The sequence below is a fragment of the Phyllobates terribilis genome, unplaced genomic scaffold (assembly GCF_046119375.1).
Source record: "Phyllobates terribilis strain yellow unplaced genomic scaffold, ASM4611937v1 Scaffold_5__5_contigs__length_657084704, whole genome shotgun sequence".
NCBI classification, from domain to species: domain Eukaryota; kingdom Metazoa; phylum Chordata; class Amphibia; order Anura; family Dendrobatidae; genus Phyllobates; species Phyllobates terribilis.
The window spans coordinates 166665128-166809306 of record NW_027362765.1 but is presented as its reverse complement, the minus strand read 5'-3'; the positions used below and the strand labels follow the sequence as shown (position 1 = coordinate 166809306).

General features: G+C 45.2%; 6 protein-coding genes across 10 annotated transcripts; 2 read left to right on the top strand and 4 right to left on the bottom strand.

Annotated features, from left to right (window-relative positions):
• Positions 1-17597: 17597 nt before the first annotated feature.
• LOC141270999 (uncharacterized) lies at positions 17598-18758 on the bottom strand. The gene has a single exon (XM_073681099.1). The coding sequence runs from the start codon at positions 18536-18538 to the stop codon at positions 17969-17971; it is 570 nt and encodes a 189-aa protein (XP_073537200.1). The 5' UTR covers positions 18539-18758; the 3' UTR covers positions 17598-17968.
• A 6485-nt stretch (positions 18759-25243) lies between these two features.
• LOC141272537 (uncharacterized) lies at positions 25244-73936 on the bottom strand. 3 transcript variants are annotated; one of them, XM_073683357.1, is made up of 3 exons: positions 73819-73936; positions 64776-64924; positions 25244-26684 (listed from the first exon to the last, which is right to left on the bottom strand). In XM_073683357.1, exon 3 carries the CDS (start codon positions 26674-26676, stop codon positions 25747-25749), a length of 930 nt encoding a protein of 309 aa, XP_073539458.1. In that variant the 5' UTR covers positions 26677-26684; positions 64776-64924; positions 73819-73936; the 3' UTR covers positions 25244-25746. The 3 variants fall into 3 exon arrangements, with proteins under 3 accessions (XP_073539458.1, XP_073539457.1, XP_073539455.1); XM_073683356.1 differs by lacking the exons at positions 64776-64924; positions 73819-73936 and adding an exon at positions 33619-33755; XM_073683354.1 differs by lacking the exons at positions 64776-64924; positions 73819-73936 and adding an exon at positions 32217-32468.
• On the bottom strand, positions 33484-34619 carry LOC141272538 (ADP-ribosylation factor 1-like 2). Its single transcript, XM_073683358.1, has one exon. It carries the CDS (start codon positions 34488-34490, stop codon positions 33921-33923), a length of 570 nt encoding a protein of 189 aa, XP_073539459.1. The 5' UTR covers positions 34491-34619; the 3' UTR covers positions 33484-33920.
• On the bottom strand, positions 58754-60006 carry LOC141272536 (uncharacterized). The gene is given in 2 exon segments (XM_073683353.1): positions 58754-59721; positions 59723-60006. Coding segments are annotated over 2 exon segments (615 nt in total). The 5' UTR covers positions 59777-60006; the 3' UTR covers positions 58754-59160.
• On the top strand, positions 61551-65502 carry LOC141272539 (uncharacterized). 2 transcript variants are annotated; one of them, XM_073683359.1, is made up of 2 exons: positions 61551-61618; positions 64267-65502. In XM_073683359.1, the coding sequence occupies exon 2, from the start codon at positions 64412-64414 to the stop codon at positions 64964-64966; it is 555 nt and encodes a 184-aa protein (XP_073539460.1). In that variant the 5' UTR covers positions 61551-61618; positions 64267-64411; the 3' UTR covers positions 64967-65502. The 2 variants fall into 2 exon arrangements, with proteins under 2 accessions (XP_073539460.1, XP_073539461.1); XM_073683360.1 differs by having other exon boundaries at positions 61564-61618; positions 64270-65502.
• Positions 73937-77669: 3733 nt separating the features above from the next.
• IGFBP4 (insulin like growth factor binding protein 4) lies at positions 77670-135685 on the top strand. Of its 2 annotated transcripts, XM_073683351.1 has the most exons (5): positions 77670-78209; positions 126089-126246; positions 127060-127188; positions 129640-129710; positions 134279-135685. In XM_073683351.1, the coding sequence occupies exons 1-5, from the start codon at positions 77864-77866 to the stop codon at positions 134421-134423; spliced, it is 849 nt and encodes a 282-aa protein (XP_073539452.1). In that variant the 5' UTR covers positions 77670-77863; the 3' UTR covers positions 134424-135685. The 2 variants fall into 2 exon arrangements, with proteins under 2 accessions (XP_073539452.1, XP_073539453.1); XM_073683352.1 differs by lacking the exon at positions 129640-129710 and having other exon boundaries at positions 77671-78209.
• Positions 135686-144179: the final 8494 nt, after the last annotated feature.

Genomic DNA, 144179 nt, shown 5'->3' with positions numbered 1-144179 from the left:
AATGCCCCAGGACCACCCCCCATGGGGGCGGAAAGAGAAGAAAACTGCGGGGCAGGGGGTGGTCTGGATCAGTCTGGCCAGGCCGCACCCGGAGATGGAGAAAGGAACCAGCTCCAGCACTTTAGCAAGGGGCCTGCTGCAAGCCACACCACCATGCAGCCTCACAGAGCTGCTAGCCCATCTCCCCACGGAGGACCCCGAGTATTCGCGGGCAGCGCTGGAGGAGCTGGACCGGAGGATGGTCCGGGCGCAGCAGGACGTGATCGCCGGGTGGAAAGAAGAAGTGGCTCGGCGGGCTGTGACCCTGCAGCAGGAGGCGCCGTCGACGTCCAGCAGCACACCAGCCACCGAGGGCAGTGAAGACAGAGCGGAGGCTGAAGACGACGCCGCGGAGAAGGCCGCGACAGCAGAGGCAGGTAACGGAGACGCCCCTACCCCGAACCCTGGGGCCGCCGACCTGCCCCTGCACCCTGTTGCGGAGCCCAACACACCTGGACTCGCCGTCGACACCGTGCCGCCACCGCCATCAACTGGCCCCCAGGCCGTCGACGCTGCCAGTGAGCCCCGCCCCACGCCGTGCCCTCTGACCCCAGGCGTGCTCAGTAAACCACCACCGCAGGCCCGGCCGCAAGGCCTAACGCCCCCGGGCGCTGCTGCCCCGACGGAACCCCCTGCACCTGCTGTACTACCCCTGGGAGCAACTAGGAAACGACCAGCGCGGGCCTGGTCGCAAGAGTTTTATAAGATGTTTTATACAAAAGAGTTCCGGAAGTATTGAAAATATAATGTCTAGTGAAAAGAAAAGTGTGTCCCATAAAGGGAATTAAACTGTGTCGTCCGTCTCTAAATGTAAAAAGTTATTGAAAGAGTTTTGCATGTCTTGTAATCAAATGTCTTTGCTCTTTTCCAGCCCGAGGACGTGCTGTGGTTTACCAGGGGGGAATGTAGCGCCCCGAGGGTTCGGCCGCTACAGGGGTATTGCACCTCTGCCAGAGGTGTGGTATTCCACTCCCAGGTAAGGATGGAGTATGGACCAGGGCTCAGTTAGCTGCATACAGCACACACACCCCATTTCCGAGGGACAGCTCAACGGTGCTCTCACTAGACAGAAGTGCAGGCACGACCGACTGTGTCCCTGTCTGGAGTGGGGAGGGGGGTGGAACACCCAGTGCTGTAGGGGCAGGTAGGGTTGGTTCCTGAGCGTAGGAAGGAGCCCATTGGTTGCTGGTCACCTGGGTTCATGTTCTGGAGGGAGGTATATAAGGGAGGAGCCATCTTAGATCTAGGTTCAGTCTGTGAGGAGAAGTTGAGAGGAGAGCTGACAGGGAGCAGCAGCTCAGACTGAGTGCTGCTCCAGAGGCAGGCCTAGAGAAGAGGCCGGGGCCTGAGAAGAGAAGGAACAGAGGAGAAGAGAAGGAACAGGAGGAGAAGAAGGAACAGGAAAGGAGGTGGAGAGATAGAGGAACAGAAGGGCTCAGGAACAAGAAGCTGGAAGGGACCCTAAGAACCCACGAGAATACAGGGTGAAGGGTCAGGCAGATTAAGGGTGCCGGATCCCAGGTTGGTGGAGGAGAAACTACCCTCAGCCAAAGACCGAACGTCGTGACCATTTATCGGTGCGGCACCTCATCAAACCTGCTAGGAAGGCACCATATAGGACAGCGGAGGACGGGGCCCACGTTTAACCGCACAAGTCCGCGGTAGCTGGACAAAAGTGGGTCACTGGTGAGGCAGGCCAGAGGAAGGATTAAAGGGGGTCCTGAGCCATACTCCTGAACTGCCTGGGAGTTGACCGAGCCCCTCACCTGGCGGACGCAGCACGGCTCGGGCAGTCATTCCATGCAGAAGTGACTTGGACATTAACCGTGAGTAAAGACCCTGGACTGCAGTACGTTGTCTGTGTGCTTTTTCGCTCCTCCGACACTACCGGTACTGGGACTCTCACCACCATCACCCCCACCATCCACTACACTGCCCTGAGGCCGCACTCTTCCCGTGGGGAGTCACACCATCCCAGCTGCATACATCATCGGCCTCAGCGGTCTGCTCTGCAGCGGCGGTTCCTAATAACCGCAATCCACGGGTGGCGTAGTCGGACATCTCTTAAAACATCTAAAAGACTGCCACTGGTCTGACCACCCTGAGCCACGGGACCGGGTCACCACTACTACCCCCATCGTCTCCCTATTGCCCGGTTCCGAGTGCCCCACGGCCCAGGGGGCGAGTCATTAACATAGCCATAAGATGACATGTTTTTTTTGAGGGATAAGTTGTTGCTTTGAATGACACCAATTACTTTACCATATAATGCACCGAGAATCAGAAAAAAAAACTTCAAGTAGGGTGAAATACTTAAAAAAAATAAAATTATGGCATTATTTTTGGAATTTCTTTTTACGATGTTCATTGTACAGCTTTCCACAGTCAGTACGATTACGATGATACCAATGTTATATAGTTTCTTTGACATTTTACTGCTTTTTAAAAATGTAGACATTTGTAAAAAAAAATATACACTGCTCAAAAAATAAAGGAAACACTCAAATAACACATCCTAGATCTGAATGAATGAAATATTCTCATTGAATACTTTGTTCTGTACAAAGTTGAATGTGGCTGACAACAAAATCACACAAAAATCATCAATGGAAATCAAATTTATTAACCAATGGAGGCCTGGATTTGGAGTCACCCCCAAAATTAAAGTGGAAAAACACACTACAGGCTGATCCAACTTTGATGTAATGTCCTTAAAACAAGTCAAAATGAGGCTTAGTATTGTGTGTGGCCTCCACGTGCCTGTATGACCTCCCTACAATGCCTGGGCATGCTCCTGATGAGGTTGCGGATGGTCTCCTGTGGGATCTCCTCCCAGACCTATACTAAAGCATCTGCCAACTCTTGGACAATCTGTGGTGCAACGTGACGTTGGTGGATGGAGCGAGACATGATGTCCCAGATGTGTTCAATCGGATTCAGATCTGGGGAACGGGTGGGCCAGTCCATAGCTTCAATGCCTTCATCTTGCAGGAACTGCTGACACACTCCAGCCACATGAGGTCTAGCATTGTCCTGCATTAGGAGGAACCCAGGGCCAACTGAACAACACCATAATCTCACAAGGGGTCTGAGGATCTCATCTCGGTACCTAATGGCAGTCAGGCTACCTCTGGCGAGCACATGGAGGGCTGTGCGGCCCTCCAAAGAAATGCCACCCCACACCATTACTGACCCACTGCCAAACTGGTCATGCTGAAGGATGTTGCAGGCAGCAGATCGCTCTCCACGGCATCTCCAGACTCTGTCACGTCTGTCACATGTGCTCAGTGTGAACCTGCTTACATTTGTGAAGAGCACAGGGCGCCAGTGGCGATTTTGCCAATCCTGGTGTTCTGTGGCAAATGCCAAGCATCCTGCACGGTGTTGGGCTGTGAGCACAACCCCCATCTGTGGACATCGGGCCCTCATACCACCCTCATGGAGTCGGTTTCAAACCGTTTGTGCAGACACATGCACATTTGTGGCCGGCTGGAGGTCACTTTGCAAGGCTCTGGCAGAGCTCCTCCTGTTCCTCCTTGCACAAAGGCGGAGGTAGCGGTCCTGCTGCTGGGTTGTTGCCCTCCTACGGCATCCTCCACATCTCCTGGTGTACTGGCCTGTCTCCTGGTAGTGCTTCCAGCCTCTGGACACTAGGCTGACAGACACAGTAAACCTTCTTGCCACAGCTCGCATTGATGTGCCATTCTAGATGACCTGCACTACCTGAGCAACTTCTGTGGGTTGTAGAGTCCGTCTCATGCTACCACGAATGTGAAAGCACAACCAACATTCAAAAGTGACTAAAACATCAGCCAGAAAGCATTGGTACTGAGATGTGGTCTGTGGTCCCCACCTGCAGAACCACTCCTTTATTGAGGGTGTCTTGATAATTCCCAATAATTTCCATCTATTGTCTATTCCATTTGCAAAACGCATGTGAAATTGATTGTCAATCAGTGTTGCTTCCTAAGTGGACTGTTTGATTTCACAGAAGTTTGATTTACTTGGAGTTATATTCTGTTGTTTAAGTGTTCCCTTTATTTTTTTGAGCAGTGTATATATGCTTGTGTTGTCATCTCATCCATTCTTTTTTTTACTGTCAATGGAGCTACATGGGTGCTTGTTTTTTGCGTGTTGAGCTGTAGTTTTTATTGGTACCGTTTTGGGGTACATATGACTGTTTGTTCAAAGTTTTTTTTAAGTGTTGGACTTAAAAATCAAAATTCTTGTCTTTTGATTTTTTTTTTTTCTCTATGACTTTTTGGTGTAGGTTAAAAAGTGACCGTCATTTTAATTTTTATTTCATAAATCAATAGTACCCATGAAAATAAGCAACTTTGTAATGTATCTTATCAGAGAAATCTGCTTCTTTCTCTGCCAAAACTGATTTATTTTATTTTAGCTCTGCCAGAATTGATCAGTCATTATCAAAATTCTCAATTCTGAAGTAAAATCTGTATTCGGTGAAGACATATTCTTACATTACTGAGGTAGGAGATGGCAGTTGTTACTGATAAGATACCATGTAGATAGGAGGGGGATGAGCTCTGTCTAGCTCAGCCCTCCTCAAGTCTACATAGAATTGAATCCACAGTAACTGTCATCTCCTATCTCAGGAATGGAAAAGTCTGTCATCACTGGTGTCAAAGACCGCAGCCAGGGGGGGTCATAACTGAACCGCCCACACTGTTATCTTAGGAGAGAATAACTCTCTGCTGACCCCTATTGTCCGAACAATTACGCGATTGACTGACAATTAACAGAGGAGGCCGCAGGCTGTTTCCACTAATAGACCAGTTATCGGGAAACTAACAGTGAGCGTATGGTATATACACCTCCTATTCAAACGCATGGAATATGTATATATACCACCAGTACGGTCACAGCTAGCCCCACAATAATCCAAGTGCTTATCACTGCCACCACCAGTCTTTTTTATATTCAGGATGCCTGGTAGGTAGCGTATGGCTTCAAGGAGCAGTTTACAGAACAAAAGGAACAGAACTATTACATTTTATATTTAATCCAAAATGATAGGCAGTGTTTATAAAAAAATATACAAAAGATTTTACAAAGGGGACAAAACAATACAGCATATAAAGTTACATAAAATAAAATGATAAAACAAAAGAACTTACTACGCTGATCACAGAGACGACTCAGCTAGCGGATGGAAGCTATCCGATTGAAAACGTCTGGTTAACGGGATCAAGCCTACAATGGCATGTATCTTCCTCAGCATTGAACACAGATTATAATTTGTCTTGACCTTTTATCAGCACCTGAGTTACACCCACACACACCCCCGTGATGATCTCACTTGGGCAGGGTTGTGGGATGTCCTCAGCCCTTCAGGATTTTATGAAATTCCCAAGTTATGAATTATCTCCCCTCCTGATGACTGTAGAAGTTTGAGATTGCCACCATATTTTCCATCGAGATTTCACCTTTCCAAGCACGACATGCCTGTTGTCAGTTATCCGGTTACTATGGATTTAGGGCTTATAGGCAAGTTCACAGTTATGCATATTTTCTTCCCTATTAGCCCTGAAGCTGAAAATGTATGTCCCATTACTATTGGATCCATACACTCCCTGATATTTCCAATTTGCTTTCGGAGATAGATTTTGTAAATGGAATTTTGTAAATGCATAACATTTTCTCTGAGGGAGCCCAGGTGTCATTTAAATTCAGGATGTATTTTCTGGAGAGACAATAGGCTCTTCCAGTTTGCTATCTGTAAACACATGTAACTTTGTTGTCCAACCCGCTTAAAAGACCTTTTCTGTCTCAATTACCTGTCCAATATAGAACTCTCTGTCTACGCACAATAGCCATCCTGGTTGGTACTGATGGGTTCTTTCATTTCCAAAAGGAGCGGCCTGCATTTTAATTAAGATTGCCTCATACCAACTATACCTAATTTCCTACTCCCTTTATGTCCATTGTACTAGTCTAGTTTCTAGGAGACTCAGACTGTCAGCTCTTGATTTCCTTACTGGAAATCTGTGTGAAAGGGGAGGACGGAGGGGGGGATGAATGCCCCTTAATTACAGTGGCTTTATAAATCTTAATATTTTCTATGACAACTGGATACAGATTTACCAGGTGTGACATGCAGAAGTAGTGCTATTGCTTCCAAAGCATCCAGCAACTGTTACAAATAACACAAGCACAGAAGACAGGAAGTGTTGTGCTTCACAAGCATCCAGCAACTAGAGGGGTTAACGCAGTCACAGGAAACAGGGAGTGTTTTAGCAGATCCCCAGGGGGATGGTGGGGAACTTGTTATTGTAGTCTGGCTGAAGCAAAAGAAAGTTGGTGTGTAGCGAGTATGTTCGGTTAACCCTCGGGCGAGTACCGAGTATCTTCAGCGTACTCAGTGATATGTTTGAATCACTCCCGTGTGCATGAATTGCGATAGTTTGACAGCTTTAATACATGTGAGGAATGCGAAAGAAACATTCGTGGGAGAAGAGCCTTGGTGACAGAGGTAACGAAGAACCCAAGATCACTGTGGCTGAGCTCCAGAGATGCAGTAGGGAGATGGGAGAAAGTTCCATAAAGTCAACTATCACTGCAGCCCTCCACCAGTTGGGCCTTTATGGCAGAGTGGCCCGACGGAAGCCTCTCCTCAATGTAAGACATATGAAAGCCTGCATAGAGGTTGCTCAAAAACACATGAAGGACTCCCAGACTACGAGAAATAAGATTCTCTGGTCTGATGAGATGAAGATAGAACTTTTTGGTGATAATTCTAAGCGGTATATGTTGAGAAAATCAGGCACTGCTCATCACCTGCCCAATACAATCCCAACATGGTGGTGGCAGCATCATGCTATGGGGGTGTTTTTCAGCTGCAGGGACAGGCTGACTTTTTGTAATTGAAGGAAACATAAATGCGGCCAAGTACAGAGATATCCTGGATGAAAACCTCTTCCAGAGTGCTCTGGACCTCAGACTTGGCCGAAAGGTTCACCTTCCAACAAGACAATGACCCTAAGCACACAGCTAAAATAACAAAAGAGTCGCTTCAGAACAACTCTGTGACCATTCTTGACTGGCCCAGCCAGAGCCCTGGCCTAAACCCAATAGAGCAAGTCTCCATCCTGCTATATATTTCCCCCATCCTGGTATATATGTAATATTGGGGAAGGACGTAGCCTTCCTTTGGCATTGAAGTAGTTAAAGAAAGTGTTCCCGTAGTTAGACCTCTCTGAACTGTTGGTAGGCCAAGCTGAGGGGTTAGCTTCAGTGGTCCAGTCAGTAGAGTAGATGGGGGAACTTAGTGCCCTGATCAAGCCTTGAGTGTTATAGAGCTTGTTCCTGGCATAATTCCTTGTGGGCTGCAGTACCTGTAACCAGCCACAAGATGCCACTGTCCTGGGTGCAGATGTCAGGTTGAGTCTGCTAGCAGTGTTACAGACAGTGATGGGGTTAATGCTGTGTGACGGCAGCCCACAGAGGGTGGGCACATTAGGAAAATCCCTGCTTAGTTTCCAGGAGCAGGAAGTGATGAGTAGTAAGAGATAGGACAGTGAACTGTACGGGCAGCCTGACTATATGGTGGCTGCTAGGGTAGATGGGAGCTCCATACCCTCAGTCAGTGGGATCACCAGTGTAAAAGTCTCCCTACGCAAGAGTCCTGTTAGCCGGCCGGAGAAACTCAACAGAGGTATTGAGGACCAGGGCACTTCTAGTCTGCAGGAAGCAGAGGAAGATAAATAGGACTCCAGGCTAAGACGCGGGGGAGATATTGGATCCGGAACACTGTTGGTATTGCAGAAGAGTCTCTTGGGCTAGAGATTAGAGTCACAGAGATGCTTCACTTAAAGAGGGAACCAGGGCTGAAGATGTTGCAAGCGCCTGTGAGGGAGATAATAACCTGTCGGGCCTTATCCATTATATCTGCCTGTAAATATTGTACATATTCCTCTTCCCCAAGTAAAGTCCAAGTTCTGGTTCAGAACCTCATGTCCTCTGAATTTATTGCTGCCCTGGTCCCAGAAGAGAAATGCCTGGAGACAGCCGCGATCAGATGGTTTGAAGTAAGTGGAGAACACCACATACACAGCCACACATCAGAGAGAGGACACATATTGTCTGTAGGGTGCCAGAGCGAGCAGGGGCTACAGCTCGCCCACGACTACCTCGCTGAGGCACCTTACATATATATACAGTACAGACCAAAAGTTTGGACACACCTTCTCATTTAAAGATTTTTCTGTATTTTCATGACTTTGAAAATTGTACATTCACACTGAAGGCACCGAAACTATGAATTAACACATGTGGAATTATATACTTACCAAAAAAGTGTGAAACAACTGAAAATATGTCTTATATTCTAGGTTCTTCAAAGTAGTCACATTTTGCTTTGATGACTGCTTTGCACACTCTTGGCATTCTCTTGATGAGCTTCAAGAGGTAGTCACCGGAAATGGTCTTCCAACAATCTTGAAGGAGTTCCCAGAGATGCTTAGCACTTGTTGGCCCTTTTGCCTTCCCTCTGCGGTCCAGCTCACCCCAAATCATCTCGATTGGGTTCAGGTCTGGTGACTGTGGAGGCCAGGTCATCTGGCGTAGCACCCCATCACTGTCCTTCATGGTCAAATAGCCCTTACACAGCCTGGAGGTGTGTTTGTGGTCATTGTCCTGTTGAAAAATAAATGATGGTCCAACTAAACGCAAACCGGATGGAATAGCATGCCGCTGCAAGATGCTGTGGTAGCCATGCTGGTTCAGTATGCCTCCAATTTTGAATAAATCCCCAACAGTGTCACCAGCAAAGCACCCCCACACCACCTGGTCTCTAATCTGAGCTGCTGTTAACCTGCGATTTCTGAGGCTGGTGACTCGGATAAACTTATCCTCAGAAGCAGAGGTGTCTCTTGGTCTTAATTTCCTGGGGAAGTCCTCATGTGAGCCAGTTTCTTTGTAGCGCTTGATGGTTTTTGCAACTGCACTTGGGGACACTTTCAAAGTTTGCCCAATTTTTCGCACTGACTGACCTTCATTTCTTAAAGTAATGATGGCCACTTGTTTTTCTTTACTTAGCTGCTTTTTTCTTGCCATAATACAAATTCTAACAGTCTATTCAGTAGGACTATCAGCTGTGTATCCACCTGACTTCTGCACAACACAAATGATGGTCCCAATCCCATTTATAAGGCAAGAAATCCCACTTATTAAACCTGACAGGGAACACCTGTGAAGTGAAAACCATTTCCGGTGACTACCTCTTGAAGCTCATCAAGAGAATGCCAAGAGTGTGCAAAGCCGTCATCAAAGCAAAAGGTGGCTACTTTGAAGAACCTTGAATATAAGACATATTTTCAGTTGTTTCACACTTTTTTGTTAAGTATATAATTCCACATGTGTTAATTCATAGTTTTGATGCCTTCAGTGTGAATGTACAATTTTCATAGTCATGAAAATACAGAAAAATCTTTAAATGAGGTGTGTCCAAACTTTTGGTCTGTACTGTATATATATATATATATATATATATATACACAGTGGTGGCCAAAAGTATTGGCACCCCTGCAATTCTGTGAGATAATACTCAGTTTCTTCCTGAAAATGATTGCAATCACAAATTCTTTGGTATTATTATCTTCATTTAATTTGCTTGCAAGGAAAAAACACAAAAGAGAATGAAGCAAAAATCAAATCATTGATCATTTCACACAAAACTCCAAAAATGGGCCAGACAAAAGTATTGGCACCCTCAGCCTAATACTTGGTTGCACAACCTTTAGCCAAAATAACTGCGAACAACCGCTTCCGGTAACCATCAATGAGTTTCTTACAATGCTCTGCTGGAATTGTAGACCATTCTTCTTTGGCAAACTGCTCCAGGTCCCTGATATTTGAAGGATGCCTTCTCCAAACTGCCATTTTGAGATCTCTCCACAGGTGTTCTATGGCAGGGTTCCCCAACTCCAGTCCTCAAGGCCCACCAACAGGTCATGTTTTCAGGATTTCCTTAGTATTACACAGGTGATAATTCCATCACCTGCACAGGCAACAATCCCATCACCTGTGCAATACTAAGGAAATCCTGAAAACATGACCTGTTGGTGGGCCTTGAGGACTGGAGTTGGGGAACCCTGTTCTATGGGATTCAGGTCTGGACTCATTGCTGGCCACCTTAGAAGTCTCCAGTGCTTTCTCTCAAACCATTTTATAGTGCTTTTGGAAGTGTGTTTTGGGTCATTGTCCTGCTTGAAGACCCATGACCTCTGAGGGAGAACCAGCTTTCTCACACTGGGCCCTACTTTATGCTGTAAAATTTGTTGGTAGTCTTCAGACTTCATAATGCCATGCACACGGTCAAGCAGTCCAGTGCCAGAGGCAGCAAAGCAACCCCAAAACATCAGGGAACCTCCGCCATGTTTGACTGTAGGGACCGTGTTCTTTTCTTTGAATGTCTCTTTTTTTTTCCTGTACACTCTATGTTGATGCTTTTTCCCAAAAAGCTCTACTTTTGTCTCATCTGACCAGAGAACATTCTTCCAAAACGTTTTAGTCTTTCTCAGGTAAGTTTTGGCAAACTCCAGCCTGGCTTTTTTATGTCTCGGGGTAAGAAGTGGCGTCTTCCTGGGTATCCTACCATACAGTCTCTTTTCATTCAGACGCCGATGGATAGTACGGGTTGACACTGTTGTACCCTCGGACTGCAGGGCAGCTTGAACTTGTTTGGATGTTAGTCGAGGTTCTTTATCCACCATCCGCACAATCTTGTGTTGAAATCTCTCGTCAATTTTTCTTTTCCATCCACATCTAGGGAGGTTAGCCACAGTGCCATGGCCTTTAAACTTCTTGATGACACTGCCCACGGAAGACACAGGAACATTCAGGTCTTTGGAGATGGACTTGTAGACTTGAGATTGCTCATGCTTCTTCACAATTTGGTTTCTCAAGTCCTCAGACAGTTCTTTGGTCTTCTTTCTTTTCTCCACGCTCAATGTGGTACACACAAGGACACAGGACAGAGGTTGAGTCAACTTTAATCCATGTTAACTGGCTGCAAGTGTGATTTAGTTATTGCCAACACCTGTTAGGTGCCAGAGGTAAGTTACAGGTGCTGTTAATTACACGAATTAGAGAAGCGTCACATGATTTTTCAAACAGTGCCAATACTTTTGTCCACCCCCTTTTTTAGGTTTGGTGTGGAATTATATCCAATTTGGCTTTAGGACAATTCTTTTTGTGTTTTTTCATTGAAGACAAATTAAATGAAGATAATAATACCAAAGAATTTGTGATTGCAATCATTTTCAGGAAGAAACTGAGTATTATCTGACAGAATTGCAGGGGTGCCAATACTTTTGGCCACCACTGTATATATATATGCTCCCAATCCTGGACCCCTTCCTAGTATATGTCCCCCATCTTGGTATATATGTCCTCCATCCTGGGCCCTTTTCTGGTATATATGTTCCCCATTCTGGGCTCATCCTGGTATATATGTCCCCCATCCTGGTATATATGTCCCCCTTCTTGGTATATCTGTCCCCAATCCTGGTATATACATCCCCGATCCTGGTATATATGTCCCGAATCCTGGGCCTCTTTTTGGTATATATGTCCCGCATCCTGGTATATATGTTCCTCATCCTGGTATTTATGTCCCCCATCATGGTATATATGTCTCCAATTCTGGTATGTATGTCCCCAATCCTGGGCCCTTTCCTGGTATATATGTCCCCATCCTGGTATATATGTTCCCCATCCTCGGCTCAACCTGGTATATATGTCCCCCCATCCTGGTATATATGTCCCCAATCCTGGGCCCCTTCTTGGTATATATGTCCCCATCCTGGTATATGTATCCCAAATCCTGAGCCCCTTCTTGGTATACAGTATATGTTCCCTATCCTGGTATATATGTCCCCCTTTCTGGTATATATGTGCCTAATCCTAGTTTATATGCTTCCCATCCTGGTATGTACTGTATGTCCCCCATTAACTCAATAACTACTATTCTGAAATATGCAGATTGTCTCTTCAGAGAGGAAGAGGACTTGAACTCTAGTGCCACATATTGGAAGTAGCAACCGTACAAGTCATTATCGACCCTTTAACGAGCTTGACTTGTAGGATTGCTACTTCCAAAAGGTGGTACTAGAGTTCTAGTCCTCTTCCTCTCTGAACAGACGATTTGCATATTTAATTCACCAGAGGAGCATGCAAGGCGTTTAAGTCTCCTCATACTGGCGTGCCAGACCAGGCATGTCACTTGACGCACCCCCTGGGCCAGTGTTGTTTGGGGGATACCCGGAGCCGGATCAGATGGGGGTTGTAGTCTCCGAGTGGCGGTGACCCGGTCCGTGCCCAGGGTGTCAAGCTCAGTGTGTGGCAGTCCTTATAGATGTTACTAGATGTTCTTTTATGTCGACTACGCCACCCGTTGAATTGCGGTCAATACGGCCGCCGCTGCAGCAGGGTCCGCTGAGGCTGGTGATGTGTGTGCAGCTCAGGTAGTATAACCCCCAACGGGAGGGGTATAGCCTCAGGGGGTCAGGTGTAGAGGATGGTGGTTGTGGAGGTGCAGTGAGGATGGTAATGAGACTCAGAGTCGGGCTGTGCAGTTCAGGGTCTTTACTTACTGCTGTTGTTCTGGTCACTCCAGCCTTGAGTGACCACCCGAGCCGTGCTGCGTCCACCAGGTCCTGGACTCGGCCAACCCCCAGGTGATTCTGGAGCGTGGTCCTGAGCTCCCTTTCTGACTTGTCCTTCTCTCTGGCCTTCCCCACCAGGGATCCACCTAAGTCCGGCTCCCTCGGGCCTCTTGTTGGTAAACCCTTGTCTCTGGGTTCCCTGACCCTATTCTTGGTTTGCCTTCCGGGTGGATTTAGTGGGTGGTCGTGGCAGATCCTGCCCACGACCTCCGGTCTCTGGCTAAGGATTAGGGCCCTCCACCAGCTTGGGATCCGGTACCCTTGTGCCAACTCTTCACCCTCTGATCTAATCTTGGGTTCTTGGAGTTCTCTCTTCTCCCCCTCTGGGTTCTTCTTTCTCCTCTCTCTCTCTCTTGGCCTTGGAGCTGGCTGAGCTGCTCTGCTTGTCTGCCCAAACCTCTACAAAAGACCCTGTTCTAAGATGGTTCCCACCTTATATACTCCCTCTATGTGTGAGCTCAGGTGACCAGCACCCAATGAGCTCCTAGCATTACCCAGACTGCTCCCCCTATCTGCCCCTACACTACTGGGATGTTCCACCCCCCTCCCACTCCAGCCAGGGACAGACACTGTCGTACCTGCACATTTCTCTAGTGGAAGTACCATTGATCTGTCCCCCGGAAATGGGATGTATGTAGTGCATGCAGCCTACTGAGCTCAGTTCCACACTCCATCCTTACCCGGGAGTGGAATACCACACCTCTGGCTTGAGGTGCAATACCCCTGTAGCAGCCGAATCCTCAGGGTGCTACATTCCCCCCTGGTAAATCACAGCACGTCCTCGGGCTGTAAGATATAAAAAACATCCAAAACATACAATTTTTTCATAAACATCAACATATAAACATATAAAACATCATATATATATCAGCAATAAAACGTTTTCATAAATAACATTCTTGTAAACATTCCTGTCTCTGGTTCCTCCGGTCACGGTGCAACTTGTCACCGGGTAAAGTGCGACAGTCTCTTGAAGAAAAATGGTTTTCCCATAAAACCAGTAGGGGGCGCTTTAGGAAGCGCAACTATATACAAAGGGGATATGGCCGCTCTCAGTCCTCGGCCAGGTATTAGGAACTAGGGACACACGGGCATCAGTTCACACTTTGTCCCAACGGGGAACATATTTTAAATAAGTAACAGTTCTTGGTACCCCGACGGGCAACTTTATACAGTCTCTCTCTACCGTACTTCAACGACGGCGTCCTCCTGCTCTTTCTTGTTGGTTGGTTTCAGTTTCAGACCCGTCCGGGTCCTCTTGCTCCTCCTCACACCGCAGCTCCTCCTCCGTCAGGCGATGCACATGGAGGGCGTAGGGCCCTTTGGCACACTTGTGCCGGGTGAAGGTGACCTCGTCCCCTACATACAGGTCACGACCTCTGTGTCCCTCCGGCAGATGGCTTTCTACGTCTCTGCGTGTGACAAAGACGTCGCCGGGGGTATGATGGTCTTTTATGAAGCCCCACCCATGCTGCATGTTGAATTTTATCACAGTCCCGGTGGAAGGGGGACCATGAGCTGCACGGGGATTCCTCCTGGTCCGGCTCTTCTGCTCCGCGCTCCTTATCTGTGCTTGCTGTTCCCGGACCCGCCTCTCTCTCCGCTCCTTCTCGAAGACCTCGAGCTGCTGGCGGCAGCACTCTGCACGCTCCGCTGCGGCCGCCCGAGTCTCCTGAGTGAACCCCATGAGGTCTCCTCCGGTGGGGTCCCACTCAAACTGTGCCTCCTCCAGCGGGGGTGAGGTCCTCTTTACAGGCTTCGGAGCCGGAATCAGGGGCTCGCACATGGGCCTTGCTCTCTGGAGTTCCAGCTGAATGTACTCCTGGGGCCATACAAAGGGCTGCCCATCCGGGCACGTATGCTGGGCGAACAGGTCCTCACCCAGGTGCGGTACTTTAGGTGTTATGGGCGCTGTGGTGGTAGCGGCGCCTGGGTTGACCAGGCCTTGCGACCAGGCTTGGGGCACGCTAAAGGAAAAGGGCACCGTAAGAACGGCGGCGCCCGTGGTTACTCGGCCCTGCGACCAGGCCGGTGGCTCCGCGGAGGTAGGGGGCGCTGTTGGAATTGCGGCGCCCGGGGGTACTAGACCTTGCGACCAGGCCGATGGTATTTCCTGCTTTGCCGCGCTCAGGGTCGAAGCGCGTGACGTCACAGGGGTCGCGGCCGCGGGTTCCGGTTGAGGCCTAGTCGGCGGCGGTGACGATGCAGCGACGGGCACGGCAGGGGGAACTTCGGGCTCTGCGACGGGGAGCTGGGGCAGGCACGCGGTTTCCCGGCTCGGGGTAGAGACGTCCCCTTTACCTGCCTCCGTCCGTTCAGCTCCCTTCTCGGCGCCGTCTCCGGCCTTCAGTCCTCCTGCACCATCCTCAGAGGCGGTCTGTCTCCTCGTCTCGGGTGGCGTGCTCCGCTGACGGGTTTCGGTCTGCTGGGCCATCTCTCGGCTCCACTCCGCCAACGTCTCTCGCTGCACCCGGGCCATCCTCCGTGCGAGGCTCTCCAGCGCAGTCTGCGCACACTCCCGGTCTCGGGGGAGCTGTGCCAGGATCTCCACTAAGCCTAGTGGGGTTGTCGCTTGCAACAGGCTCCTGACCACTGGGTCGGTGCTGCCTGCCTCTCCTTCCATCTCCGGGTGCGACTTCTCCGGAGTCCTCTCCAGACTTCTTGTCTCCGGGTGCGCTCTCTCCAGACCGCTCCAGGCGACACCCATCTTTGCTCTCTTGTTCTGTCTCCGCCCACATTGAGGGTGGTCCCGGGGCAACTTAGTGATTGTCAGTTCCAGGGGCAGTTCTCTCACGCTGATGGACACTTCCAGCATCACAGTCTCTGTTGGTGGGCGCGGTTTCCGCTTTTGGCGCCATTCTTCGACCTGGCCCACGATGGGAGGTGGCCTCTTGCCACCCTCTGGCACGCCCATAATGGCGTCCGCTCTTCCAAGGCGGGAAATCTTTGGAAATGGCGGGAATCGTCTCCCAGTGGCGGGAAACTCCATGGATGGCGGGAAAAAGCTGCAAATGGCGGACAACCGGCGGGAAACGACCTGTGATGGGGCCCGATGGCGGGGACCCTCCGGAACCGGCGGGAGACTTCTTTTTAAGGTAACGGTGAACTTTTCTTCAGGCACGCAGTACCCGGTTGTTGCGGGCACGTTATCCTGCCGACTACGCCAAAGTTGACGCACCCCCTGGGCCAGTGTTGTTTGGGGGATACCCGGAGCCGGATCAGATGGAGGTTGTAGTCTCCGAGTGGCGGTGACCCGGTCCGTGCCCAGGGTGTCAAGCTCAGTGTGTGGCAGTCCTTATAGATGTTACTAGATGTTCTTTTATGTCGACTACGCCACCCGTTGAATTGCGGTCAATACGGCCGCCGCTGCAGCAGGGTCCGCTGAGGCTGGTGATGTGTGTGCAGCTCAGGTAGTATAACCCCCAACGGGAGGGGTATAGCCTCAGGGGGTCAGGTGTAGAGGATGGTGGTTGTGGAGGTGCAGTGAGGATGGTAATGAGACTCAGAGTCGGGCTGTGCAGTTCAGGGTCTTTACTTACTGCTGTTGTTCTGGTCACTCCGGCCTTGAGTGACCACCCGAGCCGTGCTGCGTCCACCAGGTCCTGGACTCGGCCAACCCCCAGGTGATTCTGGAGCGTGGTCCTGAGCTCCCTTTCTGACTTGTCCTTCTCTCTGGCCTTCCCCACCAGGGATCCACCTAAGTCCGGCTTCCTCGGGCCTCTTGTTGGTAAACCCTTGTCTCTGGGTTCCCTGACCCTATTCTTGGTTTGCCTTCCGGGTGGATTTAGTGGGTGGTCGTGGCAGATCCTGCCCACGACCTCCGGTCTCTGGCTAAGGATTAGGGCCCTCCACCAGCTTGGGATCCGGTACCCTTGTGCCAACTCTTCACCCTCTGATCTAATCTTGGGTTCTTGGAGTTCTCTCTTCTCCCCCTCTGGGTCCTTCTTTCTCCTCTCTCTCTCTCTTGGCCTTGGAGCTGGCTGAGCTGCTCTGCTTGTCTGCCCAAACCTCTACAAAAGACCCTGTTCTAAGATGGTTCCCACCTTATATACTCCCTCTATGTGTGAGCTCAGGTGACCAGCACCCAATGAGCTCCTAGCATTACCCAGACTGCTCCCCCTATCTGCCCCTACACTACTGGGATGTTCCACCCCCCTCCCACTCCAGCCAGGGACAGACACTGTCGTACCTGCACATTTCTCTAGTGGGAGTACCATTGATCTGTCCCCCGGAAATGGGATGTATGTAGTGCATGCAGCCTACTGAGCTCAGTTCCACACTCCATCCTTACCCGGGAGTGGAATACCACACCTCTGGCTTGAGGTGCAATACCCCTGTAGCAGCTGAATCCTCAGGGTGCTACACACTCTCCACAAGGAGAAACCTTACTCCATAGATACTATTCTGAAAATTATTTTATCATAGTGCTTCCCTGCAACCACCACTAGGGGGACCTCATTGTATAGAGTTTTCAACAGTTCACATTGAGCTTACTAGTAGCTATAAAAATCCATAGCAGTGAGCTCCACTAGTGGTGGCTACAAGTAGCGAGGATTGTATCATTAATTGTGTGAAGGAAAGACAAAATATTGAACATGCAAAAGGGAAGATGTTACTTATTTGCAAGGACATTATCTACATGTTGAAATATTGATCTCTCATGATCATCTGAATCCCTTCACATACCAGACGCAATCATCACATTGAGCCAAATGATCCCACTATACGTGCATACGATAAGAATTAAATCTTAATGCAGCATCAACTGATTTATTCATCTCAGAATTAACATTTATTAACAAAAATAAATTTCAAGCATCATAAATGCACAATGTCCAAAACATAAATGTGTACAATAAAATGACATTCTTATACTTAGTTTGAACAATATATAGCACTCAATAAGACTTTCTGATAAGAGTGAGTTCATGCAATTAGAAAATTATTATCTGGAAATATAAGGATCTAGGAAACCTTCCCATATTCAGTTCTTAATGTCCACTGGAGCTTGCAAATCCAGCTTTGTTATGGGGGACACCCCGAGCTAGGGGCCAGACAGCAGCATGCTTTCATCATGATTTAGTAGAGAAATATGAACCGTTCTTGATACTGGCTTTAAAGTAAATTAAGGAACTAGTCATTCTTAATATGTGACTTAAAAATGGGCAAAGGAGCCAGTGATACCCACAGGACATTTGGCCAAATACACGTGGTGCCAGTTCTTGTCAGAGAGAGTTTCTCAATCAGAACTGTTTGTTCTTTTGAAACTGTTTTACCAAATTGGTGAGGACCTCCAGCCCCTCCACAAGTCCATCTCCATTGGCAGCACAACAGCCTTGAACGTGCCACTGATGTCCTTTTATCTTCATCAGTCCCAATTTCTCTGCTAGCTCCATGGGCTTCTGGGCACCAGGGAGATCTTGCTTATTGGCCATCACCATGAAGGGGACACCTCTCATGTCCTCACTTTCCAGGATGGCGATGAGCTCTGCCTTGGCCTCCTCAAATCTCTCGAGATCGGCACTGTCCACCACAAAAACCAGACCGTCTGTGTTCTTAAAGTAGTGTTTCCACAGGGCTCTGATTCTGTCCTGACTTCCCACGTCCCACACAGTGAAGGTGACGTTACGGGTGGGTTCCACAGTTTCGACATTGAATCCGATGGTAGGAATTGTACAGACCATCTCATTCAGCTTCAGTCTGTATAGTAGAGTTGTCTTTCCAGCAGCATCAAGACCCAGTAGCAGGATCCGGGCTTTGGTTCCAGAGAAGTTCAGAAGAGTTTGGTAGAGGCTGCTCAGGAGACCACCCATATCTGCTGCAAATGTTCCACTCTGTAAGGATCTCCTGGGTCTTGAGTAGGTAGCTGTGCATGCTTTCAGAAAGCTCTCCTGCTATATATACACTGCTGGCCAAAGCCATATTACCTAGCAAGTATGAATGCTCATGAGTCATGAGGAATTTCCTGCTTGTTCTGTCACTCTGTGCCATGTTGGAGCTTTTCACTACAACCACTAGTTACACTGTCAGCAGTGAGAGAAGTCCCGGAAGTGACATCACTGACCAGCTTGTAAGGTCCCAGCACATAATAATACTGCACTAATCCAATACTAATATGGCTGCACCTCATTTATTACATAACCTAGTGTTCTAATGGAAGTAAAAATCCCACTCTATAAATTTTTAAAATATAAATATCTTAACCCCCTGAGGGAATGCGCACAAAGAAAATCTGCAGCAAATTACTGATGCAGTGTTGTGACATGAAAAAGATTATTAGAGGTTTAACCCATTAAAGGGAATCTGTCACCCCCTGGGAGTTATCAGACCTCTACTATGGCATACAGGTTATAGAAAAGTAAATCTACACTTACCTGTATGGCCCATAGTGGAGGTTTGATTGCAGAGAAAAGTGTTTAGATAAACTCCGCTTTGCACAGGCTTGGCGTCCCCCGGACGTCAAGAAATCCCCGCCTAACTGTTTATTATTCCCCAAAATCCCCGCCTATGTGCTTAGTTACCATATTCCCCTCCTCCCCACCCTGTGACATGCACTGTTCTCCCTGACTTCCCGGGCATGCGCAAAGGGCCGTGGAGCGCGCTTTGCTTCATCAAAAACCAAGAGCAGCCACTGAAGGAATGAATGAATCAGTGGTCAAGTCGCACATGAGCTCCAGTCTAATGGGGATAAAAGCTCCACATTCTACCAATCGGTGCAGGTCCCAGCAGTCAGATCCCCACTAATCAATAATTTATCACTTATCCTGTGGAGAGGTGATTACTTGTTTTCCCCAGAGAACCCCTGTAAGTGCATCTTGCCCAAGTATTTAATCACTAAAGGAAATAAAAAATCTTCTCCTAATTAATATCCGAGAGAACAAATGACCGTCATACACAACACAATCCACTATACCAACACCAATAGTACCACATACAAGAGAGAAATACTGCCACACCATGACGAGACCACATATTACCACCACATAGTGACCGAATAATACTACATACAAGGGAGAAATACCACCACACTATGACCAGACCACATATTACCACCACATAATGACCAAATAATACTACATCGAAGGGAGAAATACCACCACACCATGACCAGACCACATATTAACAGCATATAGCATTCAAATAATTCCCCATAATTTCTCTCCCCCACCTCCATCATTGCTTTCTCCCATCCCCATCATTGCTCACTCCCATCCCCATCATTGCTCTCCCCCACCTTCTCCATCATTGCTCTCCCCCACCTTCTCCATCATTGTCATATCTCCCCCACCTCCTCCATCATTGTCATATCTCCTCCCACCACCTCCTCCATCATCATTGCCATATCTCCCCCCGCCACCTCTTCCGTCATCATTGCCATATCTCCCCCTACCTCCTCCGTCATCATTGCCATATCTCCCCCCACCTGCTCCATCTTCATTGCCATATCTCCCCCACCTGCTCCATCATCATTGCCACATCTCTCCCACCTGCTCCATCATCATTGCCACATCTCTCCCACCTGCTCCATCATCATTTCCATATCTCCCCAACCTCCTCATCACCAGTGCCATGTCATATCTCCCCCCACCTCCTCTATTACCATGCCATGCATATCTCCCCCTATCTCCTCCTACAGCATGCCATGTATATCTCCCCCCACCTCCTCCATCACCATGCCATATCTCCCCCCACCTCCTCCATCACCATGCCATATCTCCCCCCACCTCCTCATCACCATTGCTTTCCCTCATCTCCCCCCACCACCTCCTCCATCACCATTGCTCTCCCTCATCTACCCCACCTCCTCCATCACCATTGCTCTCCCTCACCCCCCACCTCCTCCATCACCATTGCTCTCCCTCATCTCCCTCCATCACCATCGCTCTCCCTCTTCTCCCCCCACCTCCTCCATCACCATTGCTCTCCCTCTTCTCCCCCACCTCCTCCATCACCATTGCTCTCTCTCTTCTCCCCCCACCTCCTCCAGCACCATTGCTCTCCCTCATTTCCTCCATCACCATTGCTCTCTCTCTTCTCCCCCACCTCCTCCATCACCATTGCTCTCCCTCATCTACCCCCAACTCCTCCATCACCATTGCTGTCCCTCATCTCCCCCCACCTCCTCCATCACTATTGCTCTCCCTCATCTCCCCCCACTTCCTCCATCTCCATTGTTCTCCCTCATCTCCCCCCACCTCCTCTATCACCATTGCTCTCCCTCTTCCCCCTGCCTCCTCCATCACCATTGCTTTCCCTCATCTGCCCCCACCATCATCATTGCTCTCCCTCATTTTCCCCCACCTCCTCCATCACCATTGCTCTCCCTCATCTCCCCCTACCTCCTCCATCACCATTGCTCTCCCTCATCTCCCCCCACCATCACCATTGCTCTCCCTCATCTCCCCCACCATCACCATTGCTCTCCCTCATCTCCCCCCACCATCACCATTGCTCTCCCTCATCCCCCCCACCATCACCATTGCTCTCCCTCATCTCCCCCCACCATCACCATTGCTCTCCCTTATCTATCCCCACCATCACCATTGCTGTCCCTCATCTCCCCCCACCTTCTCCATCACCATTGCTGTCCCCCTTTCCCCCCCCCATCTCCAGTCCAGTGTATTAGTTTAAAAAAAAACACCTCTCAGCACGCTCCCCCGCAGCATTGTCCTCTACTTCCTGCCCGGCATCTTTCTCCCTGACACTGGCTCGCGCTGCATGATGATGTCATCAAGCAGCGCGAGCCTGAGTGAGGGAGGAAGCGCCGGGCAGGAAGCAGAGGTGAGGACAGATCCCTGCAGCTCCGCTGCCATTTTCCTCCTGTCGACAGCGGAGCTGGAGGGATCGCTCCCTGCCCGCCACTCAGGATGAGGGCAATCTGGCCATGGCCCCCCGGAGCCTGGGGGTCCGAGAAGCAGGCCAGATTGCCCTCATCAGCCGCACTGCAAGAGCCCTCCTGACCATCCGGGCCCTTGCAGTGCGGAGCACCAACGGCCATGTTAACCAGGAGCCCCTGGAGAATTCTCCGGTGTCCCGGTGCCCCAGTCCGACCCTGTGTGTATAGATTTACTTTTCTATAACCTGTATGCCATAGTAGAGGTCTGATATCTCCCAGGGGGTGACAGATTCCTTTTAAGGACCGAGAAACTTTGTACATTAATGACTGAGCCTTATTTTCCAAATCTGACAAGTGTCACTTTATGTGGTAATAACTCAGGAACGCTCTAATATATTCCAGTGATTCTGAGATTGTTCTTTTGTGAAATGTACTTCATGTTAGTGGTAAATTTTGGTTTGGTTTGCATTTATTTATGAGAAAATCGTCAATTTGACAAAAAATTTGAAAATTTTGCAATTTTCAAACTTTATATTTTTATGCCCTTAAATCAGATAGTTATACCACACAAAATAGTTAATAAATAACATTTCCCATATGTCTGCTTTACATCTGCATAATTTTTGAAACATGATTTTTTTTTATTAGCAAGTTAGAAGGGTTAAACGTTGATCATCAATTTTCTCATTTTTCCAATAAAATTTACAAAATAATTTTTTTAGGGACCACGTTGTAACATCCCTGGAGGCGTGCTGGCATGGTTTACCACCTCCCACCATGCAAGACCGCCATCTTACCTATCAATCCAGGCTGCACACTTTGCTCCAGTACCTGCTGTGTCTCTTGTCTGATTGCTTAGGGCGGCGGCGCGGTTACTGCCTGATTCTTATAGTTACTGTGTGCACACTCCTAATGCCTCCCCAGCCTATTGCTGTGAGTCACTGGATAATTAAACCCCCTCCACCCAATAGGGGGTGCCTGAGCAGCACTTTTCTTCAGTGTGTTCCTTGCAACTGTGTTGCCAGGTCCTGTCCTGTATCTTGTCTGTTCTGCCCCTGGGGGCTGTATACCCAGGCCTGTTACCTGTATCTCTGACTTCTAGTCGGTTTCCGCCATCCTGGGGGCTGTATACCCAGGCCCGTTACCTGTATCTGTGACTTCTAGTCTGTCTCCGCCACCCTGGGGGCTGAGTTCCCAGGCTCGTTCCTGTATCTTGTTTCTGGTTCAGTTCCTGTCTGAACTGTGTCCTAGCCCGTTACCTTTTTTTTGCGGGTTTTGCTCTGCTCTGCTTGTTTACCACACCTGCGGATTTTGCTCTGCTCTGCTTGTCTACCACATCTTCGTGTTCTGCTCTGCTCGTCTACCGCACCTGCGGGCTTTGCTCTGCTCGTCTACCGCACCTGCGGGTTTTACTCTGCTCTGCTTGTCTACCGCACCTGGGGCTCCATTCCTGTATCCCAGTCTGTACTGGTCCCTATCCTGCCTGCATTCCTACCTGCCAGTACCCACCTGTTTGCATGCTAGCCGTGCCTGCCAGTGCCCACCTGTCTGCATGCCAGCCGTGCCTGCCAATACCCACCTGTCGACATACCAGCCGTGCCTGCCAGTACCCACATGTCTATATCCCAGTCTAACCTGCCTGTTCCTGCATTCCCCGGTGTGGGTCAACAGCTGTGACCGGGGTCTGACCTGGAGTAGCACCTGGTCCCTCCGCTCGGTTCCTCCCTGGTTCACGGAGTTGACTGAGCCGCCGTGCGACCTTGGTCGGACCGGGTTGATACTTAGTCACGCCCCTTCAGGCACTTCTCGGTTCATGGTCCAGTGGGATCACTAATCACGCTCACGCCAGTCAGTCCGGGTGTGTGCGTAACACACGTCACATTTGAAGTGACTTTGAGGGGCCTATTTGACAGAAAATAACCATAAGTGAACAATTCTAAAAACTTCACCCTCAAAGTGCTCAAAACCACATTCAAGAAGTTTATTAAGCCTTCAGGTTCTTTACAGGAATTAAAGGAATGTGGAAGGAAAAAATTAACATTTTACTTTTTTTCACAAAAATGTTACTTTAACCTCAATTTTTTTATTTTCACAAAGGTAAGAGGAGAAAATGGACCTCAAAGTTATTTGTGCAATTTCTCCTGAGTACGTCGATATCCCATATGTGGGGGAAAACTGCTGTTTGGACGCACAGCAGTGATTGGAAGGAAAGGAGCACAGTTTGACTTTTTGAACACAAAATTGTCTGGAATTGAGAAAGGACGCCATGTAGCGTTTGAAGAGCACTGTTAGGTGGGCACCATTGCACTGAGTAAAATGATACCTTTGATGATGAAATCGGTCCAGTGATTCTTTTATAATCTTTATTTTCAGTTCTGCCACAATGATATGCATGTGCTCTAGTGCTCTCATTATCTATTCATGTATTCCTATTTGTGCATTGTGACAGCTCAGTGTGCTTTCAGTGACCTGCCTACTGTTTTAAATATTGCCTGTGTAATTTCTGTTCAAAAGTGAAAATTTACATCCCCCAATATGGCTGTCGCAGCCCGCACATGCGCAGTAACATCTTTTGGTTGCCGAGAGATACTACTGCGCCTGCCTGGACGCCATTTTGCTTCAGGAAAAATAATTTGGGTGCAGCAATATGGCGCCGCGCATGCACAATAGCATCTCTGTGGTAGCCATATTGCTGCAGACAAATTTTTTTTTCCTCTAGTAAAATGGTGCCCGCGCAGCAGCATTTATCGCTTGCCACCCCTAACCCTAGTACAACCCTAACCCTAGCCGTAATCGTAACCCTAACCCTGAGCTAACCCTAACCCTGGGCTAACCCTAACCCTAAGCTAACCCTAACACTAGGTTAACCCTAACCCTGGGCTAATCCTAACCTTAGGGTAATCCCAGGGGTGGATTAAGAGTAGCAAGGGCCCCGGGCAGTTTAGAAGGCGCGGGCCCCCCCCCACACACACCTGATGTATCACGTCACATGTCACATGATCCCCTGTGATAGATCATGTGATAGTTCACGTGAAATTAATTTGGCACAATATTAATTATAATAGTTTTTTTTAGGCTGTGTGCCCACTATGTGTTTTTTAAGCATTTCCGCAGCAGCAACTCTGGTGCAGAAACGCTTAAAACCGCTTGGTAGAAGGTCTGCCATGTTCCCCAATGATAATCCGCATGTGCAGATTATCGTTGCGGAAAAATCCGCAGCACTACCAATTATTTTGCGGAAGCGCGGCTCTTTCGCCGCCATTGACTTGCATTGGAACACATGGAATCCGCATCCCTGCATCTGTTCATGCAGAATCCATGCGTTTCAATGTGCGGATGGTACCCGCGTTTGGAGAAGAGGAGACTCTCCTCCGGACCCGGGTACCATAGTACCTGTAAAAAAAGAATAAAATAAAAAAATAAATATTATACTTACCTTCTGATGGCCCCCAGTGTCTTTATCCGATGCGTCCTGGCTTGCCGGCAGCTCGCAATGGTCTGAAAAGGACCTGCCGTGACGTCATTTAGTCATGCGACGGGTCACGCGACCGCTGACGTCGGCAGGCCATCAAAAGGTAATTATATATTTAATTTTTACCATTCTTTTACGGTCACACTATATAAATCCATGCAGGTCCTAACCCGATACACCTTAATTATTTATAAATTAAGCACAAACAAATTTAAAATTTATAAATCTTTATTAGACATATATATTAAACAAAAAACACACATCATAAAAACAAAAAGTAAGGAAGAAAAAGAAGTGTATTAAAATATATATCTTATGGAGAGGGATGGATGTACCACAAAAATTAATTATTCATAATATCGGGCAGTGTACTAGGCTAAGTTGGTTTCTACTAATTACTAAGGTGGTTGTACGAATTATACCGGAGGATCCCTTCAGAGATGCAAATAGTAGAAAATCAATACCAAGATCTATCAATACTTTGACGGGAGATAAAATCTAATATTTAAATCAAGAAAGATTGCATCAATCTACCCACATGTACTACCAAGGTGTATAACCACTTTAAAGTGCAGATGTGCTGCAAAGACAAGGATTGCATCAATCTGCCCACATATACTGCCAAGATATATGGCCAATTTAAAGTGCAGATATGCCAGAAAGACTATTCTAAGGCAAGATTTTTTCAAAGAAATGATTTTTACACGGCCCAATCAAATAAATTGATCTCGTATCTTCACAGCATAGACAATTGCCTTCAGATGACCCGAAAGATAAAAGTCTAAGGGGGTCAGATTGGGAGACCTTGGTGGCCATTCAACTGGCCCACGACGACCAATCCACTTTCCAGGAAACTGTTCATGTAGGAATGCTCGGACCTGACACCCATAATGTGGTGGTGCACCATCTTGTTGGAAAAACTCAGGGAACGTGTCATCTTCAGTGCATAAAGAGGGCAACACATCATCATGTAGCAATTTCAGATATCCAGTGGCATTGAGGTTTCCATTGATGAAGAATGGCCCCACTATCTTTGTACCCCATATACCAGACCATACCATCAATTTTTGTGTTCCAACAGTCTTGGAGGGATCTATCCACTGTGGCTTAGTGTCAGACCAATAGCGGTGGTTTTGTTTGTTAACTTTACCATTCACAAAAAAGTTTGCCTCATCACTGAACATAATGTTCTGTGTAAACTGAGGGTGCTGTTCCAATTTTTGTTTTGCCCATTCTGCAAATTCAGTGCGCCAATCTGGGTCATCCTCGTTGAGATGCTGCAGCAGCTGGATTTTGTAAGGGTGCCATTTGTGAGTAGCTATTATCCGCCGAAGGGATGTTTGACTGATGCCACTCTCCAGTGACATGCGGCGAGTGCTACGCTGTGGGCTCTTGCTGAATGAAGCTAGGACAGCCACTGATGTTTCTTCATTAGTGACAGTTTTCTTGCGTCCACATTTTGGCAAATCCAAAGCTGAACCTGTTTCACGAAATTTGGCAAGCAGTTTGCTAACTATAGCATGGGAGATGGGTGGTCTCGTAGGGTGTCTTGCATTGAAATCTGCTGCAATGACCCGGGTACTGCGTTCACCAGACATCAACACAATTTCTATCCGCTCCTCACGTGTTAAACTCTGCGACATGTCAATGGCTGTAAAAAAAGAGAAACTTGTAAATAACTCATGAAAGAATAAAGTTACGTTAAAACCAAGCACACCATTGTTTTTCTTATGAAATTCTCAATAAGTTTGATGTGTCACATGACCCTCTTCCCATTGAAAAAAATAAATGGATCCAAAATGGTCGACTTCAAAATGGCCACCATGGTCACCACCCATCTGGAAAAGTTTCCCCCCTCCCATATACTAATGTGCCACAAACAGGAAGTTGATATCACCAACCATTCTCATTTTATTTAGGTGTATCTATAGAAATGGCCCACCCTGGAGATAGTTATGGACAGGAAAGCAGCTAATAATGCCCATATAAGGAAGCCCATGCACATTGCAATGACCGACCTGAGTGGCACACCTCATCCCTCTCCACCAACTCCAACGCGCGTTTCGCTTTTGCTTCGTCAGGGAGAAGTGGTGGAGAGGGAATGGGGATCCTAAATAGGGAGGATACAGCTGTTGCTACTTACAAGGGGACGTCCTGATTACCGGGCGCCGCCAGCGCACGCGCGCCCCCACCACCGTCGCCATCACACCCGGATAGCGTCATCCAATTGCGACGATGTCGCAGTCAGATGACCAACCTCTTGAGTGCGAGGGAGAGAGCGAGTGGCGCGCACACGCAGACGGCGTACGACGTCCCCGCAGCCATGATGGAATAGTGCGTGTATAGGTTATTTATCTGGTTTGACGTAGAACTGGCATAATGGATTATAAAAGTCGGGATGGTAATTGGTTGTCCCAACTATCGGATATTTTTAAAGACACAGGACTTACTAATGTGAATGATCAGTCGGATGATACAGGTAGAGATAAAGTGACAATTAAGGAATTGCTTCAAAAGCGAACAAAAAACTTGGTGGAATATGACATCATTACAACAATACATGAGTCGTCAAATGGTTCCTCGTGGTCTTCATGTACAAGTCTCACCCTTGATCCAGATGGTGGATGAGCTTTGAAAAAGTGGGAGGAAGCTTGTAATATTTGTTCCCATTCATTTCTGCAAATTCTGATTGAGATAGACAAACATAATCTAGAGACTATGGAAAGTGATATAAAAATACTACAGGAGAAACTACGGCAAAAATTGAATGCAGCCGATTGGGCCAAATTGGATTAGGAACTTAATACATCATTAAATAAATGGGAAGCAGAGATTTAAAAACAGAAACTGGGCAAATATCAACGTGACATGCAGGAATTTTTAACTGGAGATCGAAACCACTAAGGAAGAAATCAGAGTCTCTCAGCTCAATTTCAAGTGATGGTTCCAAAAATTCGAATGGATCCACCTCCAGTGAATTCCAGAATCAATCTAATCGCTAAAATACACGTTTTGCATCATTCAGAAATAAATTTGGTGCACAATGGGATTCAGGACCTTCAGGAGAAAACACGTTGAAGGTAATCAACCTCTCGAATATTGAATTTAGTAATTACCAACTTAAGGTCCTATCCTTGGGCTTTGGGAAACTGCGGGCACAATTTTTTTTGTGATCAGCGTCGCATTTTCACGGAAAATGCGTTACGGTTGTCATGAAGAGATTAAAGGTTATATTTTAGGGGTCTTTTTTTCTCTTTTTCAGTTTACATGTACAATTGGGGCCCCGCCCTCTATTTACATTTCTTCGGTATTTTGATACTCTGGACTCCGTCTGGCTTCTGTTCGGCGGTATCTGGCTTTTCAGAGGTGCGCATTAGATTATATCACATATCTTCAATGACAGCTATATCACCTTTTTATTAATGCAGTAATGCTGCAAACATACATCAGACAGTCTAGGTCTCTGTTTTGCAACAATAGAAGTGTTACCTGAAGTATTAACTTTGGTTGCCCTTTACCTATGGCTTTTATTTTGTCTGCACATGCACTTTATTAAAACATATATCCGTACTTAAAGGGGTTTTCTCACGAACTAATGTTCATTTTAATTAATAGATCTTGGAATAATAATAATAATTTCCACAATTGGATGTGTTTAAATAAAATGTTCCTGTGCTGAGATAATCTTATAAATGTTCCCCTGCTGTGTACTGTGTAATGTCTGTGTCTGACCGTACAGGAACCTGGTCTGATCATACCACAGCTCCAGGGCAGGGGAGGGAACGAAAGAGTATACAGTTACAGGTGCATCTCACTAAATTAGAATATCATCAAAAAGTTAATTTATTTCAGTTCTTCAATACAAAAAGTGAAACTCATATATTACATAGAGTCATTACAAACAGAGTGATCTATTTCAAGTGTTTATTTCTGTTAATGTTGATGATTATGGCTTACAGCCAATGAAAACACAAAAGTCATAATCTCAGTAAATTAGAATAATTAACAAAAAACACCTGCAAAGGCTTCCTAAGTTAAAGGGAATCTTTCCCCACTGGGCGATATCAGACCTCTACTATGGGCATACAGGTGATAGAAAAGTAAACCTATACTTACGTGCATGGCCTATAGTAGAGGTTTGATTGCAGAGAAATGTGTTTTTATAAACTCTGTTTTGCACAGGCTTGGTCTGCGGGGAACGCCAAGAAATCCCCTCCTATCTGTTTATTAATCCCTGAAATCCCCGCCTATGTGTGTATTTATCATAATTACCCCCTCCCCTGCACGTCACAGGGCCCTGTGATGTGCACGTTTCTCCCTCACTTGCCGGACATGCGCAAAGCGGCGCTCACATACAGCGCGCTTTGCTCCCTCTAGGCCCCGTCTCTCTATGCACTGCACCGCAGGGTTCTATTGCGCAGGCGCCAGGAAGTGACATTGACTCCCCAGCGCCTGCACAATAGGACCCTGCTGCACAGTGCTTGGAGAGACGGGGCCGAGAGGAAGCAAAGTGCGCGCAGTTTGTTTAGTCTTTACTGGCTAGATTACAGGGGGACCCCAGAAAAAAATTGACTTGTGGTCCCCCTATAAAATCTAACCAGAAAAGGCTAAACTACACAGAGCGGGGTGATATTAATAGCCAGGAAAGGGGCCATGGGTACTAGCCCCATCCGCGAATATTAATATCACCCCTCAGCAGTCCCAGAAATGGCACATCCATAAGATGCGCCAAATCTGGCACTTAGCCTCCTCTGTTCGAACTGCCCTGTAGCGGTGGCGAGTGGGGTAATGGGGTTGGGGCTCACATCAGCCTTGCATTGACGGCTGACGTGAAGCCCAGGTTAGTAATGGAGGGCATCTATAAGACGCCCTCATTACTAACTGTGTAGTAAAGTGGTCACCACTTTTTCAATAAAATTATGGCTAGATTTGTATTTTAATGAAATAAAAAACACACGGTTCTACAATTTTTTTTATTACACTCCGTCCGCGAAGCCCTCGATCTCCTGAAAAAAAAACCCAAAACAAACGACCATATCCCTCACCTGTCCGCCGTCAATGACGCAGTCCATGATCACCACCGAGTATCCCACGACGATTCGTGTCACTTCTACAGCAGTGACATCAACAATCACTGATGTCACTGCTGTAGAAGACAGCAGTGTATACTGACAGGGGTGTAAAATCACTCCTATCAGTATACACCCCTAGGAAGATCTGACAGTCACACTGTCTCCACTAACATCCCTAAATTGGTTCCACACCTATCGTCAAGCAGGAAACCTAATCTCTGACTGCCCCTAGCGATAGGCCCTAGGTAGGGATGGGACAGGATGAGCACTAGTCAGCCCCCACTACAACTAAAGAAAAACAGGCAAAGAGACAAGGGAAACATTTAGCTTGAGAAGACACCAGAGAGATCACGCCAATATCCTCCAAGGGAACTCCAAGAATACACTAGCTGGCTACTAGTACTTCTACAGTACAGTACACTACAGAGATGAAAAGGTCAAGAAGGTGCCTGTAAAGCCAAGCGCAATGACCTTCTACAGCTGGATCCAGAACGAGTGTCTGTAACACCTGATACACCTGTGACACAGGCCCTCCCCCTCCTACTGCTCCACCCACAGAGAGCACCCTTAGTCTCTGCCAGACCCTCCCCATCCTCCTGCTCCAGCCACAGACACCACCCACAGTCTGTGCCAGACCCCCCCCCTCCCCCAGCCATAGCTACCACCCCCAGTCTGTGCCAGACCCTCCCCCTCCTCCTGTTCCAGCCACCACCCCCAGTCTTTGCCAGACCCTCCTCCTGCTCCAGCCACAGACACCACCCCCAGTCTCTGCCAGACCCTCACACTTCTCCTGCTCCAGCAAGAGAACCACCCCTAGTCTCCAGCAGGCCCTCCTCAGTCCACTCCCTCCATCTATGTGAACTGCTGATTGGGTTACAGCTTCCCTAGCAGCTGTAAGGAGGAAGGGATTTCCAGCATATTCACAGCAGCACTATGAGTATACAGAGACCAGCTGATGGAACAATGTTGACTACTTTGGAATGTCTACACTCTGACTCTGCTGCCTAATTTTAGTCTGGACCAGTGACTGCAACACAAAGAATGATCCTGAGGAGGTAAGAAAACTATTGATTACCAGGAATTGAACTCATTAACTAACTCAATTATTACTATTCTGAAAATGATTTTATAAAAGGAAGGGGCCGCAATTTCCTTCGCTCACAATCATAGTGCTTCCCAGCAGCCACCACTAGAGAGACCTCATTGCATAGAGTTTTCAACAGTTCACATTGCGCTTACTAGTAGCTATATATATGTCCCCCATCCTGGTATATATTTCTCCCATCCTGCCCCCCCCCCCACCCCCCTTGTATATATGTTCCCTGTTCTGCCTCTGCAAAAAAAAAATAAAATAAATACATTTACTCACCTTCTTCCTCTATATGCGGTGTCCTCTTCGGCTGCCGGCGCAGAGATCGGCAACTGACATTGGCGTGCATGCCATGGGACAGAAATGCCTGGCACGCAGACGTCAGCTGCCAGCCTTTGACTGGCTGGCAGCGTGTACTGCAGCCTCAGTGAGCCAATGGTTTCCTGTTCCACCATTGGATTCACCGCTACCTGCATCATGAAGATGCAGATACTGTTGAAATCGCTGTTGCGTTTTGCGGGATGCCACTGTTTCTAGCCTGCGGGCCGTACAGGAACAGTCAAAGAGCTGGATGTGGCCAGTGGGTTGCACTTTGCCAAGGTCTGCGTTAGTATGAAATCTTTACAATGTTCTGCTGCTGATTTGTAAGATTAGTGTAATTATAATACTAACCTTCTTCAGCCTGGAGAGAGGTTTGTGTATACTGTATGCTTACTGGTGGCCGAAGACAGCTTACTTACTGACAGCTTACTGTAGCCTCCAAAGTAACTTAAAATGGTTAGATAATGGCAGGTTATGTTACATTATTTTATGCATTGCTTATCTTGCGGCTTCTCTGAGTCATCCTGATATTATCACAAGTAGAGTGTGAGTGAGTCTATATGAGTGTAAAAGCCGCATTTGTGTGTATATGTCACGTTGTGTGTGTCCATGTGAGTGTAAGTGGAAACAAAAGCAGTTGGAGCGCCAATGGTGAAGAGCCTGAGGTTTGGGGGGGGGGGGGGATGTTGTGACCACTCACCTGGTCCTGTTGTGCAAAGGAGCACCGCACAACAAGGGAAAACACTTCCAGGTGGGAGTCTGTAAGATGACCTCTGCTTAGCAGGAACTGCTGTAGGGAGTTTCTGTCTGCTTCAGCGGTCACATGACCAGGACCGTGTGACCGAAGTGGGCGTTCATGTGAGTGTTAGTGACTGGAATACCTGCTCCCGGCTGTCTATATGGCAGGATGCCACAGTCGCCAACTCTCCCAGATTTCCTTGGACTCCTGGACTAAAAGGGTCGAGGCCTACACCATGACGTTCCAGGTGGACCGAAGGGGCGGGGCTATTTTGGGGAAATGTTGGGTTGCCACTTAAAGGGACTGTCCAATGAAAATAAGTAATCACCTATCATGTGGACAGGTGGTAACTTGCTGATTGGTGGGTGTCCCACTGCTGGAACTGACACCGATCAGCAAAATGGGGAATTTTTATCCCCAAAGGGGAACTTTTATCCCTCTTACAGAATGGAGGAGAAAGTCAAATGCCTGCCCGCCCTCCATACATTCTTTATTGTGCTGCTGTAAAAAGCCAAGTGCAGCACTTGGTAGCCCCATAGGGAATGAACGTGGATACAACTTCCATGTTCTGCCTATTGGTGCAGGTTTGAACAGTCTGACTGACACCGATCAGCAAGCTATCACCTATCTAGTGAATAGGTAATAACTTTTTTACAGGATAATCTCTTTAAAATGTCACCACTCAGCAGCAATGTTGATGACTTTGGGATGCCTACACCCTCAGACCCTGCTAGCCTAATTTTAGTCCGGACCAGTGACTGCAACACAAAGAACGATCCTGAGGAGGTAAGAAAACTATTTATTACCAGAAATTGAACTCATTAACTAACTCTGAAAATGATTTTATAAAAGGAAGGGGCAGCAATTTCCCTCGCTCACAATCATAGTGCTTCCCAGCAGCCACCACTAGGGGGACCTCATTGCATAGAGTTTTCAACAGTTCACATTGAGCTTACTAGTAGCTATAAAATCCATATGCAGTGAGCGCCACTAGTGGTGGCTGCAGGCAGCGAGGATTGTATCATTAACTGTGAATCATTAACTGTAAAGACGTAATATTGAACAATGTAAAAGGGAAGATAATGCTTATTTGCAAGGACATTGTCTACGTGTTGAAATATTGATCTCTTGTGATCATCTGAATCCCTTCCCATACCACGCACAAGCATCCCAAATGATCCCACTATGTCTGCATATGACAAAAATTAAAGCTTATTGCAGCATCAAATTATTTATTCATCCCAGAATTAACATTTATTAACAAAATAAATTCCAAGCATCATAAATGCACAATGTCCAAAACATAAATGTGTACAATAAAATTACATTCTTATACTTAGTATAAACAATATATAGGACTCACTTTTTGATAAGGGTGAGATACTGCAATTAAGAAGTTATTATCTGGCAACCCAAAGATATAGGAAACCCTCCCATATTCAGATCTTAATGTCCATTGGAGCTTGCAAATCCAGCTTTCTTATGGGGGCACCCCGAGCTAGGGGCCAGACAGCAGCATGCTTTCATCATGATGTAGTAGTTATACAGTATATGAACTGTTCTTGATACGTGGCTTGAAAGTGGGCAAATAAACTTGTGTTGCCCACAGAACATCTGTCCAAATGCACATGGTGCCAGTTTTTGTCATTAGAGAGAGTTTCTCAATCAGAACTGTTTGTTCTTTTGAAACTGTTTTACCAAATTGCTGAGGACCTCCAGCCCCTCCACAAGTCCTTCTCCATTGGCAGCACAACAGCCTTGAACGTGCCACTGATGTCCTTTCATCTTCATCAGTCCGAATTTTTCTGCTAGCTCCATGGGCTTCTGGGCACTAGGTAGATCTTGTTTATTGGCCATCACCACAAATGGGACCCCTCTCATTTCATCACTTTCAAGGATGGCTATGAGCTCGGCCTTGGCCTCCCCAAACCTCTCTGGATCGGCACTGTCCACCACAAAAACCAGACCGTCGGTGTTTGTAAAGTAGTGTTTCCACAGGGCTCTGATTCTGTCCTGACCTCCCACGTCCCACACGGTGAAAGTGACGTTACGAATGGGTTCCACTGTTTCGACATTGAATCCAATGGTGGGGATTGTACAGACCGTCTCATTCAGCTTTAGTTTATATAGAAGAGTTGTCTTTCCTGCAGCATCAAGACCCAGTAGCAGGATCCGGGCTTTGGTTCCAGAGAAGTTCAGAAGAGTTTGGTAGAGGCTGCTCAGGAGACCACCCATATCTGCTGCAAATGTTCCTCTCTGTAAGGATCTCCTGGGTCTTGAGTAGGTAGCTGTGCATGCTTTCAGAAAGCTCTCCTGCTATATATACACTGCTGGCCAAACCCATGATACCTAGCAATTATTAACGCTCATGAGGAATTTCCTGCTTGCTCTGTCACACTGTGCCATGTTGGAGCTTTTCACTATAACCAATAGTTACACTGTCAGTAGTGAGAGAAGTCCTGGAAGTGACATCACTGAGTGACTCGTAAGGTCCCAGCAGATAATAATACTGCACTAATCCAATACTAATACAGCTGCACCTCATATAATACATAACCTGGTGTTCTAATATAAGTAGAAATCCCACGCTATGAATGTTTGGAATACAAATATCTTAGCCCCTTGAGGGTATGTGCATACGGAAGATTCTCTGCAAATTACTGATGCAGTGTTGTGACATGGAAAAGATCATTAGAGGTTTAAAGTGGTGTTCCAATAATGATAACTAGGCTAATAAGTGCCCGATTGCTGGTGGTCTGACCCCTTTGTGACAGAGACAAATTTTGTTTCTTTACTTTTTAATAGATCTGTTTTGCAGAATAAGTTATACCAGGTAAAAAATCCGACAACATGTCGCTGTGGGTAAGAGTCTACATGCAGGAAATTTTGGAGAAAAAGATGCTGTGAAAAGAAGAGAATGCAAGATTAAGGATAAGAAGAGAGGAAAAAGGGGGGGGGTTGTAGCAGGAGGAGGACATAGGAAGGACTGGGGGGAGGAAGAGAACGATATAAGAGTCTGAGACGCCGAATTTAATTTTCCACACTGAAGGTCTGATATTCGATGGAGGATCTAAACTCCATCCCATGGGACCAGGTCTTATAGAGTCTTTCATAACAGTTGTTGACTGAGGAGGTGAGTTTCTCCGTTAGCATAACTTCATTCATTTTTGAAAACCAGAGAGACAATGTCAGAGAAGAATCTTTTTTCCAAAACAGAGGGATGCACACTCTTGCTGTGAAGACTAAAAGTTTTGGGATAGAGTATCTACATAATTTTAAGGGGATGGAGAAGGCAGGTATAGAATTTAAATCAAATGTAGGATCAGTGATCAGTGACTTTATCCCAAAAAGGAGTAAGAAGTCTGCATGACAAAAAAATATGCAGCAAGTCACCCTCTTCATCTCCACATCTCCAACGTCTAGGAAGATAGAGTGTAAGCGAGTTGGGACCCTATACCACCGAGAGAGCAGCTTATAGCCAGCTTCTTGAAAGCGAGAGCAGATAGATGATTTGTGTCTCAGAGTAAAGATAAGCCTCCACTGCTCTCTCGAAAGATTGAGCCCCAAGTCGACCTCCCATTGAGTCTGAAAATAGGGAGCAGGTTAATTTGGGGGATCGATCAGTAAGGAGTATGAAAAGGATAAGGTGTGTCTTGATCCCCCAACTGCACTAGCAGCTTCAAAAGGCGTCTTGTCCCTATTATAAAGAGATCTGGTCGATAATGATTTAAAAAAGTGACTAAGTTGGCCAACTCTCCATTCTCCCAGAGGAGATAGATTGCAGATGTCAAGTACCGTAGATGTTCCTTTGAAGGCCAGTTAATTCCATCCCCAAAGTGTGATTTTCTAAAGTAACCACTGTTTAGCCAAGAACAAAACACTGAATCATCTAAATAGGGAGGGAATAACGGATTACCGGTACCTAAAATAGGATATATGGAGTAGGATTGCAGTATAATGTGGGAGCGGACCACTGGGTTAGTACAACAGGCAAGAGTAGCCCCTACCATAGGGTGGTCTTTAACTATTTTAACCAAACGTCAAGTCCAGCCAAGCGGTAGCTATAAGAGAGATTTTCATAAAGCTTTGCTCAATCCCAATCCAGGCTTTTTCCTTACCATTCCGACACCAATCTAAAATTCTAGATACTGTAGGTGGTAAGCGATATAATAAGATCTGAAATTGGGCAAAGCAATACCCCCAAAGACTTAGGGCAGTATAAAATTGTTCTCCTAACTCTGGTGTGAAAGGGGTTTCCCAGACCATATGAATTAGTTTGAACCGATGCGAGGCTCGTGAAGAAAGATGAGGGAATCCCAATCGGTAGAGCTTGCAAAACATACCAAATCCGTGGAAGAATGTTTATTTTAAAAATTCCGCATCTCCCAAACCAAGAAAAGGCACTCCTCGTCCATCTAGAGCAGCTCTCTGACTGATTTGAGTAAATTGGGATAGCTGAATGAATATGTCAGGTTCACAAGCTATCGGGGTAACCACCAGATCAATCAAATCATAAGCAAGGTAGTTAAAATATAATGTTTATTAGATATATATTAAAATTCTTCTTTAGATAAAAAAACCCAGTGAGCCATATAATGAACCATGGGTCTTTTGAATTACCATCAATTGCACTTTAGGATTGGGTGAGATTGTTTCATTTTGCTTGGAATAACAACAACCCGAAGGATTCTTTCAGTGAGGCTTTGTTGTTTTTCCCTGACATGGGCCACGGTACCTTTTTTGAATAAAGGGCATGTGGGATTTTACTTTATAGTCCATGGTACCTTTTTTTTTTGTTAAAGGGCATGTGGGATCTCATTGTATACTTAAGGCTCTTGATAATGTATTAGCACACTCCTGTGAGAGAAGTCGCAGGATTTATTTAGGTGCCAGGTTGGAGAACATTATCTTGACCTCTTATACATTTTTTTGAGCGCATACATGGTATCTCTATATGATTGTTATTAAAAATGTCAACCAACATTAGTAAGGGTAATATTTAACTATATGATCCTCTATGTTCTGGATGAACTGAGGCTGACTCTTTTAAACCCTATATACTTGGTATTTGGCATTTTGAGGTATGGTTTGCATGTATATACAGCTATAAACTGTTGATGGTAATTCAGAAGACTCAGGGTTCATTATATGGCTCACTGGTTTTTTTTTATCTAAAGAAGAATTTTAATATATATCTAATAAACGTTATATTTTAACTACCTTGCTTATGATCACATCTCTCAGTAGTAAAATCGCCAGGTATTTAAAACATATGTGTGACGCACCCAGTGGCGCCCGTGGTTTCGCAGACCCACTGTGCCACGGGGCCGTCCTTACCTAGGAGGGGCATAGCTAAGCAGCTACCAGGTGTTCACTACAACTCCTGCACAGTCCCCGGTACTACAGCTGCGGACCCCAGGGGTCAGGTACGCAGACACGGGAATGGACTTGGACTCCATTCAGATTAATAGGTTCTGGATCCTTTGCAGAACGGTTACTGACACAGACAGACCGGACTGATTCAGGTACCGTTCAGGATACAGATGCCGCCGATGCAGCTTCAGTGTTCGGAGACTGGTTGTAGCAGTCTGGATATACATGGTACTCGGATAGGCACATATTCAGACACACAGGTCTCAGATATTGATTCAGGGTCTGGCTGCACACGGACCGGGGGATGAGGTTCAAGCACTGCCCGCACTGGGACCAGTGACTTTGGGTTCAGGACTGGCCGCACTGGGACCAGGGAATCAGTTTCAGGACACTGGCCACACCAGGACCAGGGATAACTGGGTCGGTAATGAAAAAAAGTAAATCATTCACATAAGCCGAATACTTGTAGGGAGAGTCATGAATACAAGGGCTGTGATATTGGGGTTTGACCGGACCCTTCTGCAGGGCCGGCGTCAGCACCCGGCGCACCCAGGCAAATGCCGGGGCCCTGAGCAGGCAGAGGGGCCCACTGGCGGTCGCGCACCCCGCTGGGCTATGGGCGGAGGAGAGCGGTGTCAGCGCCCTCCCTTCTCCGCCGCTTGCTCAGGGCCCCGGCAGGCGGATACTTACCTCTCCCCGTGCCTCCGCAGATCCGCTGTCTTCCTGCTCTGCGCTCCCTGTGACGTCTCAGGTCAGAGGGCGCGGTGACGTATTTTCACCGCGCCCTCCCCTGAGCCGTCACAGGGAGCGCTGAGCGGGAAGACACCGACAACGCTGGAGTTCGGAGCCGAGCAGCGAGCGGCGGGCAGCAGGTAGCAGGTGAGGAGAAGGGAGGTGAGTATTTGATTTTTTTTTTTTAATGTATGGAGGCATGGGGCAGTATAAAGAGAAGGGGGGGGGCATCCTGCATGGGGCATTATAAAGAGGGGGGGGACATCCTGCATGGGGCATTATATAGAGGGGGGGGGGGGAACAGCCTGCATGGGGCATTATAAAGAGAAGGGGGGGGGCATCCTGCATGGGGCATTATAAAGAGAGGGGGGGGCATCCTGCATGGGGCATTATAAAGGGGGGGGGGACATCCTGCATGGGGCATTATATAGAGGGGGGGGGGAACAGCCTGCATGGGGCATTATAAAGAGAAGGGGGGGGGCATCCTGCATGGGGCATTATAAAGGGGGGGGGGACATCCTGCATGGGGCATTATAAAGGGGGGGGGGCAGCCTGCATAGTGCATTATGTGGGGGGGAACAGCCAGCATGGAGCATTATAAGGGGGGGCAGCCTGTATGGGGCATTATGTGGGGGGTAACAGCCTGCATTTAGCATTAAAAGGGGGGGGGCCTGTATGGGGCATTATGTGGGGGGTAACAGCCTGCATGGAGCATTATAAGGGGGGGACAGCCTGTATGGGGCATTATGTGGGGGGTAACAGCCTGCATGCAGCATTATATGGGGGCCAGTATCCTGTATGGAGCGTTATAAGGGGACCGGTATCCTGTATGGAGCGTTATAAGGGGACCGGTATCCTGTATGGAGCGTTATATGGGGGCCAGTATCCTGTATGGAGTTTTATAAGGTGACCAGTATCCTGTATGGAGCGTTATATGGGGGCCAGTATCCTGTATGGAGCTTTATATGGGGGCCAGTATTCTGTATGGAGCCTTATATGGGGGCCAGTATTCCATATGGAGCCTTATATGGAGGCCAGTATTCCGTATGGAGCCTTATATGGGGGCCAGTATCCTGTATGAAGCGTTATATGGGGGCCAGTATTCCGTATGGAGCCTTATATGGGGGCCAGTATTCTGTGTGGAGCGATTCACCGGTTTCTGAGCTATTGTGGAATTTACAATAGATATCACTCATGTAATGTAAGAAGTGAAATCTTTGCATTGTACTATATATATATATTTCTCTGTGGTATCTGTGCATCATGAATCGTGGTATGTGTTAAAGGGGCCCACTGAGACTCTTTCGCCCGGGGCCCAGAAAAACCTGGAGCCGGCCCTGCCCTCCTGACAAAGGGTTCCAAAGTAAATATAGAAATTAATGGGGAAAGAGTACACCTCTGATGTTTGCCGTTAAGTATGTCAAACTCCTGGTACAGAAATCCATTCACCTTCACACTGGCAGTCAGTTTTCAAACAGGGCCAATACCCATCATAACACATTTGCTTTTACTCCTATGCTATGTAATGTCTCATTCATGAAAGACCAGTTTAGCATATAAAAGGCCTTTTAAGCATCAGTATACAAAAGCAAAAGAGGCTGGAACTTAACTCTGGCTGTAAATATGAGGTTTTGTGCCTTAGTTGTATTGTCCCTGGCCTCTCTACCTCTCATGAATCCTGTTTTATCCGGGTGGATAACATATGCTAAAAGTGGGGATAGTCTGGATGCAATCATTTTTGCAAACAGTTTAATATCTACATTATGGAGTGAGATTGGTCTATAGCTTGCACATTGAGATGGATTTTTCCCTTCCTTATGAATAACTGATATATGAGCCTGTAAAAGTCTCCCTGGAAAGAGGAACCATTAGATAGTGCATTAAAACTATAGACGAGATGAGTAAGCGAATCAGTAAACTGTTGGTAATATGGTAGTGAATAACCACCTGGACCAGGGGCTTTCCCCGGTTTTGACTCTTTTATGGCTGCACGTAGTTACCCTTCAGAAAAGGGTAACTTGAGGGATTCAGCATTCGGCCTCCAATAAACCGGACATTACTGATTCTTTTATATAAGTCTGGCTATAAATATGAGGTTTAGTGACTTAGTTGAGTTGTTTCTAGCCTCTCTACTAGTGTTGAGCCACCCCCGTAGTGTTCGAGTTCGGTTCGGTTCGTCGAACACCCGTGTGTTCGCCGAACTGTTCGTCGAACACCTTCGAACACCGTTAAAACCAATGGCAGGCAAACAAAAACACATAGAAAACACCTTCAAAGGTGTCCAAAAGCTGACAAACTGCTCAGAAGACACAACTAACACATGGAAAAGTGACAAGTACATATAGTCATGCGAAAAGAAAAGAGGTGGAGGAGTAAAAGGAGGGGGAGACACAGATATAGGCATGTCATGCCCTTCTAAAATCCAAAAAGTGAGAAGCCGAGACGGCCAGTCCGCTCCTGCCCGTGCCACCTCCGTGTCGCCGGGTTTGTGCCAGAGCCGCGGTGAACCCTGACGGCCAGCCCCCCTCTCCCAATACTGGTGCCTGTCCGCTGGTGGGTCGAGAGAGCCCCCCTGTGGTGGAGGCAGCTCTAAGCTTTTTAATTTAAATTGTCCCTCTAATTTGAATGAATACACTTTAAATCCATTTACAAGGATCTATTGGAGGGCAAGTCTCATGCCAGCAGCCGCGTAATTCCAGCTCCAGTAGCGTCCACTAAAGCTGCTGCAGTTAAAAAGCTTTTATAAGGATCGAGCTCGGCTGTCCACCGCAAGGCATCCTAGTGCCAGTCCCAGCCCCTATGCCTTGGGGTGCCTCCTGATGCTCTTCACTAAGTATCCCGTGGTCCCGAAGCATTTCCTTTGAAAAAATTAAGTGTCCAAACTACAGGTGGTGTAGCTTGCTTAACAGCCGGGATAATCCGCTGACTAGCAGACACTGCTACTAGGCACAAAGTATTTCCTGGGCTAGATGCAGTTAAAAATTTGTAAGTAGATACTCTCGTTGGATGCTGAGAAAGCATTCCATAGAGTCTCCTGGCACGCCATATATGATTCTCTTAAAAAGCTTGGGGTAGGGGTCTAGGGGACCCTTTTATAGCCAAAATCACGGCCCTGTATCACAATACGTCACCTAGGCTGAAGATAAATGGAACTGTAGCACCGAGGGCTCGGTTGCTACAGACGTATTGCACCTCACCCAGAGGTGTGATATCTCACTCTCAGATAAGGATGGAGTGTGGATCAGGACCCGACACCTGCATGCATTACACCACATTGCCGTGGGGCAGGGCGACCAATATGCCCCTGAGATGGGCACGACAGTCCCTGTCCCTGGCTGGAGTGGGGGGAGGGAACACTGAGGAAGGGGAACCCTGCAGTGCAGGAGCAGGGAGGAAGCAGTTCCTGGGTGCATTGAGAAGGGAGTATAAAAGGTGGGCACCATCTTAGTTCAGTGCAGAGAAGTCTGAGCAGAAGTGGCAGGGAGCAGGGGCTCTGCATGAGCTCTGCTCCGGAGGCGGGCCTAGTAACAGAGGCCCAGGCCTGCAAGAGGGAGAAGGAAGGAAGTGGTGCGGAGAAGGCTCCAGGAACGAGGAATGAAGGGATCCCAGGGGTGCGGACGGGCGAGTCGCCACCGCACGCCCGAATCCACCTGCGTGGAGGGGTCAGGCCAAAGGGGGAGACCGGTCCCCGAACTAGTGGAGGCAGGAAACGACCCTCAGCTAGAAACCGGAGGCTCTGACATTTTATGTGACGCAGCCCCTTGCTCCACCCGCTAGGAAGGCACCACATAGGGTCAGGGAAACTGGCGCCAAGTTTACCAAGAGGAGGCCCGAGGCAGCCGGACAGAAGTGTTGGTAAGAAAGGCCAGACAAAGGACACACAAAGGGGGTCCTGTGAAGCGCTCCAAAGTTATCTGGGAGTTGTCTGAGCCCCTCACCTGGTGAGCACAGTACGACGTGGGCAGCCGTTACCTGCAGACGTGGTCTGGATAATAAGAACTGTGAGTAAAGGCCCTGAACTGCATCACTGACTCCGTGTCGTTACTGCTGCTGCCCTGCACCATCACCCCCATCCTCCACATACACTGCCCTGAGGCTATACTCCTCCCGTGGGGAGTTATGCTACGCTCTGCTGCACCCACAACACCAGCCTTAGCGGTCTGCCCTGTAGCGGCGGTTCACTCTGACCGCAATCCACGGGTGGCGTAGTCGGACATTTAAACATCAAAACCACATAAATAGTTCCACCACTGGTTTGACCGCCCTGAGCCACGGAACCGGATCGCCGCCACGAAGACTACAACCACCAGCATCCACCAAAAAGTGTCCGGCTCCGGGTGTCCCAAGGCCCAGGGGGTGCGTCAGAACATTTTCATCACCTTTCACAATCACCAATGGGACAAGGCAGGGATGTCCTCTGTCCCCTCTCTTATACATCCTAGTGACGGAGCACCTGCTCTCATCAATTCGCCATAACCCCAATATTAGGTGGATTGAGGTGGGAGGCACCGAGTACAAGTGCTCTCTATTTGCTGATGATGTCCTAGTATATATCACTCAATCACATATATCCATCCCTGCTGTTATGGCTGAAATAGATCACTTTGTTACATGGTAAAATTTTAAAATCAATGCAGCGAAGTCTGAGGCCCTCGATGTCTCCCTCCCTAAATCCATATAGGATTCCATCCAGTCCAACTTTCCCTTTGCCTGGCCCTCACAGGGTATCAAATACTTAGGAATTCCTATTCATAGAGACCTCTCCCATCTATGTTATCTTAATTTTGGGCCCTTTATTGAACAATTCCATACAGACCACGGTTGGCAAGTTAGAACTGTAAGATTCACTACGTGAACCACTGGTGTTTTGTGGAAAAGCACATGTACACCGCGTTCCAAATTATTATGCAAAAAGTGTTTAGGAGTGATAAGGGAAGAATTTGTTTGTTTGTCAGTTAAACTCATTGATGGTGATGTGTGTCAGGGCTCTTTATATCACTGTAAGCAATTGCAGACACCTGTGCTAATTAGTTTGGCAGGTGTGTCCAATGAAAGGCAAGACTACTTAAGAAGGCTCTCTCACATTATTAAGCAGCCTACATTTTCTGCCAAAATGGGAAAGAAAAAGGATGTGTCGGCTGCTGAGAAGCAACAAATTGTGGAGTGTTTAGGTCAAGGCATGACTACAATCAACATTGTGCGATGATCAGGATGAAGTGTCTTGGCAATCAAGAAGTATGTAGCTGATTCACAGTACACACGTGTGCGTGCTGATAAGGGCAAATTGAGGACTCTTTCCTACAGGCAATTACGTCAGGTTGAAACAGCAGCGGCAAAAAAGCCTTGTCATAGCAGCAGACAAGTTTTTGAAGCTGCTTGTGCCTCCAACGTCCCCCGAACAACAAGATGCAGGGTCCTTCAGAGGTTTGCAGCTGTGCATATGCCATCCTGTCGACCTCCTCTATCCACTTCACACAAGCAGAAACGGCTCCAGTGGGCCAAACATTACATGAAGACTGATTTCAAAACTGTTTTGTTCACGGATGAGTGCCGTGCAGCGCTCGATGGTCCAGATGAATGGAGTGGAGGATGGCTGGTTGATGGACACCCCACGCAAACACGGCTACAGCGCCAACAAGGAGGAGGTGGAGTAATGTTTTGGGCTGGAATCATGGGGAGAGAGATTGTCGGCCCCTTTAGGATCCCTGAAGGCGCTAAAGATGAACTCCATAATGTATGTGGATTTTCTCAAACAGCACTTCCTGCCATGGTTCAAGAAGAAGAACCGTGTATTTCACAGCAAGATCATTTTTCTGCATGATAATGCACCATCTCATGCTGCACATAAAACATCTGCATCTCTGGCTGATATGGGCATAAAAGGGGACAAACTTATGGTGTGACCCCCATGCTCCCCTGACCTCTACCCCATTCAGAACCTTTGGAGCATCATTAAAAGGAGTGTCTATGATGGCGGGAGGCAGTTCACATCTAAGCAACAGCTCTGGGAGGGTATTCTGTCCTCATGCAAAACAATTGAAGCAGAAACCATCCAAAACCTGACAAATTCAATGGACGAGAGAGTTCAGAAGCTCCATTCGAACAAGGGGTCCTATGTGAAAATGTAACATCACCTAGAATAAAGTTTTGAGTTGAAAACTGTTTGATTTCAGTTTCTAACAACCTGCTAATGCTTATAATTTCAAAAATGACCATTTTTTTGGTCTTTATTAAAATGAAAAGGTTGATCGAAAAGTTTGGGGGATCTAAGAGTGTGGCAACCCAGTAGTCATGATTACTTCGAATTCTGACAATATGAGGGTCATGCTGCAGGTAGTGCAGCAAGAAGGCACTTACGTGTCTTGCGCATCTCGGAGCCCCAAAATTATTTTCCGGGCTAGATGCAGCTAAAAATTATTTTTAATTTTAAATCTGGTGAAGCTTATTATAGATGGCCTAATAGGATCAGTGCTGCACACTGCTACAAAGCCCAAATTATTTTCCAGTCAAGATACAGATAAACATGATTAGTAATTTGAAAGCTTAAAACGGTTGGTAGGGTGATTTTAACCAATCATCAAGCTTTTACTCTCCCCAGGATGACACAGGGGTAGAAAAGTCGTTTCGGATCCATGATTTGTTCATCTTTATGAACGTGAGTCTGTCTACATTATCAGTGGAGAGCCGCGTGCGCTTATCTGTCAGCACACCACCAGCAGCGCTGAACACACGTTCAGACAGAACGCTGGCTGCGGGGCATGACAAGATCTCCAAGGCGTAAGTGGCTAGCTCCGGCCATTTATCCAGATTGGAAGCCCAAAAAGAGCAAGGGTCCAGTGACACAGTCGTGGCTTCAATGTTTACTTGGAGATACTCCTGTACCATCGTCTCTAGGCGTTGACTATGTGTCAGACTTCTTGTCTCCTGTGGCCTTGCAAAGGATGGGCTAAAAAAGTGGTGAAATGATTCCGCAAAATTGATGTTACCAGCAGATACTGTGGTTCTGTTACGGTTTGAGTGCTGAACACTTGACGGTCCCACGGTTGGCAAGTTGGAACTGTGAGATTCACTACGTGCACCACTGGTATTTTGTGGAAAAGCACATGTAAGATTCTGCAACAGTCTCTGCTGATACTCCTGCATGCGTGCATCCCTTTCTATGGCAGGAATAATTTCTGCAAATTTACTTTTGTACCGGGGATCTAACAGTGTGGCAACCCAGTAGTCAGGATTATTTCTAATTCTCACAATTCGAGGGTCATGTTGCAGGTAGTGCAGCAAGAAGGCACTCATGTGTGTTGCGCATCCAGGAGCACCAAGTCCCTGTTGTGTTGGTGGCGAGGTAACAATCATGCTTCCTTCCTCTGTCCTCTCCCCCCAACCTCGCACAACAGAAATGTGATCAAGGTCTCCCTCATCTGATGAGTCTTCCATCAGTTCGTCCTCCACTTCTTCCTGGGCTCCTGCACCTTCCTCACTAGTTTGGCTGCTACCATGCGCCCTGGTAAAACCATCTCCCCCACCCTCACATGCCTGCCGCCTTGGTGCTGCCGACCGTCTGGACCTTGCAGATGTTAGCCCTTCCGCATACAACTCCTCCTCCTCTACTTCCTCCACCTCCTCTTGTGCCACCACCTGACTCCGAATTCTGTTTAACATGTGCTCCAGCATGTAAATCACCGGAATAGTCATGCTGATAATGGCATCGTCAGCACTAAACATCTTCGTCGCCATTTCAAAACTGTGCAGAAGGGTGCATAGGTTCCTGATCTGAGACCACTCCTCCAGCGTGATTTGCCCCACCTCTGAATCTCGTTGGCCCAGGCTATACGTCAGAACGTATTGCACCAGGGCTTGTCGGTGCTGCCACAGTCGCTGCAACATGTGCAGAGTTGAATTCCACCGGGTAGGCACATCGCATTTTAGCCGGTGAAGTGGCAGGCCCAACGACTTCTGTAGAGATGTAAGTCGCTGAGCTGCGGGATGCGAACGGCGGAAGTGAGCACACAGCGACCGTGCCCTCTGCAGAAGGCCATCTAGTCTGGGATAGTGGGCTAAAAATTGCTGGACAACCAGGTTCAACACGTGAGCCATACAAGGCACGTGTGTGACATTGCCCCGGCGAAGGGCCGCACCCAGGTTTGCAGCATTGTCGCACACGGCCTTCCCTGGTTTCAGGTCCAGTGGAGACAACCATTCATGAAATTGGTTCTCCAGAGCTGACCACAACTCCTCAGCTGTGTGACTCACATTTCCCAGACATTTCAATGTAAAAACCGCCTGATGACGTTGAGCCCTACTGCCAGCATAGTAAGGAGGTGTGCAGGATCCCTTCTGCGCAGTTAGAAAGCTTGTGGCATGACCAGACAGGCTTTGGGTGCAGGTGGAAGACCGAGAGGAGGTTGAGGAGGCAGAAGCAGTGGAGGAACTTTGACATAAAGAGGATTGACGCACAACTCGTGGGGACGGCAAGACTTGGACAGCAGCCCCTTGTCCTGCTGTCACCATAGTTACCCAGTGCCCAGTCAGCGACATGTAACGCCCCTGTCCATGCCTACTCGTCCAAGTGTCTGTGGTGAAATGCACCCTGTCACACACAGAGTTTCTCAAAGAAGCGGTGATGTTGTGTGCGACATGCTGGTGGAGCGCAGGCACACCTTTCTTTGAGAAGTAGTGCCGACTGGGCATCTGGTACTGGGGCACTGCGACGGACATAAGGTCTCGAAAATCCTCTGTGTCCACCAGGCGGAAAGGCAGCATTTCTGTAGCCAAGAGCTTGCAGATGGTGAAATTCAACCTCTTAGCTTTCTCATGGCTAGGAGGAAATGGTCTTTTACTTGTCCACATCTGAGGGACCGAGGGCTGGCTATTGTGCTTAGACGGGGTTGATAAGGGTGTCCCCGGCAAACTGCCGGTCTGTGAGGAAGATGCAGGCGGACATGTTAGGTTGCCTTGATCCAAAGGTGGTGCTATCGATGTCGGACAGCGCTCAAGACCAGCTGGTGTTACCACCTCCAAAGAAAATGATGACCTGCCAATCACGCTGGCTGTTGCGGGTAAAGAGGTGGCAGGTCTGCGCCCCAAAACAGGTGTGACTGCTGTCCCCCCAGTCACAGAGGATGAAGAGGCCGCGGATGCACAAGATATGGCAGACGGTGATTGGCCCGGCCGGCTAGGCCGCATTGTAGCACACTGAGCTTCCCACTGCAACTTATGCTTCATGTCCATGTGCCGGTTCATGCATGAAGTACTCAAACTATGTATTTTTTGGCCTCTACTTAGCTTTTGCTGACAAATGTTACAGATAACACGAGTTGGGTCATCTTTATCGATCTGAAAAAATGCCCAGGCTATGCAAGGCTTAGCACCCATGCGACCTGAAGAGCCACCACGACTTGTGGTGAGAGGCAGAGTTGTGTTTGAGGATGCAGTTGTTGACGTGCTTCCAGTACTACGTCTCTGTCCAGGAAGGCGCAACCTGACCTCGTCGTCACTAGCATCTTCCTCCACCTCCTCTGCTGACCTCATCTCTTGGCTGACTGTGGGTTGACAGTAAGTGGGATCTCCGACCTCATCATCATCACCCTGTGCGTTATCACACCCGTCGTCCTCAGAGCCAACCTGTTCCTGCCCTGACAAAAAACTAAAGTTGTCGCTCCAATCAGGTATTTGAGTCTTATCATCGTCTTCCTCATTGTCTCCACCAACAGGAGTTACAGTTTGGGAATGAGGGTCTACATTATGGTCAGAACCTTCTGCGTCTGGTCCTGGATCCGACTCATAAAGATTCTGGGCATCAGTGCAGATCATTTCCTCGTCTGGATTCACAGAAGCGCTGGAGTCGACCTCTGATTCCCAGGCTATAGTATGAGTAAACAGCTCTGCAGACTCAACCATCTGTTCTACCTCATACTCAGACGGGCAGCTGGAGATTTGGGAGCTGTGAGGAAGCAAGTGCGATTTGGGTGACACCTTTGAGGACTGGAGTATTTGTGATGTTGAAGTTGATGTGGAGGAGAGCCCACTTAAAGGAGCACTTGATATCCGTTGAAGCACCTGCTGTTTTTGTGCCTCATCTGGAATTTGTAGCGATTGGCGTGGCCGTAAGAAAGGGATCTTATCACATTGTCCGCTAAAAGAAGTAGACATTTTAGTTTGGCTGGAAGATGGTCTTTCTTCTGCACCTACCCCACGGACACAACCTTTTTTCCCCTTCCCAACACGCCTATTCCCCTTTCCACCAGCAGCAGGCCTTTTTCCACTCATTTTGGTGGTTAACTAATTCACAACTCTGGAGTTGTTTGCACAAAAAAACAATGGATGGTAACCGAGCAGAGCTGAGTGGCCAAACTGTGGTATTAGGCCAAAACTATTGGCTGGGCTAGATGCAGAAAAAAATTATTTTTAATTTGCAACCTGATGGAGGTCAGTATAGATGGACTAATAGACCAAGTCCCACACACTGCTAGAAGCCCAAATATTTTTTCAGAGCTAGATGCAGAAAAAAATTATTTTTAATTTGCAACCTGATGGAGGTCAGTATAGATGGACTAATAGAACAAGTCCCACACGCTGCTAGAAGCCCAAATATTTTTTCAGAGATAAATGAAGAAAAAAATTATTTTTAATTTGCAACCTGATGGAGGTCAGTATAGATGGACTAATAGACCAAGTCCCACACACTGCTAGAAGCCCAAATATTTTTTCAGAGCTAGATGCAGAAAAAAATTATTTTTAATTTGCAACCTGATGGAGGTCAGTATAGATGGACTAATAGAATGATGCTATGCCCAAAAGATTTTACTTCACTAGGTGCAGTAAAAAAATTGGTATTCTATACACAGGTGGTATATCTTGCAACACAGATAGGCTACTCCACTGACTAACACACTCTGCAATAGGCCAAAAAGGATTAGCTTTGCTAGATTCAGCCAAATGCTGTGAAAAAAACTTGCACAGCACTGGCACAGACCTGCCTGGCAAAAACTGATAGGAACTGATGTAACCTAGTCCTGAAAAGGACTCCAATTACAATTAGTCTTTACTCCCACAATCTATCTATTTAAGAGCACAGACCTGCCTGATAAAAGTCGTAGGAAATGCTGTAACCTAGTCCTTAAAAGGACTGCAATCACAACTATTCCCTACTCCCAAGCTATCTGTATATTTGTGCGAAAATTGGCTTGAAATTAACAAGGTATAGCGCACACAGCAACAGCGGTGCCGTCTAACACGCAGCTGCAGCAGTGAGAAAATGGTGGCGACGGGGAAAATGGCTTGGTCTTATAGGGCAAGGACATGTGACATACACTGCCAATCACACATGCCCTTGCTTGTGTGAAAAAAAGCACTTCGCTCCGTGTGTGCGCTGCTGATAGGCTGACAGATTACACCTCCCCACTGCAAATGCGGGAAAGAGAAAAAAAAATGGAGATCTTCATTGTTCCTGCAGAGATCCATCCCCTGCCCCTCCCCCCGCCCAGCTGTACACTCAAACTGCGTATTAACATTAATTTTCATCATTACTGAGAAAAAATCCAGTTATGATTTTGGTGCACGAACAGTTATCGAACATAACCTCGAACAGCCGAATTTTTCTCAAATTGTTCGTGTTCGCCGACCGGCTCGAACACCGCCCAAAACAGCTCGAATTTGAGATTGGCGAACAGTTCGAGTAGAACAACGCTCATCTCTACTTACAGCCAAAGAAAACACAAAAGTCATTATCTCAGTAAATTAGAATACTTTATAACAACAATATGCTAGGTAGGCTGACATTAATAGCTCTGATCATTTGGGCATATGCTCCCTCACTGGCATTATTATCTTATAGTTAGTGTCATAACAACTGTTCTAAACCAGAATGTGGCAAGAACAACTCAACTAAGGAAAGAGAAACTACAGTCCATCGTTACTTTATAGGGGTTGTCCAGGCATTCAGTATAATCTGTGTGTGTACCTAGGCTGCAGAATGCTGACAGTTTGTAATTTACTCTCTGTCAGCATTCTGCTCCGTTGCCTAGATACAAACATGTCATGTGACCAGCCTCAGTCCTGATTCTGGAGGAGCTGGTGAAAACTGGACTACAGTTTTCCTGTCTGGCAGAGTCTAGTTGGTGATGTCACAACATACATCACCCCCAGTCTCTGCCAGACCCTCCCCCTCCTCTTGCTCCAGCCACAGCCCCCAGTCTCTACCAGACCCTCCACTCCTCCAGTCACAGACACCACAGCCAGTCTGTGCCAGAACCTCGCGCTCCTCCTGCTCCAGCCACAGCCCCCAGTCTCCAGCAGGCTGTCATGCAAGGTGAGGGAAAGACTAAGTGCACAACAATGGGAAGAGGGGGGAGGAAGCCCAAACACTAGGGAAAGGGGGAGTGGAGACCCCTAGGCAGATCTGACAGTCACCCTGACTCCCCTAACATCCCTAAATAGGTTCTGCACCTATCGCCGAGCAGGAAACCTAATCCCTGACTACCCCTAGCGATAGGCCCTAGGTAGGGAGGGGACAGGGTGAGCACTAGTCAGCCCCCACTGCAACTAAAGAAAAACAGGTAAACAGACAAGTGAAGCACTTAGCTTGAGAAGACACCAGAGAGATCACACCAACTATCCTCCAAGTGAATTCCAAGAAAACACTAGCCAACTACTAGTAATTGAAGCCTGGACAGAGGAACATAGAGCTATCACCAGCGACTCTCTGGAGGGACTGAAGATATTTAAACATCCAGCAAGGTTGTGTCAATTAGCAGCAGAAGGTGGAGGTCACTGCTAGGTCCTAGAGGGAGAAGGATATCACTACACTACAGAGATGAAAAGGTCAAGAAGGTGCCTGCAGAGCCAAGCGCAATGTCATTCTACAGCTGGATCCAGAGTGACTGTCTGTCACACCTGACACACCCGTGACACAGGCCCTCCCCCTCCTGCTCCAGCCACAGCCACCACCCCAGTCTCTGCAAGACCATCCCCCTCCTTCAGCCACAGACACCACCCTCAGTCTCTGCCAGACCCTCCCACTCCTCCTGCTCCATCAAGAGACACCACCCCCAGTCTCCAGCAGGCCCTCAGTCCACGCCCTCCATCTATGTGAACTGCTGATTGGGTTACAGCTTCCCAAGCAAGTGTAAAGAGGAAGGACTTTCCAGCATATTTACAGCAGCATTCTGAGTATACAAAGACCAGCTGATGGAACAGCTCAGTCCAAACAGCTGTGTCAGTGCTATAAAAGTGCTCTGATCCTTTCTGCCTCATTGCAGCAGCGCTGACAGCCCCTCCACAGGGATCAGACAGCCCCTCCACAGGGATCAGACAGCCCCTCCACAGGGATCAGACAGCCCCTTTACAGGGAGCCAGCGCCATAACAATGCTCTGATCCTCACTGCCTCACTGCAACAGAGCTGACAACCCAATCACAGGGAGCTGACAACCCGTTCACAGGGAGCCAGCCCTGCTGCAGTGAGGGAGATATGATGAGACCATTTTATAGCGCGGACACCCTATGGAGGGGTTGTCAGATCCCTGTGGAGGGGCTTGCAGATCCCTGTGGAGGGGTTGTTGTCAGCGCTGTTGCAGTGAGGGAGAGATGACCAGAGCATTTTTATAGCGCTGCCTCCATGTGGAGGGGCTGTCAGATTACTGTGGAGGGGTTGTCAGCTCTGCTGCACTGAGGCAGAGAGGATCAGAGCATTGTTATAGCGCTAGCTCCCTGTAGAGGGGCTGTCAGATCTCTGTAGAGGGGCTGTCAGATCTCTGTAGAGGGGCTGTCAGATCTCTGTAGAGGGGCTGTCAGATCCCTGTGAAGGGGCCGTCAGCTCTGCTGCACTGAGGCAGAGAGGATCAGAGCATTATTATAGCGCTAGCTCCCTGTAGAGGGGCTGTCAGATCTCTGTAGAGGGGCTGTCAGATCTCTGTAGAGGGGCTGTCAGATCTCTGTAGAGGGGCTGTCAGATCCCTGTGAAGGGGCCGTCAGCTCTGCTGCACTGAGGCAGAGAGGATCAGAGCATTATTATAGCGCTAGCTCCCTGTGGAGGGGCTGTCAGATCTCTGTAGAGGGGCTGTCAGATCTCTGTAGAGGGGCTGTCAGATCCCTGTAGAGGGGCTGTCAGATCCCCTGTAGAGGGGCTGTCAGATCCCTGTGGAGGGGTTGTCAGCCCTGCTGCACTGAGGCAGAGAGGATCAGAGCATTGTTATAGCGCTGGCTCCCTGTGGAGGGGCTGTCGGATCCCTGTGGAGGGGCTGTCGGATCCCTGTGGAGGGGCTGTCAGCTCTGCTGCACTGAGGCAGAGAGGATCAGAGCATTGTTATAGCGCTAGCTCCCTGTGGAAGGGTTGTCTGATCCCTGTGGAGGGGTTGTCAGCGCTGTTGCAGTGAGGGAGAGAGGATCAGAGCATTGTTATAGCGCTGGCTCCCTGTAGAGGGGCTGTCAGATCTCTGTAGAGGGGCTGTCAGATCCCTGTGGAGGGGTTGTCAGCCCTGCTGCACTGAGGCAGAGAGGATCAGAGCATTGTTATAGCGCTGGCTCCCTGTGGAGGGGCGGTCAGATCCCTGTGGAGGGGCTGTCGGATCCCTGTGGAGGGGCTGTCAGCTCTGCTGCACTGAGGCGGAGAGGATCAGAGCATTGTTATAGCGCTAGCTCCCTGTAGAGGGGTTGTCAGATCTGTATAGAGGGGCTGTTGGATCTCTGCAGAGGGGCTGTCGGATCCCTGTAACTCCATAACTGCCTTCTTATCTGTACCTTTCAGTATCATCCTATGATATTGCCTCCCCCCTTTTTTTCTTTAATCATGTGATGTCATAGACCAAATGGAAAACAGAAGAATTAACTGAGTAGAAGGGAAAAAAATAGCAATTGTAAGTACACAGTGCTATATAATAAGATGACTACAATATATTAAGATCATAAAAACTCTGATGGGAGGAGTGCTTCTTTAAGGTGTTAATGGAATAATGCCCTTAGTCAGTATGGCCGCCGCTCTCTAGAATAGCTCACTACACATGTGTGAACTCTTCCTGTGTGATGCACTGCTTAGTTGCCATGATACCAACCTATGCTTAGTCTTTATTGGCTTTTTTAGACATGTGACACTTTCTAAGAGATCTGAGACTCATTTCAGTAATGTCAGGTCACTGTTTCCCTGAGCGTCAGTGAACTACAAGCCCTCTTGACATTAAGTAAACCTGTGATGTTCAGCTTCTCATGGGTGCATCTGTCCTAACTAATTTACATGTGCAAGAAAGAATTCACGTTTAATGCACTTTATTGTACATACGGAGTATTTACCTCTATTGGATATTTCTTCATATGCTCCATGATCTTCGAGCGGTTGTCCGGTCACACCATATTGATGGAGCAAATAACTGACTATTGGGGTGTCAGACTCACAATTCTCATATTAATGACTTAGTCTGTGGATAGCTCTTCAATATTGTGTCACTGAAAAACCCCTTTAAATGGCAAATGGTTTGAAAAACATAACACTTTATTTTTGGTTTGCATTTGTAATGACTTCATTATTGTCCGAGCACTTCTACTGGTATATATACACGGATGGATGGATAGATAGAGAATATATACATTGATGGTAAATAGTATAAGATGGCCGCCGGACAGGTCCTTGAGGGGAGATATGTATCAGAGATTGATCGCTTCGGTGATGTAAATCTGGGAAAGCATGCTCCAGCACACGTAGTGCTGAGAAGGTTAATAGGGCGTATCAAGGCCGGTTTTTACGAGCAGTCATAAGAGATGGGGGGGGGGGGGGGATTGGCTGCTCATATATCCCCACCCCAGGGCGTGTGTATAAAATGGAGACAGAGTGTCTCATTCAGCGTCTGTGGCTGGAGGTCTCCAGCATGTTTGTTACTCTGTGCCGGACAAGACTGTGTTTCATTTACTTCTAAGAGTGCGGTTTATGAAGTTGCAATAAACCTGCCTTGGACATTTTAAAGAAACCGCTTCCTGTGCCTACTTCAAAAGTAGCTGAATGAGTAAAAACCCTAAGGATAGATGGATAGATAGATAGATAGAAGTGCTTCTCACTAAATTAGAATATCATCAAAAAGTTAATTTATTTCAGTTCTTCAATACAAAAAGTGAAACTCATATTATAGAGTCATTACAAACAGAGTGATCTATTTCAAGTGTTTATTTCTGTTAATGTTGATGATTATGGCTTACAGCCAATGAAAACACAAAAGTCATTATCTCAGTAAATTAGAATACTTTATAACAACAGCTTGAAAAAGGTTTTTAAAATCTGAAATTTTGGCCTACTGAAATGTATGTTCAGTAAATGTACTCAATACTTGGTCGGGGCTCCTTTTTCATCAATTACTGCATCAATGCGGCGTGGCATGGAGGCGATCAGCCTGTGGCACTGCTGAGGTGTTATGGAAGCTCAGGTTGCTTTGATAGCAGTTTTCAGCTCGTCTGCGTTATTGGGTCTGGTGTCTCTTATCTTCTTCTTGACAATACCCCATAGGGGTTAAGGTCAGGTGGATTGTGTGCCTCTCCACTCTTCCTCCAGACTCTGGGACCTTGATTTCCAAATGAAATGCAAAATTTACTTTCCTCTGAAAATAACACCTTGGACCACTGAGTAACAGTCCAGGTCTTTTTCTCCTTGGCCCAGATAAGACGCTTCTGGTGTTGTCTATTGGTCATGAGTCCCTTGACACAAGGAATGTGACACTTGTAGCCCATGTCCTGGATATGTCTGTGTGTGGTGGCTCTTGAAGCAATGACTCCAGCAGCAGTCCACTCCTTGTGAATCTCCCCCAAATTTTAGAATGGCCCTTTCTTAACAATCCTTTTAAGGCTGCGGTTATCCCGATTGCTTGTGCACCTTTTTCTACCACACTTTTTCCTTCCACTCAACTTTCCATTAATATGCTTGGATACAGCACTCTGTGAACAGCCAACTTCGTTAGCAATGACCTTTTGTGGCTTACCTTCCTTGTGGAGTGTGTCAATGACTGCCTTCTGGACATCTGTCAAGTCAGCAGTCTTCCCCATGATTGTGGAGCCTACTGAAACAAACTAAGGGACCTTTTTAAATGCTTAGTAAGCCTTTGCAGGTGTTTTTTGTTATAAAAAAAATTTACTGAGATAATGACTTTTGTGTTTTCATTGGCTGTAAGCCATAATCATTATCATTAACAGAAATAAACACTTGAAATATATCAATCACTCTGTTTGTAATGACTTTGTATAATATAGGAGTTTCACTTTTTGTATTGAAGAACTGAAATAAATTACACTACCGTTCAAAAGTTTGGGGTCACCCAGACAATTTTGTGTTTTCCATGAAAACTCATACTTTTATTTATCATATGAGTTGCAAAATGAATAGAAAATATAGTCCAGACATTGACAAGGTTAGAAATAATGATTTTTATTAGAAAGAATAATTTTCTCCTTCAAACTTTGCTTTCGTCAAAGAATGCTCCCTTTGCAGCAATTACAGCATTGCTGACCTTTGGCATTCTAGCTGTTAATTTGCTGAGGTAATCTTGATAAATTTAACCCCATGCTTCCTGAAGCCCCTCCCACAAATTGGGTTGGCTTGATGGGCACTTTTTGCGTACCATACGGTCAAGCTGCTCCCACAACAGCTCCATGGGGTTGAGATCTGGTGACTCAGCTGACCACTCCATTACAGATAGAATACCAGCTGCCTGCTTCTTCCCTAAATAGTTCATGCATAATTTGGAGGTGTGCTTTTGGTCATTGTCCTGTTGTAGGATGAAATTGGCTCCAATCAAGCGCTGTGCACAGGGTATGGCATGGCGTTGCAAAATGGAGTGATAGCCTTCCTTATTCAAAACCCAAATTTACCTAGTACAAATCTCCCACTTTACCAGCACCAAAGCAACCCCAGACCATCACATTACCTCCACCATGCTAGACACATGGCGTAAGGCACTCTTCCAGCATCTTTTCAGTTGTTCTGCGTCTCACAAATGTTCTTCTGTGTGATCCAAACATCTCAAACTTTGATTCGTCTGTCCATAAAACTTTTTTTCCAATCTTCCTTTGTCCAATGTCTGTGTTCTTTTGCCCATATTAATCTTTTCCTTTTATTAGCCAGTCTCAGATATGGCTTTTTCTTTGCCACTTTGCCCTGAAGGCCAGCATCCCGGAGTCGCCTCTTCACTGTAGACGTTGACACTGGCGTTTTGCGTGTACCATTTAATGAAGCTGCCAGTTGAGGAGCTGTGAGGCATCGATTTCTCAAACTAGAGACTCTAATGTACTTGTCTTGCTGCTCAGTTGTGCAGTGGGGCCTTCCACTTCTCTTTCTACTCTGGTTAGAGCCTGTTTGTGCTCTCCTCTGAAGGGAGTAGTACACACCATTGTAGGAAATCTTCAGTTTTTTTTGGCAATTTCTCACATGGAATAGCCTTCATTTCTAAGAACAAGAATAGACTGTCGAGTTTCACATGAGAGTTCTCTTTTTCTGGCCATTTTGAGAGTTTCATAAAACAAACAAATGTAATGCTCCAGATTCTCAACTAGCTCAAAGGAAGGTCCATTTTATAGCTTCTCAAATCAGCCAAACCATTTTCAGCTGGGCTAACATACTTGTGCAAGGGTTTTCTAAACATCCATTAGCCTTCTTACACAGTTAGCAAACACAATGTACCATTAAAACTCTTGAGTGGTGGTTGTTGGAAATGGGCCTCTATACACCTATGTAGATATTGCAATAAAAACAAGATGTTTGCAGCTAGAATAGTCATTTACCCCATTAACAATGTATAGAGTGTATTTCTGATTCATTTAATGTTAGCTTCATTGAAAAAAAAATGTGCTTTTCTTTCAAAAATAATGAAATATCTAAATGACCCCAAACTTTTGAACGGTAGTGTAGCTTTTTGATGATTTTCTAGTTTAGTGAGAAGCATCTGTAGATAGATAGATAGATGTGGGCATAGGCGGATTATAATGAGGGCAATCTGGGCTACCGCCCGGGGCCCCATGGCCAGATTGCCCTCATTATAATATGTGCGGCGCTGCGGCACATACTGGCAGTCAGAGGCGGGGGGCCCCCGGACCGCTCCCCAAGCCGTGGCGCACGACCGCTGCTTCTTCTTCGGCCGGGCCAGCGCTGCACCTGTTAACTTCCCTGTGAGCTGGCCCGGCCGCGTCACAGCTAGGAGACACGGCCCTGTGCGTGGCAGTGTCTGCTAGTGTGACGTCACGCAGTGTGCGCCCTGCACTGCTACTTACCACCGGAGAGGAGCTGGACGACGGGAGCCGGGGGATGGTGAGTGTGTGTGTGTGCAGGCAGATATTGTGTGATGTCTGTTTATATGTATTTTTGTGTTTCAAATGTGTTTATGCGTGTATGTATGTATGTGTGTGCGCGCGGCCTCCTGCTGTCTCTGTGGGGGCACTGTGTGGCCTCCCGCTGTCTCTGGGGGGGCGCCGTGCGGCCACCCGCTGTGTATAGATGGCGCCGTGCGGCCTCTCGCTGTGTACAGATGGCTACGTCACGTGCGGCCTCCCGCTGTGTACAGATGGCTACGTCACGTGCGGCCTCCCGCTGTGTATGGGAGGATTGTGGCAGCTCATATTGTGTGTAGGGTCTCATACTGTACAGTATATAGGGGATGTAAGCATACTTAATTGTGCTCAATATTAAGTCATACAATTAATGTAAAAAAATATATATTAATATTGTGCCAAATGAATTTCACGTGAACTATCACATGATCTATCACAGGGGATCATGTGACATGTCACGTGATACATCAGGTGTGTGTGTGTGGGGGGGGCCTTCTAAACTGCTCGGGGCCCTTGCTACTCTTAATCGTGGGATAGATGTGGGATAGATGTGGGATAGATGTGGGATGGATGTGGGATGGATAGATTATACATCACATTGCTAGAAAATAGATGTGGAGAAAACTTAAACATCGCTGTGTTATGCGTGAATAAATTTGCCACGTTCACTTGCAATTGCTGTAGTGCTGTGACATTTATTTACAAGCTATTTATCTATCTATCTATCTATCTATCTATCTATCTATCTATCCCATATCTATTTATCTAGAAATCTATCTAGCTGCAAAGAAACAAAAACTGACCAGCATGACCTAACAGAATGAAGCAAATGTAAACTAAAGAATGCAGCAGACACTCTGTGCACCAAGATTTATCCAAAGATATATCGCCTTGTCATGGCTGGTGGGCACACACGCTATTGGCCAATTCGTGCACGAAGTACCCCAGTTTTACAGTATATTTTAATGATAATTCCACTTAAAATTCATATAGAAAATGTTTGCATATATCTTGACACACAATGTATGAATCTAGCATCTATCTATTACATATATTAATAAATATAACAACTCATATATTTGGATAAATAAAAAAACATAATATATTCTATAGATGAAAATTATTATTGTATGATTTATTTATAAAATTACGTGCAAATAGTAGGACAAGAACTAGAAATGCCAGGAATGTTATATGGTATTACAGTTATATTACCGGTATATCACTCCTTCTGTTGCAGTGGTCTTTGCGGTAAAAGGTCATGATGAAATGTCCATACAGTATATACATCTGTGCCATGATGCTCGGATCACACCACACACGGGTGCTATAGTCCCTGTAATGTCTTCAATTCAGATTTTTACATTAAACTGTTACAATCATTTATATCAGAAGAAGATCTGAAATCAGGAATGAAAGTAACATTCATGCAGTTTAACATTAATGTGAAATTAGATTACATTTCACCCCCATGACAGATATTGATATACAAGGTTGATATGATCAAAATGGTTATTTCTTCTTAAATTGTTTCACCAAGTCAGTGAGTATCTCCAGCCCTTCGACAAGTCCATCCCCAGTGGTGGCACAACATCCTTGGACATGCCACTGGTGTCCTCGTATTTTCCTTAGCCCAAGCTCTTCGGACACCTCTCCTGGTGGCTTGGCACGTAGTAGATCTTGCTTGTTAGCCAACACCACGAAGGGGACTCCTCTCATTTCATCGGTCTCCAGGATGGCGATGAGCTCTGCCCTGGCCTCCTCAAACCTCTCAGGGTCAGCACTGTCCACCACAAATATCAGTCCATCTGTGTTTTGATAGTAATATTTCCACAGGGATCTGATCTTGTCCTGACCTCCCACATCCCACACCGTGAATTTGACGTTACGGATGGGTTCCACAGTCTCTACATTGAAACCAACAGTAGGGATTGTAGTGACTGTCTCGTTCAGCTTTAGCTTGTACAGGATGGTTGTCTTCCCAGCAGCATCCAGACCTAATAGTAAGATCCGTGCCTCATATCCTGTGAACTTCATTAGGGCTTGATGGAGGGTGCTCAGCAGAAGACCCATAGCTGAAGAATGTCTCGGCCAGAACGAAAGGCAGTTTGCTCTTGTGCTTGTGCATTCTTATGGCAGACTTTCCCCTTTATTTATATACAACCCTTTCACCTGTCAGTCCTATCTGTGCTCATAGCAACCGCACAAGCTCCGATCTAGTATTTCCTGCTTGTTCTGTCATTCTGTGCCGTGTTGGAAGATTTCAGTGCAACCTATTATGAGTATGACTGTTGTGCACGGCAAAGGAAGTGACCTCTCCAGTAATCTGCGTTTGTACACATGTAACTTTATTGCGATCAGTAAATACAGAGAAATCATCCTGTAGATGGCACTATCACCTTTTTAAGTTTAAGAAAAAAAAGCACCAAATGTAAACCACAAATTATTTTTTACTGTAAATGTATTGAATGGTTTTAATTGAAACGCATTCGACCCCTTTATGATCAGACTATTTTTCCACTTTAGTTTTTTTCTCTCCTTCCAAGTTCCATATTTTTCCTCCGACACAGCTGTATGAGGACTTATATATCAGAAATATATATCTAAAGAAAACTCCTTAAATATCGGATGCTCTAGACGTCTTGCTGACTCCAAGATACAAATAATAAATATTCCATAAGTCCAGCACTCTATAAAAACAAACTTCTTTATTGATTTCTTAAAATGTATATCAATTTTTTTCTCTAAGATTAAGAGTACAATGCTCTCACAGTACTTCCCACACAGTATGCTGCCCCCCCCCACACAGTATGATGCTCCCACAGTGCATTCCCCCTCATGCAAAATGATGCTCCTACAGTGCATTCCCCCCCCAAGCAGTATGATGTCCCAACAGCACCCTCTACACAGTATAATGCCCACAGTGTCTCCCCCGCACAATATGTTGCCTGAACAGCCCCCTCACACACAGTATGATGCTCTAACACATTTCCCCATACAGTATGATGCCCCCACTCCTTCTACACAGTATGATGCCCCTCAGAGTATAATGACTCTCACAGTCCTCCCCACACACAGTTTGAAGTCTTTTGCCCCCACACAAGCATCCCTCTTGACTGTGCCGTGTTCACATTCCTGATCTTCTGCTACCGAGATGGTCTCTGCTGCTCAGTTATGTGACCTAAAGGACCTTGCAGGCCTTTCAGTCTCTACCTAGACAAAATGGTGGAGCAGGGATCTCACAGTTCCCTGCACCACCATTATAGTCATCTGTATCTGTGTCCTGAGGACACAAATACAACTGAAGTTGGGACATGCCCCTGACCTTCCAGGACAGGTTGTCAATTTCAGGACTGTTGAGCTGAATCCAGGACGGTAATGAGTTATGATATTAATAAAGTCTTGTCATGTAACAAAGATGCCTTTGGGTCTCCATGTTTTGGCTTGAATTGGTCATTCACGTCGTGGTTAAAGTGGATCTGTAATCAGATTTCACAATACAAACTGCTTACATTATTAAATGGGTTTGTGTATAATTTACTTAAATGAAAGAGTGCCTTGTGTAATATAAAATCAGCATATACTCACCCCCTGAACTGGCTGTCGGGCACTTTGTCAGCGCTTGTGTGACATTATGTCACATGAGCGCTGCAGCCCACCAGCAGCCATTTACTGACTGTAGTGCTTATGTGACATAACAGTGCGAGCACTGGCATCACAGCGCCGACATCATTGGAATGGTGCTCGTCTGGGAGGTGTGTATATGATTTTATTTGGGGCACTGTTTCATTTAAAAAGGGGTTGTCCAGGGGTTTAAATAGATGTGTTAGACCTGATGAAGATAGTAGTGAAAAACTTCCGTATTGCACTGTCACTTTGTGTAGTGTTGGAATTTGTTATATAACCTGTTGTGACAGTGACATTTGGGAGTGCATCATGGGAAGTGAACTCAGGCACAGGGCGGTGACAGGTATGGACAGATAGCTGAAGCCACAAAATAACAAGGGCAGGTATCTCTACTGCAGAGAATGCTGCAGATCCTGACATCCCTCATGTGTCTCTCAGGCTACGAACCCACTATCAGTATTTGGTCAGTCTTCGGTCAGTATTTTTTCTCAGGAGTGGGAGCCAAAACCAGGTGAGGAACAATCAGAGAAAAGGTATAATAGAAACAAGTCACCAGTTCTGCATTTATCACCCACTCCTGGTTTTGGCTCCCACTCCTGAGAAAAAATACTGACTGAACACTGAGCAAATAGTGACAGTGGGGCAGTGTCCTCACTAGTAGATGGTATTTTTGCACGGCTTTCACATTACATTGGATCCTTGGTATATGATCCAAGAAAAGCGAGTATATGCTGATTCTAAGTCACATAACCTGCTTTAGGCCAACTATAAGGCCACATTCACATGTTCAGTATTTGGTCAGTATTTTACCTCAGTATTTGTAAGCCAAAACCAGGAGTGGGTGAAAAATGCAGAAGTTGTGCACATGTTTCTATTATACTTTTCCTCTCATTGTTCCTTACCTGATTTTGGCTTACACATACTGATGTAAAATACTGAACGTGTGAACATGGCCTAAAACTGCCTTATAATATGGTCTTTATGCTGCTGGTGCTCTAAAGTCGGGCTCACAGGGGCAGATCTCACATATTTCAGCCTCATAGACACGTATGAGGTTGTAAGGTCAGTTTGGGAAACTTGTGGTCAATCCAGGCATTGTGTGAATCCTGCCTAAAAGTGATCTAGGCATCCAGACATTAAAGGGAACCTGTCAGCACATTTTTCCATATAGCAGTAATGTTATGGCTGTATAGGTGCTTATCCCCCAATAATAATAACAATTTATTTTTGTAGAGATCCAATGTACCAAGTCATGAGAATTCTAATATAAAAGTTATATGCAAATCAGGGTGGAAGTGCACTGGGGGCGTGTCCATACCTTTAGGTTGCTCTTTCCAAGTGCACACGCCCCCACCAGTGCACTTCCAGCCTGATTTGCATCTGACTTCTTTGTTGATTTCTTATGACAGGATTTCTACCTTAAAAGGGTAACATGGATAGGTCTGCACAGCCATACCACTACTTCCATATGGAAAAAAACATGCTGACAGCTTCCCTTTAAAGGGGTTGTCTAGAGAGTAAATTTTGTTACAGAATATTCACATTTCCTGCTACCAGTGATGACGTCCAGTCACAGGGACATGTGACTGCTCTAGCCAATCTATGATTACAGTAGTGTTTCACTACAGCCAGTGTTTGGCTGCAGCGGTCATGTGCCAGGACATCATCGCTGTAGCAGGAGTGGCGGGGGATATTGGTAAGGTTGCGTTAACACTTTACTTTCCAGATTGCCAGTCTTATAGAGAATATTCCTAAAACAACCCTTTTAAGTTGTATGGGCCTGCACAGAACTGACTGACTAAAGGGCTCATAATTCTACTCATGGGCCACTTACTACTGCCGTGGTGCCCATGGAATCAGCCAGCCCCTTCTTTATACAGTGAACACAATCTGCATTTATAAGCCACAAGCAGTTTAGATAGATTACAATAACATTTCCTAAATCTGCTGTCAGGAGCCCGTGTCATGTAGGATGTTTCCGCTGCTACCTGCCCTGACACAGACACAGGTGAGGGCCCCAAATAAAATTACATCACCAGTATGACTGGGGAGACCCCAAGATCTGAATACACATCATGGATTTTCTCCAGGGTAACAAACAGCTGCAATCATCTGGATCCGACACTGACAATCAGGATTTTTTTTTAGTCATAGGCGCCACTTTTGATTGTAGAAAACAGCAGAAAGGCAATGTTACTCACCAGCCAAGGTGTCAAGAAAAATGCACACCAGAACGCAGCCGACCCCCTTTTGTAAGAAGGAGGTAACACAGGTGCAGAATGCTGATTTTTTTTATCTGCCAGGGTGCAGCCAGGCCCATTAATGGTGACCTTGTGAACTGAGGGCTTTGCACCTCTGCGATGCTCGGATAGGGTGTCGGGCATCCCGCCTAATCGAATAGTAGGGGCGTGTAATAGGATACTGACTAGGCACGGTGCCGCGAGTGTGTGAATTGCACCCTATTGCAAGTTTCATCTGTGTGCAGTTTTAGTGCTAGGCAGTCGCTCCTCCAGTGAGAGGGGATGATAGTGATTGTTCATCAGCATTCTGCACCTGTGTTACCTCCTTCTTACAAAAGGGGGTCGGCTGCGTCCTGGTGTGCATTTTTCTTGACATTCTTGGCTGGTGAGTACCATTGCAGTGGTCCCTGTACACTCTGGAAAGAGTTAAAACAACCTACTAATGAGGTCAATGAGGTATACCTGCCAGGCGGAGGGTGGTATTTTTTAACTATCATCTCCAGAGTGCACAGTTTAGAGGGGGTCACTGAATGTCACCCTATAAAATGCCATTGCAGGACACATTATTAAGATCTGTAAATTTAATGTGTTCTGGGGACAACTGCAGAGGATTAGCTGTTCTGGTTATTATCAAGCTCATGAAGCTAAAGGGTTAAATTCCGTCTTCTATCTAGATCCCTTTGTGTAGCCTTCAGGAACCTGTCTAAAGTTCAATGCTTTTTTGTCTAACAAAGTTTTTTTTCTTGTACAGCAGCACCAGCATGGAGAGTTTGGCATAGCACAGGGATGACTGGGAGGAGAAGTGATCATCACGTGTCATTAGTCTGAAGGATTTCCTACTGTGACTCAATAGTGAAGTGCGTCCTCTCTGGTCACATTTTGGGGCAGTAGAGAATATGGGCACCCTGGTGAGCCGAGTACAGGGGCTGTGTGGCAGGACACAGCTCAGGAAGGCTACCATTGTAATGATTGGACCTGATGGAAGTGGCAAAACTACAATACTGTACAGATTGAAGCACAAAGAAGCTGTGGAAACCATTCCAACTGTTAGTTACAATGTTGAGACCTTGGACATCTTTCAGGACCTATCACTTGTAGTATGGGACGTTAGTCTAGGAGCCAAAGGTGGGCCCTTGAAAAGACATTTTTTGGAAATGTGCCAAGGCTTTATGTTTGTAGTGGACAGTAAGGACACCGAGAGATTTTATGATGCCCATGAAGAACTCTTCCATGCGGTATGTATGGACTCACAGGACTTACCATTTATTGTACTGGCCAATAAGCAGGATCTGGCTGGCGCTTGTAGTCCTTCTGAACTTGTGCATCATCTTAAACTTCACAATTTTCCTTCTGGGAGATGGGACGTGTGTGGCTGCTCGGGAGTCACCGGAGAAGGTGTTCATGAGGCTCTGGAGAAAATGTGCAAGATGGCAAAGGAAAATGAGCGATGAGGCGATAATGTCCTCTATAATGAGAATCAATAATCCAGAGGCCCAATGTCATCATGATGGGGAGCAACATAAAGGCCACCCACCCAAACAATCACAGGCCAAATATGGAGCAAAGTATGCAGGTCTGAAGATGAAGAGTACACTTTGACTGAGACTTTTGACGTTCTAAGACATCATGAGATACAACATTCTACCCCCATGGATCCATCCCAAGGATTAGCAACTGACAATGAGACATCTCCTAGCTTATAGAGAGATCTGATTTGCAATAAAACTTCTGCATAATTGAATATATATATCAGCCTAAGGTTATATATGGAATGCCCTCCTGGCGGGTTATTACAATCTTGGGCGATGTGACTGTCCACCACATGTTTTTGCTCTATATTTAGCATTTATGTAGAGAAAGCTCCTGATGTACTTGCTAAACGCATCCATTGGGGTCTATTGCAAGATCAAAGCCAAAAAACCATTCAGAGTGGAAGACTTTTATGTGATATGTAATATGTCAGTATACTGCAAAAAATGCATGGAATAAAAGATAAGATCCTATAAAAGGTATTCGTTAAATGGCTTTTTTTTATTTACATTGAAGTATATGCATGACAGATGTCACTGTTAGGGCCTGTTCATGCTTTGTTTTGCTGACTGCTCATTTCTAAATTCGGAGGTACCATCTGAATCCCCATAAAATGGGATTAAGAAATGCTCCAGAGAGAACGATAGAATTAAATAAAGCCAATGGAGTCCAGAAACTTTGGGCAGTGTTTGCACTTCGTGATGGCATTGTTTTCAGATGTGCACAAGGACACGGCAGAATTTTCCTGTTTCACGGATTTCAAATAGAAGCCACAGAAGAAGACCTGAATGCACAGCAGAGAACAGCATGAGCAGGATCATAGGCCTCCTACATTTAACATACACATCAAAAGCTTTTCCCGATGTAAATGTCAAGCGGAGGCTATAAATCTGGTGTGGACATATACTAAATGTCATGACTTTCTTTAAATTTGACAAACATGGTCTTGCTTGCAGTGGATTAGTGGGACAATGTTTAGAAAAATCTAATTAATACCACAAAGTGAAGTAAAGGCGTGCCAACAACCTATATAGTTACATTAGATCAGGCATGTCAAACTCAAATACACAGAGGGCCAAAATTAAAAACTTGGACAAAGTCGCGGGCCAACCTTGATATTTATTTTAAAAAAAAATTGTAATATTCGGTGGGGTCACAAAGGGGCATATCTCACAACTTTGCAGCCCTTACATAGTAATTTTCCTCCTATTGAAGCCTCTAGATTGCCCTTTCATTGGCCCCATAAAGTATGATGCCAACAGTAGTGCTCCCCCCAAACACAGTATGATACCCCTACAGTGAATTCCTCCACACATATGGTATGATGACCCTACTGTACCCCTCCCCTCAACTTGCCTGGCAAAGTATGGTGACCCCAACACAGTATGAGGCCCCAACTGTGATCCCCAAACAACCCTCCACACAGTATAATTGGCCACACGTAGCCCTCCATACAGAATAATGGCCCCACATAGTCCTCCATATGGCATTAAGGGCCAAATTTGGCCCACAGGCCCAAGTTTGACATGTGTGCATTAGATGGACTGATTGCTGGAGACACATGGGAGATATGACGCTTCCATGCTAACGCGCAAATAGATTCTCTCTGCCCTGGTCCGGTGTCCAGTTCAGACTCCCACGGCAGCCTTACCAGGACAGTGTTCACTTTTGGCATGCCTACCACTTACTAGGACACCGCGACATTGGGGACATTCCATGGGCATGGCTTAAATGTCCTGAATTTATTTATATTATTGGCACCTTAACGTCTTCAGCTTAAAAGGGTTGTCCTATTTCAAAAAACTTTTCCTGATATGTACAGTTTGTTGTAAAAAAAAAAAACCAAATTATTCTTTCCTTACCCTCCCGTGGTCTGGCGCAGTATCTCTGCCGCTGCCCCAGTCTCTGTTATTTGGTTGCTGTCACTGAGCTCAGTGGCTTTGCCGAGCTGACAAGATGTGCCACTGAGCTCACTTATTGGACCCGGAGAGGGTGAGTAAACATTTTTATTTTTTTTTTTTGCAGCCAAGAAACAGGTGTTTTTTTTTTCCAAATCTGGAAAATTCCTTTAAGTAAAAAAAAAATGTGGACGACCCCTTTAATATTTTCTAGAGCTCTAAACAGATGCAATAGATATGAGAAATGTTTGAACTCCTCTTTTCAAGAAAAATCCACTAGGAGGCAGCAGTGATCAGTATATGAGTCGTGCAGCTCGCGATCTACTTCAACCAATATAACAAATGAGAAATACACCGACCTCGCAAACCCTGCAATATGCAAGACTGAAAATCTGAATATCCGGCCGATATTAATAAACGGGACGCCATTGCTGAAGTCCAGATGCTGCCTGTATCTGTTCGGTTATGCTCTAGCGCTGCTTGCCATGTGGCAACTATGTCCGGATATTGCATAAAACCACATTAATTCTTATCTGCTTATGAAAAATTCCTAATACATATTTGTGTAGTGCATTGCTATCCAACCTGTGGCTCTCCAGCTGTAAGACAGTACACTTCCCAGCATGCTCTGACCTACCTATATGTGTACTATAATAACAGCAGTGTTACAGTGACATATATATATATATATATATATATATATATATTATAATTAGTAAGACAGGACGGCATCATAATCATTACCTCTGGGGGGCTTGAGATATCATGGCTGTGACTACAAACTGCACTGTATATACCATTGTGTGTGTACATACTGCATATATAATATATGTTAGAGATGAGCGACTCTAATTTGATTACCCTCAAATTTTACAATAACTCCAGTTATAATTTTTGGTTATTCGCTTTGTTTGAATTCAGCAAAATAGTGGCCACCATCTCCGCTGAATTGTAGGAGGCCATAAAAAAACAAAAGCCTCTCCTCGCTGCTCAACCCTGCAGCTCCCCAATGACCTCTTGGGTTTTTAACATTTTCTATCAAGTAGGTCTCAGAAGTCACGATTTATGTCATGATGTCACGACATGCCTCTAGACAGCACCACGGGTCCTGCACGTCATGGCACCATGTCGTCTGAGGTGATTACAAGGCCTTGGGCAACTGAGGCCTATTCAGTGATAAGTGAAGACTGAAGAGCCAAACAAAAATGTGTGAAGACTAGATGTAGGGGGCTGTGGTTGCGGGACTGGTGACCAGTGGGGGATTTATTTTTTTGTTTCTCTTCTTCCCATCTTGTCTGACATAGTTTTCTCGTCGTGTGTTACGACTGCACGATTATCTGCTCATGCACAGGAGATCTAAAAGAAGCATCAAGAAATCAGAGTAAGGCCGCAGCCCCACTATCAGTTTTCGGGCAGTATTTTTTCTCAGGAGTGGGAGCCAAAACCAGGAGTGGGTGATAAATACAGAATTGGTGACTTGTTTCTATTATACCTTTTCTCTGATTGTTCTTCACCTGGTTTTGTCTCCCACTCCTGAGAAAAAATACTGACCGAATACTGATAGTGGGGCTGTGGCCTAAAATAGTTAGTCCTGAAAATAATGTTTAGGGGAATGTGCATTTAATATATGTGCTATGTTTTATTTTAGTCCAGTTTTGGCTTGACAAAGGCCATTTTGGCCAAAACATTGCAATGCATTTTTTATGGTTGGGTTAAATACAAGCTAAGGTTTTTTCATCCAATCCTCAGGTGCCTTGGACGTCTGGACGAATACATCTAAAAGGATCTTATATTTAAAGTGAACCTGACAGCTGATACATGCAGTCCAATCCATGCTGTCCAACTAGTCTCCCGTGTGCCTTGGTCCCAGGTATCTATTAAACTATATTTTTCCCATGAAACGCCGCAGCGTTTCAGAAGTAAACATATATGGCTGAGATTATGCAGCCAGTGCTGATACATGCTGCTCGGGGACCGTGCAGCATGTATCAGCTGTCAGGTTGCCTTTAAATCCATGCAGCTCAAACCACGGCAGTATGAATCAGAACATGGCCGTGCAATTGTAGCCAGATATGTTTTGCTCAGGGACGCCCTGGTGTTTCAGAGAAAACATAGTTTGAGGGAATAAAAACAGCGCCGTGTGCACTATAGGCGTTTCTCATGTGGATTTAGAAGCAGACTCTGTTCCATTATTCATGTAAATATCTGCTTTCTGCACTTACCCTCTAATTAGGATATGTTCATACTGAGATTTGTTTTCTTACATGGATTTTTCTGTCAAAGTACTTTTTAAAAGTTTTAAAGTTTTTTTTATGCAGTTTTTGTGTATGGGTTGTTTTTTCTGCTCCATTTTATCCCATAATCAAATTTGCATATGTTTTTCAAGTAGAAATGCCTCAGAAATCGACATACTGTTTCTTTTTCGATGTAGAAAAAAAATTCATGAAAAAATCAACACACCTCCAAAATCCGTGTAAAAACGGTGCGTGAACATATCCTAAACGAGAAGCAATATGTTAATTGTTGATGTGTTTCTGCTTGAGAGGAAAAAAAAAACGCTCCAAATTTGACTCCTAAATTAACTGGAGTAGAAAGGACGCCCTATGCACAAAAGCAGCAACAAAGGACGCTTCAAAAACTTGATTTCTTGATGCAGTTTTTGGATGTGGATTTTACAGCTGTAAAAATCTACTTAAAAGAAAAACCTGTGTGGCAAAAAATCCACAACCTAAATATCTATTGGTAATTTGAGAGAGAAAATCCTCCATTTCTACCAACACATCATCTTATAAGTCCGTAACCTCTGAGCAAAATGACAAGTTACAGCAACTGGTATTTGACTGGCAATAACTTCAAGTCCAGAACCCGGCTTCTGCCAAATCCACATCCTTTAAAATAAAAATCACACTATCAACGCAGTTCATCTGCCAATCTTGCCTAATCCAGAACCCGATATTTGCCAGTAAGCTGTATTTTTTTTTTAAAAAATAGCAGAAATGTTTTCCTTTCTGACAACATATATTATTCCAGAATGTGACAACTGGCAAGCCCTATAAATTCATAGTGAAAATCCTATGTGCACATGACGTCTTTTAGACGCTGGCGTAACCATGTGGTTTATCGGTAGCGTTATTGTTGCTGAATGAAGGTACTGATCGGCGCTCAGTTCCCAACAACCTAGTCAAAAGTTCTTTTACACTCAAGATTCTTCACGGTCCCCCAAAAACTATCTATGCCATTACCCCCCTAAACAGGATTGGTAGGCTCAGCCGAGCGCTCCTATATTCACTATGATAGAGCCACTGCCAGGCTCCTCCAGTGGTGGCTTATTTCAAGGGAAAACAAAAGGATTGGCTGCTAAAAGAACAAAGGGAAGCTATCATCAGAAAATGACCTAATTTAAAAAAAAAATTTCTTCAATATCACAATGTTTATAGAAAAAAAAAAAAATAGTAATCTTGAAATTTTCATACTGGCCCCTGAGACATTTTGCTTCCTGTGCTTTCAGGAAAAGTTTATAGTAGTTTCTTTATCTGCAGGATTACAATGACAGGACAACACATCTATACACAAACACAGCTGTTAACACAGGATCCACCAGTCACTATAGGCGGTGTTACAGCTGAACCTTAAACACTTCACAATGACCTTTGCACACACTCATTAGATGCTTCAATACAACATGTAGGGTCAAAGTAAGATCATTGTGCCTAATGTACATGTGTTGTTTCCTGAAACAATATGAAATGAGAGATAAAAAAGCCCCAGTGTGAAAATTACAAGATTTTTCTTTTTTTTTTTTATGAAGATTGTGATCCATTGCCAACAATTTGTAAAATAAATTCATATAACACAAAAATCGTATTTAAACAAAAAAATCATTTTAGTAGTTACAACTGTTTGCAGGGGTTCTTCCTTGTTAAAGGCAAAACCTCCTCAGCCCCAATTCAAATTCTGTAACAGGACCCACTACCCACCATGTGCTTTTTAATATACTGTTGTCTTCTTATGAGGCACAGTGACTTTTCAGGCACCTCAGACACAAGGGACCAGATGCGACAGAAACCTCTGTGCCATAGCTTTCCACTATGATGTTAAGAACAGTGATCATTGATTTTAAGTTCGGGTTTGCTCATCTCTAATAGTGAGCTACTTCTTGTAATGACAATTGGCCAGTTGTTAACTTCTCAAGGACCAGGGAATTTTTCATTTTTATTCACTATTGCTTTTTGTTTTTTTCATAGCTTTTTACATTTCTGTCCTCGTAGCCGCTTGATGGCTTCTTTTTTGCAGAATGAGTTATAGTTTAAATTACACCATTTTACTATATATTTACTCTACTGAAAAACGAGGGAAACATTTCTGTAGGTTTGCCAGCGACACATCCGCAGCTTAAGGCCTCATTCAGACGTCCGTGATTTTGATTGCATGTAAAAATAAGGACCGTTGTTCAACAGTGTTTTGGATCTGAGTTTCATCGCTGTTTGGTCAGTGAATCAGGTTTAACAATCAGTAAAATACTGTAAATAATGAAAAATAAATAAATTATAAAACTTCTCCTATCCATTGCAATGTTAATCACGGACAGCACAAGGAGTGTACACTGATGTCATCCATGTGCTGTCAGTGATTCTCACCGACCCATAGATTTGCATGGGTAATATTGAAATGTAATACCTGATTAGCTAAGTAGATGATTTTTAACAAATCTCATCTACATGTTAGGTATATTTGCCAAATGTATATAAACATGTAATTGGCATTTTTGAATCCATATCTTGTCAATTCTTTTTTCAGAATTAATTGCGGATTTCATCTTCAGCCCTTATTCATATAACCGTATAGAAGTCATCTATAACCATCCCTCTTACGTCTGCAATTCCTGGCTGAGGCCTGTAGCAGTTAGGTGACTTTACTCTGGATCATTGGATGGGCTTTGATGATGCACCATTTCAGTCACCTGACCGCTGCAGCCAATCACAGGCCTCAGTGGTCACGTGATTCAATAACTGGATGTCATCACTTCCAGGAAGTTCCTGACTGTTAGGTTTTTGTTGGAGCTGGACAATCCCTTTAAAGGCTGCTTCTAAGCAAACAGGAAAGCTAAATAGATCTCATTTTGTGCAGTAACTGGGTTCAGTGTTTTTCTTGAAAATTCATTTTTTTCTACTCTAGACTTTTCCTGCAATTAGTTTCTGAAACAGAAAGTAGCTGTCTGACACCTACCTGTCACATGTTAGGTATATTAGTTTAGCGGCTTTGTTTGTTCTGACAACTGGTCACTGCCTGGTCACTTACTATTAGCTCTGCCTGACATCTACCCCCATCCTATCCATATCCCATCATCCTCATTGTGCAGACTTAGGCTGAATTCAAACATCTGATTTTCATGATCCGAATATGGATCACAATGCCTGGACTGACCACGGGTTAGAAGATCCACAGTCAATCCAGGCTGTGTGGTCTGTATAAGGACAGTAAATAAGAAACGTTTGAGTTCAGCCTTAGGGCTCATTCAGACTTCAGCAATTTTTCTTGTATGCAAAATGTCATCAGTGTTTTGGCGATTTTTCAAGCTTCTCCTAGCAAACAGGCAGTGAAAATCTGAAGGCATATGGTTAATATCTGAGAGCTGTCCCTTTTTTTTCACCGACCCATAGACTTGTATTGGCGAGTTTGATTTGTGACTCAGAACAATAGCGGTCCACTTGGCAGAGGCAAATCTAGATTTTCCTGCACCCAGGGCAAACATTGAGCTTGGCAACCTCATGTGGTGACTAGCTTCTCCCCCTAATTTTCTCAATGTTTAGTGAAAAATTAAACCCCCTGCTTCATTGAGAGAAGCTAGTCGCACGTGACTGTATGAAAATCGCATATGAGTGGTCATGTGATGACCACTGAAACCAGCAAGCAGAGCCGAATCATGACAATGTGTTTTTACATGTTATTAGGATTGGGTAAACAACAGTGCTTAACTTTATAATTAATGCTCCAAACATAGATACACATGTAGTAACCCTTAACTAGTCAGAAGACAATACTTTATCAACATAGCCATGTTTCACGTTATCTGAAAAGTTGTGGATTGCTACATGTGTACAGGATCAGAATCAACAACAGTACAGGAATCCAGCAACAGAACTACCAACAGTGCAGAAATACAACACCTGAACCATCAACAGTACAGGAATACAGTATCACAACCACATCAGTACATCAAAACATTATCAGAAGTATCATAACTACAGGAATGCAGCACCAGAACTACCAACAGTACAGAAATACTATATCACAACCATTATTAGTACAATAATACAGACCCAGAACCACAATCAATACAGAAGCACATCACCAGAATCCACATCATTACAGAAATACATCACGAGAGCCACCATCAGTAAATGAAATACGTTACGAGAACCATCATCAGTACTGGAATATAACACCAGAAGCACCATTAGTACATGAATACATATCACCAGATTGCCAGAAGCACCATCAGTACATAAATACAGCACCAGAACCATCAACAGTACAGAAATATATCACCAGAACCACCATCAGTACTGGAATACATAATCAAATCCAGAAATACAACACCAGAACCACCAACAGTACAGAAATATATTACCAGAACCATCATAATACATGACTACATGAATACATCATCAAGCTTGGTAAAACAATCAAATGGAATGGCAGGTCAGACCCATATATAATTCACATGAACCTACCATTTCCAGTATATCCTTAACAATGGTAAGGAGATACTGGGAGTTGTTGCTATCTGCCATCATCATACTGTGGACTATACAGAAGCCACAGTACTGATGAGACGCAGGCAGTAGCACAAATAAACATTTACATCCAGGTACCTTAAATGTGTCATCTTTTCTGATTGGAGTCATTCTCATCACGTTCGTCTCCACCTAGTCCAGACACCATGATGACTTTTCACATCCACAGCTCGTCTCTGCAGACTTCCATCTTCTTCAGTCTTCTGCTGCACACCCTGAAATGGTGCCCTTAAAAATAACAATGTCATTAGAATGTCCCAGACATTATGCTCTCTGCACAAATTATGACCGCCACATTGTCCCCCTTATGGTGACTAGATCACACTGCTAACATTGCCTTGACCCCGAAAGTGCTGGAAGAGCTTCAACTGTACTCGCGCCTGAAAGACACAATTGAGTGCATGGAACCAGCATGTTACATGCTCTCAGCGCTGGCTGTCAGTTTAACAGCCAGCTCGGAGTATGATTGAATCCTACTTCAAGGGGAGCAGCAAAATGCCGTCCCCAGGGAGACACATCAAACCGCTGCAATAAGCGACTCAACAATGCCCCCTGTTGGCTACGCTCGGAGCAAATGCCCCTCCTGGTTCCCCCTAGATACTCCCCCGCCACTTGGTCCTCCAAAGACACAAGCATGTGAACAGCTCCATAGAGTATAATTGGTACGACTTCAAAAGTAAAAACACGGATAGAACTCGTACGTGAAAAACTGACGTGTGAATGAAACCTTGCTTGATTGAATCTTGGTGTCCCTTGGAACCTGACTTTGGGTTAGGAAATAAAAGCAAGAGCTGTCACTTTTACAGTATTAGTGAAATTCATTGTATAATGCATATATAAAATTATGCAATTTGTAAATTAACTTTGGGGCAGATTCACTAATTATGTCTAATATTTAGACAGTGCAGATTTTTGCTCTGATTCATGATTTGCATTTCACTTTTCCTTTTTGTTTTGTGGTTTTCTTCAAAATGGTGCACGTTTCTTGAAATTTGTGCCATATAAAAAAGCACTTCTCTTCTGTCTTTGACCTGTTTTGTGACTTTTAATATCAAAAAGTCACACATTTCATGAAATGTTGCAAATTGAGCCAAAATATATGACACACCTAAATCACCCCAGGAGAGGACTGGAGTATATCTGAGTCAAATTTTGCCACTTTTTAAAAAGTTACATTTGATGGATCAATCTAAAACATCTGGAAAAGCCACATTAAAATCAGAAAACTAACTAAACAAAAAAAGACAACTTTAAGATAAGCGTGCATTCTTTGATGAATCTGTCGCAAATCAAAAAGTTACTAATTCAGAGGTATTCACATAAAAAACTGGCAACAATGCAATGTTGATTTAGACCCTTTGACTAGACTGTCTTAAAATGCACCAATTTTAACACCATACCTCATGCTCCATGATAAATTTACACCATCTATTGGTTTTATGCCACCTCCCACAGTAGGATGCACCACAGTAGAATCCCCCATGCACAGTATGATGTCCCACAGCCTCTTGCACACAATGTGATGCTTACACAGTGCCCCCATATAGTATGATACTGGCACAGCACGTTCAACTGCAAGCAGTATAAGGCCCCCTCAGCACCCCATACATAGTATGATCTCCCCACAAACCCCCACATACAGCATGATGCCCTCACATGCCCCCACACAGTATGAGACTTCCACAGTGCCCCCACATGCAGTATAATACCCATACAAGCCCCTCCTGCACTGTATATGGCCCCCAGTGTTCATCACTCAGAATGACGCCACTACATTACCATTACAGACAGAATGATGCTGCACACACTGTATTATGCCCCCACTGCCCATCCAGACAGTATGATTTCCCCAACCCACACTATTATGCCACAACAGCCCATCAGAGTATGATGCCCCCCTGGCCTCCCTCACACAGTATGATGCCTAATAAACAATCCCCACACAATATGATGGTGGTCCCCACATACGTCTCACGCACACAGAGTATGAGGCCCCCACAGTATCATGATCCCCCTCCAACAGGCTCTTCCACCCAGTATGATGCGCCGATAGCCCCCCACATGGTATGATGCCCACACAGTACATTCCCCACACACAGCATGGTTCTCCCACAGTACATTTCCCCATACACAGAATGATGCCCCCACATGATATGATGACCCACTAGTCCCCTCACAAATAGTATGATGCCCTGACAGTCTCCCCCAGAACATTATGATTCTCCTACACAGCTGATGCCCCCATTTCCACCACACAGTATGATATCCCTACTTTGTTCCCCCACACAATATGTGTGTGTGTGGGATGTATGTGGGGACCATCAAAGTATGAGGCCCCCCCACAGTATTATGACTTCCCTCCAACAGACCCTTCCACCCAGTATGATGCGCCGATAGCCCCCCCACATAGTATGATGCCCACACAGTACATTCCCTACACACAGCATGGTTCTCCCACAGTATATTTCCCCATACACAGAATCCCTACTTTGTCCCCGACACACAATATGATACCCTCGCATGCAGTATTCAAAACTGGAAAACCTCTTTAATCCCGTTTGCCTTATCCTTACGAAAATTGAAGAGGTTCTCCAAGACTGTGATAAAATGGCTCCCATCACATAATTCTAATGGCTGCCCAGCCTAATCATGAATCAGGATGGATTGCTGTAGTTTGAAGAAACATAGCTCCCAAGACCTGTGTCTCAATTGAAAGAAGAACTGTACTATTACCGAGGCTGCACACATACAGAAGCTGCTAGAACAGGGCTGTGACATCAGTAGAAATATCTCTTCCTTGACTGACTAAGCAATCAAGAGCTGCCTCCAGCATCAGTCCTCTGTGTGCACTCAGCTGAGGAGAAGATCTATTTCTTCTCTTGTCATCGCCCTTCTGCAGTACTCAGCTCTGGGTTTACAATACAGCTGCTCTGTCAGTTGAGACACAGGTCTCGGGAGCTGTGTTTCTCCAGCCTTAGTCCTCCTCACACGTGACTAGGATGGCCTGAAGTTTGAATTACATGACGGGGACCATTTTATCACATTATTGGAGAACCCCTTCAACGACTGGTGCTTCCCGAATCCCATTGCTATCCACTGAACTATGCGGGACTGATATTTTTGGTTGTGATGGCTTATTGTGTATCCTGTTGCGGTGGAGATACCAACAGGGTACCAAAGTTACATTGTTCCTATACAAATATTATAATATTAATGCCAAAAAAATGTACTATTATAGGCTATGCCCTATGCTAAATTTTGTTGTAGCTGTTGCGTTTTGCCATGTGCTTTTGATAGGTATTATTACTCCCATTTCAGTTTGGTAATCACTGTTATATCTAACTAAAAATATGAAGGCTACAGCTTATCAGTGGCAGCTGACTGGCTGCAGCGGTTACGTGACATTGTCTGTGTCAGGAGGGGCAGGGGACAGAGGGCTGAGAGTGAGCAGCAGCATCGGTCCTGGAGATGAATATAGATTTTTTTACTTTTTGCTGCACCCGTAGTCATTGATAATGGGTTGTCTGGTAGTGAACAAACCCTTTAAATCTTGTTTCTTTTGAACAGTGTAATAATTTCGTCTAGAATGAAAAACTGCAGCATCCTCGTGCAAAGCTGATGGCGATCTATTTATAGACTCGAGGCTGCCAAAGGTGCCGCTGCCTAATTAAGGGCGTGAATAGTTATGCTTTTCATTATTTTGACTAGACACAATAAAACCTGGGAAAAAAAGCATTGTGGGTGTGAATCGGGTTTATGGGCCCTGTATATGAAGCGTTATGTTTGCTGTCAGCTTTTTCTTTACATATGAATATCTTCTACCTCTCTCCTTTCTCCTACATCTCATGCTGTCCCTCTCTCATTCCCAGTCCTCGCTCTCTCCCCCTTTCCTCGAGCAGTGGGACTCGAGATAGGAGTGGCTTACAGCCAGTATAAAGTCCACATCTATCTGCTCAGTGCAGTAAAACCTCAGTCCCCTTCATTCTTGCTATGGAGAGCAGCACAGCTAAGACTACATCATTTCATGTTCCAGTGTGCTAACTCTTAACCAGGCTGCCAGCTGAGCCCTAACGATACCCACTCATTCACCTTTAACCTTACCTGCTAGCCCACACACAATACAATGCTGGGGCAGTGCCACCTTGCCTTGATCGTGATCTCTTTGGCATCTCTTGGAGGGGCTGATGAAGCCATACAGTGCCCCCCTTGCTCACAGGAGAAGCTTATTCGTTGTCTGGACCCTGTTGGGTGCCTGGAGCTGGTGAGAGAACCAGGGTGCGGTTGCTGTGCCATCTGTGCCCTCCAAAAAGGGATGCCATGTGGGGTCTACACTGCCCGATGTGGCTCAGGGCTTCGCTGTTACCCTACGAAAGGTTCTGAAAGACCCCTACATACCCTTATGCATGGACAAGGGGTCTGCACTGAAATCGGGGAGATAGAAGCCATACAGGGAACATTCCCAACAGCAGGTGAGAATTAATCAACAATGAGCAGAGGGAAACAGTAACTTCATGCAACCTTGTTCTTAACTTGTGACTTAAGGAACTTGCAATTGCCTCCTCTCTCCCACTTCAAAGGCAGGAAATGCCTAAAGGATATACTATACCACCAAATGAAATTCTTAACTCTTTTAGCCCCAGATTTACTAGTATAGCAATAGCTTATAGTAATGTGCAGCTACCCGCATGTGGTGTGATGGATGGGAATGGACTGGGGTTGTTTCTCATACCTTACTCTACAGGGTTAATTATGGAAAATTGATGTCTGTTCTGTAAGATCCTAATCGCAGCTCCACATCTGCATATATAGTTATAGGATTAAATGACAAGTCGTGTATGTAGGTAGATGAAGCACTGGGGTAGGGATTGGACAATTACATATGAAATTGCGTCAACCTTTACAGGCAAATGGAAATTCTTGGTAGAATAAAGAGACAGGTTGATTTTTTTTTATTTTCCTTACAGAATTAGCACAGCAGTTCTGCATCATATATTATATGCGATCTGCAGAGAATGTAGGCAGAAACATCTACGATGTCTACAACATCTGGTCCTTACAACGAGATGGATGCTGCCCTTGTCCCAATTCCTACAGGGATATCCCTTATTAGACATATTATTTGGGTGCAATCACATTTTTTATATGTAGGCAGTAGTCACCAGTAGCACCAATGGATGATATATATATATATACACCCCCGATGCTATTGGCATATAGATTCATTTTTTTAAGTTATAGTCGCTCTGAGTGATTGAATTTGTCCAGACGTTTCAATACTGGACATTCACGATTATTCTCATTTTATTGATTATGTCACAATTTTACTATCAATCAATTGCTTTGGCAAGTACCTGGTTGGTTTATAACAAGCAATTTGTAGGTTTCATACATGTATTTATTGTTTTTCTTTTAATCTGCCATCTGTAATGCTAGCAGGATTTCCCCCAATACATTTTTAACAGTCCCGTGTCTGATGTAAAGGTGCATTTACATGTTAAATACCTGACCAATTTCTAATAGAGATGAGTGAGATGATCTGCATGACCCTGGTCCAGCAGCCATACTAGTGGCCTTGGCCACCGGATGGGAGTCTTCAAGTCCGCAACGATGACATATGGCCCACATAACAAAGGAGGCGCCAGGGATCCTGCCAGGTGGGAGGCAGCTCACAGGTCTGCCGTCCAGCAACCACGGACCACTGACGTGGCTGCGGGATCAGGGTTCGCAAATCGATTCACTCATTTCTTCTGTCTATTCCGAACCAAAATTAACCTGTGTAAATGTCCATTTCATATGATTAAAATCTGTCTCATCTGCCCGAAAATTAATCTGACGTGCTTAAAAATCTGTCTTACAAACCCAATGATTGTAGAGTAAACAGATATCTGAAGGACGGCTCCATTGTAAGGAATAGGAGGGTTTAATTTTTGGATGATTACAACAGATGAGGAAATGGCGAACTCAGACCAATTTTATAATCTGTAATATTGGTCTCATTGGCCTGATATCGCATGTGTAAATGCAACGTAACAGTCCAGGGGTACAGACATTACTCGTGTAATGGGTCACTCTGCATTGCAGCAATTTTGATCTAGGCAATGAAAGAAAGCTGCAGGATTAATATAAAACAAGAGCATTTTTCTAAAGCCCACCATACATATTAGATGACTGTCAGCTGAACATTGGTTCTGTTGGAACCAACCAACGACGGCTCTTGTTCGGCTGAACTCTCCTCGGTTTTCTTTAAGAGAGCTGCCGCCAAACATGTCTGATGGCGGCTTATCTCCAGGAGAATAAAAGGATTGGCAGTCCAAAATCAGACATGCTTTTTCCTTAACGCTCCCAACAATCAGTTACAGTTAGGTCCATATATATTTGGACAGAGACAACATTTTTCTAATTTTGGTTCTAGACATTACCACAATGAATTTTAAACAAAACAATTCAGATGCAGTTGAAGTTCAGACTTTCAGCTTTCATTTGAGGGTATCCACATTAAAATTGGATGAAGGGTTTAGGAGTTTCAGCTCCTTAACATGTTCCACCCTGTTTTTAAAGGGACCAAAAGTAATTGGACAGATTAAATAATTGTAAATAAAATGTTCATTTCTAGTACTTGGTTGAAAACCCTTTGTTGGCAATGACTGCCTGAAGTCTTGAACTCATGGACATCACCAAACGCTGTGTTTCCTCCTTTTTGATGCTCTGCCATGCCTTCACTCTTCACTGCGGTGGTTTTCAGTTGCTGTTTGTGGGCCTTTCTGTCTGAAGTTTAGTCTTTAACAAGTGAAATGCATGCTCAATTGGGTTGAGATCAGGTGACTGACTTGGCCATTCAAGAATATTCCACTTCTTTGCTTTAATAAACCCCTGGGTTGCTTTGGTTTTATGTTTTGGGTCATTGTCCATCTGTAGTATGAAACGACGACCAATCAGTTTGGCTGCATTTGGCTGGATCTGAGCACACAGTATGGCTCTGAATACATCAGAATTCATTCGGCTGCTTCTGCCCTAGTGACCCAGTGCCACTGGCAGCCATGCATGCCCAAGCCATCACACTGTGTCCGCCGTGTTTTACAGATGATGTGGTATGCTTTGGATCATGAGCTGTACCACGTCTTCGCCATACTTTTCTCTTTCCATCATTCTGGTAGAGGTTGATCTTGGTTTCATCTGTCCAAAGAATGTTCTTCCAGAACTGTGCTGGCTTTTTTAGATGTTTTTAGCAAAGTCCAGTCTAGCCTTTTTATTCCTGATGCTTATGAGTGGCTTGCACCATGCAGTGAACCCTCTGTATTTACTTTCATGCAGTCTTCTCTTTATGGTAGATTTGGATATTGATACGCCTACCTCCTGGAGAGTGTTGTTCACTTGGTTGGCTGTTGTGAAGGGGTTTCTCTTCACCATGGAGATTATTCTGCGATCATCCACCACTGTTGTCTTCCATGGGCGCCCAGGTCTTTTTGTATTGATGAGTTCACCAGTGCTTTCTTTCTTTCTTAGGATGTACCAAACTGTAGATTTTGCCACTCCTAATATTGTAGCAATTTCTCGGATGGGTTTTTTCTGTTTTTGCAGCTTAAGGATGGCTTGTTTCACCTGCATGGAGAGCTCCTTTGACCGCATGTTTACTTCACAGCAAAACCTTCCAAATGCAAGCACCACACCTCAAATCAACTCCAGGCCTTTTATCTGCTTAATTGAGAATGACATAACGAAGGGATTGCCCACACCTGTCCATGAAATAGCCTTGGAGTCAATTGTCCAATTACTTTTGGTCCCTTTAAAAACAGGGTGGCACATGTTAAGGAGCTGAAACTCCTAAACCTTTCATCCAATTTTAATGTGGATACCCTCAAATGAAAGCTGAAAGTCTGAACTTCAACTGCATCTGAATTGTTTTGTTTAAAATTCACTGTGGTAATGTCTAGAACCAAAATTAGAAAAATGTTGTCTCTGTCCAAATATATATGGACCTAACTGTATATGGAGCCCTTACATACACTGGAGTGTCAGCTGAACCTGTCGATATCTGTGGGTTCACCCAACATTAGTCTAATATGTATAGGGGGCTTAATACTGCCCTCTGCCATACATCTCCAGCCCAAGACCATGGCGAGGGGATAGCTTGCACGCATGTGCGCCAATGGCTGGTTGCACAGATGGGCTGTATAAGCCTCTCTGAGGCTAAGACTCTTTTCACACTGTTTTTTTCCCTCCTGTTAAACGCATGCACCAGGAAAGTTTCCATTGTGAATGGCTAATTGACTAATGAAAGGCTGTGATGGATGTGATACTGCGGTATCCATCATCCATGACCATCTATTGCAAACAAAATAATTCTATGCGGTATATGTATTTTCATTTTATTAGATGCCATGGTATGGAATAATTCACCCTGAGGCACTATTCTATACACAGTCAAAAAGATCCCCAATGCTTGGGCAATATTGGCATTTACACAGTAAATTAGAGCTTATAGACCTATTTACTGTATGCACCACAACCTTTCTCAATGTATATAATAAATGAAGAAAAAAAGATGCAGTGTGAAAACACTTATCAGAGAGGTTGTCTCACGTGATACCTTCACGGCATATCCACAGTATACGTTATAAATATTTCATGTGAGACAACCACTTTAAGGTTGAAAATTTAAATCATAAACCACTAGCTCAGGCCTCCTGGCTCTGAATATATATAAGTATCTCTTTGTTTAATCTATACAGAAAATGTCCCTATTTGGCAATTTGTAATGTTGGGAGGTTTGCTGGAGTCAACCCAGAGCTGGATTTTTTTAACGTCTTTCCTCCAGAAACTTGGCTGTTGTTATCATGCACGTAGCTTCTTACAGCCCAAGACAGCGCTGCAGACATCATCTACTTCATAAGGGAAGAATTAGCTTGGTGTGGGATTTGTCACTTGTCATTTAACTGCATTGACAAGGCCTCAGTCAGAACCTTATGGTCCTTAACACCAACTGGAAAAAATTAAGGGTAGAGATCCCTACGAAATTTTTCCTGAATAGCAGCTCTCCATGCCACTTGGTGTGCTGCGACACATAACATAACCCCATTCATTTGGATGGAGATAATTCCCTGCATAGTGAGTGGACTGTGTCTTTAGTCAGGAACAAACACACCTGTGTGGTCTAACTGGTGGAGGAAACACATGAAAATATGGTAAATCCATTGAAATGGGTCTTTATTTCTAAAAAAAACAAAAACCTCAAGGTCGTGGCCATTTCTGTTTGCAGAAAGGTTTGGATCATGGAGGTCAAATTCTCATGTGATCACAAACTATTGGGCAAAAAAATTTGAAAAATTTTATGTACTGTAATATTGGGCCTGGCAGGACCTAGGGGTAAAAAAGTATATACATCTTTCTGGAGTGTATAGGGGGCCAAAATAATCCGTGGCCACAATATTCCTTAGGTCTCTTAGCAAGACACCACTGTAGCTAGCTCTATGGACATAGATATAGTATGTACTCCCTTTTAAGCATTGTAGCAATACCTGTTTGATGTAATCCCTTAGCACAGATGATGTAAAATCCTAGGTTCATATATTTTTTTTTTTTAGTGAATCCAATAATCTATAATCCGTGTTTTTCTTACAAATGAGTTGTGGGAGTAGGCCATATATAGCCACTTAATATGGTAGCCTGAGATCAGAAAAAAAAGCCTACTTTATACCAGAAATAGCGCCCCTACTGTGCATATCTAGTCTTATATTTTGCTGATCCCCATTTACTTTAGGTATCACTCCAGCAATTTTTTTTCACTTATTATTCTAGCTGACCGTCAATGTTCTAGCTACGTAATTTGCTTCATGAGAACTCATTATATTCATACATTCATACATCTTCTCTCCTTATTATGGGCAACTGTGTCATGTGATTTCCAGTCTGACCACCAGCCACCGATACATGCTTTCCTGTGTGGACAGGAAGTCAGTCTCTGACTTCCTGAGAACCACAAGATGACATTTTTGCCCAAGATGAGATTTACCCCATCCTCACATTGAGCATACTGATACGTCCAAAGATGGGTACATGTATATGGAGCGGCTGAGGTGTTGAATCTCCACTATACCTGGCAGATGCTGGCTGTGGTACACAGCATTTGCCTTTAACAGCAGCACATATTTTTTCACTATGTAAAAAAAAACAAAAAAAACATACATGTTTGGTATCACCGTTATCGTACTAACCTGAAGAATCCAGTAACTATAGGTATAGCCTGTGCACGAGTGGTGCTGATGGCAGACTTTTTTTTTGCTTCTCAGATAAGACCTATAAGTCCTGCATTGCAGCACTTTTTTAAAGGATTATTCCCCAAAAAATCAAGTTTTCCCCTATTAACGGGTCCAAATAATGAGCCTCCCTAGTGATCCCAAGAAAAGTGCTCTGGAACCCTGAGAAGACCTCTCTGCCGCTCTTTCCTGATGCTTTGCCTCTGCTTCATTCATTGTCAGTACAGCCGAGTAGAGCACTCGGTTACTTGTCCCATAGACAATGAATGGACTGGAGGTCGAGTATGAGCAAATCCGCTCCATTCAGGACTGGGCTGCAGAGCCCCATTGTCAAGGTTTCAGAGCCCCGATCTTGGGATCGTTGGTGGTGCCAGCAGTTAGAGCTCCAGGAATTAGCAAATTATCCCTTATTCTACATATAACTAATTTTTTTAAGAATATCCCTTATAAACAAGACGGCTTGAGATTTTTGTCTTAATTAATGTCTTTATCCCTAATTTAAAGCAGCACTCTCAGGTGTACAGTGTAATCCCCAAGATTACTGTGTGCCTGACTAACACAGCTGAATAATGGATCTGGTGTCTGTGGGATTCTCGGTCTCTTTTTGTTGTTATTTGCACTTTGGAATTCAATATTTGTGAAAGAATTCAATGCGAAACAGTAAAAGTCAACAGATCATAAAAAGTAAACAGATCAACATGGGGTTTCTGGTACAGAGAGACTCAGCCAGCCCGGGAAGATGGGCTCGTATTACACTCACCTACTTAATAAGAAAAAGGTCTATTCTTTCCCAGTATTTGCATTGGTTCTCCCTTCGCCAAAAATATCCCAACATAGTCACTAAAGGCCCCCATACACATTTTATAGCTATTCGCTATACCCCTGCACCAGTACACAGGAGCGCACAGCTTGGTTCCAATGTTCTCTCTCTATGAGACGCCTCCATTGAAATTAAAATGCTCGCATGCTTCTTCTCCCCGACATCATTTGTTGGGAGATAGTAGGGAGACCCCTATATGTAATAGACTATCGGACCGATGCTGCTCATAGCTATTATTAATTGGTTGCTCTGTATTCTGTGCTCATCATCGCCCCCTGTTGCCTAATGTAGATTGTGTAGCCTGCTAAGAAGAATGGGGGAGGGAAGTGACAATAGATGTAAGGACATTTCTGCTTTCGAATAGTTGTCTCTTATAAAACCCATTCAATCCAAAAACTTAGTAGACTATATTTACTGCCACTATCCACTTTATTATTACAGTAGGGAGTTGGGACATGCTGGGAATTGTAGTTTTTCAACAGCAGGGGAGATAAACTTCTGCCCAATCAACAACAACAGGGACGTAGAGAATCAGGAAAATACGTTTTAAAGAAACAGTCCAGGCAAAACTGATACTGTGTTATGTCAAGGGCAAAGCCAATTGTGGTGGAGCATCATGTGGATTTTCTCTTTGGTTTTCTTTGAAACCTTGTTCCATTCAACACCCCTTTAAGCCCTGCTGCAGGCATAACCCAGTCTATGAGATTTTCTTATAATGTTTCACTGTATGGTTAAATAACCTCATACAACTTGTAGTGCCATACAGAGAGATGCTGCTCTATGGAGAGAACAAAATGGGGTTCAGATCCCTCCATTTTCCTGAAATCTATATATACTTATCCCCTGTAAGTCCATTACTGACCCTTCCTTTTAGAGGAGAACCCTGCATTGCCTAAAATCCTTACAATGTTTCATGGCTCTTACACAGCTATTTTTGCTCTTCTTCCGAGAGCCATGACTTTGTAATTTTTTTCATTATCCTTTATAGAACAAATTGTAGTTTTGGATGACCCTAAATAATGTAATAAAAAGCAGGAAATAGACATTGTTTTTGGGGGTTTAATTTTGACAGTGTTCCCTGTACCTTAAAAATGCCCTGGGAACTTGACTGTACAGAGAAAATATTAATCAATAATTAAAAAAGTCTCATCAATAGGACTCAGCTAGTTCTTCCAAAAATGCTCTATCCATGAGCTACACAGTATTTTTTTAACCCTCAACTGGTAAGGTGGGGTTTGCCACACCCCATGGAATTTTTGTTCGGCTGCCATTCATTGAAAAATGCTGGTATGAGGATACGTGTCTCACTAGCTTCCATCCATTTGTGGGTGTCAAAAATTTGTTATACTCATGTGTAATCAATCGCCAATAAGAAAACGATTAAAACAAACGTGATCTTTGCATTTTCTGTAAAAATAAGAAAATTCTAAACACTGGGGTATAGGAAACCCCACATCACCAGTTGCGTGACAAAAACCCCACCTCACCAGTTGAGGGTTTAAAATAAGTTTGAGCACAAAAAAAAGTAAATCTTATAAATTGCTTTTATATAGTATTTGTATCAATCAAATAGATGAAGGGGGCCTCAGGGCCAGTGCTGTGGGCCGGTTCTGACTTCTCGTCACCTTGACACCCCACTTGTAAACTGATATTTTTCCCATGTGTGCTGTGTTGTATTCGTTCTGCTCTTGCTTGTAGGCCGGAAGCCTCTGCTGCATCGCTGTCCTCGGGACCGAGATTAGTAACACACCAGGAGACCTTGGGTCCGATTCAACAGGTTCGGTTTTCTATACAGTTCAGATACATTCGGCTGCGGCATACAGTATAGGGCAGAGCCCCTCTGGTTGATGTTCCCACACAACAGTACGCTTCAAGGTCCTGCCTCCGGTCTGCCAGAACTGTCCCCACCTCAACAGCTTCTGCTGGCACTAGGGACTCCCTGCCTGGCAACCCAGCTTTCCTGAGACCCACCACCTTGCTCTTCCCCGACTAGCCTCTTCCTCTTAGAAGAGAATGAGACATGGACTTCACTGCCTATTCTGGGCAATTGGCCACGGACCGTCCAAGGATTTGCGCTAGGCTTCCTATGCACCCTCATGCTGTTTGGAAGCTTGATACTGTTAGGGCCCATTGCTGCTTCTCCTTGAACTGACCTTGAACCTTGCACTAACACTGTCTGAGATTCCCCTATTCAGGAAGTGCTTCCCCTTTTTGTTTGCTTTAACTCCTCCCAGTATGTGGGCTATTCCCAAACATTTAACTTTATCTTACCCAGTGTGTATTAACTATATCCCTACAGCCTTCCATTGACTCCCTTATTGGAAGGCCCTCCCCACTCCCTATATATAATATATGCAAACAAAAACACTTTCTTATCTGTGATGAAAGCCGGCCGGTGGGTGCAGCTCTCTGGCGCCCCCTTACCTCTCAGGTCAGTCAAGGTACTGCACCTAGAGAAAGTAGTGCCAGGAAGCTGCAACCAGCGCAGGGAACACGGTAGTGTGTTATCCCTTCAACGTCACTAAACCGTAACGTCACTACACAGCACAACTCGCTAGCGCCCTCTTAGCCTCAGGTCAGTCAAGGAACTGCACCTAGGATAAGCGGTCGCCAGGGAGACTGTCCTGTAACCTACTGGGTATCGGGGCCCTCTGTAGTGAGGGCGGTATATATATCTTCCTTGGCCGCGCCAGGAATATATATATCTGAACCTCCGACCGTCACTACCAGCCTTCCCCAATCCCCAGTTGGTATGCTGCCACCAGTCCCTATTTTAGATATACGCCCAGTCCGTGAATGGGCCTATATCGGGTCAGGAACCAACCCTGGGTAGCGTTTTGGCTTGAGCCGAGCTCACACGGACGTGCGTTCGTTATGCAGAATAAAAGGCAGGCCCACAATTACTTGAGGTAATTGATTATAATAATACACTAGATACACGATATACAACTAAATATACACAGGTATAAGGTCAGGCTAAACTATACAACAATGGAATACAACACACAGAATCACCACAGCATATCAGTTACCGGTTTCTTGATTTTCTTGTGACGCAGGGAGAGGATTCTGCGGTCGCAGGCACGGTTCTTTGTTACAGGCTGAGGCCTACCACCGCATGGTCAAACTGCTCCTCCCCTTGGTGGCCTCAGCTGGTGCTCAGATGTTCAGCACACCACTCTTGGGTCAAAAACTGACTTGTCTCTTGTCTGTCCTGCTATCTTACCTGCCCCGTCCCGCCCACTGCTGGTGAGGTCAGCTGGCTCAGTCTCCACCCTCAGGTCTAACTTCGATCAGAAGCCCAAATTCTATGGAACCCAATAACTTCTTCTGGGATGGTCTCATGATACCCCCAGGGGTTCCCATGGATTCGGGCCGCCGTAACCGACCTTTTGATATCAATTATGATACCATACGGTCCTCAGGAATGGCTCCGCGCTATATCTTGGCTTCCAGAGCACGTACAAACGTCTACCGCGGAGGCTTGTGTGCGCAATGGCTCCGGGACGCCGTGATATTTTTTTATTGGCCCATCCCACGCAACATGCGTGTACTATTCATGTTTCTATATCTTATGCCTCCATGCTTGTGACAGACAAAGAAACTAGTCCTATGGGACAAATGGTCAGGTACAGATAGACGAAGCACCCCCCCCTGCTGGCTGTGTTTCCTCTCGAAGTCTTTGAAGCTCCTAGCATTCAAGTGTTAAGTAGGCTTCTTATCTTACAGGAGCCTGGATGGGGGGAAACTATCTAGTTGACGTTTTAACAGAAGGTCCCAAGGGTGGGGGCTGCTGAAGTGTGGCCATCCCTGGATATGATTTATCATTACCAAGATGGCGGCTACAGGTTCATCACACCTCCCCCTATACGAGGGCGCGAGGGGGTAGCACATTCCTGTGTTCCCCCGTGCGTCCTTCTGCACCCTCCCCTTGCCGGGATAACCCGTCAGCGTTACCGTGGTCACGGCCTCTTCTGTGGCGAATGGAGAAGTGGTACTGCTGGAGAGCGAGGCTCCAGCGTAGCAACCTGCCATTCGACCCAGAGACCGTGTGTAACCAGCTGAGGGGGTTGTGGTCCGTCTCCACGGTGAAATGGCTCCCGTACAAGTAGGGCTGCAGACGCTGCAGGGCCCATACAATTGCCAGGCATTCTTTTTCCACCGTGGAGTAAGCCACCTCCCGGGGCAGTAGCTTCCTGCTCAGGTACAAGACAGGATGTTCCTGGCCTGTCGTGTTGACCTGACTTAGCACAGCACCGAGGCCAAAGTCACTGGCGTCGGTCTGTACCACAAACGGCCGGTCGAAGTCGGCAGCTTGCAGTACAGGGGAGCTACTTAGGGCGGCCTTGAGTGCCCCGAAAGCTGTCTCGCAGGCGACTGTCCAGTCGACTGCGACGGGCAGCTTCTTCTTGGTGAGGTCCGTCAGGGGCTTGGCCAGGGTGCTATAGTGTGGGACGAACCTCCTATAGTACCCGGCGGTCCCCAAGAAGGACATCACCTGCTTTTTGGTCCTAGGAGTGGGCCAGGATGCGATGGCATCCACTTTCCCCGGTTCTGGCTTCAGAACCCCCCCGCCTACCCGGTGACCCAGGTAGAGGACCTCACTCATGCCCAGCTGGCACTTTTCCGGCTTGATGGTCAAGCCTGCCCGGTGGATCCGACCGAGCACCTGCCGCAGGTGCTCTAGGTGATCCTCCCAAGTGGGACTGAAGACTGCAATATCGTCCAAGTACGCAGCCGCGTACCCTTCAAGTCCCTCAAGCAGCGTATTGACCATCCGCTGAAAAGTGGCAGGGGCATTCTTCATGCCGAATGGCATCACTGTGGACTCGTACAGTCCAAAAGGGGTGATAAAGGCAGAGCGTTCCCTTGCCGCGGGGGTCAGAGGAATCTGCCAGTACCCCCGGCTCAGATCCATGATGGTCAGGTACTTAGCCCCGGCCATCCGATCGAGCAGGTCATCGATGCGTGGTATGGGGAACGCATCGGTGGCCGTTACAGCGTTGAGCCCCCGGTAGTCCACGCAGAACCGTGTAGTACGGTCCTTCTTTGGTACGAGGACTACAGGCGAGGCCCACGCGCTGCTGGATGCCTGGATCACCCCCAGCTTCAGCATCTCGTCTATCTCTTGGCGCATGTTTCCCTGCACCTCGAAAGAGACCCGATATGCTGAACGCCGGATCGGCGGGTGATCGCCAGTGTCCACGTCGTGGACAGCCATCTCAGTCCTTCCGGGCAGGCTGCTGAACAGCCCCCGGAAGGGGTGCAGGGTGGTCCCCAGCTGGGACCGTTGGTCCTCCGTGAGCTGGTGGCCAACCCCCACATCCTCGATGGACCCACCCGCCTTGGCTTGGGTGAGCAGATCCAGGAGGGTTTCTACCTCTCCTTCCTCGGGAAGGTTGCACACTGGGTGGGCAGTCGCTTCCCGCTCATGATGAGCCTTCATCATGTTCACGTGGAAGGCCTTCCTCCTTCCACGGGCGTGATCCAGGGTGACCAGATAGGTGACGGCATTGAGTTTCTGGTGCACGAAGTAGGGACCTTCCCAGGCTGCCTGAAGCTTGTTCTGTGGTACGGGGACCAGTACCCACACCTTTTGACCCACCTGGTAGGTCCTCTCACAAGCATTCTGGTCGTACCACCGCTTCTGGTCGGCCTGGGCCTGGGCCATATTGTCCTGCACCAGCTTTGCCAAGGCCATCATCCTGTCCCGGTGGCGCACGACATACTCGATGACCGACACCTCGGGGGTGGCCAAATCCCCTTCCCATGCTTCCTTCACCAGAGCCAGGGGGCCCCGTACCCGTCGCCCGTACAGGAGCTCAAAGGGGGAGAACCCCGTTGAGGCCTGCGGAACCTCCCGGTAAGCAAATAGGAGGTGTGGGAGGTAGCGCTCCCAGTCTCTCCCGTGGGAGTCGACCAACATCTTAAGCATCTGCTTTAAGGTGCCATTGAACCGCTCACACAGGCCATTAGTCTGTGGGTGATACGGGCTGGCCACCAGATGTTGCACCTGCATTTGCTTACAGAGGGACTCCATCAGCCGCGACATGAACTGGGTCCCTCGGTCGGTGAGCATTTCTTGGGGGAAACCCACTCTGGAGAAGATCTCCAGTAAGGCGGTAGCCACCTTGTCGGCCCGAATGGACGACAAAGCTACCGCTTCCGGGTACCGGGTGGCATAGTCCACTACCGTGAGTATGAAGCATTTCCCGGAGTGGCTGGGAGTGGACAGAGGTCCAATAAGATCCACAGCGACCCTCGAGAAAGGCTCTTCGATGATTGGCAGAGTTACCAGTGGGGCTTTGGGGCGCGGCCCCGCCTTCCCCACCCTCTGACAGGTGTCACACGAACGGCAGTAGGCACCCACCGCGGCTCCCATCCCAGGCCAGTAGAAATGCTGAGCTATCCTGGCCTTGGTTTTAGCGATCCCTAGGTGTCCGGCCATCGGAATCTCGTGTGCGATCCGCAACAATTCCGCCCTGAACGGATAGGGTACCACTAACTGTCGGTCCCTGGGCCACGCCTCCGGTGAACCCTGCTGGACCGTTACCCGGTACAGCCGTCCCTGGTCCCAGACCACACGCTCGCAGTCTGACTCCATGGGAGGCTGTGCCGCCTGTTCCTTGAGAGCTTTCAGGCTGTCGTCTGCTTCCAACGCAGCCTGAAATTCCTGACTTGATGTGGCCAGAATCGACGAAACTGCCACATCCTCCGTCAGCCCCTCCGGGCATGTCACCTGGCCGCTGTCTGACCCGGCAGACACTTGGTCAGAAGTGGGGAAGCCGTCGGACCTCTGCAAGGCTCCTTGGGCTCCGGCGCTCCCACTCCTGGTGACAGCGGCTATGACCGCTGTGACCGTGGGTAGTGCCTGCTTCCCCTCTGTTTCTGACCAAGCCGCCCGATCAGGCAGGCTTCCTAGGCCTTTGGACATCTCGGATGTGGGGAACTCCTGCCCTGGGGTCTTACCTGGCGGCTCCTCTCTTGGGACACCCCCACCTCCCATGGCCTGTTCCTCCCCCTGCAGTGGGCCTATACTCAGCAGCCTGGATACACCTGGGAGCCCTACACTGCCGGTAGCTGCCCCCCTCTCCATCCCTGAGCTTCCCTCTACAGAATCCTGCCCGCCCCCTCCCTCACCGGAGGACAAGAGGTCACGGCACGCCGGCTGAGCACCTCTGCGGGCATCCCCACACTCCCCACCTGCTTTCACTAACCCTGTTTGTGTTGTGTCTGTGCAGGTGTTACCCTCAGGTTTCACTCCCTCCTCCTCAGCAGGACACACACTACATACAACATGGTTGGCATTAGCAGCAGACAAATCAATACACTCTTGGGGGGCCGAACTTGGGGGTTCAGAGGGTACATACTGCGATACTAGACGCCCCAAGTCGGTCCCTAATAAAACATTTGCGGGAATATTTGGCGTTACTCCCACCTCCCGCATCCCCCTTCCGGCACCCCAGTCCAAATACACCATGGCAACGGGAAGTGCCGGCTCCACGCCTCCAACCCCGGAGACGGAAAGAGTCTTTCCTGGTACCAAGTCCTGGGGGGACACCACCTCAGGCCGTACCAGTGTTCGTTCAGCGCCCGTGTCCCGCAGTCCCATGACCGCAGAACGGCCTATGGTGACGGGTTGGATGTTGTCCAGGGACCTACCACCACCCCCTCCCACACACAAAACATTGGGCGCTCTCTGGGACTGGGATGGGGTCTTTTGGCGCTGGGGACACTCAGCCCTAAAGTGTCCTGGTTTGTTGCATAGATGACAACGTCTTACGTCTGGTCCTTGCCTGGAGAGGGCAACAGGGGGATACACCCCTTGTGTTCTAGGGGCCGGGGAAACAGGGGCATGACTGGGCTTACCCCCTCTCCAGGTGCTGCTGGCAGACTTCTTCAGCTCAGGCGCCCTGTTATTGGCATACTCGTCTGCCAGGGCGGCTGTAGCAGAAGCCCCTGTTGGTTTTCGGTCACGGAGGAACTGTCGGAGGTCCTCTGGGCAGTTCCACAAGAACTGCTCCGTGACGAACAGTTCCTGGACCTCCTGGCGGGTAGTAAGCGCTAGACCCGAGGTCCAGTGCTCTGCGGCTCTCAACAGCGCCCGCATATGATCGGTCCAGGTGTCCTTGGGGCCACGCAGCAGGCTCCGGAACTTCTGGCGGTACGACTCAGGAGTGAGGTTGTACTGCCGGATCAGGGCCCGCTTGATGCAGTCGTAGTTCTGTACCTCCCCGGCAGGTAAGTCCCCCAAGGCATCCAGGGACTTACCCCTCAAACGGGGGGTCAGGTATCTGGCCCACTGATCCCGGGCCAGATGGTGCTGAAGACAGGTCCGTTCAAATGCCACCAGAAAGGAGTCCAGGTCCCCATCCTTCTCCAGTAGAGGGAAGTCCTCAGCTCGGACTTTGGACGACTTGGTCTCCTGATGGGTTGGTTGCTCTAGCGGAAGCCCCCGCTGGGCCAGGTCCAGTTGGTGCTGGCGCTCCGCAGCTCGCTCTGCACGCTCCGCAGCCTCCCGGCGCTCTGCAGCTTCACGCTCCGCAGCCTCCCGGCGCTCCGCAGCTTCGCGCTCCTCCTCCGCTGCCTTCTCTGATGCTGCCAGGAGGGTTTTGTAGACGGCATCGCCATGAGACTGGAGACTTGCCATAGCCGCTTGTAAAAGGGCTTGTGATCTGGACAGGCTGGGCTGGGTAGGTGGTGGGCAGCCCACTGCGGGACCGTATACTGGGGACTGGCTCCCTGAGGTGCCCGGGCTGGACTCCTCCTCGCCATGGGTAACAATGTCCTCCCCTCCTGCCACACGGACCGTAGCATTAGCCTCCTGCAGGGTCTTGCTCCTGGTGCCGTCTGCCATCTTGGTAACCGACACCGCTGCAACCCTGAGTTTGCACACACCTTGTTATACTTTTAGCCTGACCGTCTAACGTTGGGCTGACCTTAAGACTCCAGCAGTGGAAGTTACCACTGGCAGTCTTTAGTGCCTGGGAGTAGGGGTCCCACAACACTATTATTCTGCAATCCCACCGCTCTGCCACCAATGTGATGAAAGCCGGCCGGTGGGTGCAGCTCTCTGGCGCCCCCTTACCTCTCAGGTCAGTCAAGGTACTGCACCTAGAGAAAGTAGTGCCAGGAAGCTGCAACCAGCGCAGGGAACACGGTAGTGTGTTATCCCTTCAACGTCACTAAACCGTAACGTCACTACACAGCACAACTCGCTAGCGCCCTCTTAGCCTCAGGTCAGTCAAGGAACTGCACCTAGGATAAGCGGTCGCCAGGGAGACTGTCCTGTAACCTACTGGGTATCGGGGCCCTCTGTAGTGAGGGCGGTATATATATCTTCCTTGGCCGCGCCAGGAATATATATATCTGAACCTCCGACCGTCACTACCAGCCTTCCCCAATCCCCAGTTGGTATGCTGCCACCAGTCCCTATTTTAGATATACGCCCAGTCCGTGAATGGGCCTATATCGGGTCAGGAACCAACCCTGGGTAGCGTTTTGGCTTGAGCCGAGCTCACACGGACGTGCGTTCGTTATGCAGAATAAAAGGCAGGCCCACAATTACTTGAGGTAATTGATTATAATAATACACTAGATACACGATATACAACTAAATATACACAGGTATAAGGTCAGGCTAAACTATACAACAATGGAATACAACACACAGAATCACCACAGCATATCAGTTACCGGTTTCTTGATTTTCTTGTGACGCAGGGAGAGGATTCTGCGGTCGCAGGCACGGTTCTTTGTTACAGGCTGAGGCCTACCACCGCATGGTCAAACTGCTCCTCCCCTTGGTGGCCTCAGCTGGTGCTCAGATGTTCAGCACACCACTCTTGGGTCAAAAACTGACTTGTCTCTTGTCTGTCCTGCTATCTTACCTGCCCCGTCCCGCCCACTGCTGGTGAGGTCAGCTGGCTCAGTCTCCACCCTCAGGTCTAACTTCGATCAGAAGCCCAAATTCTATGGAACCCAATAACTTCTTCTGGGATGGTCTCATGATACCCCCAGGGGTTCCCATGGATTCGGGCCGCCGTAACCGACCTTTTGATATCAATTATGATACCATACGGTCCTCAGGAATGGCTCCGCGCTATATCTTGGCTTCCAGAGCACGTACAAACGTCTACCGCGGAGGCTTGTGTGCGCAATGGCTCCGGGACGCCGTGATATTTTTTTATTGGCCCATCCCACGCAACATGCGTGTACTATTCATGTTTCTATATCTTATGCCTCCATGCTTGTGACAGACAAAGAAACTAGTCCTATGGGACAAATGGTCAGGTACAGATAGACGAAGCACCCCCCCCTGCTGGCTGTGTTTCCTCTCGAAGTCTTTGAAGCTCCTAGCATTCAAGTGTTAAGTAGGCTTCTTATCTTACAGGAGCCTGGATGGGGGGAAACTATCTAGTTGACGTTTTAACAGAAGGTCCCAAGGGTGGGGGCTGCTGAAGTGTGGCCATCCCTGGATATGATTTATCATTACCAAGATGGCGGCTACAGGTTCATCACATTATCCAATTCAACCCACTTGTCAGGACATTTTCTTGAGCTATACTGCTCACCCTCTTACATAGACAAGGGATGATATAAAGGATGTTCATACATCACATTTTACAGCCAAAAAAATGGCACCAATATAGTCACCATTGTGAGTTTTTTCATGCTGGTTTCTACAGTCCATGGTGCAATAATGTTTAGTAATAATAATTATTTGCAATAGTGTGAAAGCAGACACCAGATTGAATTGAACGTCCTCACAGCTGAGGTAACGTTTTCTCAAGCATGTGATTATAGGTTTCCTGTTGTCTTTAAAACATGTTCACCACTCAAAAAATTATTTATTAATGCTTCAATAATTCCATAGCAGTATATTAATACATCATTTATATTTCGATTCATTCTCACCACTGATTACCAGCTCTGTCACTATACAATGTATGCAGAAAGCTGCCAATCAGTGGTGGGGATGTGGTTGGACTAGGAGGCATGAGAAAAGTTGCCCTGTAATGATGATCTCCTGCTGATAAAACACTGGGTTTATTGACCCCCTGATGAAGGACGCACCGAAACGCACGTCGGGGTGAGTGCCACACTAGGAGCAGGACCATTGAGCCCAGAGCTATTGCGACACGTGCATACACTATATACCAGGTATGAATGAATCAAATACTACATTATTGCTACTTGGGCATTAACCTACTGGGATATAATACATCCCTTGATATATGTATATACCAAAAGGTCATTATCTTGGGAATGCCTACATTGGCTTTTATTACTTAGGATTATATCCTTTTACTATGTGACCTAGGATATACTATTAGTATGCATTAGCACAATTGGAGCTACTATTATCTAGCCCTGGTGTCTCTGCAATTCAAATATTTACATTATATCTCCTCACTATTATATGGTATCACTATATATATGTGTGTGCGCTCTTTTCTTTGCCGCCATGTACCCAAATTGTTATAATAAAGGTCTTTTTTAACACATTGACCCTTTGTCGGATATATTATATATTGGTTGTTGGTGGGGATGTGGTTGGACTAGGAGGCATGAGAACAGTTGTCCTGTAATGATGATCTCCTACTGATAAAACACTGGGTTTATTGAAACAGCAAACAACAGCCTAATAAGTGACAAATCAGTTTAATCAGGGTATCTGCTCCTACATGATGTTGCTCTTAGATTACCTAACAAAAACCTGCTGACCGATTCCCTTTAATTCTCTACATCAGTTGATTCATTTCACTTTGGAAAAGAATCAACAGACATTTAACTTTCTTGATGTAAAAGTAATGAGAGATGGCAATAAACTTAGGACAGTTCTATGCATAAAAGAAACAGATAAAAATAACTTATTGCATAGGAGTTTTCACTCTCCACATACTTCCCAGAGGTCAATTTAGTAGACTCCGCAGATGCCGTTCAAAAGATATAGAAAAACTAGCCACAAAATAGGGGGAAAAAGACGCAAAGAAATTATGAATACAAATAAAAAACACAAGTTAGTAGATCTCCACCTATGATAATCACGCAAATTTAGTACATTAAACAATACTTAAACCTTGGAACTTGTTACCGTACGATGTTAAATATGGCAAACTGTTTAAAAAATCTCCATGTTTCATACATTGATTTTATTCGGGCACATGTTTTAAAACCAAAGATATCAAAGCAAATGTTTCTATCTAAACATAAATCTGGCACTTTTCCGTGTCTCGGCTGTCAAAATTGTAGTTATTATTAAAGGTAACTTTGTGTGGCAAAAATATCACTATTATTATTATTTTTTTTTTTTTACTTGCAATAGTAAATTAGTTATCTACTTACTAAAATGCCCATTTGGGATGGCAGACGTAGGACAGACGTCGAGGACAGTTAAAGTTGACCTAACAGAACATCGTTCTGCAATTAGGACTTTTGGACAAAAAAATTAAAGATAAAGAAAGTAAAAAAAAAAACATAGGGGGATAAATATATAGACAAAAAACATGCAGAAAAAAACAGTAGTACAACATTTTTTTTTTAAATAAGCATCACGTCTGTGAACTTAAATGGACGCTGTTAGAGGAAATAATGAGGAATGATCAGGAAACAATCGAGGTCCGGCTACTAAGAAGGGAGGCATATTGGATATATACACTTATTTATACGTCATATGTTGTGAAGGGGTTAAAGGGACTCTGTCAGCAGAAGATGACTGTTCAAACTAAAGGCCCCGTCACACTAAGCGAGATCGCTAGCGAGATCGCTAGCGAGATCGCTGCTGAGTCACAAGTTTTGTGACGCAACAGCGACCTCAGTAGCGATCTCGCTACGTTTGACACTTAGCAGCGATCAGGCCCCTGCTGTGAGATCGCTGGTCGTGTCGGAATGGTCTGGACATTTCTTTGATCGTTGAGGCCCCGCTGGGTAGCATGCATCGGTGTGTTTGACACCTTACCAACGACCTGTTGACGACTCAGACACAGAAACACATAGGCGTGCATCATTATACAGATCGTTACGGGTCGCCGCATCGTTGCTGCGTCTTTGGGAAGATCTGACTGTTTGACATCTCACCAGCGACCACATAGTGACGCAGCAACGATCCGTGACAGGTCGTATCGTTGTCGGGATCGCTGTAGCGTCACTAAGTGTGACGGGGCCTTTAGTCCCGCCGCTCTGTGCTACACAGCGGGGCCAATCATTTATATACACCTTCCCACCTGCTTGTTTTCCCTTCATCCTCACACCCCTTCTTTGACAGCTCTGGCTTCATAGAGCAGAGAAGGGTGGAGATAGATGGATAGGTAGAAAGGTGTATATATATGTTTAGCCACGCCATGATGCACTGAGTGCTTGTATGTGGTTTGATCAGCCATTCTGTGCTGACACAGTCACTTTAAATAAAACCTGTCTCTCGATTCAGATCTAAGCTACTGGCAGCGTGAAGCAGAACCTGGCTGTAGGCAGGTGTACTTTCTATGAAACACTCCTTCGTTTCAGAGAAAATAGTATATAGAAATAGTTTGAAGATCTGGATGGTGACCATAGGTAGAGACGAGATTAGTACAGTGTGACCCCCCCCCCCGTTGGCTTTTTACAGCTTTGCTGCAGGTGACTGACAGTTCTCTTGCTAAGTATACACATAGGAGAGACCTGTCAATCAACTAGGGGAGGGTGAAGAGAAGTCAGCCATATGCAGCTCTGGATTAGTCTGTTTATGGTGTTATCCAGCTCTTTCAACTATATTTTCTATGACAAATATACCAGACTGCAATCATGCTGCCAGGCTCTGATTCATGCTGCCTGTGGTTTGGGCAGCAAGAATCTAGTTTGTATGTTCTCCCCGTGTTTGCGTGGGTTTCCTCTGGGTTCTCCGGTTTCCTCCCACACTCCAAAGACATACTGATAGGGAATCTAGATTGTGAGCCCCAATGGGGACAGTGATGACAATATCTGTAAAGCGCTGCTTAATATGAAGGCGCTATATAAGTAAGCGTAATAAATTAATGTAACCGTAATGATCTGCTATGGAAAAAAAATACTCGCAGACTGGTTAGATGTGATATTCTTGCATTTTTTGCCATGGGGAATCAATGAGGTTGCGGACATAGTGCCCAGCCGTAACAGGCATATGATTTGCCTGGTTATTTCTATTCAGTGCTCTCAATCATTGTTTCATGTATGTGTCATGATGTAGTGGATTGAGTTTGTCATATGCAGCAGAGCAGAGTCTGACTTTAGGACATCTCGTCATGATCACAAAGTGTCATCGGTGGTGTAACAAAGCAGTGCAGGTAAATCATCTGAGGCCTTGAGGTTCAGCTCTGGTACATCTGTAGTATGTCAGTCGCGCAGGACGAAGCCTGAGTAACATTTTAGTACAGGATGATGACTGAAACTGTTACCAAATAAGATGATGAAATAAATAGGAGCTAAACATACACGGGCATTACAGACAACATTGTGTCAGGGAGCATTGTGCTGAGTAGAACCAGAGCTGGAAAAGTCAGAAAAGAAATATCCCCTAATGTGCTCAGTGTTATTCCGAGTGTGCTAATGTTTTATGTGACTGATAATGGATTGTCACTGGGTCCTGAGTCCTGGCCATGAGAGACGGTAAAGACGTTGGGGAACATTACCTAAAACTGTCTAATATTTAGACTGTGGAAATCTAAATAGTCTTAAAATGGTCACAATGGCGCACGCTGGATGATACATTTGGTGCAGCTTTAGACGTTTTGGTCTAAGTTTACTCCATCTATTAGTTGGTTTAGTTTGAACAAGAAGTTTGGACCCAAATTTTGGCACAATGTTGGTGCTTGGTGTCGCATCTCAAGTCATGCCCCTTTCCAGCAAAGCCATGCCCTAATTATGCTAAGCCATGCTACCTTGTCTGATAATAGCGCAAAAAAGTGTCTAATACAGTAAGTGTGGTGTATTCCATGTGAAACAGATTTTGGTGCAAAACTAGACTCCTCCACATATAACTTAGTAAATCTCTCCCATTGTATTCATTTTAGCAAAATCCTGAAACGCGTCTAATTCACAGACAGATAAAACGAACAATGGACACTTAAAGGGGTTGATGCCTATCAGAATTTTTTTTTCTATATTTTCCATTAGTATTAAAAAATAAATTTCGCTTTACTCACTTTCCCCAGATCCGGCACTGCATCTCTGTCCCTTTGTCTGTTATGTCTACAGCGCTGACGTCACATCCACAGAGCTAGAGACAATAACTAAGCTCAGGGGCATAGAGCTGCTAAGCTCACTAATTGGCTGTCGATCTGCCGTCAACACTACAGATAACAACAGACACTAGGAACAGCGGCAGAGATGCAACGCCGGACCTGGGGAGGGTGAGTAAAGTTAGGTCTGTTTTTTTTGTTTTTTTTTACTGTAAACAGAGCTTATAGGAAAAACTTTTCTGAAAGGGGACAATTCCATTAACTTGGATGAAACTCTGCGCCTCCATAGGTTTTTGTGGCCACTACCCCACTACCTTGCATGGTTGCCTGATCAATCACAGCTGGAAAAGTGCAGCACCCTATAAAACGTAACAGGAGCACAATCACAGGCTACCGAATAGTCAACACATTCTCATTCCATATCCCTTTTAATAAGGGGTGCGGTCTTTTAAAAGAGTGAATAACGTAAAGGAGTTGTCCCTTTTTAGAAAATCTTGACGCTTGCCCATATTTTGTAATAGAAAACAAACAAACTGCACTGTATTCACCTTACCCGGGTCCAGCGCGAAGTCTCTGCCACTGCTCCCGGTGGGTGACTGGTATTGGCTGCAGTGCTGACGTCAGCCAATCAGTGAGCTCGGCGGTTCTGCGTGGGTTGTTCCATCTACATGGGCAGAGCTACTAAGCTCACTGATTGGCTGCCACATTGTCGACGTGACGTCAGCGCTGCAGCCAATGTCAGACACTGGGAGCAGCGGCTAAGACTCACCGGTGTACCTGGGGACGGTGAGTTCAAAGCTGTGTTTTGTTTTTTAACAAATTGCCCCTGGGAAGCAAGATTTTTTGAAGGAGAACAACCCCTTTAAAGTGGTTGCCGCACCAAAATAACTTTATTACTTATCTGTAGGGTAGGTGATTAGTGCCTGATCGCTGTGGGTCCCACTGCTAGGACTCCCACCACACCCAAGAATAGGAGAATGGAGCCCCCAATTTGAACTGAGTGATGGCCATACAATCACTTTTTTCAAAGTCTATGGACTGACAAATATAACTGAGCACAGCGATTAGCTATCACTATCAGTCCTGCAAACAATAGACTGGTACTGCGCTTGTGCATCGCTTTAATCATACAGTGAACTCCAGAGCCCCATCTAGATTAGTTTGGGTCCCAGCCATAGATCAGTCACTGATCACCTATACAGTGTGATACCTTATTTAGGTGGGACAACCCAAGGAAGTCAGAGACTGCAAAGAACAAAGCACTGTAAGCCCTACTATAGGGGCAGCAGAGCAATTGTGCTATACTTGGAAGTAGCAGGTGTGTAGCAAGAGACTCCCTGCGCCAAGAGTCCAGGGTGGGTAAATAGTGAGGCGCCAAGAGTCCAGGGTGGGTGGAAAGTGAGGCGCCAAGAGTCCAGGGTGGGTGGAAAGTGAGGCGCCAAGAGTCCAGGGTGGGTGGAAAGTGAGGCGCCAAGAGTCCAGGGTGGGTGGAAAGTGAGGTGCCAAGAGTCCAGGGTGGGTGGAAAGTGAGGCACCAAGAGTCCAGAGTAGGTGGAAAGCGAGGCGCCAAGAGTCCAGAGTGGGTGGAAAGTGAGTTTTCCTGCTGCTGATTGGGAGTCCGGGAGGGAAATGGCGTGATGGTGCATTGAAGAGAGTGAGGTCTGAGAGAGATAAGGGGAAAAAAGCCTTAAAGAGAACCTGTCACTTGGTCAACAGTAGCCAGTTTTTGCTTTTATTTTGTTTGTTACCTTCCTGAGTTTTCCACTTTGTTTTTTTTTTTTTTCATATATCTGTCATACGGTTCCAGAGCTATCATCCATTTTATTTAGTGCTACTTTTTATACGACTTTCCAAGGGGGCATGACTAATAGAGGGTGGGTAATAGAGAATCCTCTGGCCACGCCCTCTTGGTACAGACTATAAAAATTAGCACTAAATAAAAGGCCCATATTTTGGATACCAAGTGGTGGAGTTAAAAATAAAAAATGCGGAAAACTCACGGGAACAGCGAGCAAATAATAACAGCAAAAACTGGCTACTTTTCATCTGGTAGCAAATTCTCTTTAAAGGGAAGTTCTCATAACCGAATACACTTTTGATTGCATGGTTTCAACTAATTTATTGTGTCTTCCTGTAAGTACTACTATGCTTTTGTATAAGTTTCTTTGTCACAGCATTGAGGGCGAGATAGATAGACAGACAGATAGATAGAGAGGTCAAAAATGTCAAAGTATCATTATTTTTTGGAAGCGATTATTTTCATGAACTGTTCACGTGGTTTCCACAGAGAGATAAAGGGCGATATAATTCAGGGAACTAGGAGAATTACAGGGATTATGTGAAATATTTGCTAGAGAGCAGATAATGGTGCCATTAACCTACTCAACTTTCAAAAGCAAGAGGTAAAGGTCTGCTGGGCGGAACCTTAGGTCTCACCATAAGAAGAAAATTCCAAGTGTCCAGCAGGAGCAATCATGGGTTAAAAAAAATCCTTTGTTTTATTGCTTAACAAAGCTAGTGGTTTATAGATGTGGTCACACAACCTACATGTGTCAGCATTATGCCTTACTCATGGCATGTTAGATAGATAATGCAGCTCATATTTATGATGAAATCATAATTTTAACATCTCATGTTAAAATTTAAAGTGAAAAACATATAAAATCATTAGGAGCATAGATACATAGGGCTCAAGAACACACAAACGTAATGTTGAAAATAACTCAATAGTGATAGTTTAAATCGGGTCTTCATTCTGGATCCTGGTTTCCATTTTAAAGATCCACATATTTTCCCTATGTGGTTTACGTCTATGGTCACCGCCCCGATGCGGTTTGTGGACTTTTTTCAATACCCTTAAACATAAAACCAGCAAGAGCATGGTTGTGTCTGAATGAGATACTTGGAAACCTTTGAGATATTAACAGCTTTGAGTTGTCCAGTCCAAATCGAAAAGTCTGCAGCAGTCAATTTGTGTGACTGCAGACTTATGATTCCCCCAGTGCAAATGGAGGCAATAGTAGGTGCTTTTCTAGGAACATATCTCACCTCTTGTTGAAGAATTTATTTTAGACCCTTATCTTGATTTAACATTGGTGAATATTTTTTAATCCATCCAGTTATCTCATTATAGTGTGCACTTAATCAGTTACCACAGATAATGCATAAGTTTTTGCATTTATTCCTAGTTTTGTTTTTTTTGCTTTCCTATTCATACAAGATGGAGTAGAGTAGCCTCTATTCTTGAGTCTTGTACACACTTTTGCACTTAATTAATTATTGCATTATTGCCTGTTTGTGTTTTTTTGCTCTTTTTTTTGTTTGCACCAAATTCATCTTTCCATTTGCACCTTTTTTTAAGTTTGTTTTATATGTCTTCACTTACATTTTTATTTTAGTTCATTACTGAGATTGTGGATTAGGGTTTCCAGATATTTTTGCTTAATCTACCACTTGTAACTTTTCAAAAAGTCACAACATTTGTGGCAAATGTACTCCAGTCTCCCTTGAAGTGATTTTATGCGCCATTATTTTTGAGCCATTTTTTTAGCGACATTTAGCAAAAACATGCAGCTGTTTTTCTCTATAAAAATAGTTAGACAGGAAAAAGGACTATTTTTACTTTTGTGCAAAATTCATGAGCCATGTGTATCATTTTCATGAATTTGGAGCTACGAATACCACAAGATAAAAAAAGAAAAGTGACTAAAAATATGTGATTTATTGGGACTTTAGTCTCCATTGCAAATTGGTTATTAGCTGAACAATTCCTTTTTATTTTAACCAACTTCCCTAACAAAAGTTTCCTAATAATATGTAAGGGGTGACAAGATTTTGCTTGTAGATAAAACATTTTTTTAAGGAGTATTTGGATTTTACCTGTTCCTACTCTCCTAATAATGTAATATCCAAAAAACTGATGCTCATAGTAGAACAAAAAGTAAATCTGAAATTAAACAAATTCAGGTTCATGTAGATGGCATTACACTGAAACCAACTGTATGACTGTATTGTATCCTTATGGCTATGTTCACATGCAGCGTTTTTTTTTTTACTGCTTTTTTTTTTTTTAATGCAGATTAAAAGCTGTGCTTTAAAGTACCAACAAGAGCTATGAGACTTCAGAAATCTCATGCACTTGCTTTTTTTTCTGACTGAATTCGAGAATTGCAGCGTTTTTTAAATTTACAGCATGTCAATTCTTTCAGCGGTTTTGAAGTGTTTTTTTCACCCATAGAAAGCGATCAGGAACCCCACAACAAACGTTTTTGCAGCATTTTTTAAGTGTTTTTGGTGAATAAAACTAACTTTAGTAAACATGTACTGTAGATAAGCAAACAACTACCTAAAAAACACTGCAAAAATGTGGCAGAAACACCATGAAAACACTGCAAAATGGGTGTTTTGAATGCCATATTTTTACTGCGAAGAGAGCAGGTTTTTGCTGCAGAAAAGCATAGCCTATATATGGATCCCCAATAACCAGCATTGTGCTGTTATCAATAGGAAGCGTGTCTCCACTTACAATCCTCATCTTAAAACTTTACATGTAGTCTGACTCATTTGTGTCACATCTAAGATCTCTGCTGTTTCAGCTTTTTTATTCTTTTACCTGCATCCGATCCTGTAAAGATACAAAGAATTTGATATTTGGCTCAGATGAGTAATGGAAAGTGAAGGTAATGGAAAACCTTTCTATTTTATTCTATTCATCTTGTCTGGTTCATGTGTGTGTGTGTGTGTATATATATATATATATATATAACAGTACAGACCAAAAGTTTGGACACACCTTCTCATTTTAAGATTTTTCTGTATTTTCATGACTATGAAAATTGTACATTCACACTGAAGGCATCAAAACTATGAATTAACACATGTAGAATTATATACTTAACAAAAAAGTGTGAAACAACTGAAATTATGTCTTATATTCTAGGTTCTTCAAAGTAGCCACCTTTAGCTTTGATGACTGCTTTGCACACTCTTGGCATTCTCTTGATGAGCTTCAAGAGGTAGTCACCGGAAATGGTTTTCACTTCACAGGTGTGCCCTGTCAGGTTTAATAAGTGGGATTTCTTGCCTTATAAATGGGGTTGGGACCATCAGTTGTGGTGTGCAGAAGTCTGGTGGATACACAGCTGATAGTCCTACTGAATAGACTGTTAGAATATGTATTATGGCAAGAAAGAAGCAGCTAAGTAAAGAAAAACGAGTGGCCATCATTACTTTAAGATATGAAGGTCAGTCATTCTGAAAAATTGGGAAAACTTTGAAAGTGTCCCCAAGTGCAGTTGTAAAAACCATCAAGCGCTACAAAGAAAATGGCTCACATGAGGACAGCCCCAGGAAAGGATGACCAAGAGTCACCTCTGCTTCTGAGGATAAGTTTATCCGAGTCACCAGCCTCAGAAATCGCAGGTTAACAGCAGCTCTGATTAGAGACCAGGTCAATGTCACACAGAGTTCTAGCAGCAGACATCTCTACAACAACTGTTAAGAGGAGACTTTGTGCAGCAGGCCTTCATGGTAAAATAGCTGCTAGGAAACCACTGCTAAGGACAGGCAACAAGCAGAAGAGACTTGTTTGGGCTAAAGAACACAAGGAATGGACATTAGACCAGTGGAAATCTGTGCTTTGGTCTGATGAGTCCAAATTTGAGATCTTTGGTTCCAACCACCGTGTCTTTGTGCGACGCAGAAAAGGTGAACGGATGGACTCTACATGCCTGGTTCCCACCGTGAAGAATGGAGGAGGAGGTGTGATGGTGTGGGGGTGCTTTGCTGGTGACACTGTTGGGGATTTATTCAAAATTTGAAGGCATACTGAACCAGCATGGCTACCACAGCATCTTGCAGCGGCATGCTATTCCATCCGGTTTGCGTTTAGCTGGACCATCATTTATTTTTCAACAGGACAATGACCCCAAACACACCTCCAGGCTGTGTAAGGGCTATTTGACCAAGAAGGAGAGTGATGGGGTGCTACGCCAGATGACCTGGCCTCCATAGTCACCAGACCTGAACCCAATCGAGATGGTTTGGGGTGAGCTGGACCGCAGAGTGAAGGTAAAGGGCCAACAAGTGCTAAGCATCTCTGGGAACTCCTTCAAGATTGTTGGAGACCATTTCCGGTGACTACCTCTTGAAGCTCATCAAGAGAATGCCAAGAGTGTGCAAAGCAGTCATCAAAGCAAAAGGTGGCTACTTTGAAGAACCTAGAATATAAGACATATTTTCAGTTGTTTCACACTTTTTTGTTAAGTATATAATTCCACATGTGTTAATTCATAGTTTTGATGCCTTCAGTGTGAATGTACAATTTTCATAGTCATGAAAATACAGAATAATCTTTAAATGAGGTGTGTCCAAACTTTTGGTCTGTACTGTGTATATATATATATATATATATATATATATATATATATATATATATATATATATATAAATATATATCTCATTGCATGGTTAAAAGGGTTGTCCGGCCTTAGGGTATGAGTCTGAAGTCATTTACGTGACTGCAGACATGTGAATCCTCACAAGTTCATGGGAGCGGACGGTCATGTGACCCCAACTATTTGATTTGAATACTTCCATCCACATTCCGACTAGACATGTCCAGCCTCGCAAATGCATTTGCATTGAGCAAGGCTAGGCAAGTCTAGTTGGCATGTGACTGCATGTATGCATATTGTATACTAGCGATCACGCACCCGCCGATGCAGACTTGTAGATTAGGCTGCACAACCCCTTTAGTAGCTACATGTGACCATATCTTCAGGGGTTAATAATTAAGTAGGATGTATAATGCATTGATTTTAGAGGCTGTTTTTAGTGGCTGTGATCGATGTGTGGCTGAACTTCTGGTTTGGAAAATCTTTTGTGAAAACTCATTATGGAGAACACTGACTAAATGGAGAGGTCACTTCTGTGTTAAAGTCCCTTTTTTACTAGCCAAAGTGGAAAGCGGCTATAAAGAACATCTCTTATTCTACAGAACCTGGTTCATTCATGCTTTGCACAGACAGCCTTTTAACTTCACCAGGAATCATGTAATAATTTATTTATCCAGTGGTGGCGCTGCATGGAAAATTAACTATTAATGCTAGGTTTTCTTTATAGATTACAACTGATCCCTGGAGGTCTCGGTAGTAGGACATCTTGCAGTCAATTTAGGAATCTTCAAACAGAAAATATTTTTTTTAAACACAAACGAACCCTTTAAGCCACTAAGTTTGAGTTTGTAATGATTTACCCTTGTGACAACTGTCAGTGCATATGATCCAGAAACTCCTAATATCCTTATAACAGGTATTGTAATATAAAATCATTAAGATGTTTACCTGGGTCCTAATTAGACTCCTGTGCGCCCCAGGACATCCTTTGAATCAGGTGTCCTCCATCCACTTCAAGCTTGTAGCTACAATGTGTGGGCCCCCGTGGCATTGATTGTGTCTTTTGTTCCCGCACCCGCATAAAAAATAACATCCATACTATGATATTTACCAATAATTACCAATAATACAACTATGACAAAATGATTTGACCACACTATAGCCCCCTTTTTTGGTTATTAACAAAAACAACTGTACTTACACTAATATTACCACAAGATACCAGTTTTACACAGCTTTTCTCTTTTTTTTCTCCATCTGGCCCAGGCTGCTATGAAAACTTCTTCCTGCCATAACTAATCTCTGCAGAGATCAATATACAGACATCTTTGATTTCTTTTCATTTTCCAACCCACACCTGTACCCTCCTCTGTTCTGCCCAGAGTGATAGTGCTCCCACACAGTAACAGTGTCCCTTTATGACTCCACACAGTAATGGTGCCCACTCTGTACCTTAACACAGTAAATGTCCCCTTCGTCACCCCACAAAGTAGCCATATCCTTTTTTCTGCCATAGTAATAATGCCCACATTTTGCTTTGATGCCTTAATACTTCCCTCTCATTGCTTCTACATACTATTATCCCCCTTTGCGCCAAGATTCAATAGTAATCCCCCCTTTCTAATCCCCTCCTTTGAGGCTGCTCCCAGGATCCGCAGCTGGGTTCTTTCCCTACTTCCTGCAGTCCACTACACGGTGAAGGCGACAAAATTAAGTGGTTTCAACTACTCCGCAGTTTTGCCTGTTGAAAGAACCCCAAATTGAGTAAACTGAATCTTAACAAGATGTGTTTGGCAGTCTTGTCACCCTTATTGCTCCATAGACATACAGCGCCATTTGGTTGAGCCAATAGCTGGCCATAGATATTAGACAGCTGTTGGCTGAACGATGCTTGGGCTGATCGTTTTTCTGATAGCCATCTAAGCCCACTCTCCTACCCAAAGGAGTGCTTGTTTGGCTGTGAGCTTCTTTGTTGTCTATGAAAATGCTGCTGGCGGACTTGTAGGCCAGCGGCTGTTCTCCAGGAGAACATTGTGATCATCGTCAGTCTTAAATCAATCATGCCCAATTGACATCTACCCTGATGATCAGTTGGCCAACTGAACCTGTCAATATCAATATTGGTGCATTCAACCGACTTTATTCTAATGTGTATGAGCGACTTTAGGAACATATTAAAGAGAAGCTGGGGGGAAATAGTCCTTGCCCAAACAATCTTTTGTTGTCAGGTTTGACCACCAGTTTACTAACAGTACAGTCCCTGTAAAGAATGAAGCCTTGAACATGTTCTTCCTACCTAGAAGCAAGGGAGATGGAAGCAATGAGTGCTGGGCACTCTTTCCCAAGGGTTTGCCTCTTACATAATCTTGGTTTAGTGGGTGGTAAAGGGTTATCCCCACCTTAGACATTTTCTGCCACATCTACTTTATAAATGCATTTATCTTGAGAATACCGGTCCCAGTAGCTGCTGTCAATGGAGAAGTAGCAGTGCATTTGGTTTCTCTGCATTAATTTCTATAGGAGACTCAAAAATAGCTGAGCAATCAAAAAGGGTGGGTGGTTACAAGAGAAGAAGTCCATGGAGACAAGAAACTTTGGAGATTTCTTGTAACTGCTTACCTTTACAAATTACAAGATAAGGTACATGCAGTTATTTTGTCTGATATCAATACTAGACTTACCCTTTAAACTAGATTTCCCCTTGAAGATTTAAGTTTTTTACTTAAAACAAATGAACACAAAAATGTAAGAGGGAAAGTTAGGACAAGTCCATTATATCAAACAGTGAGGATAAATGAGACTTCGCTCTTGCTGTGACCTTAAATGTGACCCTCTGTTAGGACAGTTAAATGTTAACCAGACACAAACACTGTGTTGTGTCATTGGCCACAAATACCAAGAAACTAAATATAGGGCCAGTCATGCAACATATGCTTTATTCTCAGTCCTTCTCTCTTGTAATGTTCACCTTCAGTGGGTCATCCATACTCACTCACCTTATGACTTTGAAATTTCTTATTGAGTGTCCTCAGTGGCGTAGAGTGGGTTGCCAGTGCCTGGGGCAAGGCAAGTGTTTTTTTCCCCCTATTTACTGGTTACCGCATACAAAAGGTAAAAAGTACATGCAACGTTTCGACTACATAAGGCCTTTTTCAAGCCAAATGTAGTAAGAGGTGTGCATCTGGCAATATTACGGGCGTTGCACCAAGACTGCACAGATCTAGGAGTAGACAATCTTCAACCCTAACCCATGAACCGTTAGTACTCCTGGAGTACCTTCCACCAGTCCGGTATTGAACCCTTTACCCTTCAAGCACAAGTATTGTAATTTGAGTAAAATACTGATGTAATGATAGTTTGTGCTTTGACCTCCTATTTTTTCTGCTATTTGCCTAAATCAGACATAAAATTTTGGAAAAAAAATGTATGTTGTCATATTTTTTTACTTTGTTTTTATGTAACAATTTTTTTACCCTAGCCATAGCCCCATCCCTAATCGTATTACTAGTCCTATCCCTAACTCTGGCTCTAACCCTAAAGCAATCCCTAGTTCTAGTTAGGGATATGAAATGTGAAAAACTTGAAGCTCTTCGTAATGAATGAAAACAGTATTGAATCATGTTGATTGCACATGATTCAATACAGTCTTAATTCATTAGCTGATCATCTTCTATTATCTGAATTGTTGCTTGTGCAGAGCGCAGCAGTCAAGATGAGTTTGTCATAGGCATAGACAACAACTGAGAAGACTGAGCTTTTTCATTTTGGTTGCTGCCTATGCAAAGTGCAGCATCCAATGACAAACATAACTTGCCTACTGCGCTAAGTGTAAGTAGCGCTAGGTCGGAATTCACACCAAAAAGAAGTGGTGCTTGCTGGCACCGATTATTTCACAAGGGAGGCAGTAGAGGGGGTAAGAGTAAAATTATGCTCTCTTATATACTTTGGTGCCCGGGGAAAACGCTCCTCCATGCAACTCCACTGAGTGTCCTAAATACTTATGGGAATCTAATTTACAGTTATCCAAAACCAAACGCCTTCTCAGGACTCATATCAACTTCCTTCAGTCTTCTTGTTGTATCTTTGACTTTGTGCCACCACTTAGATCAAGATCTCTTAGTGAGTGAAACTGTTCTCACCAGGTTAGAGTTCAGGGGCATCTATAAAATGGCACGATTTATTAGGAACCAATAATAGAGACCTTCGGAGGAGGAGGAGTCCTGCAAGACAGATTTTTATATAAGAAAGTATAATAGATAATGTTGCAATACATTTTTTCTCAACATTGCAGTGACAAAAATCCTCTAGAGGCCGGCTATGAAAATGTTAAAGGTTGACAAACCAGAGCAGATTTACTTTGGCATGCTACCATAGCCACGGGTTTTAATGAGCTGACAGAAATCCCTTCACCCACCTCTCTGCACCATATATCACCTCCTAAATTCCCACCTGTTTTCTTAAAAAGACCAGAAGAATTTCTTCACCATTAGAGGAATTTCAGGGCTCAAACATCTGTACATTGTACAAAACGAGGCATAGGACCTGCAGAAGAGTCTCACAGCTTCACTTACCATAGGAGAGAGAATTCGCTGACATCCAGAATTGTCTGGTTCACTATAGACAGAAGCTATGTTACTACTTCACACAGGGGCGGACACAGACTGTAGTGGGCCCCTGTGCAAGAAATTTTTGGGGGCCCCCCCCTGCCCTTCATAAGGCAACAAAGTTATGTAAACATAACCCCCCCATGTGCAGCCCTCATCCCCCCCATATGCAGCTCTCATCCCATGTGCAGCTCACCCCCCCGTGCATCTCTCACCCCCCCGTGCATCTCTCATCCCCCCCTGCATCTCTCATCCCCCCCGTGCATCTCTCATCGCCCCCCGTGCATCTCTCATCGCCCCCCGTGCATCTCTCATCGCCCCCCGTGCATCTCTCATTCCCCCCCGTGCATCTCTCATCCCCCCCCGTGCATCTCTCATCCCCCCCCCGTGCATCTCTCATCCCCCCCCGTGCATCTCTCATCCCCCCCCGTGCATCTCTCATCCCCCCCCGTGCATCTCTCATCCCCCCCCGTGCATCTCTCATCCCCCCCGTGCATCTCTTGCCCCCCCGTGCATCTCTTGCCCCCCCCCGTGCATTTCTTGCCCCCCCCGTGCATCTCTTGCCCCCCCCGTGCATCTCTTGCCCCCCCCGTGCATCTCTCATCCCTCCCGTGTGCATCTCTCATCCCCCCCGTGTGCATCTCTCATCCCCCCCCGTGTGCATCTCTCATCCCCCCGTGTGCATCTCTCATCCCCCCCCATGTGCATCTCTCATCCCCCCCCATGTGCATCTCTCATCCCCCCCCATGTGCATCTCTCATCCCCCCCCATGTGCATCTCTCATCCCCCCCCATGTGCATCTCTCACCCCCCCCATGTGCATCTCTGATTCCCCCCACTCCTGATTAATTAATTGTATTTAAAAAAAATAAAACTTGTTATACTTACCCCCATGCGATCCCTGCAGAATCCTGGCGCTCGTCCACGTCGCTGCCACCAGGTTCTCCTGACGTTCGGCCATGTGACGGCGCCACATACATAGCCATCAGCTTTTGTTTTGGCCAAAAGATTTTTAAAGCCGCCACCACGATAAGGTAGACTCTTCTGGCCGGGCCCTACTCTAAGCTATTAAAATTTTCTTAAAATATCCAATACTCTTTTTAGATATATGTTTATTTAGTTTTCTTTAAGGGAATGTGTCATATACATTTTTTTTTTAAATGACCAATAATACCACATACAGGGAATACCGCCACACCATGACCAGACCACATATTACCACAACATAGTGGCCGAATAATACCACACAGAAGGGAGAAAAACTGCCACACCATGACCAGACCACATATTACCACCACATTACTAATATTACCACCACATTACTAATATTACCATAAGTGTCATTATACACGGGAGCTCTATACATGGTATGTATAATGTAAGTGTCCAGGTAATCTAGTGATCACCAGTGACATTATACACAGGAGCTCTGTATATAGTGTCAGTGTACAGGTAATACAGTGATCACCAGTGACATTATACACAGGAGCTCTGTATATAGTGTATACTATACAGAATACAGTGATCACCAGTGACATTATACACAGGAGCTCTGTATATAGTGTCAGTGTACAGGTAATACAGTGATCACCAGTGACATTATACACAGGAGCTCTGTATATAGTGTATACTATACAGAATACAGTGATCACCAGTGACATTATACACAGGAGCTCTGTATATAGTGTCAGTGTACAGGTAATACAGTGATCACCAGTGACATTATACACAGGAGCTCTGTATATAGTGTACAGGTAATACAGTGATCACCAGTGACATTATACACAGGAGCCCGGTACATAGTATATAGTGTAAGTGTACATGTAATACACTGACTCACTGGTGACGTCTCTAGGTGAAGTCCTTCAGCTACGCTTTTCTTCTTCATTCAGCACAGACCGCCATCACGTCTTCCAGCCAGGACTTGTCTCTGCATAAAATAACACAGTTATCTAGAGCACATTCCCCAACTTCTACATTACGCAGCTGAATACAGACGTGCATCCACCATCAATATATGGTTAGTTATTATGCCACCTACCATTCCAAATATAAATTGTAATCCACCACGGTGCCCCCATTAACTGTAAATAGGCACTTAATATATAATTTAATTAGAACCTCTACTCTTTCCGCCAATTTGTTACCAGTTACACTCCTGCATCTGCAACGCCCCCTACTCTATGCTTCCTGCTCCCCGCATTCATTATTTACATGCACCCCCTGCCCCAATTCATTATATCATGTCCGTGCTCTCCCCACCCCATCATCATTTACTCTCCCCCACCCCACATTCATTATGTGCAGCTCATTATCCCCCTACTCCCAATTCCCCCATGTGCAGCTCTCATCCCCCCCCATGTGCAGCTTTCAAACCCCCCCCATGTGCAGCTTTCAAACCCCCCCATGTGCAGCTCTCTCACCACCCCCCCATGTGCACATCTCTCACCGGCCCATGTGCACATCTCTCACCACCCCCCCATGTGCACATCTCTCCCCCCCCCATGTGCACATCTCTCATCCCCCTCCCCCACATGTGCATCTCTCATCCCCCCCATGTGCATCTCTCATCCCCCCACATGTGCGGCTCTCACCACCCCCCCATGTGCACCTCTCACCCCCCCATGTGCACATCTCTCACCCCCACATGTGCACCTCTCTCATCCCCCTCCCCCACATGTGCATCTCTCATCTCCCCCCCCCCACATGTGCATCTCCCATTCCCCCCCCCCTCATGTGCATCTCCCATTCCCCCCCCCCCACATGTGCATCTCCCATTCCCCCCCCCCCACATGTGCATCTCCCATTCCCCCCCCCCACATGTGCATCTCCCATTCCCCCCCCACCCCCCCACATGTGCATCTCCCATTCCCCCCACTCCTAGTTAATTGTATTTTAAAAAAAATAAAACTTGTTATACTTACCCCCATGCAATCCCTGCAGAATCCTGGCACTCGTCCAAATCGCTGACACCAGGTTCTCCTGACTTCCGGCCATGTGATGGCGCCGTCACATGACCGGAAGTCAGGGGAATCATGAAGGCGCTACCACGGCAGCGCAGCGCAGCGCTGAGATGTCCCGGACCCGGCGCTTAGCATGGGGCCGGAGGCCCCATGAGGCGAGAGATGCACAAGAGGGGGGCCCCCAACGGGGCTCCGAGGGGGCCCCTACCGGCCGGGCACCATACTGGAGTCAGAGCAGTCATGCCCTGATGGCGGCCGTGCTGGAGGCTGGAGGGGCCCCCTCTCCCTCGGGGCCCCCGTTCAATGAACCGGCTGCACGGGCGGTAGTTCCGCCCCTGACTTCACATATGAGTCCCTGAAAACTAACGTACAGGAAAAATATATATCTTTGTACTGTGTTAGCCAGTAGATAGAAAAATATTAAGATTTGAGAAAATGTACAAGAAAATATACAAAAATACAAGACCAAAATGTACTTCTTGAAAACCAGTGTAATATTGGGCAATATACTGTAATATTTGTCAACCAGTTAGGAAAAAGATAAACCATAGAAAAATATTATGATAGAGGGACAGCAATATAGACAAGATAAGGCACCGACACGTTTCACAATTTTCACACCTTGAGGTTATAAAAGGAGTAATAGGATGAAATATAGGAAGATGTAATATGCAGTAATAGGAGCTGGTATGGAAAGAAGTTTTATGATGCTATTATGTTATGTATGTTCTCCCTGTGTTTGCGTGGGTTTCCTCCGGGTTCTCCGGTTTCCTCCCACACTCCAAAGACATACTGATAGGGAATCTAGATTCTTTACATTTTTTCCAATTGCACAGAGAAATTATATATTTCAACCATATAGAAAATCTAAAGCTATAACAAGACAGAAAGGCTGCAGGTTTAATTACTTTCCTATATGAAGGCGATGGCTCAAATAATCAAAAATGCTGTAAAAAAAAATCTGACATAATTGTCCCTTGTAAGACAGCCCGCCACTCAGAAGGAGGTGGAAGAAGGAGAAGGTCTAGAGCCCTCTCAGCAGCTGGAAGTTGATCAGCAGAGAGAGCTGGAGACTGGCCACACATTCCTAGAGTTTAAAGCAATAAAGCTTCGGCAGGGAGTAATCTGCAAGGATTTCCTGGATATCAGGAGGAAACGCATGTGGGCTAGGCACACATCACCTGCAAGCAAAGTGCCATGAGTGGGAAGATAAAGCACTCGGAAATCTGGGGAGGTGAAGAGAGACTTATGAAGGTTGATGTTGAAACACAGATAACTGAAGAAACATTTCATCAGTTTATTCTTTGGTAAAGTCAGGATAGCCCCCAAAATAGTGGAATTTAGGATAGAAGAGTGTCTGTAAAATCACTAGCAAAATGGGACCTGACATTTCCATCAACTGCATATAACAAGGGCGAACCTGGGGGAAGTCTACAAGGAAATGTGGTCCCATTGCTGTGGAACGCATGGGTTGGGGTCTTTTGCCTTTGCCAGGGTACATAGATATTGAAGTGAATGAAAGGTTTTACCCCTAACATAGTAACATAGTTTTTAAGGTTGAAGGAAGACTAAGTCCATCTAGTTCAACCCATAGCCTAATATGTTGATCCAGAGGAAGGCAAAAAAAAACGTGGCAAACACCAAGCTCCACATTGGGGAAAAAAATTCCTTCCTGACTCCATACGACAATCAGGCTAGTTCCCTGGATCAACGCCCTATCAAGGAATCTAGTATACAGTCATGGCCAAAAGTATTGAGAATGAGACAAATAGTAATTTTTCCAAAGTTTACTGCTTCATTTTTTGTAATGGCAATTTGCATATACTCCTGAATGTCAAAGAGTGATCAGCTTAACAGCAATTACTGTACTTGCAAAGTCAATATTTGCCCAGAAAATGAACTTTAACCCCCAAAACACATTTCAACATCATTGCAGTCCTGCCTTAAAAGGAGCAGCTAACATCGTTTTAGTGATTGATCCATTAACACAGGTGTGGGTGTTGATGAGGACAGGGCTGGCGATCAATCAGTCATGATTAAGTAAGAATGACATCCCTGGACACTTTAAAAGGAGGCTGGTTCTTGGTATCATTGTTTCTCTTCAGTTAACCATGGTTATCTCTAAAGAAACATGTGCAGCCATCATTGCACTGCACAAAAATGGCCTAACAGGGAAGGGTATCGCAGCTACAAAGATTGCACCTCAGTCAACAATCTATCGCATCATCAAGGACTTCAAGGAGAGAGCTTCCATTGTTGTCAAAAAGGCTCCAGGGCGCCCAAGAAAGACCAGCAAGCGCCAGGACCGTATCTTAAAACTGTTTCAGCTGCGGGATCGGACTACCAGCAGTGCCGAGCTTGCTCAGGAATGGCAGCAGGCTGGTGTGAGTGCTTCTGCACGCACTGTGAGGCGGAGACTCTTTGAGCAAGGGCTGGTTTCAAGGAGGGCAGCAAAGAAGCCACTTCTCTCCAGAAAAAACATCAGGGACCGACTGATATTCTGCAAAAGGTACAGGGAGTGGACTGCTGAGGACTGGGGCAAAGTCATTTTCTCTGATGAATCCCCTTTTCGATTGTTTGGGACATCTGGAAAACAACTTATTCGGAGAAGAAGAGGTGAGCGCTACCACCAGTCTTGTCTCATGCCAACTGTAAAGCATCCTGTAACCATTCATGTGTGGGGTTGCTTCTCAGCCAAGGGAATCGGCTCACTCACAGTCTTGCCTAAAAACACAGCCATGAATAAAGAATGGTACCAGAATGTCCTCCAAGAGCAACTTCTCCCAACCGTCCAAGAGCAGTTTGGCGCCCAACAATGCCTTTTCCAGCATGATGGAGCACCTTGCCATAAAGCAAAGGTGATAACTAAATGGCTCATGGAACTAAACATAGAGATTTTGGGTCCATGGCCTGGAAACTCCCCAGATCTTAATCCCATTGAGAACTTGTGGTCAATCATCAAGAGACGTGTGGACAAACAAAAACCAACAAATTCTGGCAAAATGCAAGCATTGATTATGCAAGAATGGACTGCTATCAGTCAGGATTTGGTCCAAAAGTTGATTGAGAGCATGCCAGGGAGAATTACAGAGGTCTTGAAGAAGGGGCAACACTGCAAATATTGACTTGCTGCATTAACTCATTCTAACTGTCAATATAACCTATTGGTACTCATAATATGATTGCAATTATATTTCTGTATGTGATTTAAACATCAGACAAACACTAATAAAAACCAGAGGCCAGCAGATCATGTGAAAATATAATTTTGGTGTCAGTCTCAAAACTTTTGGCCATGACTGTATATAACCTGTAATTTTATACTTTTCAAGAAAGGCATCCAGGCCCTTCTTAAATTTTAATAGTGAATCACTCATTACAACATCATGCGGCAGAGAGTTCCATAGTCTCACTGCTCTTACAGTAAAGAATCCCCGTCTGTGATTATGATTAAACCTTCTTTCCTGCAGACGTAGAAGATGCCCCCTTGTCCCCGCCTCAGGCCTCAGAGTAAAAAGATCAGTAGAAAGGTCTTTGTACTGTCGCCTCATATACTTGTACATAGTAATAAGATCACCCCTAAGCCTTCGTTTTTCCAAAGTAAATAACCCCAAGTGTAATAACCTGTCTTGGTATTGCAGACCCCCCAGTCCTCTAATAACCTTGGTCGCTCTTCTCTGCATCCGCTCTAGTTCAGCTATGTCTTTCTTATACACCGGAGACCAGAACTGTACACAGTATTCTAAGTGTGGTCGCACTAGTGACTTGTATAGAGGTAAAATTATGTTCTCCTCATGAGCATCTCTGCCTCTTTTAATGCATCCCATTACTTTATTTGCCTTTGCAGCAGCTGCCTGACACTGGCCACCAAACGTAAACGTAAACCCTGGTGAGGAAAACAGAAAAAAAAATGGTTGGGTTCTTTTCTGAATGTTTAGTCCAGTGTATCGACAATTAGGATGAGGAGAGAAACATTAGCTCTTTAGGTGTGGGTGCATCATGCATATCACCATATGTTCATAGGACCTATCCCTTTGTCCTTTCCAATCCCTCGGTTGAACATGATAGACATTTCTCTTTTTTCACCCGTATAAACTATGTAACTATGTAACATGAATAGAAGCTTAAATGATAGAGAACCTAGGGAACCTGACAGCTAATACATTCTGTCCAAACCACAGCCATCATGTATCAGCCAGGTATGTTTAATCCTGAAGCTCTGCAGCGTTTAAAAGTAAAACATACTTTAAAAAGCATCGGGTATCGAGCCGCATGGTAGTCTATTCTAGAAGACCGTTGCTCGGTGGATTCTCCTCACCCGCTTCCCTTAAGTGACAGATCTCTTCCTGCGTCTTAGTCATTAGCATAAGGCGGAGTGAAGCCACCAGGGATCCACCTGTCCGACTAGTCTCCCATGTGTCTCAGTCCCGACGACTTTTAAGGTATGGCTGAAATCATACAGCCAGTGCCTTGTGGTTTGGGCCGTAGGAATCAGCTATATAAACTCCCTTTAAAGGGATGGTACACATGATGGGTCATAACTTACTGATTGTTGGGGATCTGACCACTGATCCTGGAAATGGGGCTCTAAAATGCCTCGTTAGAATGGAACAGTGGCCGATCATGCAGATCACTACTATATAAATTGTCTATGGTACTGTCGGATAAAGTGCTTGGCTACCTCCATCAGTCCCATAGATAGACAACATTGATGCATTTACTATGTGCAGCCAAGAGTTCATTATCACAGAGCCCCTGTCACGGGTCTGTCAGGTGTGACAGACAGTCGTTCTGGATCCAGCTGTAGAAAGTCATTGCACATGGCACCTTCTTGACCTTTTCATCTCTGTAGTGTAGTGATATCCTTCTCTCTCTACGACCTAGCAGTTACCTCCACCTTCTGCTGCTAATTGACAAACCCTTGCTGGATGTTTAAATACCTTCAGTCTCTCCAGAGAGTCGCCGGTGATAGCTCTATTTTCCTCTGTCCAGGCTTTAAGTACCAGTAGTCGGCTAGTGTCTTCTTGGAGTTCCCTTGGAGGATAGTGGGCGTGATCTCTATGGTGTCTTCTCAAGCTAAGTGTTTCCCTTGTCTGTTTACCTGTTTGCCTTTAGTTGCAGTGGGGGCTGACTAGTGCTCACCCTGTCCCCTCTCTACCTAGGGCCTATCACTAGGGTCAGTCGAGGATTAGGTTTCCTGCTTGGCGATAGGTGCGGAACCTATTTCGAGACGTTAGGGGAGTCAGGGTAACTGTCACATCTTCCTAGGGGTCTCCACTCCCCCTCTCCCTAGTGTTTGGGCTTCCTCCTACTCTTCCCGTTGTTGTGCACTTAGTCTTTCCCTCACATTGCGTAACAACCCCCTGGAATTGAGAAAACTCCTTTAAGGGAAGTTAAGGTGATGAAGACCATGAATATGTGGAGGAAAGCAAATAGAAATGAGAATTAAAGTACCAGTATACAGAGATATGTGGAGAGGTTCTCTGCATTTAGAAGGGAGCTTAATCTTAGTGGATATATTGGTATATACTGCAGAAGTATGAAGGACAGTGGGTGAAGATTAAGAGGGAAGTGGGAAATGGAATTAGTAGAAAAGGTGCTGGCAAAGAAGTTGGACTTTTTTTGTCTCTGTATTCACAATATGCTTTGGATGACAGAGGAACAGCTTATCATTGGAGGACTCTTCTTACAGATGTATCCATCTTTACCTCGAATTTTCTCTATGACTATAACTTCTCATGATGCTATTTAAATACAATTTCAGGTAGACACGTAATGCATGGCAGTACGATTGACTAACCACCACTCCATTCATTCTCTATGGGGCTTCAAAGCGGTGCGCTCAGCTTTTTCTGACAGCCCCATAGAGAATGAATGGAACATATGGGCATATGCACTGCTGCTCCACTCCACATGGGGATATTGTAGAGAAAAGTGCCCCGTTCTGCTGATCGGTGCGGGTTCCAGCTGTCGGACCAACAACAATCTATAATCACCTGTCCTGTCGATAGGTGTTAATTTATCTTCCCAGGACAATCCCTTTAAGGAAGGGAAATTATAATACCAGAAATCTGTTACTTTTGATATTTTCTTACGTGATTATGTGTTCAAAAAATTACACATGAATAATTATAAGATAGAAATCATTTAGAAAAAACTCTCTATCCTCCTGCACAGTCGACTAGCAGCCAAGACGTTAAAATTCCTTACATCCTCCCCTGTTGCCCATAAAGAAGGAAAATCACTTGCCAATCTGGCCAGGCTCCAGCCTGCTTTCTGAGATTACCATCTTGGATGGATGTCACGCCAGCTATGCTCGAGAGAAATACACATGGACCAGCCAGCACCTTCTAGAGGGCCTGTCAGACTTTCCATGAGCTCATAAGAGAACTGGGGCTGCAGAACAGCAGAAAGCAGACAGTGTGGTGGGGGAGGTATAGGAGTCGAGGGTGACCCCATTAACACCTTGGACCCAACACTGGGGTTTGCAATGCAGCTTTGATGTTGTTTTACTAGTAAATTTGCCAAAAGCAGCAACTCCCCAAAGCGTTAACACTTTTCCTGGCTCCTTTCTGTCTGTGTCAGTGTGTATCAGGCTGCAGATCCCTTAACTCACTATGTTCTCCGCCATCTCGTATTAGAGGAACAAACAGCAATTTTTACATTTCAGAATAAAAATGCACAAAGGATCCAAATAAACATATATATACACACTGCTCAAAAAAATAAAGGGAACACTTAAACGACAGAATATAACTCCAAGTAAATCAAACTTCTGTGAAATCAAACTGTCCACTTAGGAAGCAACACTGATTGACAATCAATTTCACATGCTGTTGTGCAAATGGAATAGACAATAGATGGAAATTATTGGCAATTATCAAGACACCCTCAATAAAGGAGTGGTTCTGCAAGTGGGGACGACAGACCACATCTCAGTACCAATGCTTTCTGGCTGATGTTTTGGTCACTTTTGAATGTTGGTTGTGCTTTCACACTCGTGGTAGCATGAGACGGACTCTACAACCCACAGAAGTTGCGCAGGTAGTGCAGCTCATCGAGGATGGCACATCAATGCGAGCTGTGGCAAGAAGGTTTGCTGTGTCTGTCAGCGTAGTGTCCAGAGACTGGAGGCGCTACCAGGAGACAGGCCAGCTCACCAGGAGACATGGAGGGGACCGTAGGATGGCAACAATCCAGCAGCAGGACCTCTACCTCTGCCTTTTGTGCAAGGAGGAACAGGAGGAGCACTGCCGGAGCCCTGCAAAATGACCTCCAGCAGGCCACAAATGTGCATGTGTCTGCACAAACGGTTAGAAACCAACTCCATGAGGGTGGTATGAGGGCCCGACGTCCACAGATGGGGGTTGTGCTCACAGCCCAACACCATGCAGGACGCTTGGCATTTGCCACAGACCACCAGGATTGGCAAAGTCGCCACTGGCGCCCTGTGTTCTTCACAGATGAAAGCAGGTTCACACTGAGCACATGTGACAGATGTGACAGAGTCTGGAGATGCCGTGAAGAGCGATCTGCTGCCTGCAACATCCTTCAGCATGACCGGTTTGACAGTGGGTCAGTAATGGTGTGGGGTGGCATTTCTTTGGAGGGCCGCACAGCCCTCCATGTGCTCGCCAAAGGTAGCCTTACTGCCATTAGGTACCGAGATGAGATCCTCAGACCCCTTGTGAGACCATATGCTGGTGCGGTTGGCCCTGGGTTCCTCCTAATGCAGGACAATGCCAGACCTCATGTGGCTGGAGTGTGTCAGCAGTTCCTGCAAGATGAAGGCATTGAAGCTATGTGCTGGCCGTCTGTTCCTCAGACCTGAATCCGATTGAGCACATCTGGGACATCATGTCTCGTTCCATCCACTATAGACTGTCCAGGAGTTGGCGAATGCTTTAGTCCAGGTCTGGGAGGAGATCCCACAGGAGACCATCCGCATCCTCATCAGGAGCATGCCCAGGCGTTGTAGGGAGGTCACACAGGCACGTGGAGGCCACACACAATACTGAGCCTCATTTTGACTTGTTTTAAGGACATTACATCGAAGTTGGATCAGCCTGTAGTGTATTTTTCCACTAATTTTGGGGGTGACTCCAAATCCAGGCCTCCATTGGTTAATAAATTTGATTTGCATTGATGATTTTTGTGTGATTTTGTTGTCAGCACATTCAACTTTGTACAGAACAAAGTATGCAATGAGAATATTTCATTCATTCATTCAGATCTAGAATGTGTTACTTGAGTGTTCCCTTTATTTTTTTGAGCAGTGTATAATTATAGTATATATACTGTACATACACATGTTTAATCAGCCAGAACAATAAAACCACCTGCCTAACATTGTACCGCAAGCTGCGATGCTCTGTGTGTGCTGACACCTTTCTATCTTGGCCTGTAGTAACGTTTTCAGCAGTTTGTGCTAGTTCTTTGGGATCAGAACATCCAGGCTAGTCTTGGCCTCCTCAAAGAACAACAACCTTAGGAATGTCAAAAAGGGGGTCAATTAGTAGTACACCACACAGAAAAAAACCTTAAAAAATTAGAATTTATTAATTATCAGGATAAAAACCCAGTGTAGTATGTCTGCCACATACAGTATAGGGCCAGAAATAGTGAAAGGCTAAATTTCCACGAAAAGATTAGATTGATTAAAAAATCTTTAGGGGAAAGGATGGAGGGGGTTTCTTACCCTCACTAACCCTACCTAACCGCGGAGGTTGACACCCTAATAATTGCTCAAATCCTTACGTTTGCTCATCTCTTCAACTTCCTCCACATCCACTTCAAGAACCATTCACCTGTGGCTTAATATGTCGTACCCCTTGACAAGTGACATTGTGGCTAGATAATCAATGTCGGAAAGGGGGCTGGCTTAGCTAATGAACAGAGTTAGACCGACAGCCTTCTTAAAGGGAATTTGTCATCAGGTTTTGCTATATAATCTGAGAACAGCATGATGTAAGGGCTTAGACCCTGACTTCAGCAATGAGTCACATACTGATCTGCATGCTGTCATTTTGATAAAATCCCTGTTTTCTCTGTTGCAGATCTAGCAGTTCTGTAATGCTGAGCACTGTATAACCTCACCCACACCTGTGATTGGCAGCTTTTTCTGTACACTGTGTATTGCTAATCATTGATGAGACGGGGTTAAACTGAGCAGGAGGACTACATGGCACAAGACAACAAGTTCTCTAGTAATAATATCCTGTTGATAAAACCCTGATTTTATTGAAACAACAATACACAGCTAAGCAAGTGATACATTACTGGAATCAGGGTCTCTGACTCTACATTATGCTGATCTCAGATTACATAGCAAAAACATGCTGACAGATTCTCTTTAAAGCAGGTCACCAACATAACGAGGAGGAGGAAGGCCTCAGACTGAGACTAAATAATTGTTGGATGGAGCTTCTAGAAAAATTAAATGAAAGAGGGGTGTCAGATTGGGACATTGGTTCAGATTTATATACAGAAATTTTCTAATCACAGATATATTTTTAAAGATGCCGATTTGCATACTTTCGGCCACATTTGGACTAGACATGCTGATCTTTGCTAAATTCAATTGTATTGAGCAAGGCCGAATACGTCTAGTTGGCATGTGACCGCATATATGTAAATTGCATACTTGCGGTCACTTGGCTGCCCGCTCTTGCCGACAACCACAAATAATCCTGCCAGTGTATAGTGCACTAGCTGTAAGGATTCAGACATATAGAGTGACTGCAGATTTTTATCTGAGGTCTGGACAACCCCTTTAAGTTGAACAAAGCAGAATTCCTTGATGGATCATGTTCTTGAGTTCTTAGTTCTTAAATGGTAACGCATAAAGAATTAGGATTTCTGATCTATTGCAGGAATCAACAATCTTTGACACTACAGATGCTGTGTAACTACAACTCCCCACATGTCTTGACAGCACCTGAGTGACAGGGAATGCTGGCAGCTTTAATTTGACTACAGCTGGAGAGCTGAATGTTACTGACCTACGATCTAGGGTACATCTCCATCAACCACATTGAGTGCTATTCCGAAAGAGGTGTTAATTGCCAAAAAATGCGGTTCTTTAGCCAGCAACAGGCCAGTTGGAACAACTTTGGAAAAGTCAACCTGAATATTATAGGGATGAAATGTGTTGGAATCACCATTGTTTTAACCGCGTGTTTACCACACAGAAATAAAACATAATGTTTGCAACCCTAACCTTAGCCCTAACCCTAGCCAATAAAACTAAGGAATAGTTAAAAGAATTAGAAAAACATGGCGGCTTTTTCTAAAAACAGCACCAATCTTTTTCACTGGTTGTATCTGCTATTGTACTTTATAAATAAAGTTTTGTCAAAGCCAAATAACAGAAAATGTAAAAAAAAAAAGTTTAACTTAAAACATGACATAGCAAAAAGACTCAAACCACAGCGTCAAAATCATGATAAAACCGCATGTAAAAAACGCAAGTGAAGTAACCTATTTTAGCTAATACGTGCAGAATGGTGCAGAAAATCTGTAAAATGAAAAGCTCACTCCTAGTAAGAACGTAGCTTTAATTTCACATGAATAAGAATTTCATTACAAAGATATCAGCTGTGACTGCTTTTTGTGTAAAAGAGACACCTTAAAGAAGTTGTCCAATACTTGGGCAACTTCTCCTCATACTCCATGCTTGGCCCGATAAAATAAAAAAGCTTATATTCACCTCCTGTGCCAGCGCCGTTCCAGCAGTGTCGGCACTCGCGTTCCCGGGGCTCTCGTGAGGTTGTTATGACACGTGAGCCCTGCGCATCAGCGCTGGCGTCACTGTCCTCGCCTTCGGACAAATCGAACATCAAGAGGAAGCCAGGGCTACAGCTGATCTCTGACTTCCTCTTGATGTTCGATTTGTCCGAAGACGAGGACAGTGACTCCGGCACTGATTGGGAGCCAGACTCACGTGTCATAACAACCGCATGAGAGCCCCAGGAACGCAAGTGCCGACACTTCTGGAACGGCGCCAGCATGAGAAGTGAGTAAAGAAGTGAGTTTATATCAAGAAGGGGTTGTCCTAGTAGTGGACAACCCCTTTAAGGCTTCATGCACATGGCAGAGATGCATGGGAGCCTGTACAGTACTTCACAGATGCTGTATGGCTCCCTAATAGGATCTATATGGCCTCCGAGTGCTGCCATAAAGGCCTAAATAGGTGCATTATGGACAGAAGTATTCTCCATTTTCCAGATTAAATGCACAAAAATTTAAGAAACAATTTCTTGATTGTGAGATGAAGCGATCTCCAACATATATGGTTACTCAACAAAAGAGATGAGTGAAGCTTTATTAAATTTGAATTCACAAGCTTTGCCTAATTTCGCCCCAAAAATTGTATCAAAAGTACTCCAAAGCCTCCAATTGCGCTGAAAAGACAAGTATGACACTCTGAGGTCTTCTAGATTGTATCCAATCCATTTCAAGCTCTTTAATGTAAACACAGCTTTAGAAGTGTCAAAGTAAAATCAACACGCATGGCTATGTGTAAGCAAATGGTTACCGTATTTCACAATCTTGCTGTCATGCACTACTATATATGTACAATTAGTTCAGTGTTTTATCGCTTTCTCTTTCTATCTGTATTGCTAGGTTGTGAGCTGTGACGTCTGCTCACTATCCAGACCACAAAATGGCTGCTGCATTCCCTACCTGTGCTTTTATATAGGTTATGGTAGTACCTCTTTTTTGCTGTGCTATACCGTGTGATAATTGCAAGGCATTATGAAGAAGCCCATCCAACCACAACTGAAGTCAATTGAGACTTCTCTGACTGATGCAATCTTCTTCAAATTCTAACATTATAGCAGACATTTTAGCCAATATTCACAAAGCAAAAAGCAAATTACCCGAATTCGTCAGGTTTAGCGAATTCTGAAAAATTTATCAAAAGTGTAGTTAGCATCAAATCGATTCACTTATTTCTACTCAACAAGGATTCTCCCATATTGGGCATTACCAGCAAACTATGTAATATTTTTGGTTACATTTAGGCCAGTTTACTGTGATGCAAACATTGTAGGACCTTGATAGAATATTGTATGGATAAATAATTTTAAAAATAAATCCTGTTGATGTTTTTTTCAGCTGAAGATGACAACGTAAATATCAACTTAAATCCTTGTCCTACAAACGACAAGATCTGCATCCAAAAAGAGCAGGCAAAAGCGAAACAGAACGTAAATCATAAAATGAAAAAGCACTCTGCGAGCCAAAAAAACTTCAACAATCTTCCTGTCCAAATGGTATGATGCCACCAGTTTCAGCATGATCATGATGAGCATTACTAAGCTGTCCACTGGTTGTGTGACTTATTGCAGCTCAGACTCATTTACTTAAAGAAGTTGTCCACAGCTTTTTATTATCCCCCCAATGTACTTAGCCAGTGCTCATAAGGGTTTTTGTAATTACCTTTAGTTGTCCTTTTTGCCTGAGAGCGGCGCTACCGGGGGCCGCTCGCAGGCATCGCGTGACCCCCCCCCGCCGATGTTACGTCAAGTGAGGCATGACATCAGTAACGCGGTCCCCACGGTGGATGCTGGACTGTGTGTGGGGTTACCCCACGCATCACACCCAGCACCCACCGCGCGCTTTCCCAGTGAATGAGTAGAGGGAAAGCACGCGGTGGATGCTGGACTGTGACGTGCGGGGGGGGGGGTAACCCCGCCCACAGCCTGAAATCCACCGTGGAACACAGAAGTATGTCACCCCCGGCTGCAGCCGGAACTTGACATGACATCAGCAGATGTCAGAGCCGACTGCAGCCGGGGGTCACCTGATGCCTGTGAACGGCTAGTGATAGCGCAGAAGGTAATTACAAAAACCCTTATAGGCACCGACTGAATACATTGGGGGGATAATAAAAAGTAGTGGACAACTCCTTTAAATGGTGCTGAGCTGCAGTACCAGACACAACGTACACACATGCATATCGCTGTTTTTGGAAGAACGTAGGCTTGTTTCCATAATCTTGGACAACCAAATCAATCAAAACATGTCCATGCAGCGATCTCCTCGTTATCTTGGTGGTGTTTACTTTGAATTGTTTTTCTCCCTAGGGCACTTGCCACATGGCATTAAACATAGCATTAGAAAGATTGGCATCTCTAAGGACCAAGACACAGGAAGATTTTCTAAATTACCCAATTCCAAATTGTGACCGGGATGGAAGCTTCAACCCTAAGCAGGTACATTGACCTCTTTTACTTCCTGTTCTATAAAGATCTCTTTTTAACAGTCATTATTATCACAGACAGGATCGATAACTGCAGATAACACAGGATCCACCATTCACAATAGGTGATCTCACAACTCACTTCCTTCTCTTATTTAAAGTTGTTTTCCAGGACTTTTATTATTTTTGTGTATGGGCTAAGAGTTAACAGGCCGGTCGTCTACCTGTCTGTTCTGCATGAGGACGACATCTGCCGGCTCAGCCAGCGATTTCCATGCTTCATTCCACCTCTCGTCAACTAAGCAGCTGTTAGAAACTGACCTGGGTTGGAGTAGTGCTATTGCAACCACTAGGAGCAGCACCGGCAGGTATCGTAGTCAGGAAAAGCCAAAAATCGGTACATAGGAAAAGCAGTATAGTCTTGTATGAGGCAGCCGGTGAAGGGAGAGCTTGACTAAAGGCTGAGAGCTCATTAATCTTGCAAGTAAGGGGGTACCAGGCCAGGTTTAAATAGGGTGTTCAATCAGGAACTCACAGGATGATGACAATCAAGAACAATACAGGTACTAGAATCTAGGTTAGCCAGGAACTGTCCAGCGAGCTGAATAGCTCAGAGGGAGGAGCTACCGCCTGGTGCATAAGAGCTGCTGGGTTCGGCTCCTGACAGCAGCTGTTCCTCTTCCGGTCTGTTCTGTCATCAGGGCATCACTGCAGACATCATGCTAATTGACAGCTGGCTCCCCACAGTTAGGTGGCTCCCCACAGCATGATATCAGCAGACACAGGGTCAACATCAGTCGACATCAGAGTCAACAGAGCAGAGCATTAGCCACTGCTCTGTCAAGGTGACGTCAGCAGAAGCCATAGGAGAGATCTGTGACCGCTGTGAGCTGGCAGAGATTGGCACTAGGCAGAACAGGCAGGTAATTATCAACTACCTGTTTATTAGTTCTTAGTCAGATATTCAAAAATAATAGAAGCCCCGGATAACCCCTATAATGATGAACTTGGCCTAAATCATAGCATGCCTACAAAATGTCCCTATACAAGATAATGTCACAGAACCTAGTCTATGTCCATGAGGCTGCTAAAAAGAATAGGAAACATGAGCCTAATATTAGGCCCCCTAGTCCAGTGTGAATTGCAAGAAAGTGATATAGAAAATTAAAAAACATTGTAATTTTTAGTTTTTTTTTAATACATTTAAAACAAAAAAGTACCTTTTTCCCTTAAATGCTGTAGTGAAAGTAATAAGTACTGATGAACATTTCAGGTTTTATGAAGGTCAATAACAGCCAACATACACTATTCAAAAATTTAAATGGAACCTGTCACCTCCAGATATGCTATTTATCTTCAGATATAGGTATAATCTGCAGGTAAGTATCATTTAAACCCTGTGTACTAGCTTACTAAAGCAGCGGCTACAGGGAGAAAAATAAATTTTATTTTTCCTGCAGCCATATGCTTTGAGTCATTTGGGCGGTGCAGGAAGCAATCACCACTCAGTACACAGTGAGTGCACTGTAATCAGTCCATAGCACATTGACTGACAGCATGTCTAAGCATATACAGGGTGGGCCATTTATATGGATACACCTAAATTAAATGGGAATGGTTGGTGATATCAACTTCCTGTTTGTGGCACATTAGTTTATGAGAGGGAGAAAACTTTTCCAGATGGGTGGTGACCATGGCGGCCATTTTGAAGTCGGCCATTTTGGATCCAACTTTATTTTTTTCAATGGGAGGAGGGTCATGTCACCACCCATCTGGAAAAGTTTTCCTCCTCCCATATACTAATGTGCCACAAACAGGAAGTTGATATCAACAACCATTCCCATTTAATTTAGGTGTATCCATATAAATGGCCCACCCTGTACATTACACACACTGTAGAGCAGGCTGTGTATCAAAGTGTAGTGGTGTGATTATAGCAAGCTCACGGTACAGTAACGAATGTAACAGCTCTCTGCATCGCCCTGTTGACTGGAAGTGAGCAACTTCAGGGAGAATAAAACTTAGTTCTCTCCCTGTAGCCGTTGCTCCAGTAAGGCAGCCAGGCAGAATTGAAATGCTATTTAACTGCAGATTACAATTATATTTGCAGTTCAATAGTGTTTCTAGAGGTGACAGGTTTCATATTAATTGCCAGTTTGATTAACCAAATTTCATTGTAAAGCACCACTCCAGCATTTTTCTTTTATATCAGTGCTGGAGTGGTGTCACTCTTGCAAGTTCTCTGCCCCTAGTAATATACTTACTAGCCGCCATCTTCATCTATTATTGGCGCCACTTCTGTTGTCTTCTGAAGGTTTTGAGCTGCCGGATCGTTCCAGTGTCTGCTAGGCAAGCCGGTAATTACTGCTCAATGTAAGTCTACGAGATCCAGCACGAGGGTAGAACAGGGCTCTTTTAGGCTTACATTAAGAGCTTGTGACTGTTATCTCTGAATTCCATTCAGTCAGAAGTTGTGGTTACAAGATGGCGTTGCGATATTGGAACGGCGCCAGGAACAGCTGAAGACAACGGCCAGTAAGTATAATACTAGGAGCAGGGAACTTGCATTAGTGGCACCACTCCAGCATTGCAATAAAATTGAAAAAAAAACACTGGAGTGCTGCTTGAACCATATCTTGGTTTGCATAAATTCATATATTGACTCCAGCTTATATAGAATCATTAACATAGCCAAAAAATAAGTAATTAAATAGATCATACTGGGAGGCATATATTTACAAAGAGTGTGTGTGTGTGTATGTGTGTGTGTGTATATATATATATATATATATATACATACACTGCTCAAAAAAATAAAGGAAACACTTGAACAACAGAATATAACTCCACGTACATAATAATAATAATAATTTTTATTTATATAGCGCCAACATATTCCGCAGCACTTTACAATTAAGCAGGGACATGTACAAACAATAAATTCAATACAAGGTGAGACAGTTTAACAGTTACATCAGGAGTGAGGTCCCTGCTCGCAAGCTTACATTCTACACGGAAATGGGGGGACACAATAGGTGGAAAGTGCTTGTTATTTCAGGTCAGGCAATTATAATAAGTTGGGATTATCATATAAAGCTGTATGATCCGGTCATCAGCCTGTATGTTAAAGTGCAATACTCAATTACCGAGTGCAGTTATTGTGTGCATGGAGGGTGTAGAAACAGATGAACAGTAGGGGGCAGATTCTGAGTAGTATTCAGGAGGGAACAGGGGAAAGTTAGTTTACTGGGTATTTGGGATGGTAGGCTTGTTTAAAGAGATGGGTTTTTAAAGCGCGCTTGAAGACATCAGGGCTAGGCATCAATCGGATCGTCTGGGGTAGAGCATTCCAGAGAACTGGTGCAGCACGAGAGTAGTCTTGGAGACGGAGGTGCGAGGTTCGGATTATGGGGGATGTTAGCCTTAGGTCATTTGTGGAACGGAGGGCACATGTAGGACGATAGACTGAGATGAGAGAGGAGATATAAGGTGGTGCAGAACTGTGGAGAGCTTTGTGGGTGAGAGCAATGAGTTTATATTGGACCCTGTAGCGAATGGGTAACCAGTGTAATGACTGGCACAAGGTGGAGGCATCGGTGAAGCGGCTGGACAGAAATACGACCCTGGCTGCCGCATTCAGGACAGATTGGAGAGGGGAAATTTTGGTAAGAGGGAGACCGATCAGAAGAGAGTTGCAGTAGTCCAGACGAGAGTGAATAAGAGCGACAGTAAGAGTTTTAGCAGTTTCCAAAGTGAGAAAAGATCGGATTCTGGAGATGTTTTTAAGATGCAGGTGACAAGAGCGAGTGAGTGATCGGATATAGGGAGTAAAGGAAAGGTTAGTGTCGAATATGACCCTAAGGCAGCGGGCGTGCTGCTTGGGAGTTATGGTTGACCCCTCCAAGGTAATTTCGATGTTAGGTAGAGTTCGGTTAGTAGATGGGGGAAACACAAGAAGTTCAGTTTTGGAGAGATTCAGTTTGAGATAGAGGGAGGACATGATGCTAGACACAGCAGACAAACAATCCTTGGTATTTTGTATTAGGGTAGGGGTGATGTCAGGGGAAGAAGTGTATAGTTGGGTGTCGTCAGCATAGAGATGATACTGGAACCCAAATCTGCTGATTGTTTGTCCAATAGGGGCAGTGTATAGAGAGAAGAGGAGGGGGCCTAGGACTGAGCCCTGCGGAACCCCGATAGTAAGGGGATGAGGAGGGGAAGAGGAGCCTGCAAAAGATACAGTGAAGGAGCGGTCAGAGAGGTAGGAGGAGAACCAGGAGAGAACGGTTTCCTTGAGGCCTATAGAGCGGAGCATAGTGAGGAGGAGCTGGTGATCCACAGTGTCAAATGCTGCAGAGAGATCCAGGAGAATCAGCAGGGAGCAGTGACCTTTGGATTTGGCTGTTAGTAGATCGGTAGAGACTTTAGTGAGGGCAGTTTCAGTGGAGTGTAAGGAGCGGAAACCAGATTGTAGAGGGTCGAGGAGAGAGTTATCTGAGAGATAGCGGATTAGACGGGAGTGGACCAAGCGTTCCAGGAGTTTAGAGATGAAAGGAAGATTAGAGACAGGTCTGTAGTTAGCAGTGCAGTTCTGGTCCAGGAATGGCTTTTTAAGTAAAGGGGTTATGATGGCATGTTTAAATGAGGAGGGAAAGATACCTGACGAAAGAGAGAGGTTAAATATTTTAGTCAGGTGAGTGGTGACCACCGGTGAGAGGGACTGCAGGAGATGTGAAGGAATGGGGTCACTGTTGCAGGTTGTAGGCCGAGAAGAAGCGAGGAGCTGGGTAACTTCTTCTTCTGTGACCGGCTCAAAGATGGCTAGTGAGCTTGAAGTGCGGTAGGTACATCAAACTTTTGTGAAATCAAACTGTCCACTTAGGAAGCAACACTGATTGACAATCAATTTCACATGCTGTTGTGCAAATGGAATAGACAATAGCTGGAAATTATTGGCAATTATCAAGACACCCTTAATAAAGGAGTGGTTCTGCAGGTGGGGACCACAGACCACATCTCAGTACCAGTGCTTTCTGGCTGATGTTTTGGTCACTTTTGAATGTTGGTTGTGCTTTCACGCTTGTGGTAGCATGAGACGGACTCTACAACCCACAGACGTTGCTCAGGTAATGCAGCTCATCCAGGATGGCACATCAATGCGAGCTGTGGCAAGAAGGTTTGCTGTGTCTGTCAGCGTAGTGTCCAGAGGCTGGAGGCGCTACCAGGAGACAGACGAGTACACCAGGAGACGTGGAGGGGGCCGTAGGAGGGCAACAACCCAGCAGCAGGACTGCTACCTCTGCCTTTGTGCAAGGGGGAACAGGAGGAGCACTGCCAGAGCCCGGCAAAATGACCTCCAGCAGGCCACAAATGTGCATGTGTCTGCACAAACGGTTAGAAACCAACTTCATGAGGGTGGTATGAGGGCCCAACATCCACAGATGGGGGTTGTGCTCACAGCCCAACACCGTGCAGGACGCTGGCATTTGCCACAGAACACCAGGATTGGCAAAGTCGCCACTTGCACCCTGTGCTCTTCACAGATGAAAGCAGGTTCACACTGAGCACATGTGACAGACGTGACAGAGTCTGGAGACGCCGTGGAGAGCGATCTGCTGCCTGCAACATCCTTCAGCATGGCCGGTTTGGCAGTGGGTCAGGTTGGCCCTGGGTTCCTCCTAATGCAGGACAATGCCAGACCTCATGTGGCTGGAGTGTGTCAGCAGCTCCTGCAAGATGAAGGCATTGAAGCTATGGACTGGCCCGCCAGGTCCCCAGACCTGAATCTGATTGAGCACATCTGGGACATGATGTCTTGCTCCATTCACCAATGTCATGTTGCACCACAGACTGTCTAGGAGTTGGCAGATGCTTTAGTCCAGGTCTGGGAGGAGATCCCACAGGAGACCATCCACAACCTCATCAGGAGCATGCCCAGGCGTTGTAGCGAGGTCATACAGGCACATGGAGACCACACACAATACTGAGCCTCATTTTGACTTGTTTTAAGGACATTACATCAAAGTTGGATCAGCCTGTAGTGTGTTTTTCCACTTTAATTTTGGGGGTGACTCCAAATCCAGGCCTCCATTGGTTAATAAATTTGATTTCCATTGATGATTTTTGTGTGATTTTTGATGTCAGCACATTCAGCTTTATACAGAACAAAGTATTCGAGAATATTTCATTCATTCAGATCTAGGATGTGGTATTCGAGTGCTCCTTTTATTTTTTGAGCAGTATATATATACTGTATATATATCTGTTTGGAGCTGTCAGAGGCCATCAACTCAAAGAGTCTATTCTGGTCAGACTTGGTGCCAGCCACTCTGCCTAGCAGGCCCAGAGACACTCTGGTCTCCACCCGTTGAACTCTATGCAGGGTCTGGACTTACAATAGGGTCCCCTGGGATGTGTCCATAGAGTAGATGTTGGCTTGAGGAGTGAATTTGAGGCATGAGTGGTCAACTAACCATTTCAATAACTAGAGGGACAAAACTTGGTACAAATTTAGGAAAACAAACCATAATCAGAGAAATAATTGGTGGAAAATTCCCTGGCGATCATCAAAGGAGAGTAAGTAAGACAAGGTCATGATCAGGGACAATAAAAGTCAGAAGAGGTCAGGGTCACAAGCCAGGTCAGGATCAAGATGAAATGGCAGAGTTATAGCACCAGAGATTTAGGAGTAAACCAAAGCATACTGCTTGGCGAAGTCCTAATGGTCACAACAAGAAAATTAACCTACAGATCAACCCAAATAAGCTGGCCAGCATAAATACGAACAGACTGGCTATTACCACAATTCCCAGCAACATCAATACCCTTTGGTGGACTGCCAGTGCACTGTCCAGCACAGAAAGGTGTTTAAATATTTTGCAGAGATGATACCTACACCACCCAAAACTGCCAACATCGCTGCCTGCTCTATCTCCAGCACCTATAACAGAATAAGTGCAGCGGCACTTGACGGCAGAGGTTGCTGGAGTGGGGTCAAGTAAGAATGTCAGAATATAGCTGGAACTAAAGTAGCATAAAAAAGGGAAATGTACATATTTAACTTCTTTCGACAGACATGATTGACTCTTTCCTCTTTCTTTTAGTGCAACCCAGCACTCGATGGACAACGTGGAAAATGTTGGTGTGTTGATCGAAGAACTGGGGTTGCCCTTCCTTTGCCTTATGATCCTAACCATGATCCAGACTGTCAACATACCTCAGAGCACATCAGAAAATAAAGTGCAGTGAATCTTCTCTACTGAAATCCAACTCCCCACTCTAAGAAAAGAGATCTAGCACTAAATTGGGGCACATGGAGTCTTCTTAATGTCATATCTAGACTACATCACTCATTCTTGCCCGAAGAATTTACAGCCTTTTGAGGAACATAATCCAGATGATCTGAAGTTAACTCTGGCAGGAAAGCTGGCATACTATGTGGGTGGGCTTTAGGGGGATTTGCGGGTGGCAAGAAAAGACATTATACAGTTTTTTTTCTATTTAATAATCATAGGTAAGGAGGAACTTTTGGGGTTAAGTATGTGGGGTAGAGTTTAGTGCATTCAAAAAGCCTGTGCTACATAGATGGGTTTTATTTTAAGAAGCTTTCGATGAGCATTTATAAGTTGTCTAGTAGACTTGTGAAAATACAGAATGTATAGCTTGATGAGGTTGTGTTTGGTCTGTTTGTTCCTACATGATTTGTGGAATTCTGAAAGTGAAATTTATGCAATTGGTTATTTATTAGATACAAGATTTAAAGCCCAAAAAATAGGACATTTTTAAACTCGCCTTTGACCTAATGTTGTTCCCAGCCTAAAAACACTTACTTGTCCAAAGCTACATAGGTCACACCTTTATGTGGTTCAGTTCATAGGACAGTCTTTCAAAAAATGGGCCTGTTGGCTTGTGTGCAGTGTTATAGCGAGTGGCACTTTGCATCTCAGGAGTCGGACTGAACTTTGAGAAAATGAGCAGGACTGTAAAGGTTGATTAGTTAGTGATAAAGGGGATCTGTCAAGAGAGTCAAGTTTCCCAAAACATGGACAGTCACCACTAGGGGGAGCTTACTGCATACTTTATAAACATTGAATTCAAGAATGACCCAGTATGCAGAAAACTTTTAGGCTCCATCTAGCGTTGAGACCTTGAACTGGTAACACTCATCATCAATTTATTCATACATTTCTAGAAGGAACAGCATAGTACCAGCACAATGCAGAGTTCTAAGAAAAGATGTTACAGAATGGGGTGTACAAATATTTAGTAAAATAGTCATGTCAAGAGGTACGTCTATGCCAAGAAATAGTGGCTCATGTATTGCTGACTGCTATAAAAATATGTATAGCAATAACATGTTATTTTATTGCTCTATATATTCATTTAGGCTCTAAAAGCCAAACCCGTGTTTAAAGGTGGACATTAACTTGAAGTATTTTCTGTGTTTTTTTCAATGTTATAGTAGATTTTGGTAGTTTAATTTTTTTTTTTGTTGTTTTTATGACAAGCAATTTTGTAAAAGTCTCCTTATCCCGTGATCAGTTATGCACCTGCTTGATTATCACATAACAAAACTGTCTTCTCAACCAATGAAAGTTGAAGACATTTGCCAGAAGAGGGGAAAAGTTTCGACAAGGGTTAATGTCGACCTTTAATACGATGTAGCATTTTTTACATATCTATTTTGTGTGAAATCTGATGTGAAAAAAATAAAAAACAATGATGTTTCCATACCGGTCTCTGTGATGGTGATTTCTGTACATTAGAATAGTACAGTAGACAAAATATTGAGTTTTAAAGTCCCCTATTGGATTCGTCCTTGACCCCTTAAAGAAAAAGTGAATATATGCTTGAGTTTTCAACTCTATAACATAGGGGTAAGGCCAGGGAAACCATCTTGCCTTTCATTGACAGTTCACTGATGTTAGGTGCCTCTAGTGCCTACAAGTAAAGCATAGTAATTTTTTTTTGGATCCAGAAAAGTAAGTAATGGGATCTATAAAATGATCCGTGCTTTCACATTGCGTTCTGTGTCCTCTTCGGGGCATACGTCTGAAATCTCCCGCAAAACGGGGTCCGGGCATATGCACCGATGGTGCCATAGACTGTAATGATGCTGACAAAGCGAACGTGCTCTCTGACGTACATAATTTTCGGGAGTTCGGGAGAGTCCTCCTACTAGAGGCGGACACTCAAACACCTAGACTGCGTCTGGGTGTCTGCCTCCAGTAGGTGGACACTCCCAAAAATTATGTATGTCAGAGAGCACGTTCGCTCTCTCTGCATCATTACAGTCTATGGCCCCATCGGCACATACACCCAGATCCCGATTTGCGAGGGATTTCAGACAGATGCCCCGACGAGGACACAGAACGCAATGTGAAAGCACCCTTAATCTGAATCATGTAATGGTTAATTTACTACTACAAAAGTACAAGGAGGCTTTGATGCCTTTCTTGGAAAATATAATATTATAGGTCAGGGATCTCAAACATGAGACCACTGAGGCTGCTTCATGCGGCCCACAGGCACCGTAAACTTCTTGACGATCACAGCTTGGTCCAGGGGTCCACCGACGGCAGTGCTTTATTTCAGTTGAATGTGCGTTCTTGGTCGCATATTCAATTGAAAGTATTGCTGCATAGAGACAAGCTCTCTGCACAGCAATACCGATGACAGCAAATCAGAGGCTAGCATCTGACATCGGCGTGGCGGCGCATGGCAGTGACGTCATACACTGCTGCGCCTGCACGCAGTCACTGCGTCCAATGATGCATATTCAACTGAAATAAAGAGCTGTTGTCTGTGGACCCCTGGACCAGGCTGCGATCGTCAAGGTGTCTATAGTGCCTGCGGGCCGCATGTGCAGAAAAGATGACGCCGAGGGAACGGAAGACAGGTGAGAAGAATCTTTTTTTTTTTTTTTTTTCTTGTATGTGAAGAATGGCACAATAGGGGACATTACTATGATATGGAGACCTACATGGGGACTTTGCTACAAGATGGGGACCTGGATGGGGCATAACTACAAGATGAGGACTAATGTTCCCAACATTACTACAATATGGGGACCAGAATGGGGCATTATTACAAGATGAAGACTAGGATGGTCACATTACTGCAAGAAAGGAACCAGGATGGGGCATTAGTCCAAGAAGGGGACCAGAATGGGGCATTAATACAAAATGAGGACTAGAATGGGCACATTATTACAATATGGGGACATTGCTATAAGATGGAAACCAGGATGGGGCATTATTACAAGAAGGGAACCAGGATGGGGCAGATTTCTCTGATAAGATATATTCTAAAGTTGGTTATTTTCATGTGTGCTATGGATTTAGTAAATAAAAATTAAAATGACAATTACTCTTTAAGTGATATGTATACCCTCAAAAACCTATACAGTAATAGAATGATATAGTCCTGGTTTAAAGTGGCAGGGCCAATGATTGCATCAAAACTTGGGCAGAAACTAGGACTCGCTGGGCATCGTGAAAAGGTTAAAGTTGAGTTACACAAGGAAACCATGCTGACACAGCCAACTAATATACACTTGTAGCCACTGCTGATCACTGGAAGCCTTGATTAGTCCATATGTCATTTTTCGTAGAAATTAACAGACATCTTCACTTTACAGCAATTGCTGCTTCTATAATCTGAAGGGGTATTCGGATGACCCTTTAAAAAAGTGGATGTTACAAGTATGAGACATGTAACTAATACAGAACTGGAGAACTGAATTTTATCTTCTTACAAATATGTTTGCTGCAGCTCTCACAGCTCTGCTGTATTGTAATCATGTCTGCCTGTGAGCTGGAGCTGAGAGGAACCTGCAGATGTGTCAGCTATAATCACACACAGCTCTGCAGTGAAATCAGTCACACCATTTTATTATTCCAGTTACTGAGCAGCTCTATGTACCAGTACACTGTGCCTGTAATGAATACAAGTCATATTCAAGTAGAGAAAATTCTCCTAGATTTAACCTGTCAGCCTCTGGCTCATTGCTGCTTGCCATGCAAGAGGTTGGATGTTCAAATCTAAAGGAAGACTTCAAGAAAAGTGAAGAATGAGTTAATTAAATAAATGCAAGTATGCACTGGGCATAGACAAAAGCTGACTCCTCCCTTGGAATTGGAGGAGGAGGAACCACTGCTTAATGAACTACTCTGTAACACATGCAGTGATCATGTGTGGCAAGAAGAAAAGGAGACATCACAGACATAGAGTGGAAGTTTGGACATAGCCCTGACCTCCCAGGATAGTGGGACATCTCCCCCAAACTAGTGCTTTGCAATAAACTTTGCATAGCCACTGGGGCCCAATCTTAATTCCCTCATACACATTATACTAAAATTGGCAGAACCCGGTGGGTCAGCTGATAGTCTAATGTGTATTGCGGCTTCATGTCTCTCTCCTAAAACAGTGGGGAAAATAAGTATTTGATACACTGCCGATTTTGCAAGTTTTCTCACCTACAAAGAATGGAGAGGTCTGTAATTTTTATCATATGTACAATTCTAATGTGATAAACAGAATCTAAAAAAAAATACCAATTTACTGAGATAATGATTTTTGTGTTCTCATTGGCTATAAGCCATAATCATCAATATTAACAGAAATAAACACTTGAAATAGATCACTCTGTCTGTAATGACTCTATATAACATATGAGTTTCACTTTTTGGAATGAAGAACTGAAATAAATTAACTTTTTGATGATATTCTAGTTTGTGAGAAGCACCTGTAACTTGCTGTTCGCCAACAGCTTTCTAATGTGTATGCAGGGTTTTACAAAGGGGCGTAACTATTGCAATCCTGGGAGACAAAATATCTGTGACCTAACACCGCCTCTGACCATGAAAACAAAAGCGTAGAAAGCATCAGCTGAGCGCAGTCCCCCCTTCATTTCTAATTGGCTGTGCTCAGATCTCCTCCTCTGTGGTCTCAATACACTTTTTATGAGCCCATACACCACTTGCACCTCTCTTTGAAGGGAGGAGCATAATATTTTTGTTATAGTAAGTGGAAGAGGAGGATTTAAAGCTTGCCCTGGGGCCCATATGACTTTAGTTACGGCACTGCTCTTTTATACAGGCATGAATAGTTTAGGTAGCCTGCTTCCACTTATTTGGTTAATCAAGATTCATCAGGAAGCCTGAATTCTAGGAAAAATAAACATTCAGTGTAAATTATTGGCAGGAGAACTACTGGCAATATTCGAGGGAAAAAAAGGACAAATGGTAGTTTTTCCATGCAACTTCTGCGAAACTAGTTTGTACAGAATATATTCATTACCATTGGTCCTTGTTTCTTATTCAGGTATATACAGTTATTTAAAAAAACTCATTTTACCCAAACATGTTCTTGTAGTGCTTCACAAATTTCGTTCTTAAGATGACCATACATATTTAATAAAGGTTGTCCCAATTTTGGTGGGATTGCCCTAGAATCTAATGTGTCTAGGGGCTTATTGACTCTTCCTTAACTAATTGTTGGTCTTGTGTGTGATAAGCTTGTGTAGTGCACAAGATAGTTGTCTTTAGCTCCCTTATAAATATTCATGCTCATCTTGGCCAGACACCCCTGGCATTAATTTATCCTCCAAAGGATCGAATGATTGGGCATGATGAAGTCCAACATTCTTCATCTTTTTTCCTTTTAAATCCACAGTAAAGCACAAGCCTAAGGAATGACCCTATACACTTGGAATTTTGGTCAACGTTAAAACATTGGGTTGGTTCCATAACATGGAAAGTAATGGGACTAATATAGATAACCAGATTTGTTTTGGCACATTTTTAGACACACTGCTAAAATCTCTGTGGGAACTAATATAGAGGTAGAATGGTATGGTCATTTGTATGGCTGGTAAAATTATAAGGTCACCAGTATGACTGGTAGACTGATATGGATACTAATATGACTGGTAAACTTATGTGGTCTTTAGCATGAAAGGGTGAATTACTTGGCCACTAGCAGGGTTGGTAGAATTATATGGACACTAGTATAGCTGTTAAATTATATGGATACTAGTATGTCTGGTAGAATTAGAAGAACACTAGTATGGCTATTAGAACTATATACACACTAGTATAGCTCATACAGTTATATGGCCATAGTATGGCTAGTAGCATAATGTGGAATAGTAAGTTGGCAGAGTTATAATATATGGAAACTAGTATGACTGGTAGAATTATATGGCCATAGTATGGCTGGTAGAATTATATGGGCTGTAGGATGGCTGATACAGTTACAGTACACCTTCTCATTTAAAGATTTTTCTGTATTTTCATGACTATGAAAATTGTACATTCACACTGAAGGCATCAAAACTATGAATTAACACATGTGGAATTATATACTTAACAAAAAAGTGTGAAACAACTGAAAATATGTCTTATATTCTAGGTTCTTCAAAGTAGCCACCTTTTGCTTTGATGACTGCTTTGCACACTCTTGGCATTCTCTTGATGAGCTTCAAGAGGTAGTCATCGGAAATGGTTTTCACTTCACAGGTGTGCCCTGTCAGGTTTAATAAGTGGGATTTCTTGCCTTATAAATGGGGTTGGGACCATCAGTTGTGTTGTGCAGAAGTCTGGTGGATGCACAGCTGATAGTCCTACTGAATTGACTGTTAGAATTTGTATTATGGCAAGAAAAAAGCAGCTAAGTAAAGAAAAAAGAGTGGCCATGATTACTTTAAGAAATGAATGTCAGTCAGTCTGAAAAATTGGGCAAACTTTGAAAGTGTCCCCAAGTGCAGTTGCAAAAACCATCAAGCGCTACAAAGAAACTGGCTCACATGAGGACCACCCCAGGAAAGGAAGACCAAGAGTCACCTCTGCTTCTGAGGATAAGTTTATCCGAGTCACTGGCCTCAGAAATCGCAGGTTAACAGCAGCTCAGATTAGAGACCAGGTCAATGCCACACAGAGTTCTAGCAGCAGACACATCTCTTCAACAACTGTTAAGAGGAGACTTTGTGCAGCAGGCCTTCATGGTAAAATAGCTGCTAAGAAACCACTGCTAAGGACAGGCAACAAGCAGAAGAGACTTGTTTGGGCTAAAGAACACAAGGAATGGACATTAGACCAGTGGAAATCTGTGCTTTGGTCTGATGAGTCCAAATTTGAGATCTTTGGTTCCAACCACCGTGTCTTTGTGCGACGCAGAAAAGGTGAACGGATGGACTCTACATGCCTGGTTCCCACCGTGAAGCATGGAGGAGGAGGTGTGATGGTGTGGGGGTGCTTTGCTGGTGAGACGGTTGGGGACTTATTCAAAATTGAAGGCATACTGAACCAGCATGTCTACCACAGCATCTTGCAGTGGCATGCTATTCCATCCGGTTTGCGTTTAGTTGGACCATCATTTATTTTTCAACAGGACAATGACCCCAAACACACCTCCAGGCTGTGTAAGGGCTATTTGACTAAGAAGGAGAGTGATGGGGTGCTACCGCAGATGACCTGGCCTCCACAGTCACCAGACCTGAACCGAATCGAGATGGTTTGAGGTGAGCTGGACCGCAGAGTGAAGGCAAAAGGGCCAACAAGTGCTAAGCATCTCTGGGAACTCCTTCAAGATCGTTGGAAGACCATTTCCGGTGACTATCTCTTGAAGCTCATCAAGAGAATGCCAAGAGTGTGCAAAGCATTCATCAAAGCAAAAGGTGGCTACTTTGAAGAACCTAGATTATAAGACATACTTTCAGTTGTTTCACACTTTTTTGTTAAGTATATAATTCCACATGTGTTTATTCATAGTTTTGATGCCTTCAGTGTGAAAGTACAATTTTCATAGTCATGAAAATACAGAAAAATCTTTAAATGAGAAGGTATGTCCAAAGTTTTGGTCTGTACTGTATATGGAAATTATATGGCCATATCTTAGCTGATATAGATGCTAGTCTCTAGTATAGCTAGTAGAGTTTTATGGCACTATTATGGCTTACAGAATAACATGGTTATAGTATGGCTGGTAGAGTTATATGGACACCAAAAATGTCTAGTGCAACTGTGAATTTGTGTGGCTAAGTAGCATGTGTTGGCACTTAAAGGGGTTGTGTGGTTAAAACAAGTTATCGCCTATCTGCAGTATAAGTGATGACTTACTTATTGGTGGCTGTTTGTGCGCTTGGACCCGAACTGATTGGCATAACGGAGAATTTTTATAACCAACATGGAACTTTTATTCCCATTACAAGATGGAGCAGCCTGTTACATATCACAATCTTTATTAAAAAAAATAAATTAGAAATCTTGCCATTTTCTCACTTGCTACTGGGTTTTTATTTAGACTTTAACTTCCTAGAAGTAATGCACATGAGCCTGATGCCAGTGCCGTCTGGTAAGTGCTTATTTTCCCCAATTACACATTCTAGCTGTTACCACACAGCCCTCTCGGCGGAGCACTGGATTTCTAGCCATTTTATTTAATATCCTTCTCTTGTGAGTCTGCATGTGAAGGACGGCAATGGCTTGAGTCTGATCAGACTGTTTCTTTTCCCGCTCTGTGTGATGTCTTACATGCTAATGGAGAAGCAAGCTGAGCCTGTTGGCATCTAAAACATTTAAAAAAAATAAACATTGACTTATTTGTTTCCATGATCTGGAGCTGTCTGCTGTACTGCAGAGTGGAAACAATGTATTCTGCAGCACCTGGAGTTTTGACTTGAAACATTTGGCCAGGAGACATTTTTTATGCCTTGGCAGGTCATGTCTCGCAAAATTGCATTACACTGAGGTACATGTGACGCGCCCCTGGGCCTGTGTCGCGCAGCGTTGCACACGCGGGAGCTTACCCGGAGCCGGATCTGTTGAGGGTTGTAGTCTCATGGCGGTGACCCGGTCCGTGCCCAGGGAGTCAGACTAAGTGGCGCTGTATTAGCGGTAGATGTTGGACGACTACGCCACCCGTTGAGTACAGCTAAGGAGCTGCTGCTGCAGGGCAGACCGCTGAGGCCGGTGGTAGGATTGTGCAGCGTGATAGTATAACCCCCAACGGGAGAGGTATGGCCTCAGGGCAGCCGACGTGGATGATGGGGGTAGCAGGAACCACTCGGAGACGGTACGGTGTAGTTCAGGGTCTTTACTGGTGACAAAGATAGACCCTCCCGGAGTACTGGCTAGCGATTGGGGCCTGGTCAGTCCTTGAGCAGATGGGATCTCCCCTGGCCAGGCGGAGTTGTAGGCCTCCCAAACTAACGATACTCTTCTGGCTACCTTGCTAGAGGCGGGTATAAGTAGCCCACGTCCCTGAGTGTACCGTGTGGTGCTCACCCGTATGGCCGGTGACTCGGGGCCTTCTAGTAGCTTCCGCTCCACGACGGCGGTGCTGGTCCCACGCGTGTGACCGTGCCTTCGGGTTTCTGGGCCAGAGGACCTGCAATCCCCTGCCGGTCGGTTTCTGCTGCTGGATAGGAGTTAGTCCCCACAGCCTCGGACTCCGGGTCCCGTGATGACTTCTCAGTCAGGGCGAGCTCTGCAGCTGCCAGCCCCTGACTCCTTGTAGCACTGCTCCCACAGAGCTCCTGATGTTCTTTTCCTATATCTGCTTCTCTGTCTCTACTTCTTCTCTATTCACTAACCCTGCCTCAGCCCTAGGTTTATATAGGGGAAGTTCTTCCCCTCCCAGGACTGGGCAGGAGGTGTGGCATGCACAGGATCCCTGACCAAGAGACCTCCCACCTGCTCTCAGACATAACATTGCCGTTACTGTGGAAACCAGACCCCTGGGGTGCCACATTCCCCCCTAGTGAAATTTAGTACTCCGGGACTAAACATATTTTTAGAAAAACATAACAAGGTATAAACAATAATAATACAATAAGAAAAACACATAAAGATGGTTACGGCGTGTCCGCAACCGGGTGCAGTCTTTGAAGAAAAGCAAGGTGTCCATTTCACCAAAACAGGGAGACGTAACCAGGTAGGGGTCTGTCCTGCCCCGAGTCCTTAACAGTCTTTAGTCTGTCCTGGGTTACGCTCCAACTATACA

Excerpts from the sequence above, each read along its gene's own strand:
- LOC141270999 (XM_073681099.1), bottom strand. The coding sequence starts at position 18,538 with ATGGGTGGTCTCCTGAGCAGCCTCTACCAAACTCTTCTGAACTTCTCT.
- LOC141272537 (XM_073683357.1), bottom strand. The coding sequence starts at position 26,676 with ATGTCGCAGAGTTTAACACGTGAGGAGCGGATAGAAATTGTGTTGATG.
- LOC141272538 (XM_073683358.1), bottom strand. The coding sequence starts at position 34,490 with ATGGGTGGTCTCCTGAGCAGCCTCTACCAAACTCTTCTGAACTTCTCT.
- LOC141272539 (XM_073683359.1), top strand. The coding sequence starts at position 64,412 with ATGGGCACCCTGGTGAGCCGAGTACAGGGGCTGTGTGGCAGGACACAG.
- IGFBP4 (XM_073683351.1), top strand. The coding sequence starts at position 77,864 with ATGCTGGGGCAGTGCCACCTTGCCTTGATCGTGATCTCTTTGGCATCT. Across the intron at positions 127,189-129,639 it reads GAAGCTTCAACCCTAAGCAG|TCAGAAGTTGTGGTTACAAG; the intron begins GTACATTGACCT and ends AATTCCATTCAG. Across the intron at positions 129,711-134,278 it reads ACAGCTGAAGACAACGGCCA|TGCAACCCAGCACTCGATGG; the intron begins GTAAGTATAATA and ends TCTTTCTTTTAG.